General features: G+C 46.4%; 1 protein-coding gene across 1 annotated transcript; it reads left to right on the forward strand.

Annotated features, from left to right (window-relative positions):
- The first annotated feature begins 391 nt into the window (after positions 1-391).
- On the forward strand, positions 392-95,548 carry ISM2 (isthmin 2). The gene is made up of 6 exons (XM_085626637.1): positions 392-1,302; positions 60,086-60,340; positions 61,065-61,383; positions 79,784-79,924; positions 88,369-88,446; positions 90,889-95,548. The coding sequence occupies exons 1-6, from the start codon at positions 1,162-1,164 to the stop codon at positions 91,404-91,406; spliced, it is 1,452 nt and encodes a 483-aa protein (XP_085482763.1). The 5' UTR covers positions 392-1,161; the 3' UTR covers positions 91,407-95,548.
- The last annotated feature ends 48,631 nt before the right edge of the window (positions 95,549-144,179 follow it).

Below are 144,179 nucleotides of genomic sequence, written 5' to 3' on the forward strand. Positions count from 1 at the left end.
CGAGGAACTACCCTTGAAGGAGGCTAACTTCTGTCAGCCTGTGAATAAAATAAATGCAAGCCATCCGCTTCAGAAATCAATGGAAACTTGCGAAAGCCGTCTCGCGCCCAGCGTGGCAGCTGGAGGCCGAGCGCGCGGGCAGCCCGGTGACAGCTGGAGAGGGCCCGGCTTGGCTCGCGCAGTACAGCAGGCGCTAACTGTCGGGCAGCAGAGGCCTGTTGCAGTGACCTGCACAACTTGAGGTAGGGCACTGTATCAACCGCAGGACCCACTGGCCCCCGTGCGCACGCTCTCCCATCCCTGATCCCTGCACGTGAATGTTTGCTGGGGGGGAGGGTCTGGGGAAGGGGCGTGGTCCATTCAGTAACCTCATCATTTGTCTCCACCCACGGTACTGCCAGAGAAAACCACAGGCAGAGGCAACATCTGAAAGATAGGAGCGCAGGGGGGACCCCTGAAGTCACAGAAGAGGAGGAAGAGAAGCGCGAGACGTACCCTGGGGACCAGAAGGGATTGAGTGACAAGCAGCTCGCTCTGGGACGTCCTGGCCCAGGAGAAGGAGGTAACAGGAGACCAGGGGACCGAGGAGGAGAGTTCCCCACAGAAGAGGGGAGTTCTGCACAGGGGAGGGGATGTCCCTGCTGCGGAGAAGAATGGGGTGCCCAGCAGTAGCAAACTGTAGAGAGAGCCTCCCTGAAGACTAGAGGGTCCGGCGGAGGGTGCGTCTCTGCTGCGCCTACACCACCAGACCGACGTGGTACACAAGCCCCCAGCGCTGGGACCCGTGGGCTCCAATTGTAATATCCATGCAGTGAACAGGCAAAAGGACCAACCAGGGCGGAAAAGACGGAATTTTGGGGAAATTTGAAGACATTTGTGGAGAAGTGAGCAGAAGGACGGAAACTGATTTTACCTCTTTTCGTTCGTATTTTGCACCCTTTGCTTAATCTAAGAATGGAAGTTTCGGGGGGCTTCGGGTGATGAAAGGAGTATTTATCCGCACCAAGAAGATACAGGCTTGCGAGGCAGTGGGGTAGATAGGAACCTCCATACTTGGACCCCCTTCGACTGACTTGCAAGTTGTGTCTGCTGGTCGGATTGCTTCCCTCGCTCCGGTTACCAGCAGGACCCTCCCCGGGGCCGTCTGTCTGCTCACAGGACATGTCTCTGGTCGGCGGAAAGGCTCTGCTTGGCCTCTGCCTCCTCTCCCTGCTCACCACTCTCCCCCCGCCAGGACGAGGGGTGCCGGTGAAAGACCCCGGGAGTAACACCGCCAGGCGGGGGAGCAACCGCTTTCCAGAGGTAAGTCAATGATCTGTTCCCATTTCCAGACGACGTGCCATGCTAGCATCATCTGTTATAATTATAAAACATGTTCCCCTAACCTGCCGTGTGACCTCCGGCAGGTCGGTTTCACCACCATTGAATTCCTGCGGGATCGAGAAAGTAAAGCGTGGATGCCTGCTTTACAGGGGCGTATCTATCTGCAGCAGGCGCAGTGGCACTTAGGTCTAAAGGGCATGCTTAACCTTGATTGTTCTGTTTTATTTTGCTTGCATATAAAAAAAAAAAGACGCGTGCCCCCCTTGCTACGCTCTGCTAATTTGCACATTTTAGACTCAACAGAATGGACATTTTACGCAGTGTAAGTGTGATTTTTGGTTATATCTGTGTGTGTTCATTTTTTTCACTTCACGTGGTATGTATGAGGCTGGCTCCAGATCAGAAAAAAACGTGAGCAATTTGGAGTTGCACTACGAGGCCTTTTAGCACAGTCGGGTGAGTGCAGAAGGCACTATTCTTATTTGGCACAAATAGCGCACTATCGGCCATTTGTGTGGCATCGCAGCGCATTCGAGGGTGACGTTTCAAATAGTTGAGGTTTCCGTGACACGTGGTGGTTCTACTGTCATCAACGCAGTGCTACGCACAGTCGAGTAGTATAAAATGACGCCCCCTGCAGAATGTGACGAGGGGCCACCGAGCCTCCCATAACTGACAGATATTCATTCATCTTGGGATGAAAGGGGGACCCCTGGAGGCACCCCACCCTTCCGCCGCTGCTGCAGGGGCTTGTGGTACGCCCCTGGCTGTGCAGTACCTGCCTGTGTGTATGCGCTGTCTAGTGATGCCCTGTGGCATGGCTTTCCTCCAGAGAGTGCCGCGTGGTGCAGTTCTATGGGTAAATCCAGTATTCAGGGAATATGTACAGTACACAAAGTTATGTAGCGCTGCTCTATTTGAAGTGGTCTGCAGCGCTGTGCTGTGGTGTTTTCTTACGACAAGGGAAGTGTAGTGTAATACGGCCGGAGACTGGTGTTTTATTCCGGTGGAGGTTGCTAGGGGTCAGGCAGAAGAGTGATGATTGGATAGGTGTACTAGGGTTGCGAGTGCTGTTCGTAAAGTCAAGGGGAAAAAGCCATATATATCTAATGCGTCATCGCTGAGCAACGAACGTGTAGGTACACCAAGCCCGAGCCGGTTCGAGTCGCAGTAGTGGCCCCTCTGCCTCTCATCGTCCCGGCCATTAGCAGACCTCTGTGGTTCTGTCCAGAAACATCTACCTATGGCGCCTAAGAGTACATTTTCACTGTGTGTTGTTGTATTTCACTAATTGTAACCAGGGCGGTGAAGGGCTACGTCACCTTCACATGGCGCGAGAGCTCTGACGTGAAGTACTAACCTGCGTGTGAACTGGGGTGTGGCACGGTGGCGTCAGTTTCTTCTTCCTGCTGCGTGACATCTGGTTTGTGAGTGTTGTCTCCAACAGCCCCCTGTAAGGCGTGCTCCCCCGCTGGTTTAGGTTTTTTTGGGGGGAGCGGGTGGCGCCGGCCGCGCGAGGGATGTTTCTTGTGGCTCAAAGCATGCCGCCGGGGGGGCAGTCCACGGCCAGATTGCGGTGACCCAGCAGAGGTCTCCGCGCGGCTCTAACTGCTGGAGTTGCAGTGTTATTTTGGTGAGAAATGAGGCGCATTGGAAGAGCCCTGTTCGGATTCCAGTGCTGGAACGGCAGCGTGTGCTGCAGACCAGGACTCATGTGGTTCGGCAGAACTGCGCGTGGGCGCCTGCGGAAGAATAGTAGATTCGAAGAGGATTGTATGTTTTTTAAAGTTTTATATAAAGTTGAACGAGGGTGTGCGAGAGATGTCGGAGCATCAGAGCGCCTCACAGCACACAGCTGTTATAATACACTATATAGCTGCACCGGAGCGATGGAAACACACGTAGAAAACTCTACCCTGCATGTAAGCTGTCCACGCAAGGACCCCCGGTTTAATCTTTATTAGAGCCATCGATCGGCCTGCTGATCTTGTCATCGGCTGCCACAAGTATCCCGAGGATACCCAGCACCCTGGAGAGTTAAATCATTACAAATGTAGCCTTTTTTCTTATAGCCAGAATGTGGCCAAATCTTGGATGTTTCAAAATAACCTGAGTCTAAACCATCCATGGAAGAGATATCTCAGTTACATCACCCTCCCTTGGGGCTTCCACAATACGAGCGTGACCCCCCCACCCCGACTCTGCTTCACTTGGGGCTCCAAGTCAGGTATATAAAGCCAATTGCTAGGGATTTAACACCCAAAAACAGACTCCACCATCGTGAGCACATCAGAAATATTGTTCAAGATGCCCATCTCCATCTCAAAATTCCATGGCGCTGCTCAGGGCTTTAAGTGGGATGAAAAAACTGGGGGGTCTCTCAAAGGGGCGTGGTCAATTTAATTAAGGGAGTGGCTTAAAAACACATAAGCTAAAAATCTGGGTTTAGCGTAGTGTGCCGCCCAACTTGCAATGCTTCTGTCATTGCATTCAGATATATGATATAAATAACATCATATCTACAAGTCAGGACTATTGGCTTTGTCAGTGGTTGTTAGTTGCATAAGATAAATAAGCAGCAACTATGGCTTGTATATAATATTGTACAAGCATTTGCAATGCAACAGGTCTTGCATTCACGCGAGTTTTATTTATTTTATTTTATTTTAAAAGTTTTATATAGCGCTAGCTTGACCCGTAGGTATCAGAGCGCTTTACATACATACTGTAAAGAAAAACAGACGGAAATTGCATTACATAGTAGGCAGGCAGTAAGGAAGCAAAACCAGGGATAAAAAAAATACAGCATGGAAGATAAGGTGGTTAACACTAGGGGTGGGCGGAATTTGCGGAATTAACCTTCGCAAATTATCGCGAGAATGTTTAAAATTATCGCAAACAAGCAGAAATATCGCGAAGATGCGGAAGTTTTTTTCCGGCACGTTCGCGAGATTTTCTGCATGGTTGCGGGTCGCCAACTTACCCATGTGGTTGCTTGCGGGTGCGGCCATCTTGTTTTGAGTTGTTCTCGCGGTGCATGATCGCGAGAAGAAAGACGTGATCGCGCGACGCATGACGTCACTGCGGGCGCGAACTGTCGCGAGACAGCGCAAATGGCTAAAAACAATACAACATCTCATGGAGAACGCGACCGGATCAAGAAAACTTGTCAGCGAACGCAGGGATTCAGGTAAGGCGATCGCGCGCGCGCGAGAATGTATCATTTTACAGCGCGAGCAAGAAACAAATTATCGCCAAGCTGCGGAAACCGGAATTTTTGACATTTTCGCGCTCTCCGCGGAACGCAAAAATGTCAAATTATCGCAATTTCCGCGAACGGAACGAAATTTTTGCCCAGGCCTAGTTAACACAGTCCGGTCACCAACTATCCTTGAATGTCAAGAGAGAGGAGTAAACTTAGATGTTGAAGTCTAGGTTAGTTGACGTTGGTCAGGAAAGTATTTGTTAAGGAGATGGATTTTCAGGTCCCTTTTGAAACAGGAGAAGGAGGGGTTGCATCTGAGGACTCTAGGGAGAGCATTCTACATCCTGGGAGCGTTGCCAGAGAACGATCGGTATTGTGTGGTTTTCTTTTTCAGTTTTGGAGGAATGAGGAGTGAGTTGGAGCTTCTCAGCGATCTGGATTGACCTGCTCTTATCAGTTTATTTTTCAGGTAGTTAGGGGCCGGAGAGTGAAGGGTTTTGTGTGTGATGCAGGCCAGTTTGTAAATACATCTCCCTTCCATGGGAAGCCAGTTGAGGGAGTTGAGAGCTGGAGTGATGTGATCAAATCTTTTTACTCCAGATACGAGTCGAGCGGCCATGTTCAACACTACTCTTAGAGTGGCTAGGTGAACTTTTGGAATCCCTGTTAGGATGGCGTTCCCGTAGTCGATTTTAGAGAGAACTAGGGATTGGACTACTGTCTTGAGGTCATCATGGGGAAGAAAAGGTTTCAATTTCTTGAGGTGTTTTAGAGAGAAAAGAGCACTTTTTGCAGAGTTTTTGATGTAGGACTCCAAAGATAAGTTCTTGTCAATGGTGATGCTTAGAGACTTAACTGAGTTGGATAGGACGATGGGGCAGTTTAGGGCGACCAGATTCTTGAGCCACTCTTGGATTGGACGATGGTTGCTTTTTGGAGAGAATAGGATTAGTTCTGTTTTATCTGGATTGAGTTTTAAGTGGTCAGCGTTGAACCAAGTTTCGATCTCGGTTAGAGTGGCATTGAGGTGTTGGATGTTGCTGGGATACTTGATTTTGAAATAGATTTGGGTGTCATCAGCGTAAAGGTGGTAATTCACTCCAGCTTTTTTCAAGATGATTGTGAGGGGCTCCATGAAAAGATTGAAGAGGGCCAGGGAGAGAACCGAGCCTTGCGGGACCCCAAGTGTGACTTTTGTTGGCTTCGAGAGACAGGAGTTGATTTTAATTTGTTGCGAGCGGTGTTGAAGGAAGGAGGTGAACCATTTTAGTACTGTGCCATTGATGCCGGAGCGCTTCGACATGGTCTCCAGAAGTGCTGGATGATTTACTGTGTCGAATGCCACAGATAGGTCAATAAGGATGAGTAGGCAGGCATCACCTTCATCTAAAGCCCTGTGAATATCGTCAGAGACGTTGAGCATAGCTGTTTCCGTGCTACAGGCTTCCCTGAATCCTGATTGAAAGGTGTCGAGGAGGTTGAACTCATCAATGTGTTTGTTGAGTTGGTGGAGAACGCATTTCTCCAGTGTTTTGCTAGGAATGGGAGGTTGGAGATAGGTCTGAGGTTGTTAAGATCATTAGGGTCGGCCCCTGGTATTTTGGGAATGGGTGTGATTTGTCCAAGTTGAAGGGAGTCTGGGACACAGCCTGAGGTGAGACAGGCGTTGATGATTTTTGTCCAGAAATGGGAAATGGTGTGGTTACGTTCTTTTATGATTGTGGATGGGATGGGGTCCATAGTGTGGGAGGAAGGTTTTAGGTTAGAAATTATACTGAAAACCTCATTTTCCGACATTAGGTCGCAGTCGGACCAATGCACATTGTTTTTTAGCTGGAGGCAGACCTGATTGTCCTTGGTAAGAACTCTTTCTGAATGATCTGGGGTGGTTAGAGTGGGGCAGGTTAAGAGGGAAGGAGGGTTAGAGGTTTGGATGAAGGATTGATCAATTTTCGAGACTTTATTAGTGAAGAAGGTGGCAATTTCTTCACAACGCTCTTTGGTGGCTTTGATTTCTTGAGAGGGAGTGTAGTTAGTTTGGCTTTTGACAATGTTGAAGAGTTCTCTCGGTCTGTTTTTTGCCAGATCTAGTTGGCTGCGGAAGAAAGATGCCTTTTCACTGAAAATGTGTTTTTTGTATGCTTGCCGAGCAGATCTAAGTTGCGCTAGGTGTAAGGTTGAGTGGTTTAGTCTCCAAGACCTTTCCGTTTGTCTGAGTTTGAGCTATTCGAATTGTAAATGACAATGCCTTTTATTTATGTTTTGGGTTTTAAAAACAAATAAAAGGCATTGTCATTTACAATACTAATAGCTTAAACTCTTGCAAATGCGAGACCTATTGCATTGCAATAAAGGGCCTTCTCGACCATTTGTTGGATGGTAAATATCAGAGGAAGAGACACTGGCCTGCGACATCTTCAAAGTAGTGATAAATAGTTGCAGTGAAGAAGATGTGTAAGTGTTGTAAATTACACAAACATAAAGTGTGAAGTGAGAGTTACATATGACTCGAGCTATAAACACTAACAAAGTGCTCCAACACCTATCGCTCTGTGACCAAGAGGAGAGCGTGAGTGGGGTGGGGGGCTATTTCCTGTCCTCTCTGTGATTTGAGTGTGCCGTGTGGCATTGAGTAATGTAATTGCTATCTTTGGCCTAATAAGAAACACTGCAGCTGTAGTGGAGCCTTGGCTTCACATCCTAATGCAGGGCGGGCTGTGCTTTATGGCAAGCAGGAAGGGATGGTCTTGGCTGCAGCTCTGGCCTTGGCTGCAGCTCCAGCCTTGTACAGTGCCCCTGCTATTACTAGTGAGCGAGATACGCTGAGGTGGTGGTATTGGTATTGGTGGTATTGGTTGTGGCATTGGTGGTATTGGTTGTGGTGGTATTAGTACTGGTGGTGGTGGCGGTATAGGTATTGGTGGTGGTGTTATTGGTTTTGGTGGTGGTTGGGGTATTGGTGGTGGTATTGGTAGTGGTATTGGTGGTGGTGGTATTGGTGGTGGTATTGGTGGTATTGGTAGTGGTTGTATTGCTAGTGGTAGTACTGGTGGTGGTATTGGTGGTGGTGGAGGTATTGATGGTGGTGGAGGTATTGGTGGTGGTAACATTGGTGGTAGTATTGGTGTTGGTGGTGGTATTGGTTGTGGAATTGGTGGTGGTATTTGTGGTGGTGGTTGTATTGGTGGTGGTGGTATTGGTGGTGGAGTTATTGGTGGTGGTAGTGGTATTGATGGTGGTGGTATTGGTGGTGATGGTGGTATTGGTTGTGGTGGTGGTAGTGGTATTTTAGTTGGGGGGGGGGGTTGAAACAGACACTAGATAATGCCGGGTTAAAGTGATTGAAAGAAGGCACCCATGTTACGGGGGTGGCCGTGCTGCTTAAAAAAACACAAGCGGTTTCAGCTGAAGCAGAGCGTGTTCGGCCTGCAGTAAGAGAAGCTCAATAAAGTAAATAGTGCTTACAGACTAAATAACAGGTCCCGTGTAACAATTGAAGTAAAAGGGCCACTTGCAATGGGAGGGTACAAATGAAGACAAGGCCATACTAAGAAGGGACTAACAAGCCTATTAACAAATCCGAAGGCAGCATTTACGAAAGACAATGACAGAAGCCAATGAAAAATATGGGAGGAGAGTGGGCGCAGCTTCTCTCCCATATTCTTCTACAGCAGCCTCGCTGAGCATCAGCGCATGTGCGCTGCCATTAGGCTTGACCTAAAAAGGTTCCACTTAAAGCCCTGGTGACACCACGACGATGTTGCTGCTCCTGAGTTTCCAAAAGAGAAGGGAAATCCAGAGATTAAACAACTCTGTTTAAAGGATTCCCCTACCCCTACAAGGCTCACATGGCAGGACGTCATGCCGTAACTTCACTAGTGAGAAGTGAGCAGTTTGAGCACGCGCACATCAATGTGCCTGCTCTCACTGCAGTCTGGAAAAAACACGGACCGCCTGTGCCAGGACACAAAATAGAGCCCGATAGAGACCCGTTTTGAGCCCTCCTTTATAAAACTTTCCCTGCTCAGCACCGGGTGCCTGGCCCACTTAAAGCTTTTTATCACAAACAAAGGTCCTTAAAAAAACTATTTATAGTAATAATGAATATAGACAAGGATCAGTGCTATATTTGAGGATGTCCAGCCGGACAAACAATTTAATGATTCCAAGAATTGCTAAGCATGTTAGGAACACAAAATAGAGTGACACAATCCTGCGTCCTATATACAAACAAAGACAATTACATTTAGACAAATAGCATTTAAGACAAAAAGGAAGAAGCTTGTGGCCAATGGTGATAGGTAGGGCAAGCTTTCAGAAAACAATATTCACGCTAGTTTTAACTCAGTGGTTTAACGTGCAAACTTGTTTAAAAAGTCGACGACGTTTCGATCCCCTTTAGCAAAATATTGGGATCATCATCAGGACGGTTAATAACAAGCCTGAATTTATACACTGCCTTAATGAGGGCAATTGTTAGATTAGGAGATTCTGTGATTGTTGCGGCGGTTAGTGCAGAAGGACGCTGACATTGATAGCTGCGGTGAAAGCGGTAATAGGGGTGATCTTGAGAATTGTTGCCACAAGGGTGAAGTGGTATGGGATCAAGTCAGAGAGCTTCGGAGGGGTTGTGAGTAACCAGACGTCAATGAGACCGGTGCTTGAAGTTGAATGGCGCAATGGCTTCTAACGATGTGAGATCACGAGTGCGATGGCTGCGATGACTTAAAGCTTTGGCGCTGCTGGAAAAGGGCTATGAACCAAACTTCCCACCGATGGGCAGACTTTGCGAGAAGCCTCGCAGTCAAAAGATAATACTGCTTTTTGGAGAGCTGTAAATGCCCCTTTTTTTAAAGATAACTCTGCAGACACTATTGAGACAGCAATTACGGAAGAGGCATGGGTGACCTACTTCGGGGAGCTTTATTTAGCAGAGACCACGGAAGATCCAGGGCAGGGGCTCCATCCACCAGGCCAGGATATCGTCCCATACCCTATAAACGTAGTATTCTTATTAAAAGACGTTCTGGCAGCCATTGATAAGAGCGCGTCAGGAAAGGCCCCGGGCCCCGATGGGATTCCTGTTGATATCTTCAAGGCTAATACTGCCTTGTGGGCTCCCCTTTTAACAAATGTTCTGAATAGCTTTACCAAAGTAGGATTTCCTCTTACTTGGCAGGAAGCAATTGTGGTTCCGATTTTTAAAAAAGGCGACCGAAATGAGCCCAAGTGTTATAGACCGATTTCTTTACTGGACTCACTTATGAAGATCGCCGGGAGAGTCTTACTTAATAAATTACAAGCATGGGCTGAAGATAACGGTACTCTCTCAAAGTTTCAATATGGTTTTAGGGAAGGCCTGGGAACAATAGAGCAAGGCTTGCACTTAGCTCTTTTAGTTGCCAAATATGTTGAGGCTAAAAATGAAAGCTTATTTCTAACTTTTGTAGATCTAAGCTCGGCTTTTGATTGCCTCAACCATAACAAACTTTGGTCTATACTGCAGGATATGGGGATAGACCCAAATCTTTTAATCTTTATCCAGGAACTGTATCGAGGGGCAGGTGCTCGGGTTCGTTTTGGGGTAAAGGGGGAATGTACTTCCAAATTTGCTATAGGGAAGGGTGTGAGACAAGGCTGCATACTAGCTCCATTCTTGTTTAATCTATATATTAATTCGGTAGCCTCTCACCTCTTGGAAGACAAGCAAGATTATCCCAAAATAGGAAACTCCTTTATCCCCATTCTTCTATATGCAGACGATGCAGTGATCATGGCTCGGACCCAAGTGGGACTGCAGAGATCACTAAAAAGATTTTCAGACTATATGGGCATTAGGGGACTAAAGATCAACATAAGTAAGACCTTTAATATGTGCTGCTCCAAAAAGAAGAATACTACCTGTAAAACCGTTTTATTTAATTCGAAAATTGACACGGTAAATATTTTTTCTTACCTAGGTATCAATTTCGAAAAAAGCGGTTCGTGGTCCGTAGCAGGAGAATCAAGAAAATTGGCATTTACACGAGCAATTGGGGCAGTTAAAAATGTTGCCAATAAGGTGGGAGGACGTCCAGTATATGCCCTACTGGATATTTATAAATCTAAATGCGTGTCTACGGCGTTATATGGCGCAGGGATTTGGGGGATAGCGAAAAATCACAGTCTACAGCTCTGTGAGAATGCTTTTCTTCGCTATCTCCTGGCAGTTCCAGGATCCACCTCCACCTTTGTTTGTCATCAAGAATTAGGCCTACGATATATTGAGGACCTTGTCAAAGTTGATCCGATTTTATTGTGGCACAAAGTGTGGTGCTCAAATGAAACAGGCCTGAATAGGGATATTATCCTGGACTGTTTAGGCCTTGAGGGGGCCTCAAAGATATCCTGGTTTGAGGGTGAAGTGGTATGGGATCAAGTCAGAGAGCTGCGATGACTTAAAGCTTTGGCGCTGCTGGAAAAGGGCTATGAACCAAACTTCCCACCGCTCGCTGTATGCGACAGTGTTAGCACTAGTGAGCCTAAACGCAGCACTGGGCGAACATTCCTAGGTGGAAGACTGAGGGCCGGGGCGGAGGCATGTGTGCAACCATTGGGTGACTGCTGCAGGGAAGGGATGCTCCGGGACCTAGAGGACATAATCGGCAAGGATGGGCTGGCCAAAGTGTACGGCACTGAAGCACTCACTGAGGACTGTGTGGGAGTACCATCACACTGAACAACCACAACATGAAACACTAAACCACCACAACATGAAGCACTACAGACACTCTGAACCACCACAACATCAAACACTACAAACACACTTAACCACCAAAACATGAACCATTACTAACACACTAAACCACCACAACATGAAACTCACTGACTGAACCACCACAACATGAAATAGTAGAAACATGCTAAACCACCACAACATGAAACACCACAGACACACTGAACCAACACAACATGAAACACACTGAACCACCACAACATCAAACTCTACAAACACACTGAACCACCACAACATCAAACTCTACAAACACACTGAACTAGCACAGCATCAAACACTACAAACACACTGAACTAGCACAGCATCAAACACTACAAACACACTGAACCACCACAACATCAAACACTACAAACACACTGAACCACCACAAAATCAAACACTACATACACACTGAACCAGCACAGCATTAAACACTACAGGCACACTGAACCACCACAACATGGAACACTAGAAGCACACTGACTGAGCCACCACAACATGAAACACTCCAAACACACTGAACCACCACAACATGAAACACTACAGACACACTTCACCACCACAAAATGAAACACACTGAGTGAACTACTACAACATGAAACACTACAAACACACTGAACAAGCACAGGATCAAGCACTACAAATACTCTGATCCACAACAACATGAAACACTACAAACAAACTGAACCACCACAACATGAAACACCCTGACTAAACCATCACAACATAAAACACACTGACTGAACCACCACAACATGAAATACAACAAACACACTGAACCACCACGGCATGAAATGCTACAAACCAATTGAACCACAACAACATGAAACACTACAAACACACTGAACCACCACAACATGAAACACACTGACTGAACCACCATGACATGAAACACTACTAACACACTGAACCACCACGACATGAAACACACTGACTGAACCACCATGACATGAAACACTACTAACACACTGAACCACCACAACATTAAACACTACTAACACAATGAACCACCATGACAAGAAACACTACAAACACACTGAAGCTCCATGGCATACATTACAGACACACTGAACAACCACAACATGAAACGCTACAAGCACTGAACCACCACAACATGAAACAGTACAAATATGCTGAACAACCACGACATGAAACACTACAGACGCACTGAACTACCACAACATGAAACTCTACAATTACACTGAACCACCACAACATGAAATACAATGACTGAACTACCACAACATGAAGCAGTACAAACATACTGAACCACCAAGAGAAGAAACACTACAGACACACTGAACCACCACAACATAAAAAACTCTAGAAGCACAGTCAACCACCACAACGTGAAACACCAGAACATCAAACTCTACAAACACATTGAACCACCACAACATCAAACACTACAAATGCATTGAACCACCACAACATGAAGCACACTGACTGAACCACCACAAGATGAAACAGTACAAACATACTGAACCACAACAACATGAAACACTACAGACACACTGAACCACCACAACATCAAACACTACAAACACATTGAAGCACCACAACATCAAACACTACAAACACACTGAACCAGCACAGCATCAAACACTACAAATGCACTGAACCACCACAACATGAAATGCTACAAAGGCACTGAACCACCACAACATGTAACGCTACAATCACACTGAACCACCACCCCATGAAACACTAGAGACACTCTGAACCACCCCATGAAACACTAGAGACACTCTGAACCACCACATGAACCACTAGAAACACACTGACTGATCCACCACAACATGAAACACTCCAAACACACTGGACTACCACAACATGAAACACTACAGACACACTCAACCACCACAAAATGAAACAATAGAAACACACTGAGTGAACCACTACAACATGAAACACTACAAACACACTGAACAAGCACAGCATCAAGCGCTAGAAACGCACTGAACCACCCCAACATGAAACACTACAAACCAGCACAGCATCAAGCACTACAAACGCACTGAACCACCACAACATGAAACACTACAAACACCCCTCACATTTGGAGGAGGGTGCAGCTTAATCTCCTGGCTGTGCACATTTCTGCTAAATATGTAATTATCCCCTTACTGGGCAGCAGCCATAGAGCACATGCAGAAGGTTTATAGAAACACCAGCGTTAATTGCACACACTTTAATTATGTGCACACCACCTACTCCACCCCACATAGGCTAAATGTTATCGGTGACAAGAGCTGCCCCCGTTGCACTCTGAGAGATACGGGCTTCTTGCACGTGACATGGGTGTGTTCCGTGGTAGTGGCCATCTTAACACTGGGTGCACTGCTAAACAAGACAGGCATATATGCCCCTGAGGTCGGTCTTCTGGAATTATAGCGCCATTGAAACGAGGTAGGGTCTGTGTCAACTTTTATGTGATATTTCTTTCACAGTTGGTATGGCTTGGCTGCAATTTTGTTTGACATGATTCAGTTTTATTTTCTTTCTGGCTGTCCAGCTTTATGGTTTTGAAAGGACCCTCCGTAAGGGGGTTGACAAAGGTGTTATTACTGTTAATTATTATGTAAATCTGTATATCATCCTGATAATGGAGGATAGTAGCAGCCTAGGTTATCTAGAAATTCCCTAAGGGGATCAAGGTATAAGGTAAAAAAGACGAGGGCCCTATTGACACCTGTGGGGTTGCAAAATGCATTTGTTTATAGTGTGACAAGGAGCTACTGTTTTTACCACCAAGCAATGATCATATAGAGGGAGAGCATGTTCAGAAGACAGTCCTGATCAACTATATCGAGCACTGCCCACAAGTCAAGCTAGCTTGATTTTAGATCAACATTGTGGCATCATTTTCACTGGTGTTGAGTGTAGGCCACTGGCTGCTCCTCTGCTAAGGTGGAGGAGTGTCGTCCCACTGCTCTTTGAGCAGTGGAAAATCAAAATCAAATGATAACAAAAAGTTATTATCATTTTATTTTTCCTTGTGGGACTCCTCCAGGTCAGGCGGGGCGGGGCTAGGCTCCCCGCCGTCCGAGGGAGCAGGAGTGGTTTGCCTTCCCTCCCTAAGTGAGCTATACAGTTTGGTCGGCTCTCTGGGGCCAGCCAAACAGTCATGCACACTTGGCATGTCCTCCACTGGGCTGTGTTGCACATGAAATTACATTTGTTGGTTAACAACCGAAACCTGTTCTGAAGTATGTGACAACGGAGCCACCCATCCCTCCCCGTCTGGAAAATGTGTATAAAAGTGGGTTCCAAACCAGACAGCTGGTTACTGTTCCAAGTTCTTCTTGACAAAGCAATAGAATGTTCTGCAGAGTTCTCAAATAGCTGCTGTGCAACCAGTGCTGTTATCTGTCTCACAGCCAGTCTCCCAGAGAGGGAGGGGACAACACCTAAAGTCAATACTTTCTGCTGGAACAGCTGAGGGCCTGGAGCCTAGAAGCCTGCTGTCGCCAACAAGGAGAAGTTTGCAGAGCCACTTCGGAAGCAAAGATTCCTGATCTGCTCTGAGGCTACAACTGCTCCCACAGTCATAGTTGGAAATGCTGGACTGCAGTCGCCTTGGAGGACCACACTGCTGAAATCGGGTGCTGCCGTGCATGCCACTCCTGGCATGTAAACCTTGTCCTGAAGTGAGTCAAAGTGTGGGAGTTGGTGTGTAACTCATGTCTGCCATGCAGCCTCAGTCATCTTATAGCTGCACCTGCCAATAGGGATAGGAGGTTGAGGTGCATGGGAGAGCTCGATGCACGCGTCGATTGTGTGAAGAATTGATAAGACGTCTTGAATTGTTTTGCTCTTAGACACAAGATCATTTTTGAACCATCGACACATAAGGCTCATTTTGCCTAATACCATACAGAGGTACGTACAGAAATACTAGAAAACTTGATGCAAACAGGAGGAGAGACCATTGCCAGGAAGGAGGGGATATAGTGCCTCGCTTTTAGGACACAACTTTGGTAACCCTGTATAATATACCTTTTGAATTGGATAGTATTTTCTTTTGCTGTCACATTAAAGTCCTTTCTTTTCCATAAAAGATGTGACTGCGGTAGACAATATATATTATTTATTGTGTTGTATGATTGTTGACTTCTAAGCTCTTGCCCCCCACACAACCTCTCTGAGAAGCATTGGACTGGTCACCCTCGCAACCCTAAGATGTCAATTTCGAAAGAGTTGTGCTTGGCTCAGTTTGCAGAGCCATATTAGGATGGACCCTAGGACACCAGTGGCAAAAATACCTCAACTACCATGCTTTGGGGCCCAGTAGTGCCCATGTACCATCTGATCTCTCCAAATGGGATCTGGCAATGATATACTCCCTTAAGGGAATTAAGGAAGTGGTTGCTGGTTTACAAAGAGTAGGGGAATTGGATACTGTTGACAGCTGAATGATTTGTTGGAGGGATTTTTTTTGTCCCAGGATGGAGATGTGCAACTGTCAGTAACGTTTTGTTGAGGTTTATGTACGTTGGGTAGAGGACATTTGTGATGTCTGCATCCTTATTATGTATTTTACTTAGCTTATCTATTATGTATGTTGTGTGCAAATTCATTACAGCATGTGTCCTGCAGTTGAGACATTGTGTTGTGGGAGTCATTAGTTTGAGCTCCTACAATTTTAAATTGTTTTCTGTTTCAGTTTTGTACTTATTCCTTTACATTTTAAAGGTCTTGTCTATTAAGGGTGTGGGTTACTTCCTCCATTAACCTTCCTTGGGTCACAGTCGATATCGTTCTGTATTAAATCAAGGTGAGAATGATTCTTTATTAACTTTCGATTTGAATTTCTTGTTCTTAGTTTTGGGTGCAAGGGTGTCAATGAAGGTTCTGAAATGGTTGAGGCATTTTAACAAAAGGGATGTTTTTGTCTCCCTCACCCATGCTTAATTTGGTTTCAGTTGTATTTTCAAGGTGATTTGGGGATGTCCATGGTGAACAGAATAAGGTAATATCTGTTCCATGAATTTTACAGGTTTTTATTTTTTGTAAAAAAAAAATGTTTGAATGAGGTTGTGTTCAGTAATGATGAGATACAGAGTGGCTTTTTTAGAGTATGTTGGATTGTTTATTTATTGTCATGTTATGTTATGGGTATTGGTATGGCCTGTTATCACTGGTGGGTGTACCATAGTGCTTAGCAGTTGGATGGGCCTCGCTTAGTGGTGTGTTAATCGAACAGCCATGTCTTCAGCTTCTTGCTGAATTCAAGCGGCGAGGAGGAGGCTCTGATGTGTAGTAGGAGGTCATTCATGCATTAGGAACGATGTATGAGAAATCTCGACCTCCAGCTCTGTTTCTGTGAATGCGTGGGGTGTGTGCGAGTAGGAGTCCAGCTGAGCAGAAGTGTCTGGCTGGTTGGTGGAAGGAGATGCAAGTGTTTCTGAAAGCCCGGGGGGCGCTAGGTGGCGCACACATGGAATGGCCGCACTGTAGTGAGACTCCCGCAGCCCGGTGACATTATCCCTTAAAGGTCCTGCTCAACATTGCGGAGGAAGTATCTACCCACATCAAAGGCACTACGGGACCTTCAAGAAGACTCGCTGAAAGTTTGAAGTGAAACGCGCCGAGGGATCCGGCGCTGCGCAGTTGTGAAGTCCGACCGGGATGCTGCAACGGAGCGCTAGTGCGCGCTGAGACGGCCAGTGGAGGTAACTGAGGCCGCGGCTGCACACGAGGAAGTAGGCCGCGAGACGCGGCTTTGCATCACGGCGGAAACGAACCTGTTCGCTGCGGCGGGAGCGCCGGAGATAGTCAGGTGATGCCCCGGCTGTGACTGACCTGCTCACACGTCTGGAGCACTGGGGGCGCTGCGGACTCTGCCGGAGCGGCGGTGAGTGAAGATTGGCGACTGACTCGTATAGGGATCGCTGCCGAGAGACTGCCTGAGAGCGGGAAGTGCAGAGTGGACGGGGAAGAGGAGCGGACGCATCGACCCCCCCCCCGCTGCTGAGCCATTGAGCGCGAGTGCGGACGCAGGCTGGGGCCCGATAGTACCAAGAATGAAAGAAGCGCCATGAGAAGGGGAGCTACTGCGGGGCCTGCACTACAAATCTGCTGAGGCTTTGGCTGCGACCACAGACACCGTTCACGACATATGGGGTAGGAGTGCTATTAAGGGCTGCGGTAGAGTGTGGCTGGAATGATACCATATGTGGAGGAACCTGTTGGCTGTTGAGGAGCCAGAGTGCAGCTTTGCGTGGAGCATTATCCGAATTGAGCCTCCCCATCTTCAGAGGCAGAGATTTCAGGAAGGCGACGCGGCTTGATTGCTGGGACAATGCTGTATTGCGGTGGTTATTGGCTTACTCCACTGCCGAGGTGCGGTGAGGGCGGCTGAAGCGGAGGGAGATCGAGGAGCGGTGAGCGGCCCCAGGGATGCTGTCTGTGTGACGGATTGGCACAAAAACTGAGGATTGGCGATAGAGGAGGCGGCGCGTGGCTGCAACGAGAGACGATCGCTTGCGACATAGAGCAGCCGTGATCAAGGAGAAGAGGGGGAGACCGAGCCGGCGACGAAGAGGGCCCTACCAGACGACTGGCCTGCAAGGCCGCTACAGCGGCATTATGGGCAAGCCCGACGCTAAGCAGGCGAAGCTGCACTTTGAGGCGGCAAAACGCGGGGCTCAAACTCAGCAGGTTGGACAACCACAGGAGGGGCGGAACGAGGCCCAAGATGGAGTCGCAGTCTCAACTACGAACACCCAGAACATTCTCCAGGAGATTCGACAGGGTTTCGCCACTGTGGTTGAGAAGGTAGACCACATGTCGACCAGAATGGACGCGATAGTTCACAAAATAGAGGGGCACGAGGAGCGGCTTCAAGAGGCAGAAAGGCGCATATCGGAAGCGGAAGATACGACCTCCAGGCACAACACGCAGCTTGCTCGGATGGATAATCTATTGCGGGTTATTGCTGCAAAGAATGAGGACTTGGAAGCGCGCAGTAGGCGCAATAATATTCGCATTATGGGAATTCCGGAGTCCACCAATGTTGGGAGGCTGGAGGTATATGTGGAAAAGCTGCTATTGTCCTCTATAGGTGCGGAGGCGCTCTCCAGCCAATTCATCGTGGAGCGTGCCCACAGATCTCTGGGTCCCCGGCCACAACCTGGAGCTAATCCGCGCCCAATTATTGCGAGACTATTAAACTACAGGGACCGTGATGTGGCTCTGAGTGCCGCTAGAAGGAAACTGTCCATGGTATACGACGGGAATACCTTTTCGATCTATCCTGACTTTACCCCTATGGTACAAGAGGAGAGGCGTAAGTTTATGGATGTAAAAGCTAAACTGCGTGAGGCGCAAATAGACTATGCGCTGCTCTACCCAGCGCGATTAAGAGTGACACATCAAGGTAAGCAGCATTTCTTCACCGCACCGAATCAAGTGGAAGACTTCCTTAAACAAGTGAAAAAAGCGACTCGCACTGGTAGAGGACGGCTGACTTTGCAGCCCTTGGAGTCAGAGGGAGCCGGGGAGAGCTCGATATGAGCTGCCACCTGGGGGCCCTGATGGGCTTCCTTGGGTTCTAGGAATATATTACTACTCCAAGGCATGACATGCGGCTGAGGATCAGTTCCGTTGCTGATTGATGGAAAAAAAAATAATAAGTTGAGTGAAAGATTGTACTCACCGGGCAACCTCTGGCCCCTTAGAACTTAACTGTGCTGACAGGGGGAGTCTAGTGGGGTGAGAGGAGTCTGTGTGGCCACCTAGAAAAGGCCCCCAGCGGGTATTACCCCGGGGCGGGTCGCTACACACCCTGGTTTGGTGTTGTGGTACCTATATTGAATCTGTTGGGAAGGGAGGGGAGGGGGAGGGAGTACATCGCTGGCAAGTTGGGGTTGCTTCAGTGGGAGGGGGTGGGGACTATTGGGCTGTTTGTTGGTTTATATATGTCTTTCTCCCAGCTGGATACTAATAGGAGCAAACCAGGGGTGCGGTTGGGAAAGTTAGACATGAGGCATCTTAGACTGTCTATTGTACTAGGCTATTTCACAGAATATTGGCTAATATGCAACGTTAGGGTGGTGCACCGGGTCATGGATGACACTCAGGGCTATGGCTGATTGTGACGTTGGCAAATTGAATATCATCACATGGAATGTTCGAGGGCTGGGGGATGCGCGGGAAAAACGACAACTGTTAGCCTATCTAGACAGACACCGCACACACATTGCTATGCTACAAGAAACACATTTTTCTCCCCAGGGAAGCAACATGTTTGCGAGCAACTGGGCGGAACACAGGGTTTTCTCCTCCTATTCCTCCTATGCGCGTGGGACGGCAATACTTATAAAGAGACGGGTGCCCTTTCATTTTGTAGGATCAACGGAGGACTCGCAAGGACGATATTGCCTTATGTGGGGGCGGCTGGGTTCGGTGTCTGTTACATTGGCCTGTTGCTATGGGCCTAATGTTGATGATCCACATTTTTTTTCCACGCTGTGGGCCTAGATTTTTGAAGTGGGCTCCCAACACATCATGTGGGGTGGGGATTTTAATGCTACATATAACCCGAGCCGCGATAGATCACATCCTGCCCCGCATCACTATACCAAGGCAGCTGGAATACTCAGGGACACCATAGATACATATCATTTCATAGATGCTTGGAGGCACATGCACCCATCCTCACAAGCGGGTACACACTTCACAGCGCAGGCGGCTTCCTGGGCGAGGCTCGATTATTGGTTGGTGTCTAGGGGACTGGGGCCCGCGATATTCCAAGTGCAGCATCTGGCCCGAACGTATTCGGATCATGCCCCGGTGAAACTTACGTTGTCGTCGTCGGACCTTGATGTGCCGCGTAGCGGCTGGCGGTTGAGGGCTACCATGTTGCTCGATGCAGTCTTCCAGGAGGAGTTGCGGGAGGAGGTACGAGACTTCTTCGCCCGCAGTAAGGGCTCGGTGGACAGTGTGGAAATTATATGGTAGGCCTTCAAAGTAACAATCTGGGGGTTTTGCATATCCAAGGGGTTTGGGGTGCTTAGACACATAGTCCACTCACTGCAAAAATTGGAAGGGGAGCTGAAAATGATAGAGGCGGAGATAGCTCGGACTCCCGGAGGCCCGGGTGCGGTTCAGGGATACGCTTACGGAATACATGACCACAGCGGAGAGGGAAGCACGCTTCCGGGGTAAATACTGGAAGGTCCGATGCTACGTGAGGGTGAAAGACCGGGGAGGGTGTTGGCGACCCTAGTTCAGAAACCTCGATATACAAGCTATATTTTGGAAATTGAAGACCTAGAAGGAGTAGTTTATCAGGACACGGCTAATATACTTAGTGCATTTACAAGACATTACGAGCAATTGTACGCCACCAACAGAAGGGATGAATTGGACCTGGAAGACTTTTTGGGAGATGTAGCGCTGGGATGGCTCAGTGATGTGCAACAAGAGTTTTTATGCGCTCCATTTGAGCTAGATGAGGTGCGAGAGGCAATTATGAGTATGCAGTCGGGGAAAGCCACTGGGACGGATGGTATCTCAATAGAATTCTATAAGACATATATAGACATTATTGCCCCCGTTCTGCGCGAAGTATATGAGGAGTCGCTGGAGGTTGATTGCCTCCCAGCATCGATGAGGGAAGCACTTATGATCTTGTTGCTGAAGCCAGGAAAACCACCGCCAGCGTGTGATTCCTATAGGCCACTCTCCCTCCTGAACTGTGATGCCAAAATACTAGCTAAATTGATTGCTACTCGCATGAGTCTACTGCTTGAAAATTTTATACTCCCTGACCAATCGGGATTTGTGCCTGGTAGGGCCACATCCCACAACTTGCGGACGCTTTTTGCGGTGCTTAACAATGTCTCACCTGATCTGCCTTTAGCAGCAGTTTTCTTAGACGCCACTAAGGCGTTTGATTCGGTAGAATGGGACTATATCTTCGGAGTAATGTTACGAATGGGCTTCCCGCCCCTCTTTTTATCATGGATCAGACTGTTATATACCTTGCCTGAGACTAAGATTCTAATAAATGGGCACACGTCTACACCATTGTCCATTACGAGAGGAACTCTGCAGGGGTGCCCACTTTCTCCGCTGCTCTTTGCCATAGCAATGGAGCCGCTGGCAGCTAAGCTGCGTCAGCATCATAAAAATAGAGCATTGCGGTGCAACATGCGGCAAATCCTGATATCCATGTACGCGGATGATATCACACTGTATATCCGGAATCCGCAAGATAATTTGAATCCGATACTGAGAGAGTTTATAGTATTTGGGAAATTGTCCGGGATAAATATCAACTGGGGTAAATCATGTATATTTCCATTGACAACGGCAACCCATAGATTTCCGCTAGACTACCCCCTAGAGTGGTGCGATGAGGAATTGCGCTATTTGGGAGTTCGGGTGACGAGGGACAGAGACGAAATCATGCGTCTGAAATATGGTACTGTAATAATGTGAATTGCGGAGAACGTGACCCGATGGATTGCCCTGTCCCTGTCGATGGCAGGCCGAGTATCCTTGATTAAAATGGTGATCCTTCCTCAGTTACTCTACTTGTTTCTCAACGTCCCATTTTACCCGGGGAGGCACTTCTTTACGACACTCAGGTCGGAACTGACACGATTGGTCTGGGGAGGCCGGCAGCCGCGGATGCAATGGGACATACTCACTAGACCATACTTGCGGGGAGGTTTTGGAGTACCTGATTTTGAGTTATATTACCTTAGCGCGCAGGCTCATTACGCTTGGTACTGGATTGTGCAGCCCAGATATATGCCACAAGTAGCGGCGGAGCACTGGCTAGCGCATCCGATACCAATAGATGGAGCACTATTTGAGCCGGTGACGGCAAGAGATAAGAGGCCGACTACAGTCACCTGCACGATCAACGCTTGGAATCGGATTGGACACATTCTAGGTGCTCCCAGGCAGTATGCGGCCTCTTTGCCTCTTACATATCACCCGAATATGCCCATGTTACAAGAGAAGTTGTTTCACCAGTTCAGAAAACGAGCGCATGTTGAGACATGGGGGGGGATTTATATCATGAGGGGCAGTTCTGTTCAGCAGAACAAATGTTACAGGGTCAGCAACAGACACCGCTTGATGTTTTTCTGTATGTTAGACTGAGACAGCGGATACGTAAACTCACTCCGAATTTCCCAGAGGAGCCGCGGGCACTAGCCCCTCTGCAAGTAATGCTTAAATGCAAAACAGCCACACGACTTGTATCACTAATTTATAGAACAGTGCACACACAGAGGGAACTAGCTGACCCAGCCTCCCGGGCGCGTTGGGATGAGGAGCTGGACATGACGCTTTCGGGTGAGCAATGGGAATATTGTTGCTTACAGACTGAGAGGGTGGCGGCCAGCAGCAGACTCCGAATGATACATTATAAATACCTACATAGATTATACTATACGCCAGCTAAGATGTTTAGATTTCAATTGAGAGACACAGACAGATGTGCCCGTTGTGGAACGCCTGGAGCGGATTTTTTGCATCTGGCGTGGGAGTGGGTGAATGACTACTGGCGACAGGTCTTTGAAGCACTCTCCCATTTGACACATACACATATTGAGCCCACACCGCTGACGGCATTATTGGGGTATGTCAAACCGATGCAGGCGACACATCGGAAATATATTGCAATGGTGCTCCTAATAGCGAAGCGTAGGGTGGCCTGTAGGTGGGGTAGGAGGCGAGCCCCGAAGTTCAAGGACTGGATTCCTGATCTGGTGACATGCCAGAAGCAGCTAGCTTTGTATTCGGAACTGTTGCCCAGTGCTTCTAGGCCGCGGAATATTTGGTCCCCCTTGACCTGCTATTTGCTCGAGCATCCACTGGAGGACTCAAACCCGGAAAGCAGGGGGAGCACTCATGGGTGGGAAGGAGGAGCGGAAACTGGGACGGTGAATGACTAATAACGTAAAATTGGGATATTGCTGTGCTTTTGATGTACTTTGCTACCCAATGTTGACAGGCAAATGAACTGTTTAGTTAATGCGACACTGGGGAATAGTAATAGACTACTCCCGCGAAGGAGGTGTGCAACGGAGGGGGGGTCTCTCGAAGCAATGGATGTCCTAACTGGCCCTGGATGTTCTTTTGCTGACTAACTACGATGAAGTGATGCGGTAGAATGCGATGGGGTGTACCACTCAAAATGTAAATGCAGATATAATGCCAGTACTGTTTGTATATTATGTGACACGACTGATGATGCTACTGTTTGTATAAAACTAATAAAAAGATGTTTAAAAAATAAAAGTGTTCTGAAAGCCCGGCCCTGTGTTGTGTAGTGCTTTGAATGTGTGAGTGAGGAGCTTTAACAGGACACATTTGTGTATTGGGAGCAGGGGGAGCTCTCTGAGGTGAAGTGAGATGTGAGCCCTGACAGTTATGCTTCATCCAGGTGGTGACGTCGGTCATGCATGTGGTGAACCTGCTCCTGGTGTTGGGGTTTTGTCCGAAAAGGAATGTATGATCTGTGTGCCTTCAGCGTTTGAAAGGACGTTGCTGTTGTGGGTGCGAATGACGTTGATAAGGGGAGTCAAATACATTTTGAAGAATGTGTGGTTGAAGGATGAGCCTTGAGGTACTCTGCAGATGAGTTTACGTGCTTCTGAGGTGTATGGTGTGAGCAGGGCCGGACTGGCCGTAGCGGGCACCGGGAATTTCCCCAGTGGGCATCCAGGGTTGGGGGCAGGTTTTGGGCCCCTGGGGGCTGATTTTGTTACAGGGTGTTTTTGCAGCATAGTACCAATATCGGCCGCTGTAACGAAATCGGCCGAAACCGGCCGTGGCAAACAGCTCGGCCGCACCCCCTACCCGCGGGGGGCCTGCCGAGCACTTTGCCAGGGCCGCTTTGGTTCCCAGTCCGGCCCTGGGTGTGAGGATAACTTTTTGGGTCTGTTCCGTCAGGAAAGAGCAGATCCAGCAGAGATCCGGTCCTTGAATGCCGATTTCGTGGAGGTGCTTGATGAGGGTGCTGATTGAGACTTTGTCGAAGACCGCTGAAAGGTCCAGGAGGATGAGGACCATGGTCTTTCCTTTGTCCAGGATCGTGTGGATGTCCTCTGTTGTTGCCATGAGAGCTGTCTTATTGCTGTGGTTAGGTCTTAATTTGGACTGTGTGGCATCTATGGCCTGGTGGTTGACAAGGTAGTTGTTGAGGCTTTTGATGATGCGTTTCTCTAATACTTTTGCTCGATAAGGAAGGAGGGAGATAGGGTTGTTGTTGGTGACCTTGCTTGCATTTGTCAAGTGTTTATTGAGGTGGGTGTTGACTGTGGTGCGTTTCCAGGATTCTGGGAAAGTGCGTGGTTGGATGGATTATTGAACTAAGTTGTTTCAACTAAGAAGGTTGGTGGAGCTTTTACTGAGGAATCATTTTCATCATTCCAGTGGACATTTAAGTAGCCAAGCAGTAGGTAGTTGACATACGACAGTAGTGTAATGTTGGTGAAATCAATCAGTTTTTTGGTAAAGGCTGTTTTTTGGAGGGCTGTTTATTAGTATGGCTTTTATTAAGCAAATGTTTGAGCTCTGGATGGTAAATTCTAGGCATTTGAGGACTATCATGCACAGTGGATACAAGCATAATACAGATAGCATAGTGCAGCTATATGAATTATGGCTTCTTTATCTGGTCTGTTTCCTTTATCTTTCTGGAACATGCCAGGCCTGATGCACAGAAATACAAGCATAATCGTTAAAAAAGCGATTTTGCTCTGTTCACTCCATGACAGTTTTGTAACATATGAACTGAGGTATATATTGCAGGGTAGGTGAGCCAACAGATTAACAGGGAAAGCCAAACCAAAGATCCACTCTGACTCTGGGAGCCCATACACGAGTCAAGCCCTGAACATTTTTGGCATGTAAATTATGCAGTGAAGATAATGTTAAAAAATGATAAGATGTCTTCAAATTAGAAAAAAAGTGTACTTAACATGTGGAAGAGTTTCACATTATTATATATTTCTTGATAATTATTGGAGGATAGGATTAGTGTGGGTGACAGGCAGAATCCACACTTTATTTTTGGCAGTTTTTAGGTCTCGCCTACGTAGTGTGCATGCGCTGCTTAGGAGGGCCTTTAGCCGTCGCTCTGCTCCTTTTCAAGCACACATTCGTGCTTGTGGCGGCATCCACCTTGCGGGAGCGAGCAGGGGCGCGCCACAAGCACGAGTGGAGTGCTTGAAAATGAGCAGACTGCTCTCCCAAGCGCGCACGTGTGCCTCTCTCCTCGCCCACACGTCCTCTCCGTCTCCTTTTTGCTCGCGCTCCCTGCTGCTGCACGACTTTGGTAACTGCTTACTGTCCCGAACTCAACTAGTGCTTTCCAGTTTTCAGTCTGCTTCGGCCTACGACCCAATGTCTAGCCAGCTTCACTTTGGACTGCTGCGGTTGCAGCCTCTACAACGTACTATACAGCCTCATCTCAGGGCCTCCGCTGCAGAGTCCGGGCTTTGCAGCACCTCTGGCTTCCCAACTCGTGACACCTCACATGGGTGTGTCCGAAAATCTATGCTGCGCCGCCACTCTGTGCAGCCCAGGCCGCTCGATGGATGCTGCTGATTTGCGCGTCCCTCAGATTGTCTGCACCGCTACAGAGCCAAGCTCTGGTACCGGCAGCCCGCCTCCCGGCATCACAGCCCCCCGAAGTCAGGTGAACAGTGCAACTGTTTCCGTCCTTTAATGCCGCGCGCTCGCTCCACATATTTAAGCGACTTTTCCTCTTCAGTATATTCTATTCACTGTTCCCGAAACTTCGTTCCTGAAAGTCCATCGCAATGTTCATGTTATTCGGTGTTATGCGCCATGCCCTCTCCCATTGTCTTGGTGCGGGTGGAGGCCCCACTTTAAACCTCGTGCCTCGCCCAGAAGTCTCCCCACTCTAATACAACATCCCTATTGTCCCTTTTATTTAAAAAGAAAAAAAAGAGAACAAATCGTGCAATCAGTGTCTACAAAGAAAACACTCCCGCTGCCTCCCCCAATAGTGTATTCAAGATCATGAACATCTTCTCACAATGTTGCAGACAGGATTGATTGAGCATATATTTAACGTTTATTTATGATATTCCGGCTTACATTACATCGACAGTGTCTGTTAGCTGTACATGCTCATGCTCTCAAAACCTTTGAATTGTTTTTTTAAAATTGATGATGAGTTAGTTTTTCCCTTTCCGCAGCTGCTAACCATTATTTTAACCCCTTCAGCGCGGCGCGGAGTTCCGCGCCACGCTGAAGGTTCCGTGCGCGGGCGGGCCATGACGGAACGGTTCCGTCATGCGCACAGCGCAACCGACGTGCATGACAGAACCGTTCCGTCATGCGCGTTGAAGGGGTTAATTAAATGTATATATTCATTGTTTTTGTAAGAAGGCACAGTGTCACAAACACAAACATAAAATATCGTTCCTATCCAACCTTCTATTCTCATTAGTACTAGCCAACACAAATGTTAGTTTCCCGCATGCTACTACTGTGAAGGGGGTGTGAACACAGAGACGCGGCGGCAATACCGTATATTGACAATGGAATCTTAATAATAACGTACCAATTAAAACAATAGCAGCAGCATGAGAAGGAGAGGGAAGCAACCAGACATTACACAACTCCACTATCCTAGTGGACCTTTACACTATCCGACTTAACTCTGCAGTCCCATTCACTCTGCACCATTCACTCTGCAGACACCATTTATTAAGCACTCTGCAGTGACCACTCACTCTGCAGTCACGAATTGCTCTGCAGTTGCCATTTACTCTGCAGTCACACTTCACTATTTACTCTGCAGTCACAATTCACTCCTCAGTCACCCATCAACATTCTCTCTGTAGTCACCAATTACTAATAGTCACCATGCACCTTCCAGTCATGATTTACTCACCAGCCAACATTCACTGCGTGTTTACCATTAATCCTGTAGACTCTATTAACTCTACAGTCACCATTCACCCTCCTGAAACCATTCACCACCCATTGAGTCACCATTCTCTCACTAGACATCATTCACTCCACAGTCACTATTTTCTCTCCAGTCACATTCACTCTAGTCATCATTCACCATCATACAACCATTCACCACCCAGTGAGTCACCATTCTCTCTCTAGACACCATTCACTCCACAGTCACTGTTCTCTCTTCAGTCGCCATTCACTCTACAGTCACCTTTCACCCTCATGCAACCACGCACCATTCAGTCACCATTCTCTTCAGTCATAATACACTCCACAGTCACCATTCTCTCTCTAGTCACCATTCTCTCTACAGAGACCATTCACTCTGCAGGTGCCATTCGCTTTCCATTCTCCAATCATGTATTCACTATATTCAGCATCCTTTATTCATTGCCTTAGATGGCTTACTGTACTGGGTGCACCTGTGACTCACTTGTTCAACATGTACCTTCTTGTTGAACAGTCACGAGCCGTCCATTCAGAATTTCTCATGCCTGGATCCATCCCTTTACCCATCCACCATGTTACCTGCTCATTCATCATCATGCACTTTACCCATTCATTCATACACTCCATCTCTAATCACTACCCAGAGCTGTGGCTTCTCAATCGACATACAATACTTCTCATGATACTCCCAGAACTGGACACAGCGCTCCAGTGAAGCCTCCAGACTGCACACAATTAAAGAGAAGTGTTGTCCATAGTACTTCAGAGACCTTCTATTAAGCTGCACACAGTATGAGCAGGGTCCTTGCATTTATATGGCAGGATAGGACCAAATTATGCAGCAGGGTTGAGTAAATTATGGCCAAGAAAAGGCACATTTTGCAGCTTAACGATGCAAATTTTGTAATAGTATTACTTCTTTATATTATAATTTATAGGTCGAGCATTTGAGAACTCTTGTATATACTTTAGTATATACTTATATGTGTATGTACTTTGTGGGCTCTGGAGATCAGCACTAGGACTTGTCTGCTTCCCTTTAGGGACTTTTTTTTCTGTTCAACTGCCTCTATTTAACTGTCTTGATAGAAAACGACCAGTAGAGGTCAGTAAAATACCAGAATGGATTTCGGCTTGTTCAACTGCCTCTATTTAACTTTCTTGATAGAAAACGACCAGCAGTGGTCAGTAAAATACCAGAATCACTTAAGCATTCTCTAGATTCCGGTCCATAGAAATTGTCTTCCACGAGCACCCGTAGACAATAATAATTTTTTAAAATCTTGTATTTCAGTGATATGGCCACCGAAGGCCCTGATATATTAAAAACAGAGATTTTACTGTACCATTTCTCGCTGAAAGGCGCTATTTCTCTCCATATATTGCCATACCTGGCGTGGCACGCAGTTTGGTGCTTACTTTTCCTCTATTTTATAGAATGGTAGATGTTTCAGCACCCAGGCTAATGTGCTGCATAGCTAAATACATATAAGGTCCCAAAGGCGAGACCACTTGAATTGCAAATGCTTGTTCATATTGTGAACCTCACTCAGGGACAGAGTAACGCTTCACAACAGACAAAGACTATGTTACACGTTTTTTTTGTTGGGCATAGGTAGATGACAAGATGCTGACCTGGGACCTGGATTTGAACCTGCTTGCCAATGCTATATGGTCTGCAGCTGTAAAAGCTTGGCTCTTTCTGGGCGCTAGGTCCCAAGAGGACCTCAAGCTGAGCCAGAGCCAGTCCTCTGGCCCGAGCTTGAGGTCGCACGCCCACCTCTGCTGCAAAGTAGCAGATCACATCAACTATCAACAAACACTAGTGAGGAATCGATATGAATCAAAGTACAAAATATGCTGTTTTCACAATTATACTAGTGTGTCACTAGTTTTCCAAGTTGTATAAAAAAGAAAGGTGATTCTTTTTTTTTTAGAACTGCAATTAAATCATATGGGAAAAGGCCATGTCAATTTCTGGAGGTTTTAGTTACGTAGAGACATTTAGATTCATAGGTTAAATTCATATAACTTAAACCTGTGGCTTTGGAATTATACGGATAGGAACTAAACTGTTGATGAATAAAATGTTTTTGCGGATACCTGCACATTGTAATTTTCACCAGTCTTGTCCTTACAAACAGGCCTTAACATCAATGGGTGTGACGGTGTGTTAGCAAAGTGCAACAATGCACTGCTCGTCCTCTCACTCTCAGCGGACCCCCACTATGACGAAAACCAACTCTCGCAACTGCTTGAAGAACGTCTCTGCCTGGATGCAGGACAACTGCCTGAAACTCAACATGAACAACACTGAAGCACTGATTTTCGGCATCCATACCTCCCTCTGGAATGACTCCTGTTGGCCATCGGAACTCAGTCCCACCCCCACACTGAAAGATCATGCCCACCACCTTGTCACCATCCTGGACAGCAAACTCTCCACGTAATGACAGGTCAACGCCATCTCCTCAGCCTGCTTTCACAGATTTATTTATATGGCTACCCACCGGCACCAGGAAAACAGTGACGCAAGCGCTCATCACCCCAGCTGCCTGGACTACGGCAACACACTATATGAAGGCACCACCGGCAAACTCATGAGAAGACTCCAGACAATCCAGAACGCAGCAGCCAGACTGATCCTCAACCTGACCAAAAGGACCCACGTTTGCCAGCACCTGAGAGACCTCCATTGGCTCCCCATCCAGAAGAGATGCCATTTTAAGCTACTGACCTACGCCTGCAAAGCCATCCCTGATCAAGGACCCATAGATAAAGCACTGTCTGAACTTCCACCAGCCACCCAGAAACCTATGCTCCGCTCACCTCACCCTCGGACAGACACCGTGCATCTGCCACTGCCATTACTGGAGGATAATTCTTCTTCCACCTCGCCGCCAAATCCTGGAACGCCCTTCCCCTCCACCTTAGAACAGCACCCTCATTGTCTGACTTCATGAAGGGACTCAATACCTGGCTTTCGACTGAGACTCACAGCCCAGCATCTGGATACCCTCACGGGTGGTAAGCAGCGCCATATAAGAACAGTTTGATTGATTGGCTGAAAGTCACCTAATGCATAGACTAGGCACGCGCCCGCTCCTTCATACTCATTGGTTGCGCTGTGCCATCTGGTGCTGTTAGAGGGGGTTCCCGGGTGCCACATTTGCATCTTCCTTGGAGGGAGGGAACTAAATCCTCAGTATAGCAATTAAGACTCGTTTCCAGAAATTGACTGCTGACAGTTAAATTGGCTTTCAGCCCAAGAAAACAAGGTGCAACAGCACTCTGCAATTCATGAGCATGTGTGCACTTTCAGCATCAGGAACAAAGCTACAGAATCTTCAGGCCTAATGCTGTGAAGCTTCTGCTCCCTGTGCTCCAAGCAGGAGTTGAGACAAAGGAAGGAATTCGCTTAGTGTGCTGAGTAAACAACATCACTTAATGAATCAGGCATGCACTGCCATTGAAGCAGACAGCTCCCACGGGCGCGCAACCCAATTTGCATAAATGTGCTAATATCAATTGGAAAGGGAAATGTCTTTGACAACCAGTTGACTTTTGCAAATGGCCAAATGACAACTTGCAAAAGGTATAAATTACAAAGTAAGCACATATTTTCTTCGTGAACTAAAGTTAGGATTTCTGAAACAGAGAAGACTTTGTATAAAGAGGCCCTTCAGCCTTATTCACTCAATAAACATTGACAAAGCCAAGAAGTCTTGCCTTTGAGACCTATTGGCGTTGCCAATGCTTTTTGGCAACGCTGCACAACATGGCCTAATTTTTCTTCTTTTTTTAAAATGATGTGGCACATCATTTTGTATTTACGCACATATACTTCATTGAGCATGTGCACCTACAAAATGACTGGGGCATCATGTTACTTTTATTTATCGAACAGTAAATAAGAAAAAATGAACAAGTGTGAAAGAGCTATTTTTTTCATGTAAAGGCAGAGGCCCGGCAGCAGTTTGCTCCCTAGGCCTTCTCAACGTAATAAATAAACAAATACATAAAAAAGAGACGTGGCAGAGGAGCGATGGGAGAAGGGGAAAAGAAGCACCGAAACTCGGGGTGTGGGGGCGGGGGGGGGGGGCGGGAACAGGGCGAGGGAGAATCACACAAGTGAAAAAACAACATGGGGCACGGGGAGGCAGGGAGTTTGTTGGGGGAGAAGCACACGAGAGGAAATACAAGGGAGATTGCAACGCGGAGTGCGGGGGAGTTGAAGCACACGAGGCAGTTAGATGAAACAAGCATTGGCATAGCCAATAGGTCTCGCTTTTGGGACCTTATAAGTATTTAGTTATGCAACTGTTGCATGGCTAAACACTTATAAGGTCCCAAAGGCGAGACCTATTGGCTATGCCAATGCTTGTTACAACTTCTGGTCTGTGCACATTGCTTAAGGCTACAGGAGTTTAAAAACTGAAAACTGGAACATCCCATAAACACAGCCGCAGCACTGCAGTTTTGAATAGAACCAAGGTGCACAGAATAACGTAAAAGGTGGTGCGCATGAACATAGAAAAAAGACAACGATGCACAAAGGGGTTATAAGCGCAATACAATCTGGGGTAACTACATTTCTTTCTACTTGGCCCATAGTGCAGAAGAAAACAAATCCATGCATCCACTTAATTTACGTGATTGTTATAAGGGAAGGGGAAGTGGTCCGTCGGCTAGACTGCCCACTTTGGTGCTGGAAACCAGGTTAAGAAGAGCCTCGGGGTCGCGTCCACATCCTGTGATTCTGGGCAAATCACTTAATCTCCCAGTGCCTGGATGTGTAATGTAAATACGGTGTTCGTGTAAAGCGCTCCAATACCTTCGGATCGAGTTCGCGCTATATAAATATGAAACAACAAAAAAAAAAGCCAGCGACATCACCTGCACGTCCATTCTTTGCAGAGATGTCACGCGCATGTAATGTGGTGTTATGTTGCGCTACGTGTTTTAACGCATAATCAGCTCGTGATTCGGGCCGCAGGCAGCGTCACGGACGCGAGTCCGAACCTATCCGGGTTGCTTTCCCGTCTGATGAAATTAGACAGCTCCTTACGCGGGGTGACCGCGGTCAGTCAGTAGCATTTGTCAGCAGTGTCTGACTGATGCAAGCCTGAGGGAGCTTTGCATAGAGGAAAGAGGCGGGGGGAGTGGGTGGGGTTGGTGAGGATCAGGGGCGGGAGAAAGTGCTCAGAGACTCCCACAAGAGCGGACATGTTTGTCTCCCCTTTTCTGCTACGTGCCGAAACTGCAGTCGCTCCGCATTCCCATGGACACCCCCGCCACCCATGAAAAGTTAGGGGGTGGTGCACTAAACCTAAAACCGGTTAGAACAGGGGAGGGGAGCTGCATCAGTACATTTGTTGAACCGGAGTTTCTCACCACCACCTCACAAAGAGAAGAAAAATACAAATAGACTAAAACAATGTGTCTGCCTCCCCGGGGTCAAGCGTTGATCCCTCGCCTGTGTCGAAATGGCCAATTGTAACAATAAACGAACATAGATTGTGCAGCCTCCAGGTGCACAAAAAGTGTGTGACTGCGAGCCCCCTTCGCCAGCTCCAGACCGTCGGACGTGACTTGGTATCAGCCCGCAGCCTGTCCGCAGGCAACGGGGTCACCAGAATGATTGTCTTGTGCATTCAGCATCAATGAGAACAAACATCGAATATGGGCTGCCGCTGGCTCCCTGAGCTGCACACGTCTTTTCGTCCACAGATGATTTCGCGAATGTAGAGAGGTTGGGACATCTTAGCACTGTCTTTCGCCGGGGACCCCAGCCCCAGTGATTATATTTACGTGACCCACTTGAAATAGAAGAGAATGTTGTTGCCTTACGGCCAGAGCTGCCAACTTTAGAGCTGGGGAACCAGGTTCAAGCCTCGGCGTAGGCTCAACCTTCTGTGATTCTGGGCAAATCACTTACTCCCCCGTGCCTACCAAAACATGAATGTATCCTTCTGTAATGTAAAACTGGTGCTCGTGTAAAGTGCTCTGATACCTTTGGGTGAGTTCGCACTATATAAAACTGCAACAAACCAAAACAAGCCCGGCGGAGCGTGGCGCGCGTGCCTGGCGGGGGCGGGGGAGCGCATTCCAGGCGGGGGAGTGGACCCTTTGAAGTGCTCCGAAAAGCGGATTGCATGGCGGCACGATGCGCGGGATTGTGCGCGTGCTCGCCATGCAATCCGCTTTTCGGAGCACTTTTAAATGCCCCTTACTATAGTCTCACTTCGCGATCGCTTACGCGATAGCAAGGCGAGACATAAAAAATGCATACACTCTCCTGGAGTGATTAAGTAGAAAGACCAGCATTGGCATAGCCAATAGGTCTCGCTTTTGGCCCCTTATAAGTGTTTAGGCAGAGCTATTGACTTTGCCAATGTGTTTAAGCTGTGCTGTAGAGAAGTGTGGCTGCTGTGCAGTATGCTGAAAAGTTGTAATAAAGTGCCAGAAGCATTTTTGTTACCTTATATATGATCAAGAAGGCATTATGTGCGACAGAACGACCATATGAAAAGATGTATGTACAATAAAAAATGTCCACATTTTTCTTTTGTTCTTGCAATGCTGGCGACTTGTTTTTGCCTATTCCAATGGTTGTTAAAGTTTTTTTTTGAGGGGACATAAACAATTGGAGGTTGAAGGTTGTGAACTAGTACCTGTATAATAACACTAGCAGCGGCCAGACGCTAGGGGAGAATCAACAGATGGCAGATTCCAAGAGCAGGCTGAGGTGGTGTTGAGTGATGTTGAGGTGGTAGTGGTGGTGGTGGTGACTGGTGCTGAGACGATGCTGAGGTGATGCTGAATGATACTTAGGTTTTGCTGAGTGATGATGTGGTGGTGTACTATTGGAAAGGCGATGCTGAGTGATACTGATGTGGTGCTGAGTGATGCTGTGGTGGTGCTGAGTGATGCTGTGGTGGTGCTGAGTGATGCTGTGGTGACGCAGAGTGATGCTGTGGTGGCGCTGAGTGTTGCTGTGGTGGCGCTGAGTGTTGCTGTGGTGGCGCTGAGTGTTGCTGTGGTGGCGCTGAGTGATGCTGTGCTGTCCCTGAGTGATGCTGTGCTGTCCCTGAGTGATGCTGTGTTGTCCCTGAGTGATGCTGTGGTGGCGCTGAGTGATGCTGTGGTGACGCTGAGTGATACTGTGGTCGCGCTGAGTGATGCTGTTGTGGTGCTGAGTGATGCTGTTGAGGTGCTGAGTGATGCTGTGGTGGCCTTGAGTGATGCTGTGGTGGTGCTGAGTGGTTCTGAGTGGTGCTTTGGTGGTGCTGAGTGATGCTGTGGTGCTGCTGACTGATGCTGTGGTGGTGCTGACTGATGCTGTGGTGGTGCTGACTGATGCTGTGGTTGCGCTGATTGATATTGTTGTGGCCCTGAGTAGTAGAGGGGCAGGAGAGGGGTAGTAGAGGGGTAGAAGGGGGGTAGAAGGGTAGCAGTATACAAATCTTTGTTAAATGCCCGTTGTCCCTGGCATCAGCTCCCCAAACTCATTAGAATCAAAGTCGAGTGACTTAAGGGGATATTGCTCGTAAAGTAAAGTCTCGCCTTTATTCCTGAGTGGTAGGCCTCGCCAAAGCGCGCCCCTCCACCCCTTGCACTCCCGCCGCATTCATTACTCCACCCACTCCGCTTATGGAAGGGGGTCCCAGACGGATGGGGCGTGGGGAGGACTTTAGGCAAAGAGTACAGTCGACTCTACAGAAAGCAATACGTACCGCTTTGGTTTATGTGCGGCAATGATAATTTATAATAACTATATTTAATTCTGTGCAGTTACAAGCGACAGGATGGTCGTGCGCATTTATCTGTTGCTAAAATGATTTTTCTGCACATTTGTCTGCTGCGTCAACCATTGGAGTGCACATGTATCTCCTGTATTAACGATGCGGCTGCACATTCATCTGCAACAATTATTTTGCTGTTCACGTGTTCTGTAAAACAGATGGTTGTTTGTCTGTTTATTTATCTGCTGTGCCAATAGTGATTTAATTGCACATTTATCTGCTATTAGAGTAATTGAGCTATTCATGTATCTGTGAAAGTAATCTTTTATGTGCACATTTATAGGTCACAGTAGTCTGTATTCGTAGTATTCTTATTTGCGGCTCACTGTCTCAACAGTACAACTCTGCATATTTGAATTGAAACAGATCATACCAGCATGTGTACGTGGATGGCGCAACACATGAACAAAAGAATGTCGTATGGATGTACACAAGATGCTAAACGGGACGGAAGTGTCACTGAGTCGCGCTTTCATCAACAGTCCGAGTAGTGAGCGGGGGTGGAGAACAGTGCATTTGAGAGCGTGTTTACCTCAAAGTCCGTGACCTGGAGCTGCCTCGGGCTGTGTTTAGTAGTAATGAAAGGCCTTGTGGGTGTTGTTGTTGTAAGGGGAGATGTCTGGTGGTCAGGAGGGGATAACACGCCATGGACAGAGCGGGACACCAAGGTGAGGAATTCAGACGACACTGCGTTTTGGATGAAGAACCCTTAGCCTGCTGATAACACAGAGGCTGCTTAGGGAGGCAGCCCAGCAGATGGACTAGCATGCAGTGGAGGCGGTATTTATGGTCTTGTTGAGCACGAGTGAGGGTTGGTTATGCAGGCCCTCAGCACTAGTGCGTTTACCCAGGCATTGGCTGGTGGGGGACGAGATTTGGTCGTATCCTAGGAAGTTGGAATGGCAGCAATGAGGTGGAAAGGTGGTTGAGTAGCCCCGTAGATAATATTCATATGGGCTCAGTCAGCATTCAATAGCACGCGGCCACTAAGTAACATTAATTTTTGCATGCAAGTGGGAGGAGGTGCTCGTGCTGGGGAAAGAGATGAGGCATCGTCATCACTCAGCAAAGAGCTGATTCGAGAACCCAAAAGAGGAGATCGTTCATGCCTGCAGCCTCCCCTACCGTAAAGGGCTGTAAGGAGATCCGTGCACCCCTGAGGTTTTGGTATTCATGCGCCTGGCCGTATTGGGTCTACCATACAAGCCCTAAATTCATGCTCAATCGCGGCATCCGCGCTTTACTTTAACATTGTTAAAGGTAAAGCGCCGGTGCCGCGATTATAGCAAAAGTAAAGAAATAGATGTTTTTTTCTATTTCTTTAGTTTTGCAGCAATCGTGGCACCGGCGCTTTACCTTTAGCCATATTAAAGTAAAGCGCGGATGCCGCGATTGAGCAAAAGTAAAGAAATAGAAAAAAACATCTATTTCTTTACTTTTGCTACAACCGCGGCACCCGCGCTTTACTTTTAACATGGTTAAAGGTAAAGCGTAAAGCGCTGGTGCCGCGATTATAGCAAAAGTAAAGATGAAAGTGATGGCGCGGCCTGCTGCAGTATAGAGAGGCGTGGGGGAGGGAGCAGAAGCAAGGCAGAGAGAGGCACGCAAGGGTTAATGAGCCTTGACAGAAACCCACATTACGGCTGCGCGCGTATGGTAACGCAAGCTTGAGGTCAGCAAAAGCCTCTGGTGGCACTTTTAAAAGCCACTTACTAAATGTCTTGCACTGTTTCAGGCGAGACCTAAAAAAAGTAGTTCCTGAAAGTGCGCTGTGGAAGGATAAAAGCCAGCCAGAGAGATGGTAAAGAGACTACGTTTCAGGGGATGGACAGACACATGATAGACAAAGGGTGACAAGGAATTCCATTAAGTAAGAAGTAAGCAAATTAGAGTGACAATAAAGCCAACCAATAGTAAGCAATGGGCAGTCTGTAAGCCCTTGTACGTTCTTGGTTATCCCACAATAGGTCTTTTGCAGCCAGTAGGCTCAATCTAAAACAGTTTAGCAGCACAATAGGGTTCTTCTCAGTGGCTACCCTCACAGCTATGTACCTCTGTAAAGCCTTGTGGCCACCTAGCTTGAAAGATGAACCCCAGGATAGACTCTTATTCACATTGTATCTATTTAGCTGCAGAAAAAAAACATTAGACATGCATGTTCCACAAGACGTAGTGATGTTATGTACCTGCCTGTCTAATTGAAGCAAATGGCAATATATGTTTTGCAGTTTCTTGAGTATGGGAAAAATAACACTGCTGTGCATTGTGTTTTCCAGCTGTTTCTCTTGTGTACTTCTCTTCCCCTGGTCGCCTGTGTGCTTTTTCCCATGCCCCACCATGTTGGCTCACTATACTCTCCTCCCGCTATTACTTCCGTGCCTGTGTGTGGTGGGGATGGGCATCAGTCATTGGCTCGTTATTCTTGTGGTCCGCGTTAGGCGGGAGCTCCAGTGTCCGGGATGGTTCTGATGGTGGCACTCTGGTTTTCAGTTTTCTAGCTGAGGTGAGTCGGTGTTCAATCGTCGCAGGATGCAATCTAAATTATTATCTTCATGACAATTCAATGAGGTTGAGAGAGGGTAGGGAAATGACCGTAATATCAAAGGGGAGAGGCTAACCGGTTTGTAATCAGGAAATAGTAATGACACATCTAGAACACCAAATCGAAACTGAAGAAGAGGAAAACCAACAATCAGTCGCTGATACCAACTATGTATCCGAGCCCTGCTGCTCGTGATGGACAAATATACATTGGAATGAAGTAAATGATTAGGAGGGAGGTAAAGTGAGATGCAAATACGTATGAATACGTTGAACGTGTTTCTGAAATTTGATGGATACTGATGTGGGCGTTGGACGATAAAAAGAAAGTTGTTAATGGTCGCTAATGTAACTAATGGAAAACAATAAAATAAATATTAAAAAGGTGAGGTCGAGAGGAGGCCCAGGAGATAGGTTTCAACACTAGTAGGCGTAGAGGTACATCTTGGAGGACCGCTATTGAGTTCTGAAGTTGTTCCAGAGGCGTGGGTTCCATGAGGGGAATGGTTTCATGACTGGACAAGTGGTGTGTTGGATATGAAGGGGCTGGTTCATTTCGAAAGGATTGCACCATAAAGTTGACATCAAAACGCAGATGGTGAGTTCACGATGATGGGGCCGCAATACTGACGTAGGAACAGCGCTGAGGTGCATTAGCAGAGCTGTGTTTGGAGGCTACTTCCTAGAGTAGCAAGGGGATGCAGGGCAGAATTGTGAGAGGTCACTGTCTTTGAGTGGGCGGTGGTAATGACGCCATTATTAGAGTGCATACATTTATGATTTACTGAACTGATCTGGGATGTGTTGGAGATGAGGTGGGCTGTGTAATGAATCATGATTAAGGTGTAGGATGTGTGAGTCATGCGCTGTCTCCTTTACTTCCGGTTCTTTTCGGGGTCATTGTTCACTTCATCTCACGTGCACTTCAAGTCACTCTTGAGACAATTTTCTTAAGGGCAGCAGAGATGTAATAATAACACAAAGACCTCTGTGTACTCCTCAAATGCTAATTTTCGATTCTGAGTTTTAGTGAGATGAGCTAAGGTTCCTTCGCCTGCGAGGGTTGACAGTACCTCTGCGGTAGGTGGCAGCCATTTTCAGGCTATGTGAAGGGTAGACCTGCTGCTCAGGAGCTCCATCTCTGGTGAGGAAACAGCAGGGCTGAGCTTTAAGGCACAACCTTTGACATTACTGAAAGTGACAATACAGGAAGTGCGACATCACAGGAAGTAGCGTTGTTGAAAAGGCGTGGTCAAAAGCTTATGGCACCACAGTAAACTTACCACAGCCCTACACACAGCCACTCACAGTGAACATCGGCAGAATGGCTCAATACACGTAGATCTCAAAGCGACTTCAATGAAACCAAATGTAGCACACATTTGCATCCCAGTAAAACAAACATATCCGTGATAACTTGTTTTCGATATAGTGCTCTTTATTACACGTAGTCCATTTCTGGACACAGTAAATTAAATGTTATTTAGGCACTGCATTGGTACTCGATTTGCTGTCCTTGGAAGGATGGAACGCTGTATGTGGCCCTGCCTGAATTTAAACTCATGATCTGCAGATCATAGCAGATGTGAGTCCGTACCAAGTGTTTCAGTAACTCAGTCACCCCCTATACTTTAGAAAAGTCTGTAACATTTGATCGAGGCATCTGAAAAGCTGCTTTTAAGGGCATAGCTTGAGAGATGAGGAGTCCGGCGTCCAACAGCATCCGCGGAAATGCGATAATTACACTGACTTTCAAGCAAAGTTTGCTTAACAAAGTCACATTTTATGTAGATTTCCCAGCTGGCATGCAGGCTGATTTGAGTCGGGGGTACACTCCTTGTGAGTTAACGAGGTGCCCGACAAAAAACTGGTACATTATAGTGCTAAATAATAATATTTACAAAGCGTTTCTTAAGAGTTTTGTCATCTCAATGCCTACATAAAAGGTGTTATTCCAACCGTATTTAACGACACCAAGGCATCAGGCCACGCACAGCCATCGCTAGCCCCTCACACCCGACATAGGACACGTTCAAGGCTCTTTTTTCATGCGACGTCCCAGTTCATTTTATTTCTTGTGGCTCGGACACGTCATTCTTTGGAACAGCGAAAAGCACCCGGATGTATATCATAGAGAGAGACCTCGCCTGTCCCATATCAAGCGAGCGGGCGACCCAATCGTGTTTTTTTCTTGTACCGCTGTGCTTTTGATTCTGCTTTTCCTGGTAAAAGCGCAGAGGAGCGGCACCGGAATGTATAATAAAACAGGTCTTTCCAAAGTCAATAGCACTGGCCTTGTATAGCGTGCACTTTTTTTTGTTTTGTGATCAAGAAAATTACTCCCACTCACAGTGAAACGCTGCCAATGGATGAAATGGGCTGACTCATTTTCCACTGCTGCATGCTGTGCTGGACGGAAGCAAAATGTGAACATTATTTGAACAAACTAAGGGATGAAGAGGGCTGACTGAAAGTCCATGTCTGTATGTATGTATTTTTGTATGAAGGTATGTATGTAGGTATGCATGCATGCATATATGTACATATGTGGTTTTACTACAATAAAAAAAAAACATGAGCTGTCTTCAAGCCAGATATACGAGAAGCAATTATTTATAATATGGTGCAGCTCTTCTATGTGCTTGAAGTATGTATTTCTAAAATATGTGCAACCACAGTAATACATTTATTGTTATATAAGACCACTGTCAAATACATCCCATTACCCCAGTCTAAGCACGATGTAATATTATTTTCCGTTAAACCATTAACATTTATTTATTTAAATTAAGGCATAGTTTAAAGATGTTTAATGTGCACTTTCTCAGTTTCAACAGGCGGTCTCTTTCCCCGGCTACCTCTAGCAGCTACAAACACTGCAAGTGTGCCTGGCGGGGCTGTAGAGATCTGCACCTACTGTATTTTTCCTTTGAGTGGATAGCTACTGAAACCATACGCGGAAACAGTCCGCAGGCCTCTAGTTCCATTCCTGGAGGTGAGGTCAGTCGTTCTAGGCTCTTTTAGTGAGGTCAGACATTCATTTGCCCACCCACGCCCACAGTGGTGCCAGTATCGGTGCTGGTTCTGCAGGATCCATGGCTAGGCGTGCTTCTATGTTCTGTGCAGTTTCTTGGTGATAGTGGTCATGTAGACATGTCCTTCTTCTATGTCTGAGGTGTCTTGGTAATAGTGCTCCTGTAACTGGGCCTTGTTCTGGCTGCATTGCCATCCTGTACTGTGGCCAAGTGTCGGTTCCTTGCCACAAGATAGGTTCTGGTGCTGTCAATTTTCTTCCTGTTGGTGAAAGAATTGCATAATTGCATAATGCCACTCCCTTGTTTTTATGCGCAAAGGCCCGTTGGTGGGTACCCCTGGATGTGGCATGAAACTCGAAAAATGGACAGTGGACCCTAAAAGAGAGTGCAGCACCCGTACCGTAAATTACCAAAGTAAATACCTGAAACTGACAAATTTGTGTGCAAATTACCAAATATGCCCCCTGTCCAGAAGCACCTCCCCTGTCCTTGGGATACAAAACAAACAAACTAAATTGGAACAGCACCACAATTTGTCAGAGAAAAGAGTCCATGAGGAAATATGTCATAGATCTTGAGGAATCCTATTCCAATAAAATGAGTCATTGCTAATACAAGATGTATAATGTTTTTCTTCTTTAGTATTCCAATAACCATCAGCCAAAGGGTTTCGTCCTTTTCAGGGTTCGTGCCTGCGTTGCAGTGCGCAGCACTGCTCGTGCAGCGAGAGCCCTTTTGTATGGGGGTTTGAAAGCTGACCAAACGCCCGTATGTGTGATCAGGCTTTCGCCGGCAGGCATTGGCTTTCGCGTGTTTAAAAAAAAAAAAAAAAAAACGCCCCTGCATGTCCCGCCTTTGCAACGCCCATTCCTAACCGTGTCTAGCACGCGCAGCAGCGCACGTTCGCCTCGCTGCCGCGCTCCCTTCCCCCGCTCCTCTGTGGTGCACGCACCACTAGTTCCCCCACTGCTCGTTGCTTTTTGGCATCCACCAAACGCTTCAAGTTCAACATCCGATTACTTTGTCGGTACACCGAGCAGCCACTGTGTCTGATTTCTGCTAGCTCATGCTTGCTACATCTGTTTAGTTTGCAAGCGCCGAGATAGCTCAGTTGGTGAATGTAATGATATTGGTTTAATGGTTGAGTCATCAACTCTGGAACCTCCCCTTCTATCGCCTCTGCTGGAGAGGAGCTGGGCGCCTCTCCCTCCGGTCGCCTCCTCCTCCTCCACCCCTTCCCCTTCTCAAATTCAAAGGCGCTTCAGTGCCGGACCATCTTCTAAAGGTATATTCCGGGCTCGGGAATTATGCGGCAGAAGAGGCCCAAATTATGCATCAGGATCGAATAAATTATGCGGCAGATTGTTGTATTTGTGCAAGTGGTTTATGGCTTGGCTCTTCCACAGCTCTGAGATCCGAGATAGACCCGTGGCTCTGTTCTCCCTATTAATTTGGATTGCCCACCTATATTCTGCACAAATATTGTTTCAAAAAGAGGCAGGCCATCCGGGGGTGCTCTGGCCGGGTGGACAGGGGGACCCTGAATACACACAGGTGAAAGCACAGAACACGTACAACGAGTTGTGTGTTGCCGTCTTCTCACTTTGCTAGCACGTAAACGGGGCAGTGGAGAGAGACCACCCAAGGCGCTAACCTGCTGTGACGAGCAGATGGCCCCTCCGAGTTACCTTTCTCCCCTCCTCCTCTACCTCCATTACCTCCCCCTTTCTTCTGTTACCTCCCAACCCATCGTTACTTCTCATTCACCTCCCTCTCACCCTTGTCCACCACCCTTGCTTATCCCTCCAGCGCCTGGCCACCCTTCCTTCCACCTCTCTTACTCCTAATAACTCCACCTCCTCATGATGTGCCCCCTCTCCTCAGCTCTGTCTCACCACTATCCACCCCTGCCCTATCCTGCCCCCCTTGTCATTTCCCCTCGTCATCACTTTATCGTCCACCTCCTGCGCCTCCTTCCCCACCGGCACACGGTCCTATCTTTACCTCTGCCCTCTATTACAACCCGGCAGACTGTCCCACCTACTCGTTTACTCATTTGTCTCCCCTCAGGTCTCTCACCACTGCCTGCGGCCGCCTCATACCTGTCCACCCCGTCCCCCCATCATGACCTCTCTCGTCACTGCCCAGAGCTTTCCCTTCGCTAATCTGCCCCGCAGCTCTCTTACTCCTGTAGATTCTTATCTCCCGCTCACCCCCTCAGCAACCCCCGCTCTCTCTCCACTGCCCCATGCTCCCCCCAATCTAATCTGCCCCACAGCTCTCTTACTCCTGTAACTTCTTCTCCCCGCTCTCTCAGCACTCCCCCCATCTCTACCACCCCTTACCTCTCTCCCCCTCTCCGCCGGTCACTGTTAGGGGGCGGGGGCGCCGGGCTTCGACCATAGGACATGGACGAGGAGACGTTGACGGTGAACATCCTGGGGTGGGTCAGGGGTCCGGTGCTCTCGACTCCCCCTTCTATCACCTCTGCTGGAGAGGAGCCGGGCGCCTCTCCCTCCAGTCGCCTCCTCCTCCTCCTCCACCCCATCCCCCTCCCCCTCCCCCTCCACAAATTGAAATTCAAAGGCGCCTCAGTGCCGGACCATCTTCTAAAGTTACATTCCGGGCTCGGAGAATTATGCGGCAGAAGAGGCCCAAATTATGCATCAGTATCAAATAAATTATGCGGCAACAAAAGGCAAATAATGCGGCACATTTTGGGATAGTATTACTTCATTATTTTGTCATTTTTAAACTTGTTAAACTGTTTGGGCATTAGTTGCAACTCATTAGTACTTGTTTAGCCCCAAACACAGCAAAAAAACAACAGTAAGTCAACCTTTGCAAAGGACAACACTTGTTTCTGCTTATTTAGAAACTTTTAAACATTTTGAGCTAAAAACAAATATTTTTTTGTTAAAATCTGCAGATTATGCAGTAGATGATGGATTATGTGGGAAATTCGGCAAATTAATAATTATTCAGAAATCTGCGTGGTCGCATAATTTTGTAATTCCAATGGCCCTGGTTACATTACATGCAACTAGAGCGACACCACCACTATTGTTTTATGGAATATACTAGGGTGACCAGAAATTCAGGCAGGACTCTAAACATGCAGGAACAAGCATTGAAAATGCAATAGATCGTGCCTTTGATTAAGTTAAAGCCATTTGCTTTGCTAATAGTATTGTATAGCATAGCAAATGGCTTTAACTTAATGAAAGGCGAGACCTATTGCATTTTTTTTATTTTTTTTATTTTAAGACCTTTATTTAAACTTTACGGTACACAGCAGAGAGCCTACAACCCTGCGGGCCGGCCGCGGTGAACACATTTGGAATTATGTCGGATCACACAGCCCTGTGCCGTCAACCCGGAGGTACGGCGGCGTTGAGGAATGCAAACGTACCGAGAGGTAGAGAAGAATGTTGCAGGTCTCAGTATTGCAGCAAACAACCACAAATTGAAGGCATGATGCCCTAGGAGGCATAAGGTGCCGAACCGTCCAACTCCCCCCCACCCCCCCTAAACACCGGTCAACACTGCGCTATCGTGTGTGCCCCTGGCTCGGGCCAGCAACCCTCCCCCCCCCCCTCCCAGCTCCCCAAGCAGCAATGGCAGGTGTCTAGACATCTCCGGGTTCTTCCTGCACAATGGAAGGAGGCTCGCAACCTATTGCATTTTTAATGCTTGTTAACCTAGGACTTGTTCAGGGCAATCTCAATCTAGGAAAACAGATCATCCAGTATGTTGTTACCCAAAATACCATATGATATCTGTTTAGGTATCCAAAAGGAAAGTGCAAGTGGAGTTGGTACGACCTTGTGATGTAATTCAATGTCCAATAAGGTTTCCAGTGGCAAAGAGACTTTGTTTTCTTTTGAGCACACTATACTCTTTACGTCAGGGTGGATATTCTCCCCTGTTATGGGCTAGTTCTTAATTGAACTTTCAAATCTATGATATTGTGTCTATGGCTATCGTACCATTTGCCACTGAAAACCTTATTGGACATTGAATATTTTCTCTGACAAATTGTGGCACTGTTCCAATTTAGTTTGTTTACCCCTGGATGTGGCCTAGTGTTACTCTCTTGCCTTCCTCTTCAATGGTTGAGTGGTAGTTCTCGTGGGACAGCGCCTGGTGCTTCTGTGTATTCTGTGCAGTGTTTTGCTGGTATGTCTTCCAATGGTATGACTGGACTGGACTGGACTTGCTTCCCTCTTATTTAGTACAATGTAATTAATGGGGGGGTATTCTAAGGGAGTGGCTTGATGGCGCTCCCATGTGCAGGAGCTCTGTGTTCTATTTCCATGGATGAGCCCTTTTCCAGCTCCCTTCTTCTCTTATGTAATGGCTTAGTGTTTTTTTCTGTGGAGTTGACCCACTGCTTCTCACATGTCCTGCTTTGCTAGGGAAAGTAACCATTAATTTTGGGTTAGGACTGGCTCTTGTGTACTCCTTTTCAGAATGAAGGCATTGGTTTTCTTTGATACCTGTCCATGAGAGGATCCTATATCCTCATATGCTGTTGATTGTTGTTGATTATTCTGGGAACAGTCTTCCTTCTGCGCCCTCTCAAGTGTTTTAGTACTGTAGGCTCTCCTGGGAAAGTTGCTTGATGCCGCTTCCATGTCCTGCTGCTCTCTCACTGTTTTGATTCCCCGTGAACCCGTCCTAGCCCCCATGTCCTCGTGCCAAGTGGTTTGGTGCAGATCTCCTATAGAGCTGGTGCTGCCTTTGTGGTACTCATAGTCGTTGAAGAGAAGGGTATACCCAAAATCACTGGGATCTGGGTGTAGAACAGTATAGAACGTGGTGGTCCCAATACTATTACATCAAAACAGTGTAAATGGAAACAATACAGTTATATCAAAAACAAGGAATCAAAAAGAGAGTTAAATAGTGCTCAAGTGTTATTTAATCACACTGAACACAAGATGCAGATTGATTAAAGAGACACTTTACAGAAGATATTAAAAACCATCATTGGTGTGCCCAACCTAATGAAAGTGGAGGGAGGATAGTGACTTAAGTGAGGTAGTGAGGCAAGTGAAAAACAATACTAGTAGGTATCACAATCAAATTGTTGGGCATGCTATTCTATGCCACACATTCCTAACATAGTCCATATCAGATAGATTACAATCAATTACACAACCATGTAAAGCAGAAAGTCACAGTGCGACATGCGCTGTTGGCGGTACTGACATCAGTAATGTGTCGACGTTTCGACCCCTGAAAGTATGCAGGTTTCTTCGAATCCTTACTGGCGGGGTCTTCCTCAGGACAGACGTGAAAGTGAGAGGGGAGGGGCACCTAAGGGTCCAATGAAAGGACTAATTGTCAAGTCCAAAATTAATAAAGACGAGGACATAAGCAGGTATGAGTCACTATATTTACCGTATCTGATTAAGGGAAAGCCTCGTAGGTATAAAGTTTTGTCGAGGACGATGGGGCTCAAAAGCTCCAAGAAATGAAGGATGGGGGAGAGAGTGATGAGCACCTGTAGAAATAAGGCCTCTGTCAGTAGGCCTTAAATGAATCAAGGGTCATTAGAATGGGGGCCCATAATTGTTAACAGGCAAACTTACTCAGAAAAGGAGATGAACTCCATGCTACTCCTCCATAGCAGTGTGAATACAGCTAGGAAAACCGTGGCCAACACACCATCGATCAAGAAGAGACTACAATCGCGGATTACTTCAACCAATTGAATCAATTATTCTAAAAAGGAAGCGGGGGAGGGAAAACAGAATCAATGCTGGGACCCGGGTTGAGTGTCCATCTGAAGTCAGAACTATGAAATTAAAAAGCGCAAAGCACATAGTGAGACTATCAAAGTGCATGGTTAAGAACGCCTAGTTATCGCATAGTGAGACTATCAAAGTGCATGGTTAAGAACGCCTAGTTATCGCATAGTGAGACTATCAAAGTGCATGGTTAAGAACGCCTAGTTATCGCTGACAGTTTGAGTATAAACATTAGGAGATGCATACCCAGAGAGGCGTGGTCCTCTTGTGAGGTAACACTTTAGACACTGGGAAAACACAGCGCACGGTGTTACCCATCAAGATACCCCAGTAAAGGCGAAATACTCGTGCCTCTAGGGTTAAAGTAAACGAGGTATAGACATCGTGGTAAGATGTATACCTAGGGAAGCCCATTTAATAGTGAAATGTCATGCTGAAGATAGCGCGGTACCCCAGAGGGATAGTTCGTGCCTACAAAAGAGCTCTGGGGGTGGGTCTGGTGAATACTCAAGAACAAACCCTGGGAATGTAAGCGCGGTGCTGCAATGCATTAAAAAAAGGCTGTGCCTTAAGAAAGGAAGTATCAGGATGGAGTAGACAGCACTCACCCTCGTTAATCAACCGTGATCCAAGGGATGGAGAGAACGCGCCGCCTGTGTGTCTGCCATTTAAAGTGCAGCCGGAGACGCCGGGAGCCGTGTGACGCCCAACGTGGTGCAGCTGCTTGATGCCAGTATGCACGCAAGTCTAAACTCGCAGGAAGGGAAGACAGACTCGAAATCTCTAGTCTAGGGATTTGGTGCATCAAAATCATCGCATAGGAAAAACGGCATTAAAGGCATCCAATAGATCAATTGGACATGCCTCCTCAAGAAAACAAACAATTAATATCAAAACATGGTAAATGCGATGACATTGTTGGCATTAAGCATGTGAGACTGATACGGTCAATTTTGCACATGTGTAAGCCCATATAGCAATTCTTACAAAGAGACTAGTCAGTGTTGTAGAATTGTTAGTCCAGGAAACAATGTCCTTTTAGACACTCCTACAAAGTCACATTTCACAATCATAATAGAAGGAAGGTCCTTTCTCTGAAATGAAAGTGAACACAAAGCCATATTCTAACCATTTGGATGAAATGCGAGGCCAAAGCCCAAAGAGACCATTATGTGCAGTAAATAAGGTTAGGCCCTCATGGTTCTTAATGGCATTATTAAGTACTGAGGCATGCCAGTTGAGCATTGCTGGGATCCAGTTCGTTCAGCCCGTTAGCAACGGTGTCCAGACGTACCATCCATTTTGATTCTCGGATATTTAGGATCAAGGCAATGTCGCTCCCTCTTGGTCCCAGTTCAGCTTTCTCTATCACCAGCCACTGCAATTGGTCAGGGTTGTGTCCCATCGTTGCAAAGTGTTCGACTAGTGGTGCCCCTACGACGAAGCACCGGATCCTACTCTGATGTTGCAATTTTCTGGCCTTGATCTTCTGTTGTGTCTGACCCACATGGGCAAATTATACCATAGATCACATTCATAGAGTTACAATTGGTGAATGTATGAAGAGTAATCGTGTGTTGTTTGTAGATAAAGTTCTTAGTTGGAATTGTGGTATGGCACGCTTTGCAGTGTCCACATTTGTAATGACCTTTTACCGGTGGTAGGTATCAAAGTGATTGGATCGTTGATTCTGTCGCGCTTTCCAGAAAGGAGTGGACTGCATGATCTTTGACACTCATCGCTTTCTTGAAAGAGTGCATGGGTAGATTTGGTTGGTCAATGTCATCCGACACTGGGTTCCAATGTTTATTGATTGCCTTTTTTATGGCATTGCTTCTAGTTGAAAAGGTTGTGACGCAGATTATTCTTTGTGACGATGTGTCATTCTTCTCCCTAGGGGTCAGAAGGGTTTCCCGTGGGTTGAACCAGGCCTTTTTCTGAGCTCTCTTCACCAATCTTCTTGGATATCCTCTCGTCATCAAGCGGAGGCTCAAATTTTCAGACTCGGCCATGTAGTCTGCCCTCTTTGTGCAGTTCCTGCGAATCCGTAAAAACTGCCCCACCGGAAGGTTGTCCCTCAAGCCCCGTGGGTGGTGGCTATTGTATCTGAGGAGAGAGTTGCGTTCTGCAGATTTCCGGTACAACGTGGTATAGAGCTTATTTTTATTTGTGGTACTCATAAGCAGTGGCATTGTATTGGTCCTCCAGGGAATGTGCTTTGGCCCTGCTCCTATGTTTCCTGGAGCATCTCCTCTGGGTGTGTTTTCTCCAAATTCACAAACAATCCTTTCTAGGATGTTTCTGTGGCATGGATCGCATTACACTCTGTAGTATGACTTGATTGCCCTTACCCTGTTAAAATCAAATTGTATGTTGGAGAAGGATGAATGCTAGCCTCCGTCTCTTGTTTGATCCTCAATAGTGATTGTTGACTGACTAGGAGAGGTGCTGCAAAAATGACTTTGAAGTTACTCTCCCAATACTCTGACAACTAGATTTGATCAAAGGCCCTCTTTTTAGGTCTCGCCTACGCAGCGTGCATGCACTGCATAGGAGGGGACCTCTTGGAGTCAATTAGCTTTTTGGGCCAAAAACGTGCATGCTTTGCATTGCTTTCAATGGCAACACGTGCACGTTTGGCGATTTCCTTGCGGGAACGAGCTTTGGCGACATCTGTTTGTAAATAACTTGCAAACAGATGGTGCCCCTGCTCGCTCCCGCAAGGGAAACGCTTTGTGGGTCTGTTTTTTTTTTGCACTCTTGTGCCAGCTTTATTTTGGAAATAAACCTGCGTTCCACTTGAGGATTTAGTTCATGTCTGCAGATCTTTTTTGGCAACTGCAAACGCGGGGTGCATTTTTGTCTCCGATTATAAAATGCCTAATTATAGTACGTTGATAGAAGGTTCTTTTTTGACGTCTTTAGATCAGGGGGGGGCGCCCGGAAACAGCTTGCAGTTGTCCTTGCTGCTCGACCAATCCTTTGCAAAGTTCGTTATTTCCTTCCTTCTTATCTTCAAACATTTCACTCAGAAAAAAAAGAGGTCGGGGGACTGGAAAACTGGCAAAAGCCTGGCAGTGGGATTGTTTTATTTAATGCTGCTCAACAGAGGCCTTTCACCCAGACACACCAAGGGGGTGCAGTCCGAGTAGACGCCCGCCCGGGCCTCCTCAGACGGCAGATGAAAAAAGTTATCCCGCTCCGCCGTTCTTTTTTTTTTTGTGCAAAGTTTTATATAGCGCGAACTTGTCCCGAATCCAATCAGGTATCAGAGCGCTTTACATAGCACCAGTTACGTTATATGAGGACACACATTCATTTTTTGTTAGGCATGGGGAGATTAAGTGATTTGCCCAGAATCACAGGATGTTCGGCGTCATTACTGAGACTCGAACCCAGTTCCCCAGGTCCGAGGTCGAGCGTCCTAGCAGTTAGGCCAACTCCTCTCCCCATTCTGTCAAGGGGCCTTAAGAGCTTTCTAATCGCCTCACTGTCAGGCTGCTTCCTCTGATGTTTACTCTTGTCTCGCTTGAAGTTCTCTCCTCCCCCTTCCCTCCGCTTGCTACCTCCGAGCGGAACCTCCCCTCATGGGCAAATTATACCATAGATCACATTCATAGAGTTACAATTGGTGAATGTATGAAGAGTAATCGTGTGTTGTTTGTAGATAAAGTTCTTAGTTGGAATTGTGGTATGGCACGCTTTGCAGTGTCCACATTTGTAATGACCTTTTACCGGTGGTAGGTATCAAAGTGATTGGATCGTTGATTCTGTCGCGCTTTCCAGAAAGGAGTGGACTGCATGATCTTTGACACTCATCGCTTTCTTGAAAGAGTGCATGGGTAGATTTGGTTGGTCAATGTCATCCGACACTGGGTTCCAATGTTTATTGATTGCCTTTTTTATGGCATTGCTTCTAGTTGAAAAGGTTGTGACGCAGATTATTCTTTGTGACGATGTGTCATTCTTCTCCCTAGGGGTCAGAAGGGTTTCCCGTGGGTTGAACCAGGCCTTTTTCTGAGCTCTCTTCACCAATCTTCTTGGATATCCTCTCGTCATCAAGCGGAGGCTCAAATTTTCAGACTCGGCCATGTAGTCTGCCCTCTTTGTGCAGTTCCTGCGAATCCGTAAAAACTGCCCCACCGGAAGGTTGTCCCTCAAGCCCCGTGGGTGGTGGCTATTGTATCTGAGGAGAGAGTTGCGTTCTGCAGATTTCCGGTACAACGTGGTATAGAGCTTATTTTTATTTGTGGTACTCATAAGCAGTGGCATTGTATTGGTCCTCCAGGGAATGTGCTTTGGCCCTGCTCCTATGTTTCCTGGAGCATCTCCTCTGGGTGTGTTTTCTCCAAATTCACAAACAATCCTTTCTAGGATGTTTCTGTGGCATGGATCGCATTACACTCTGTAGTATGACTTGATTGCCCTTACCCTGTTAAAATCAAATTGTATGTTGGAGAAGGATGAATGCTAGCCTCCGTCTCTTGTTTGATCCTCAATAGTGATTGTTGACTGACTAGGAGAGGTGCTGCAAAAATGACTTTGAAGTTACTCTCCCAATACTCTGACAACTAGATTTGATCAAAGGCCCTCTTTTTAGGTCTCGCCTACGCAGCGTGCATGCACTGCATAGGAGGGGACCTCTTGGAGTCAATTAGCTTTTTGGGCCAAAAACGTGCATGCTTTGCATTGCTTTCAATGGCAACACGTGCACGTTTGGCGATTTCCTTGCGGGAACGAGCTTTGGCGACATCTGTTTGTAAATAACTTGCAAACAGATGGTGCCCCTGCTCGCTCCCGCAAGGGAAACGCTTTGTGGGTCTGTTTTTTTTTTTGCACTCTTGTGCCAGCTTTATTTTGGAAATAAACCTGCGTTCCACTTGAGGATTTAGTTCATGTCTGCAGATCTTTTTTGGCAACTGCAAACGCGGGGTGCATTTTTGTCTCCGATTATAAAATGCCTAATTATAGTACGTTGATAGAAGGTTCTTTTTTGACGTCTTTAGATCAGGGGCAGCGCCCGGAAACAGCTTGCAGTTGTCCTTGCTGCTCGACCAATCCTTTGCAAAGTTCGTTATTTCCTTCCTTCTTATCTTCAAACATTTCACTCAGAAAAAAAAGAGGTCGGGGGACTGGAAAACTGGCAAAAGCCTGGCAGTGGGATTGTTTTATTTAATGCTGCCCAACAGAGGCCTTTCACCCAGACACACCAAGGGGGTGCAGTCCGAGTAGACGCCCGCCCGGGCCTCCTCAGACGGCAGATGAAAAAAGTTATCCCGCTCCGCCGTTCTTTTTTTTTTTGTGCAAAGTTTTATATAGCGCGAACTTGTCCCGAATCCAATCAGGTATCAGAGCGCTTTACATAGCACCAGTTACGTTATATGAGGACACACATTCATTTTTTGTTAGGCATGGGGAGATTAAGTGATTTGCCCAGAATCACAGGATGTTCGGCGTCATTACTGAGACTCGAACCCAGTTCCCCAGGTCCGAGGTCGAGCGTCCTAGCAGTTAGGCCAACTCCTCTCCCCATTCTGTCAAGGGGCCTTAAGAGCTTTCTAATCGCCTCACTGTCAGGCTGCTTCCTCTGATGTTTACTCTTGTCTCGCTTGAAGTTCTCTCCTCCCCCTTCCCTCCGCTTGCTACCTCCGAGCGGAACCTCCCCTCCTGGCTCCGGGACGCGGGCTCTGCTCTCCAGGCACCCTGCTCCTCGCAGAGGCGCTCTCCAGAGATCGCGCTGGTGCCAGAGTGCTGCTAGCCTGCATGGAAATCTGGAGGTTTCACGGCAGGCTGGTGGCTCCCAGAGGCAAGTAGGGCTGGGGCAAGGACAGTTGGATGACAGCCGGAGCCTGACGTGTGACTGACTCTGCTTCAGCTCTCCCTGCCTGCCAAATGTTATTAAATCTTACTAAACCCTCATAGCTCACCTCCGTTGTCTCCCAGCACTGCTGTGCCCCCTTGCCCCTCTTTAACAAGCAATAGGGTTACGAGCGAAGCCTGAGCCCTTTCGTCATCAACGGGGACACCTTAATGAAGCCAGGAGCAGTGCATTCCGGGGAGTTTTGACTGCTTTGTTCGACACCATTCAGTGTATTTTTAGCGCTGCATTGCAACTGAAGTTTTTAGGGGAATTTCTGTGGATTTGTATAGCAAGCATCCTTGTCTGTTCTCAGCACTGAACCATCATTTCCCTGTGGATTATTTTTGGGGGATTTTGTAATGAGATGCTCTGCCCACTGGGTTTATCCCCTCTCTGTTGTTTAATACTCGGTGGCAGCTACAGTAAATAAACAAGCATTGGCATAGCCAATAGGTCTCGCCTTTGGGACCTTATAAGTGTTTAGCCATGCAACAGTTGATGTTGTTGCACCAAGGATATTGTGCTGCATAACTAAATACTTATAAGGTCCCAAAAGCGAGACCTATTGGCTATGCCAATGCTTGTTTTTTTAGGGGCTGTTGAACTCTTGACGTACCACTTGTGAAGGTCTGTTCACCAGCATTGCTGTATTGTTGTAACTCCCTGTCCCCCACCGGCTGTGGTTTGAGAAGAACTCCTTTCATCTCCCTGCTGGGAAGTGGTTGGCTGAGTTTTCTGCTTCTGCTATTTTTTTTTTTTTTTTCAAAAACCTTTATTTACGTCAACATGGTACACAGCTATTCAGCCGACATCCCGGAGGTTCGGCAGCACGATGGGAACAATACGTAGGAAGGTCCATATCCGTACATCAGGAGTAACAAAGGTTTAGTTTTAATATAAACCAAAAAATAAAACACGAGCAAGGCAAAGCATATAATAAGCATGCACTAGTTCTCAGCTGGGGCGAGGTCCCACTCCCATCAGCGGAGCGCTACACCACGCCAAAGAAGTGAGGGGAAAGCAGGGGTACGGACTCCAGGTTATGAACAGTTTACGTATATAGTTGGGAGTAGAGCTAGGGGGAAAGTTGCACATCGAGCATCTCAGCAACCGGGGGCACACAAATATCTCCCCTATAATGGTTCCATTGCCCCCATATCTTATGCCACTTCTTAGGGCGACCCCGGGCACTGTACACCGTTTTCTCCCGGAACATGCCCCAGTCCATATTTTCCATCCATGTTACCAAGGTGGGAGGTCTCTGGGATCCCCACAGCTGCGCAATATCTCGCTTCGCCACCATATTCCCCAGAGTCACCCATTGGGTCTGAGCGGCATCATAGTCGGTGGGGCCCCAGACATTCAACAGGCATCGTCTTGCCTCCGGGAAGAGTGCGATACCCGTGACCTCTTCCATCACATCATGAATTTGTTTCCAGAACTCTACGATCTCCCCACACTCCCAAATAATGTGTAGAAAGGTGCCCAACATCCCACAGCCTCTCTTGCATAAGCCATCGTCAGAGAAACCCATATGAATCAGGCGGGGCCCCGTGACATAAACCCTGTGAAGTATCTTAAGCTGCACCAGCCGCAGTCTAGCCGGGATCGCAACCTCCTTCGGAGAGGAGACGGCATATTGCCAGTCCTCATCGTCCAGTTCGAGACCATCCCTAGTCCATTGTTCTCGCACATCAAGGAGGAGGTCGGTCCGGACATTTACAAGCTTCTTGTAAATCAAGGAGATTGTACTCTCCGGCATATGACCATCCAGAATCCGATCCTCCAAAGGAGAAGACTCAGGCACGGCCTCCCCCTCGGCACGAACAGATAGCAGAGCGTGACGCACCTGGGCATATCGAAAGTATTCAGTACCCCCTAATTCGTACTCCGTCTGCAGCGTCTCAAACGATTTCACCTTACCCTTAGTCAGCAAATCCCCAACTCTAGAAATCCCAATTAGGTCCCACTTCTCAAACCCTTTCGTGTGCCATAATTTCCCTAGTATATCGGATTAAAAAAGCGGAGTAGCCTGGGTAAGTCTGTCCTTCCAGCCCAACGAGTTTGTAACCGCCTTCCACACCTGCACTGCCGTCTTGGTCGGTCCTGTGAGGGACCCATCCAATGATTTGGAATACAGCGCCCTAAGGTAATTACCCCCGCGCAACAGCCACCGATCCATAGCAAACCCAGGGTTCAACGCCGGACCGTAAACCCCATGGTTGATCGCTCCCAATTGGGTAGCCCAATAATATCTTCTGATGTCAGGGAGTGCTATCCCCCCGTCATACCATGGAAGGGTCAACTTTGCTATAGCTATACGCTGTCGACCGTCCCATAACAGCGAACGCTGGAGGCTCTCCACCTCGCGAAAATAACAGGCAGGAACTAACTCTAGGGTTTTCTGTAAGGCGTAGAGAAACCGGGGAAGAGACATAATTTTAAACAATGCGGCGCGGCCTAGGAGGGAGAGCGGTAGCCGCCTCCAACCCGCAACATCCCGTCTCAAGCGTGACAGCGGAGGGAGGAGGTTCTTCTCGTATCGGACAGAGGGGTCTGTGGAAATATATATCCCCAAGTACAGAAAGCCCCGCTGGGCGATCTGGATGGAGCAATCCCGCGGGACGGCAGGGGTGTCCCCACTGAGAACATATAGGTGCGACTTTCCCCAATTAATGGCGAGACCCGAGTTACTACCAAAAGACTTCAAAACGTCGCAGACCACTATGAGGGATTTCCGAGGTGAGGTCAAGTATAACAAGATGTCGTCTGCATACAAAGAAATGCGGTCCTCGTGGTCTGGCGACCATCGGATCCCTCTTATGTCTGGCTGCCATCTAATCCATGCCGCCAGCGGCTCAAGGGCGAGAGCGAACAGTAGTGGCGACAGAGGACAACCCTGCCGGGTGCCCCTCCCAAGCTCGAACGGAGATGACGCCCTACCGTTCACCGCGATTTTAGCCAAAGGTTCCTCATAAAGTAGCCTAATCCAGCCTATAAAACCCGGTCCGAAGCCGAATTTTGTGAGCGCTGCCACAGATACGGCCATTCCACAGTGTCGAAAGCCATCGTGGCGTCGAGTGACACCAAAATGGCCGACTCCCGCAGCGTCTCAACCCTCGCGAGCGCGCCATGAAGTCTCCTGAGGTTCAACGCAGTGTTGTGGTGTGGGATAAACCCGGATTGGTCCGGGTGGATCAAGTCCCCAATGACCCTGATCAGACGGTTAGCCAACAGTTTGGCGAGGATTTTGGACTCAGCGTTGAGTAGGGAGATCGGCCTATACGACCCTTATCTGTTCCGGGGCTTGCCATCTTTATGTATAACCACTATTGTCGCCAGACGTTGGTCAAATGGAAGACACCCATGCTCCCGCGCCTCTACAAACATATCTCGCAAATACGGAGCAATCTTATCCGGTCTGAGTTTATACAACTCGACCGGCAAACCATTCGGGCCCGAGGCCTTGCCCGGGCGTAGCGAGCGGATAGCAACTGCAACCTCATCCGCGGTGATGTCACCATCAAGGTCCTCCCTGTCGACGTCGGACAAACAAGGCAGGGCAATGTCTCGCAGCAGTTCATGCGAGTCTTCCTCCGGCCTGTCCGACACAGACGTATAGACCATGCGGAAGTGGTCCGCGAAACACTGGACTATCCCATCGGGTTCAGTGACATTATCCCCGCCATCCGTCAGTATTTCTGGCACAACTCTATTCACTCGTTCTTTCCTGTCTAACCACGCTATTAATTTCCCAGCCTTGTCGCCCACATCATACAATCGCCCTTGTTGGTCCCTGCTAAGAACCTTAGCCGCGTTTGTCACCAGTGCTTTATAATCAGACTGTTTTAGTCTCAATTTATGCTGAGTTTCCGCCGTAACCTCGTCTTCCAGGACAGACTCTAATGCCACTATCTCAGCCTCGATCTGCGCCACCTCCGCATCTCTCCGACGTTTGACATCCGCTATCAAGGAGAGTGCCTCCCCTCTCAGTACTGTTTTAAACGCTTCCCACAAAGACACCGCGGAGGTAACCGAGCCAAGGTTCTCCGAAAAGTAAAGATCAACCGCTTTCAACAACGCTCCACGAGTCTTAGGGTCACGGAAATACCAGGGGTTAATAGGGGCAACCCTACCTGCCGCGCCACGGCCAAAATCCATACTAATCCACACCGGCGAGTGATCGGAGATGCCCCTGGCCATGTGCCTAGCCTCAGACACCAAGGAAGCGTGGGCAGCCAAGGTGAGAACATAATCTATTCTAGAGAGACTGCCGTGCGCCCCAGAGTGAAAAGTATACTGCCGCTGAGCGGGGTGTAGCAGCCTCCAGCAGTCAACCAAACCTAGTGTATCAGTAAAATCTGGGAGCCATCTCTGCGCCCCCCCGGGGTCCCTTGGCGGATGTCTGTCTAGTAATCCGGAACCGACTGCATTAAAGTCACCACCCATTACCAACACTCCCTCGGGGAGATCCAACATGGCCCTCCCCAAGTCGGCAAATGTGGCGGCCTGCAGGCCAGGAGGGACATAAACAGAAACCAAAACCAGTGTCCTGCCCTCCCATCTCCCCGCAGCCGCCGCAAAGCGCCCCCTCTCATCAACAGTAGTAGAATCAATCTCCAACGGCAGCGAGGTCCTAACAAGTATTCCAGCCCCCCGAGATCCCGAGGAAAACCCAGAGTGGGCGATGAATTTATAACCCTTTCTATTGAGAGCATGACACGTGTTGCCTATCAGGTGCGTCTCCTGCAGCAAAACTATGTCAGGAGAGCACCTGTTCAGAAATTGCAGAACAATCCCCCGCTTAATACGATCCCCCAAGCCATTAACATTCCAACTAAGTATATTCAAACCCCTACCCCCCATCACAAAATGGCAAGAGACCCCCGCCCATCCCCGAGAGCAGCACACGAGACTTGCATTGCGATACCTTGCAAAACGAAAAACAACAACAAACACTCCAACAAGCCCAAACCACCCCCCACCCTGCACCCCTGCATAAGCCTAAAAGCCCCCCCAACTTGCAGTGTGCCTGTCGCCCTAGCAGAAGCTAATCTACAAGAAGAAACCCCGTAGGAGGAAAGAGATCCCATTGTGCCCTCGCCACCCCCGGACAATAGCTAGCAATGAAAACAAATCAGCGAACCACTGTCCCGAGCTTGGCCAGAATGGTCGATCACCAGAGTCCTCACTCTTTTGCGACATGGCCTCCTTCCGCTCCGCCAGCATGATCCCCGCTAGTCCGCCGCTGAGGCAATGTATCGAGCCATTCCCCAACCTCGTCAGGCAAGTCAAAGAAAAAGGTTCGTTCTTCGTACTCGACGCGCAACTTGGCTGGGAAGAGCATGGCATACTTCAGGCCCCTCTGACGTAGCCTCCTCTTAACCCCCAGGAAACTCTGCCGTTGCTTCTGCACCGCCTGGGTGAAGTCAGGATAAAAACTCACTGCAGTGTTCTGGAAAGTAACCGGTCCGGACCCCCGTGACGCCTGCAGAATGGCATCGCAGTCCCTGAAGTTGAAGATCCTGGCGATGATCGGTCTCGGGGGGGCTCCCACCTTGGGCCTCACGCCCGGGACTCGGTGGGCCCGCTCGACCGCAAAGAACTTGCTGAGGCCCTTAGGCGCCAAGATGGTTAAGCACCAAGTCCTCGACAAACAGGTCCGCCGATTGCTCCTCCGATTTCTCCGGAACGCCAACTATGCGCACGTTATTGCGCCTCGCCCGGCCTTCAAAATCCTCCATCTTGCGGGCAATGAGGTCGTTGGTAGTCCTCAGCGTGTGGACCTCTATTTGCAGATCAGAGACGTCCCCCGTGAGGCTAGTGGTTTTTTGGTCCAATGATTTTACTCTCTCATTAGTTTTCCCCAGGTCAGCGCGGAGCAAATTAACGTCGACTGAGATGGTGTCCACTTTGTGTGCCAGGGCCTCAAACTGTTGCCCAATAGAGGACTTCATCTCCTCAATGGCGCCCATAATATCTTGCAGTGTCAATTCCGGTGCGGGGACCGAGCCGTCTCCCGATGATTCCTGTAGCTTCCCCGGTCCGCTTGGCGATCCCTTTTGCTGGGCATAGCGATCCATATTGTTGGTTTGGGTGTAGCCCCCCCGCCTGGTATTCTTGGGCTTCTGTTTGTCGGCCTCCGATTTGGTCGACATCCTCAACCCCGGAACAGTCAGCGTCAAAAACAGGCCGCTCAGCCACGCAATTGACACGAGGTCCGCTGGATCCGGGTCTCCGATGCAAGCCCATGCATGTGCAGGCCGAGCTACAGGCAACTGTTGTCCAAGACACTCACGGGCCGAGGCACGTAATTGTGACAGAAAACGAAAGTGAAAGTGGAAACAGCCCCCCTCCGATGATCCGCACCGCACACGGCCGCTGTTGTTCAATTAGTGTCCGGGCCCATGCCAACGCGAGACCCGGGCACCTCCCGGGGGATAGGCCGCAAACTTCAACCTGTCACAAATTCGGTCTCCGGTGTACGATTTCAGTCCGGACAACGACGCTCGCCTCAGCAGTAGTTCATCTCCAGTATTCCGGATATTTGACACAAGATTTTTCCAGGATAATTGCCGGAGGGAACGAGGGTTGCGGGAGCTCTGTGCTCACGCGGCCATCTTGGTCCCGCGCTAGGCTCCTCTGCTTCTGCTATTTTGACAAGACTTGCCATGAGTCGCTTGTTGTCTATGGAATGACTGACCATGTAGTCCATGAAGACCAACTCAATTGGGAGTTTATGATGAGGGATTATTCCTTTGATGAATTAACATAGAATGGATCTGACTGTGGTGGTCATTGGCATATTCACTAATTACAAAGAAAACTGATGTCGCATGAGAGGAACATCAGCGAGTATCCGTGGATTAGTTGTTGGAATAGATGTTGCTCCCTCCTCCATCACTGAATGTGTCTCACCAGTGATGCTTTGTTCTTCTGTGTCGTCGTTGGTTGAACCATCATGCTTTACTTATAATATTGATGGTTTTGTTGCAACTCACTTGTCTTCTAAACTTGAAGACTGTTCTGTCTATCTTTGCGATTTGTTTGGTTGTTTTTCTAGTTTTTTAAAAGGGATTAGTCAGCGATTGACTATTGAATTGACCAGAACATAGATGTGTTTTTTCCAGCCTTTTGCCTGTGATTGAATTAATTCCTTCCACTGAGACATGACTTGACCGAAGGTCTGATCTCCATTTGACAAATAGAGCATTTAGCTATCATTATTTGACAAGCAAACTGATGCGCCGTTGTTATAGGCAACATTCAGCAAGATTGTACGCCATTAAATCCTGCATGATTCCTCATACAGTCGTTGTTGCTTACACATAATGTATATCACAGTTCATATATGTACCATTACCATAATCTGGTATTCACTCTCTTCTTTAAATACCCCAAACCCACCAGACCAAGTTTTAATCATCATTTTGTTTTACTTGCTCAGATTTCCATGTAAACATTGTCTAGTGTCTAATGTCCAAGTTCATTGAGAGGTTGGTCTTGAGGAGTGTTCAGCTCATGTTCGATTCACTTTTCTCTTGACATGTGACTCACTCTGCTGACCTGTATGGGGGGGTGGGGGGCTGGTGTGTTTATTTTTGTGGACAAACCATGCCCATCAGTGGTTAATACACAATGGATATCCACATTGTTGATTGTAAAGAAGTCTCTACAAGCGATCTCCACTTGTAGGGCCATCCATTAGTTGCTTCACCTCTCCTTAAGACGGCACTATTGGGGTTCAACATTGTTCTTTCAGATATGGGTGTCTGGGACGGTATGACATAATTAGCTGTATAGTAAAGTGTACCCCAAATAAATTAGAGTTGGCATTAGCATCAAGTTTTTAAATAAGGTGGTTAACCCATATTCTCTTCTTCGTCATTAGGTCATACGTCCTTCAGATGCAGCTTTTGCACCGGCAGAGGAAATAGCACATTCTAACAAGGTTCAGAGTTCCAGCCAGGGAGGACCGAGGAGCTCAAGTCGGCAGAAACGTCGGTGGTCCCAGCAGGGGGACAGGAGCCAATCGGAGTCCTTCCACACTAGTTCGCCCCAGGAAGAGGCACATACTACACCCTTTGTCCTGGACCTGGCTGGGTTAGCCAACGTAGACCTGACTGCTCAGAACCCAAACATTCAGGTAAGAAACACGTGTTGGCTAGCTAATTTTTTGGGATATCGCCTTCCATTTTTCCAAGCAAGCAGGATTGCTGGAACTGCTGCCTCAGACCTTCTTCTAACCTCTAGAAAAAGTGTCTGAACCATGTTACTGGTTCCACTTCCATCTCAGTACAAACATCGTGCAGGTTGGTATGATAGACAGCAGGACCAGCAGTAGTTTCTAATGATAATATTTAAGTCCCTCTTAACTATTACTTCATTATTTTGTCATTTTTACCAATGTTTACACTGCCCTAGCAAAGGTTTCAGCTTATAAGAACAAACACTCAAATACAGCAATAAGCTATTGAAAAGTGCCTACTCAACTTTCACAAAGGGCCTTCCACTATGTCTCTGCATTTTTATTAACTTTTGAATTTTTAATCTGCAAAATAAACAGCATATGATGTATATGTAGCTAATTGGCCAAATCCATAATCATGCGAAAAATGCAGCACCTGCAGGATCATTAAAATTCCAGTAACCTTTAACATAGTGTACCATGAGGGCAGAGGGGCAGAGTGGACTATGAGGGTTCTATGAAGAATACAGTATATGATTGTGGATATGGTGTCTGACGGCAATATAGTGTATGACAGTGTTGTGCAATGCATGACTTGGTATAGCTGGAGTGTACCCTCACAGATAGCCCTTTGCCAATAGTCCTAGTTATTTGTTCCCTAACTGGTCTCTTTCCATCACAGGTGACCATTGAGGTTGTTGACGACCCTCAGACCGAGTTTGAGATGGACCTGCTGAAGGAACCCAAGAACGACTGGTCAATATCGTCTGCAGAGTGGCTGGCTCACAAGGACCTCTTTTGGCCTCTGTTTTGGGAATACGTGGACCCCGCAGAGGGCGGCGGCCTGGAGTCTGAGGCCAGGAATGTGGATGTGGAACAGGAGGAGGACTATTTTTCCGAGTATGATGGGGAGGACACTGCTTTAAGTGGAGTGGGAGGGGACTGGGAACCCCCACGGACAGGGCAGAGGACCGGGATGTCCCTGGAAAAAGATAACTATGGTAAGCTGTCAAAGTCTTCCCTTGCAAAGAGGACTTCTTGCTGCTTCTAATGATCAAGGTGCAGAATTTGTGCACAGAATACATATACTATGTTTTCTGAAAAAGAGGGATTTCCTAGTGAGAATTTGCATGCCCACACCTTCTGCTTGTTCCTTGACTTTCAGAGTAATGTATCTCAAACTGAAATGCTTTCACCATGACCTATTGTCCAGCAAACTAGCAAAATTGCTCAAGCTGTATTGTGCTGTACTGCAGGACATTGTGGCATGTCTCAATTTAAAGGGTGCACAATTTAAATTAAACTATTATGGTTTACTACAAGAAATTCAGGGGCAGCCTGCTCAGCTCTTCAAAGGTGCATCCATTATCAGCTAATAAGGGAGATGAATGGCCTGATTATGAGGTGTAGCAGCATCCCTGGGTGAGATGCCGCTCAGCCTAACCATGAAAGGGCTGGTGTTCCCACTCCCGGTTTGACGGGTGCGGGAACACGTGACCCAATTTCACCAGCCAGACATTCTGGCCAGCAAAATGGCATGAGTCTTTGGTTTGTGACAATCTTTGGCAAGGGGTGAGCAGGCAGTGCCAACCCTAAGCTTCCCTTTCCCTTATCTAACCTCCTTCACTCCCTCTCAAGCCCTCTCCCGCCACAGCTCTCATTTACCACCTGCTCGAGAACAGGTGCCAAATGGGAGTGTTACATTCCTCGAAATAGGAAATACAGTGCAGAATTCCATGCTGTAATTCCATGTCCACACAGTTATTCACCATTCCGAGGCCCTAACTGTAGTAAGGACGAGCAAGTTGTCGAAGTGTAGTTTAAGATGATTTATTTAGTCTTAGCTGTAGCTTGTGGAGCAGCCCCACAAATGTAAATAGTGGAAATTGGACTTTCACCCACTTAGACATCCCTCATGTAAGGGCACAAAAGCTAACCTAAGAAAATACAGGATACTATACTAACTCCTAAGAGGCTGAATTTAATGCAGAGATATTGGCCACTAACAGTAATTCCGGCCACTGGGAATCCCCAGATGCAATTCCACTCAACTTGTAATGTAAATGTAAATCCAGTATTTGTAAAGCGCGAACAGTTACCCAAAGTCATCCCGGCGCTGGGGGCCATCGGGAAGATTAAGCACGCTATTGCTCAGAGTCACATGGTGCTGGGCTGACCTGCCGCCGGTGCCAGGGATCGAACCGTGAGCCCCAGATTCCAGCGTCAGTAGCCCTGGCCGTGACGCCACACCTCTTCCCTACCACAGCCTATGTGTGTTTCTCACACACAGGCTGTTATACTCAGTGAGTGATTATAATTAGTGTTGACTGAAAAAAGTTGCAGAGATTTAGATTCAGCTAAAGCTTTTGTTTTTATTTCTTCACCTGCAGAGTGAAATATGTTATACAAGCAACCCCCACCAAATCCTGCTCCGTTGGGGCACTAGACAAAATGGTGGCATTTTATGCATGAGCATAGTAAATTTGTTGTGTACTCACCCTTCTTGCACCTTAGGATAGTGTCCAGGAAGGTATGGGCTACTCACAGCATTTTTCATTGCTTGTCAGCAGCCAATTAACATAGTGTTAATACCAAGACAAATTCTTATTGGTTGAAAGGCTTGCCAATAATAATTGGTGAATTAGAATAGCTGTGATGCCAAAATCTTTCGTGTTTTTTCAATACATAGTAAGCAGAACTTAAGTCGAGCCCCCTCAAAAATATGATGCGTCCCGGCATTCGCTTGGACTTACTAATGATTTAAAAACAAATAAATGTCCTACCTAAATGCCAATTTGGCAGAATATAAGGTGTGACGCTTGTAGAAGTGGTGCCGTATGAAAAAGCAGAAAGTGTTGACCAGAGAGTATTAGAGGTTGAGAGCTTTGGGGAAACATTTGCTTTTCAATTGGAATTTAAAAGCAGTGAGTGAAGGATAATTGCAGTACATGAGGGTTTTCAATGGTCCTAGGTGCTATTAGCAGAACTGCACAACTAAGCATGGCATCCTAGGGGCAGTTGGCAACTCTGACTGTACAAAAACAGCTCTGGAGCGTTTAGTGCCAAGGTGCCACTGACCAGCAGAAAGCAGCCTTTTGCAAAGCACAGTTTGAAGGTGCCTTCAATCAGTGTTTCACACTCCAGGGGAACATTTGTCTGAATAATATAAAATAATATTGAATTGTTAAAGTATATTTCAGGTTTAGGATGTTCCATTTTGTGCATGAGTGAATCTTAAGTAATTTTAGTCAAATGATTGAATATTGTGTCCCAGTTTTGGGGAAAATATATCAGCAGTGAGTTCAACTTTCTGTGTCTGGTATCATTGTGTCAATGATATATAAACAGCTATGTGCAGAATACCTCGGCTGGTTATGGGGTGTCAATAAAATAAGTGTATTTATGAAACTATGAGAGATTGCTAAGATTTGAGTTGGGTCTAATAGGAAAGCATTCTAACTTTTAGCTTTGACTGCTTTAAACATTAGATTTTTAGGTCTGTTGTTAGCGAAAACGATTATGCACAATATACGTATTGGGGCAGTCAAGCAGCTTTCTTCAATCACTGGTATTTTGTTGTGTCATTCACTCATTTCTTCTGCCCACAACTGAGTGACATCATTCTGCTTTTTCCGAAGGAGCACATCTACATGCAAAGTAGTTCCTTTAAGTGGCACAGACTACAATGGCAATATGTGATGTTTTAGACCAAAAAATATTTTAGTTTTCAGCCAATTTTTTTAATACATATGTATGCATGATGGTCAGGCAGAAACAAAAAATAACGTTTTATAAAACAGAACAAGTATTGACAAAGCCGAAAGGCTGGCAACCTTCACCAGGCCTTTTTGATTTGCCAGTGATTGTTTGAAATACTCATTGAGTCTAAGAGGCAGCAAGGGTGAAAAACAGGATGGCTGTGTGGGTGAGGTGAGCAAGGCAGTCAACAGAGAGACAAATATTTAACATTTTTATTCGAGTGTAACAGCATCCAGAAAAAAAAGGTGTTAATCTTTTGTTATCCTTTAAACACAACACTAGGGTACTGTTTGTCTTATAACTAAAATATTCCCATTATTCAGAAAAATCACTGGATTATCGACTAAAGAGTCTGACTAGTTTTAGATTTGTCTAAGAACCAACCTGCACTTTGAGTCTCTTTACATTGGAGTTTTCAATGGTACCTCACTGTGCAAAAAAACTTTCTAGTAGCATCAAGTATATAGTTCCCTTGTGGAGTTTGACAACTCAAAGGGCTGTCATGGGTAATAAGGAGCCACAGACTTATCGGACCATTACACTTTCTTTATGAGCACTGTCTTACACATTTATATGCACGATTTGTGTTTATTTCTGCAGTAGCCGTATTTGTCATCGAGGTCCTGAAGAAAGCCGGGTCTATTGACCAACTCGGCTGAAACATGTCGACCACATTAGACGTAGCTAGGAAATAGTCTATATATTTTTTCATGACTATTAGGTTATTTTAGATATGACACTTGGACAATTCCATAATAAATATATTTTGTTGCCCCAGTAGTCATTTTTAATCAGCACATTCACTAGAGCACTGCACGCTATTGGAGTTCACATAGTTGGAACATACATCTGGGCAAGAGTTTTTCCAGGAGCATAAGGGTCAGGTACCCAGCAGGGCCTGGTGGCTCAAGACTGTGGCCCTAGATCCAGCTCTCCTCGAGTTCCAGATGACGAAGCTCCGCCAATAAGGGTGGGCTGATGGACTCTATACCCTTGCCGAGTGATGAGCAAACTATCTGATCTAAAAACTTTTTTTCACTTATATTCTTTCACGAACATTTTTCACGGTATTCAGTAGTTATCTGTTCATTGTAAATAGACTGAGCATCTCGTGCTAGTTGTTAGGTATCAAGAAACGAGCCACCACCAATGGTCTTATTCTGTCCTACAACTTTTAAGGAGACAGTGCCCTTTTTTAGGTCGAGCCTAGGCAGCGCATGCGCTGCTCTGCGAGGCAGGCTGTATTAGAGTATGAACTTGAAGCCCCACCCACTCTCTGCCCATATTTGTATTTGGTTTGTGTCATTGTCCTTCGTAAATGCTGGATTCTGATTCATTTATAGGCTTGTTAGTCCCTCCTTAGTACCGCCTTGTCTTCATTTGTAACCTCCCATGAGGACAGGCCCTTTTACTTTGTTTGTTACACGGTATGTGTTATTTAGTCTGTAAGCACTATTTTCTTTAATGAGTTTCTCCTATGGCAGGCACGACATGTTTTCCAGCAACATTCAGCGCGCCATGCACACTTTCACTTTCCAAGCAGCCAGGGAAAATGGCGGCCGCTTCTTTAAAATGCAATAGGTCTCACATTTACAAGACTTTGAGCTATTGGCATTGTAAATGACAATGCTTTTTATTTATGTGTTAATGATCAAAACAGATAAATAAAAGGCATTGTCATTTACAATGCCAATAACTTAAACTCTCGTAAATGCGAGACATATTGCATTGCAAATGCTGGTTATCCTCGAAATCATACCTGGATCCCCGTGTAACTTGCATCCCAAGTCAACAGGTATTTCTAATACATGGAATTACATTTCTGTTTGATGTTTTCCATTAATTATGCAGATCCAACACTAGGAATTCCTCGGAAACATAGTGTAGCTTTACTACAACAGCCATGAATATGTTTAGTTATGAAATTATTTTTCATTTTTGACATTTGTTTTGCCTTGTCGTGTTTTTGGTGCCTTTGATTGATTGCTAAATTGTTGGGAGAAGAGGGGAGATAGGCTTGTTAGTAAAAAGGTATATATATCATTTTGGAGTTTAAACATTTTGGAATGATTGAGGAAAAATATCATACACTGTTTTCAGTTAAAAATAAAAATAGATACTTAAAGAGGGATTTGAGAATATTTTTCCTAAAAAGTATATCTGTGAACTAAAACTATTTGGACCACTTTTAAGCTGCGGCAATAGATTACCTATTTTCAAAGTGGGTATTTATAATAAGTATCAGACAACGTTTCAAGCATTATTCTATGACAGTGCCCCAAAAAATAATATTTTCGATAATAGCAATTTGACTGAGTGTGGTAAATTTTTGTCTAAGGTTGGGGTTTTTAGATTTCTGCAAACAGTAGCAATTTCAATTAAAGCTTCCTTAATGGAAATTCTATAATTGCACCCCCATAGAATAAGAAAACAACCTCTACTCGATGATCCTTTTACAAAATGTTCTCATAAAAAAGTGACCAGAAATTAATGGTTTGAGCATGGCAAACGATGAGCTAACATTCTCGTCTCATTTCACTCCGATTATTTGGAAAATTGTCTGATTTAATAAAAGGAAAGTGGGCTACGGGGAAATTTAATCTTTGAAGTAAAAAGAGCAACATCTTGAGTAAAATACTCCTCATAGTCAACTCCTAAATTACAATTCCATTGCAGTATCTGATACTGTCAGGCTATATAAAATGTCTGTAACAGCACAGACAAGAGCAGATAGATAGGATTTTCTGTTTGCTGGGTAAGTGTTTCATTGTTGTCCCAAAAACATTGCCTATCTGATTAAAAATATATGTTTTTTAAAGGAAATATTTAAGCTTCAAATTTTGTGTGCGTTACTTACTGCACATTTCTTACTGCTTATAGTGGCAAAGAAATTAATGAATCCCTTCTTAGAAAGCAAAGTAATGCATTCCAGAGACTCTGATAAATCAATCGATGTCTAGAAAAACCTTGGTTTTAATGTAGATTTGGCTAAATAATTTGCCATTCTCAAGCTTAATTTTTAGTCAGGGTTGAGTGAAAATGAGGCGATGGATAAAGAAACACCAATGCCAATTGATAAGTCGATCTTGAGCAATGAGCACTCGAAGTCAAGCAAAAGAAATGTTATCTAGAAGCTAAAATGGCGGCTTTGTTACAGAAGAAAAGGGACTTAGAGTTGTTGAATGGGTTTCAAATCCCAGCAAGGCCACCAGAGTCCAAACCCATTGAAGGAGAGCACCCTGGGCTTGAACCTACAACTACTCCTGAACCACACAAAAGGAACGGGAAGAGTTCTTCTTCTAAGAGAGCAATGTTGAGGACCACCTTCGAAGATCAGAGCGTACACAAGGTTGGCTGGCAAGACCTTGATCGCAACCCTTCAGAGGACTGAGTGGACTCATATCCTTTGAGACTATCACTAGCAGACAAACTTGTTGAGTACAACTCCCTGATAAAGCTGGCAGTAGACACCTACGGTGTGCAAGTTGAGGAGGAACAAGCAGAGTTCCAGTTTCTTGTTCAAACCCTCATGCCATCCCAGAAGAAGAGTTTGTATTTTCCAATACTCCCAAGCATCCTCGACTAAAGGGAGGATGCTTTTCGAGAGCCTCCATTCTCAATGAAAGTGACTCCTGGAGTTGATAAGAAATATAAACACCCCTGCCAGGACCCATTGTTCATCAGCGGCAACACAGTGGCGGACTCAATCTTTTTGACTACCGCCAAGAGGAACTGTAACAATCCTACATCAACAGGACCACCCATGGACAAAGAGAGAAAGAGGATGGAAATGGTAGGCAGGAAACTAGAGAGGACAACTGCCACTCAGTGGAGAATTGTAAACTCCAGCACACTCCTCAACCGCTATAACCACCAGCAGTGGGAGGAGAGTGAAGTTCTAATGCAACATTTCTCCAAACAGCACAAAAAAGGGACAAGACAACCCTACAAGTGGGAAAGATGATTTATAACTCATGCCTCAAGCAGGCAAACGTTTGTGGGGACAACAATAAGGAGACACGCCAGGCTCCGAGTCTTATTGTTCGAATCAGAAGTGCAGGCCTCAATCATAAACATGCCCTAGACGGGGGAACAACTGTTTGGTCCTGTGGTAGATGAGGTGCTGCAGCAGAATAAGAAAGGACAACGAAACAGCAAAAGCACGAGGCCTTGCATCTTGAGGACCCTATAAGAGAGGCACTACATCAACCAGAAGACCATTGGGCAGGTGTGTTTTTCAATCAAAGAATCTCCCAGGCACATTCAACCAACAAGACAGTTCACACAGAGCAGTGCCACAATGGCAGTGCACCTCTACACTGTGACAGCCCTCCAATGGCAGAGAAAGGGAAGAGGTCAGACTCTACAATGCATGGGTTCCTCAGCGAAGTGACTCACTCAACATCTGCCCCAAACATACAGCACCACTGGGGGGCAGAATAGGTGGATTCCTGTACGAATGGGAGCTAATCACCTTGGACAAGTGAATACTGATCATTAGTGAACACGGATATTACGTATAGTTGCTCAAAAAATTCCGAACAGTGCCACAAAGAACAATAAGTCACAGCAGGAAGAGATTATTTTGCCTGCAACACCCAGTATAAGGACGTCTGTTAAAGCTAGCTGTAAGAAAAGGTCCCAAAAAGAGAGATCAACCAGGGGGTATACTTGGGGTGTTTTCTAGTACCAAAAACAGATTAGTCCTTATGCCGAGTATTAGATCTCATACTGCTAAACCTATACATAAAGAAACTGTGTTTTAAAATGACTACTCCTGAAGAAGGGGAACTAAATGGTCACCATAGGCCTCACGGATACCTACCTGCACATACCGATGAACCACTGACACAAAAGGTTCCTCTGATTTGTTGTGTACAAGGTGCATTATCAGTTTAAAGCATTAATGTTCAGGATAAAGTCCACTCCCAGTGTCTTCACAAAGTGTCTAGCTGAAGTTGCTGCACACTTAAAAAAATGTGAATACATGTATACTCCTGTCTGGACGACTGGCTGGTGATGGCAAGCTTGTAAGCACAGTGACAGAAGAACATTGAGACACTGATGCTAACATTACACAGACTAAGGTTCACCATAAATTTAAAGAAATCATCCCCTGCCCAAGAGCAAGAGTAAGTGTTCCTGGGAGTAACATTAAGCTTGAAAGAGGCAAAAACATTCCCACTGTACAAGAGACCCTGGAACAGAGAACACAAGCTCACCTCTAGCAGAAGAGACAGTCTCGACAGTGAGAACTGTAAAAAAATTGATAGGCATGATAGTGAGCTGTAAGCTGCTCATTCTACATGACAGGTTACAAATTTATCCCATCCAAGAATGTTTACTGAACAAATGATCACAGGCCACCAGGCGTTGGGAAGATATAGTGGTTGTTAAACAGGAGATACAGTGGTGTAACATGGAAAGCATCAATCTAGGCAGGCCAATTTAATTCACAACTCCCTCAGTGAACATTACCATGGCAGGGTCTGGTGGCTTAGAGGACTAACGCGTCCACTGTAGGGCCTGCGTTCGACCACATGGTCACAGGTTCGAATCCCGGTGGGTCCACTCAACCTGTCATCCTTCTGAGGTTGATAAAATGAGTACCATTGAGTTGGGTAACAAAAAACATATATTACTCAATGCCAAGGTACCCTTGGGTGAACATGCGCCTTTTACAAACACACGTTATGTTATGTATCCCGTACAGGGTGGGAAGCTTATATAGGAAATCTAAACATCAGGAGGCTGTGGGACCCGATGCAAGTGGTAAAACACATGTGTTCAAATTCAATATAGTCTTCCTGGCACTGATGGCCTTTCACACCCAAGTAAAGGGGAAAACAGTTCAGATCCAGACAGACAACACAACTAGCATGTTCTACCTCAGTGAGCAGAGAAAGGGGTGGGGGATCAAAATCATATGTACTGTCCAGGACATCTGGAGATGGACCATACAAAGACACATCACCCTAGTAGCAGTGCACCTGCCATAAGTACAAAACATAGAGGCAGACAGGCTAAGCAGGCAAAAAAGTGTCTTGCACAAATGTGAGCTAAAGCAGCAAGTACTTCTAGAGATGTTTTGAGAGTGGGGTACACCAGACGTCGACCTGTTTGCAACACCAGAATACACAAATGTCAAGACTTCTCAATAAGTTACCCACACCGCCTGTCATGATGGAATGACCATATCCAAAGAACAAGGGGCACCCCCAAACAGCACAATATGGGTAGAGATATGGGGGAATAAACAGCCAAGCAAAAAACACAAGTAACTCTACCCCTATGCTTAAAAAGTACTACGTATCATATTTTTATTAAATCCCCAAAGGGTATGGCACTCAAGGAAAAGAAAGAGGGTGTTGTGACGAAATAACAAAAGAAAGATAAAGAAACAATACAAGTGCAGCAAAATATAAAGATGATCACAATAAATAGAAAAAAGTTTCCTTTTTATTTAGAAACATATTATCATGAGCATTAGATTGCTTGCTTATGTATTTTTTATATCAAAATCAATAATACATAGGACATACACAAAGTTATTCACAAAACAAAAAAATAATAATGCAAAAATAAGCCACAGAAAACAGGTTCCCAGGCAGGGGGGGGAAAAAAAAGGGAAAATATGAAAAAGGGGGATGATTTTCAATCAGAGGACAAACACTCAACTTCAAACAGCTCACATTCAAACATCATTCCAAAAAATCATTCAACATAGGCCAAACAGCCATTAAAGGGCCCATTCCCAGAGAGGTGATCACAGGGAAGTCTAGCAATAGGACAAGATGGTAACAATGAGCTAGAAATCAAGCTGTATGGAGAGTCTCAAGGGCGGGAATTACAGGCCCAAAGAAAAACGCCGACGCGCGTTTCGGTGAAACACACTCCAAACCAGGAGTACCACCTTCCTCAGGGCGTAGCAAACAAAACCCCCACACACAGGCTGGGACCTGTGTATGTAAAAAGTGATAATCAAAAAAGAAAGATGCAGATCTATGCAAAATGAAGAAACTCTTTGGTATCGCTCTCTAAATTGGGTGTTTTTTGCATGATGGAATGACCAATCAATAGATTGGTCAGGGAAATCTGCATATGCTTTCCCCTCAATACCTCTATTACCATTGGTGATAAACAAGTACAAGCAATCACCGATGACACTAATCTAAAGAGCATCACAGTGGGCAAGACGGACATGGTTCTTTGACCTAATGGAGTTCTCCCAGGGGACAATAATAAAGCTACCACCTGAACGATACCCGATGACAATGCCAGAAAAACAAGTCTGCCACCCAGAGCCAGCCTCAACCTAGTGGCTTGGCTCCTGGACTTCGAATTTGTACCCCTGTGTCTCCCACTGAGAAGCATGGAGATCTTAAGGGAAGCCAGAAGACCAAGTACACAAAAGTGTCGCACAGCAAAGTGGAACAGATGTGTTCACTGGTGCGACAGGGAGAGGATCATTGTTAGAAATGGGGTTTCTGGTTGACTAGGGTATGCACCTGAGCCATGCAGAACCCACCACTCTAGTCAGGGTAAGGGAGCTACAGACCTAAGATAACCCCTGCTCGCCCTCTTGGTAGCTTGGCTAGAACAGTCAGGCTTATCCCAGAGACAATGTGTAAAGCGTTTGTGCAACACACTTACACCAGTGACACAATAAATACACCACAAAAGGGTCTCCTCTCAGGATTATACAAAAATATAAAATATATTCTACATAACACATAGACCAAAATGACATAAATCATAAATACTGTGCATCCCATGCAAATCCTGACTCAGTACTCATTAGCCATATAGGGCAAGAATCAAAATGACATACATGATACTATCAGGGCATGAAATCAACATGTTCTGAACTAAAGAAAACATGAATCATCACATCAGTGCAAGAAAGCCAATCAGGCACATGAATTACTAAGAAAACCATAGGTACTTGGACCAATAAATGAAATCATGAACACCAGTAATTCAGAAATCATGAAATACCACCAGAAACACGAAGGGTGCAATTCTATGAGGTAATTAGGCTCAAAACGTCTGGCATAACAGCACTTGCATGCCTACTACAGGGAATACGGTAATATTCCGTTTCCTTACTCAATGACGCGGGAGCCTCCGTTGATGATTATCCTTGGAATTGCCATCACCAATGAATAAATGCCCCCAAGGTAGGAGCCAATACAGGGGGCACACGCACACTTTGCAGCGCTGCGGGGAGACCTGCCTGCATCCCCCACACAAACCAGTGAAAGGCAATTGCCCGCGACCACAGCTGCTAATGAAGCACAATTTTGTTTAGGTCAAAGAAACGGGGATGGGCTGTCCCAACTATTAGGGGTAACTTCAAAAGAACCTTAGAAGTGTACAACACCCCTATTCAACCCAAGCTCAACAAAATCATGCTTTGGTTCATGAGTTAGTATTTTTGTGGGTTTTTGTGTTTGCACAGCTAGCATCCTGAGACACTTTCTCAATCCTATTTCACTGAAGTGAGAAATCTCTGCAGCTGCAGTACTTTACCTGTGGCGTGGGCACCTTAAAGCTGATCCAATCACACAATGACAGTGCATGTTGCAGCCAAGTGTTGGAGGAAGGAACCATTTCTGAAGTTCCGAGATTTACAAATGTTCAATTTGCTGAACTTTGCCACTCATCAATCAGTGCAGAGAGGAAGGTGTTGGGTGGGACCTGCCTAACCTGCTAAGGAAGGAGATGTCCTTGAGTGCAGGGCAGGCAAACTATTGACCGTCCCGTGCTGTGACTGTGTCTGCCAAGTACACTGACAAGTGCTAAACCAGTGCTAAGCCCTGCTGTGGCTTGCCTTTCTAGCCTCTGGCTAGGAATGCTAGTACTAATCGAAAAGAGCAGCAGGTGGAATGTGCTGACCTCCACCTCGAGGGATTGGACCAGATTAGACTGACCGCATCCCAGCTGCATTTGGGACATGCAGCACCTACTATGTCTGGTAGATAGGTGAGGGAGGGCCATGCAAATGTTCTGGTGTGAGTATGAAGGTGTGAGTGTGTTGTGCATGGGAAAACAATGCTAAAACTTCTCATATTAGGCAGGACCTGAGCTTATGACCATGATCCTTGGCATTTGAAGTTGTGCTTGGTGTATGAGAACATGCATAGGCATGTGATGCTTTACATGAGCAAGGTAAGGCGAACCTGGGCATACGAATCCGTTCCGGGCTGACTCCGGATTACGGGGCTCACGGTTTAATCCCCGGTGCCGCCTGCAGCTCAGCCCAGCACCATGTGACTCTGGGCAATAGCTCATTTATTCTACCCGGCGGCCCCCAGCGCCTTGAGACCCTTAGGGGTGATTAGTTTGTGCTTTACAAATACCGGGTTATTTTACATATAATTCCAGTACATAGTCAGATCAGTTAATACATCTGCATATTGGGCAGAAGAAGGCCATATGACCCCGATCCTGACCCTGTGCATCTGGGACAACCTGACCATATGAAGTGGTTCCTCGGATATAATTATAGAATATAAGAATAAGACAGTATCTGAGCACACAAAACTATTATTGGGTATGTGCAGCTTAACTTCGACATATGATGCTTTCTTCAACATGTGATGGTGTTGAACAGGTATGTGATAGTTGCACCAAGCCATATGAAACTTGACGTTACTTGGGCAAGTGAGACTGAATCTGGTGGATGTAGCAGCTTCTGGAATATTATAGCATTACACGGGCATACAAGACAATGTTTGTACTTTTCGGACTATCATGTGTTAGGATACAAGTGAATATAACAAGCTGTATTTGGGGGTAAAAGGTTTTGCTTTCCGGAATATCACAAGCTGGTACTTGGGGCAAAATAGTGTATTTCCATAAAAAAGAAAGTAATGTTTGGGGGCAGAATGAATTTACTCACTTAAAATGGAGCACTCATGTCTGGGAACAAAACAAGGGTATTTAATTAAAATTACAAAATTACAAATGATATTTGGAGACAAATATCTGAATGCACAGCAAATAACAAGCTAAAATTTTACGATAATGGAAACTATCTGAAATTAGCAAACTGATATTTGAAGATAAAGTTATTTTTTGCTACAATGAAAAAACAGGTGATGGGGAAAAAGTAGATTTTAGGAGGTGCCACACTGGAGTTTGTGGACACAATGAGTCTCACAAATCACAGCACGCAGTAAGCATCAAGATAAACTAAAGAAGCCACAGTCACAGCCGGGGGAGCCATAGCAAAGGAGAACACTGAACTGAGGTAGGAAATAAACTTTGCCTTCAGTGAATCCAATTAAGCAGGCATGTGTGTGCCACTGTTACACTTGTTGTATGCACTCACGTGTGGTAGAGACATGAGGAAAATTACAAACTAACTAATGGGTTGCCATATGAGAATGCCTATCGTCCTCTGCCTATCTTCCACCTTCCATTCTTCTGACAGTCAGCTCAGTGGAATTTACCTAGAGCACCATATGTAGATATGCAGCCTACTCTAAGCTACCTTAAGGTACCAACTCCTCATTTAATAGATCACGACCTCTCCTTTATTGAAAACCAATCCCAACCACCAACAATAACCAATATTCACTGGATTAACCAATAACCACGGGTTCCAGAGCTGCATGCTGCTGAGTGTAAAGTGTTTTAATGCCTCATCAAGGGAAGTAAGCACTCTATAAATGCAATTACAATATAGTGCAATACAACTTGCTCAAATGAAGCAAGTATTGACAAAGCAAATAGATCTGGCTTATTGCGCTAACACACTGAAACAGAATTTGTGCATGCTTGTATTTGCATGTGTTAGTTTATTAAAGCCATACCTGTTGGCTTTAGCGAGGCTTTTTTATGAAAAAACAGGAGAGGAACAACAATGGATATGAGACAGAGAAAACAATGGGGAAATTAATAAAGGGGAAAAGCAATAAGAAAATACACAGAAATGAAAGGAGAATAGGAAAGATAAAGAGGGTTAAGGGAAAGATTAATGGGAAAGGGAAAGACAGACAGGGAAAACATGCATACGATTCCTGAATAAAATATAAAAAACCTTGATACACTAAAAACACAAAACAACAAGCACTGGCATGCGAATTTGTATGGAGTTGGCTGTCAGCCTTTTTGTTTTGTCAGTGCTTGTTTTATTTTGCCCTGGTTTTTTAAAGGCTTTATTGTTGGGTAGGCTTTTGGGCCCTCATCAATCAAAAAAATATATATTGGCTAAAAGCTCAAATATTTTTTCTCAAAAAGCACACATTTCCATAGTAGGCCCTTCCACTAACAGAAACTACTTTGTTAGTGGATGTGCTCTTTGAAAAAGGGCAGAATGCTGCCACTCACCATGAAGTTTGCCAATGGCAGAAGTAGACTGACCTATTGTCCCATGCTCTATGCGGTAGTGGGTGGAAGAGAAATGTGAATGACATGAGAGTAGACCAATGGATGAAGAGGACTGACTTAAAGCCCCTATAAGTAAATATACATATTTTAGTATATAATGTTAATTAAATCAAAAGGTCTTTGCTACTGCCAGACCTAAACGAGCAATGTTTTCTGTATGCAATGCTTGTATGGGATATATAATTGGCTTTGTGATCATTATGTGCTCTTTTGCAATGTATAATTGTCCCCTCATGCATTGCAATGCAAGCACTCCAGACAAGTTAAAATGATACGCCAAATAGCCAATCTCATAAGGTGAAAGGGAAATCGTCCTCTGAATGGAGTCAAAGCCCAGTGTATGTGTATCATAAGGAATAGGTAACAATAGGTCATGTAGAAGCTGTGCAGTCAAGCTAGGTCTAATAAGGTGGTATTGCCGGACAAATAAGTCTAAATGTCAAGTTATCGTTCGTGGATGAATTTTGCTTATTTAATAAAAACATATTTCAGTAGAAAAACAATGTATTACTGAGAATGACAAGGTGATAATCTCGGACAGAATAAGTGCATTTCGAAAATAGTTCAGGCAGATATTTAAGTAATTTTAGTTATTTGTGGATACTTATTTCTAATGTTATGGCATAATTTCTTCAGCACAATTGAAAATATTTTTGTTATGTCAATAATTTTATGACTAATGTTGAGTCATTTTATGCTTTAAACCAATAGTTATTTTTATGAAATATAACTGTGCTGTCTTCAACATAAGCATGTGAAAAAAAGTGTAGTTTAAAGGGTTCATCTGCTGTGCAAAGCTCCAAGGTCTCTCAATAGTAGCTCAGTTGTCTAGGCCTCTAAATTTGATGTAACCTGGGGAATAGCTCTGCCTTTAAGGCCCGAGATTGCCAGCATGGTGTACCCCATAATTTCCCCATTTTGTCAATTCCGCATGGATTCTCTGTTTTGCAGCGTGAATCTTTTCTAGACTCACATGCTGTGCATTATTCCGCCATCTAGTGGTTGCTTTCCAGTTATTTAAAATACCTCCAGAACCTGTGGAAATTAGACATGTTATATTATTACCATTCGCAGATCAGGGATATGTAATATGCGATTCAACCTATGAACTAATAGACAGGGGCATAGCTTAGTCAGCGAGAATCGGGGGTGTCAAGATGGAATTTCCCAACTAAAAAATCAGCAGCCGCGGGGCGAATGGGTGAGTTTGGGATGGACTGTTCCCATGAGGAGCAGGGTCAATACTTATTTTTATTTTGCGTTAGGTGGGCTTCTTGCGTTGACTTAGAGGTTGTCGGACAGGTTACGCTGTCACAACAGCGCTGGAGTACACTGTCCACCAAATTCAAGGTTTGAAGCCCTAATTTTGAATCGGGCAAAGGGCAAGACTTACAGTGACAGAGAAGCATTTACTATGTTGGTGTGAAACTTTCTCTTGTGGCCCAGCAGTTTTGGGGTCATAGAAAGTAAACCATCCGACCACCCACCCTATTTAGAATGGATGTTTGGATGGCTTTTTTTATACTGCCCTACTACCAAGACAAGAATACATTTGTTTTGGAAGGTGTTACACCCCCTCTTCTGAAGCTACGCCCCTACTAATAGGTTGCATTGCAAATTGCCCCGTCATAGGAGCTATGAAAATGATGTGCCTAATAAACATTAATTAGGCAACTCACAACTTGTGACCTCCCTATGATAGGCTGTGAATGCCGCTATGGAGGCCTACAAGGCACAACAAATCTTTGTCCCTGCTTTTGCAAATGTGTTTTTTTTTAAAAAACAGCTGGTGACTATTTAAGGGATAGATGCTGCTTTAAAAAAAAAGGTTTCTTGCTTAAGAACCAATTGATGGGAGCAATGGATGGTCACTGCCTGCTCACTCTGAGGCCTCTGACACGATATCCAAAGGCGAAGCTAACCCACAAGAACTGCTTCCCCTTTGTGAATCAGTTACCACCCTGACTCCAGGGGCGGCTACTCCACTAGGGCGGAGGTGCGTCGCCCCACTGCTTTCTCTCAGTGTGAGAGGCTGAAACATAAAATGGTAATAACTTCCCGTTATTACAATTTCATGTTTAGTTGCGGGCGGGCGGCGCTGCTCTGCGAGCAGGGGAAGAGTGGTGTGCCCACTCCTGAGGGCGCAATGACTGTTTGGTCGGCACTCTGTGGCCTCCGAAACCAGTCATGCGCACTATGCCCTTTCTCCAAGCAAGCTGCAATGCAGCCTGCATGGAGAACATGGCCTCCCCGTAAGCCCCTGGCTGGGCGGCATCCCCACCAATCACAACGCTGCCATTGCAGCTTTGCGATTGGCTTAGGGGAGGGTAGGAGGCTGCCTGCTTCCTGTCCCTGAAGCAGGAGCCAAGAAAACGTGGGACCGGGCCGGCGGAAAGGTACGCTTTTTTATTGTTATTATTAAATTAAAACTCCCCCCTGTCCCCCCCCCCCCCACCCACGAAGCATGCCGGCCGCAACTGGTGGCTCAGGGGTTGGTAATTGATCACTGGTTTGCAGCCACAGTAACAGTCACAAACTATTGCTGCATCCTTTTCCAAATCACAAATAAAAGGGGACGCAAATATCACACATATCACACCTACTCCTATGTTGAAATTCTGAAAGGGTGGCAAAGTCCTTTTATGATTCTGTTTGACTCGGACGACTCCTAAAAAGGCTCAAATATATTGTAGAAAGTCCTTTTGCTCTTGCAAACCCTGCGACTTTGCAAATCGCAGGGTTTGTGCTCACTAAAGAGCTTTGTCCATCCAGTCCTTTTTTGAGAAATGCTGCTCTAAAATGTACAATTTATTCCTGCTTTGAAAAAAAAAATGGTCTCTAGAGATATCTGAGTTGCTTGCTCTGTGCAGCGTGAGATGGCACCTCATTTGTTTGACACATCACCCGCCGCCATTGCTCTTGGTTACGTCTGAGCTGCGTGAGTTCAGATTTGTGCTGTACAGCACAAGCATGCCTGGAACATCCAGCAAGCCAACAAGCAAACGACTTCAGTGTCCCAGTCTTTATTCAGAGGCTTATTCTGGCTGCATAGTGTAAAACGCAGGATCTGCAAGGTCTTTTAGAGACATGTAGCCCGATTAATAAATACACCTATCAATTACTGAGGTGCATAACTAATTAACAGATTCACAAAACTCCCAGGTGTAGTATGCATTACATAAAATTGGCACATGCTATGTGCATAAGTGCTGGTGATGCATATCTTTTCCTCGCATATGCCTAATTTGCTTAACCCCTGTGGAGTCTCCCGTTGCACAGATCCCATAAGCTTAGGGTAAAGAATTTAATGCAATAGTGCACATCATTTTATATTAACTATTTTCTTTACACTGAAAATGTGTTAGAAAAATATTTCTCCATCTAACATTTCAGTGTGAAAATGGAACACTTTGCTGTACTTCCCCACAATGGGGCCAATTCACAAAAGTATGTAGGAGTATACGAAGTAATACTGCTGTTGTACTACTTCACATACTCCTAAATGCCTTTGTGAGTTGGCTCCATAATCTTTAAGCGAAGACTAAATTAATGGTTCAGTTTTTGCTTCTCCCCTTTTTTAATAATCACCTTTTTGGCACATAGTAAAACTCTTTTTCATATGCCTAAATTCTGAACTATAGGGGCAATTCACAAATACATTTATGAATAACTCCAGTAGTACCGCAGGGGTACCCTATGACCGTTTCTCAATTATGCACTAAATTATTGAGCCTTGGGTTACCGGGTAAGTATGTGGAAAGTGCCCAGGACCTGTGCTGGGGAAGGCATTTACTCTGAATTCATTTTCTGAGGAATGGTGGATGGCTGACGTCAGACAGTGGCATTTGAGGATTATTTGTTAAACTCGCTCGTGAAAGATTTGTATGTATGTATATGTTATTTCTGTAGCACAATCCGAAGAAAAAGGCAGCAGAGAGCTGTACATGGTCAAAGACAAGCATAAAGTCAACAAGCAATAGGAGAAGACGCTGAGTTTAGGATGGATAATGTATTGTAATGTGGTGGTCTTTAAAAAGGTGATTCTTCAACCCTTTCTTAAATTGGAGCAGATTTGGTGCTATTTTTCCTGCTAAGTCTTATCTGCAAGTATTGGCTGCACATTGTTCAGACTGTTGGTGGTTCCTGCATAAGGGTGCCAAGAAGGGCCTGGCACATCTGTCATATTAGAGGCTATCCACTCACTCTGTGGTTATATGTAAATTGTGTCTTTCATCTCCTTTGCAGATTATGAAGGTGAGGCGGAATGGAGCTCCTGGGCTGCCTGTAGCGTTACCTGCGGTAGGGGAAACCAGAAAAGGACTCGCTCCTGTGGCTACTCCTGCACTGCCACTGAGGCCAGGACCTGCGATGCTTCCCATTGCCCAGGTACGTGGCACCTCTGGCCTTCACCAGCTCCGTGAGCAGCCTTCAAACCCTGTGTATTTAAATTTCAATAAGTACATGCATGGATTTGCCCTCTTAGGAGTGATGTGTGGCTGACCTTCCCACTTTTTAGGTCTCGCTGAGTCAGCGCGCATGCGTTGCTCTGCGAGACATTTAGAAGGTGAGTTTTAAAAGTGCTACTGGCTGGCCTAGCGCTTGCGTTCACGTGAGCGTGCACGCGCGCAGCCGGCCGCCAACTGTCTTTCACCCTTGCGATCGTGATCACTTTCACTTTTGCAAAAGTAAAGAAATAGAAAAAAACTTCTATTTCTTTAATTTTGCTATACTCGCAGCACCCGCGCTATACTTTGAACATTAAAAGTAAAGCGCGGGTGCCGCGATTATAGCTAAAGAAATAGAAAAAAACATCTATTTCTTTACTTTTACTATAATCGCGGCACCCGGGCTTTACTTTTAATGTTCAAAGTAAAGCTCCGGGGCCGCGATGCTTGTGCTTTTATACCAGGCAAATCAGTCACAAGTACCCTTAGATTGTAGAAATGGGATGTGTGTAGTTATCCATACGCCATGGTAGTGTGACTGCAGCACTGCTACCTTCAAAGCCAACAGGAGACATCCTTATAAGGCATTCGTCTAATGAACTAACCTACCAGCACCATAAACTCATACTTACCCTTCAGGTTGCTCACTTTTGGGGTTGGAGCTGAATTGGGAGCCTTAATGTTAATTTTTAAGTACACTCAAGCTTCACAGCAATCTGTCAATCTGGCACCGTACAAATCAAAAATAAGATACTTAGTAAGGTCCTTCACTCTTCTCTCCTCATTTCACCTTCTTGTGTCCTTGCTTAATTATTGGTCCTATCCAAGCTTAAACGGTTGTGTCCCTCGAAATAACACTTCTCTGTGTCCTATAGAAGAGATACAGGCAGATACTACTTTACGCAACCAGGCTACCCTCACCAGCAGTGGTTTACCGGCGCAGCCATGATGCCAGCACAGAACCAGACTGTGTCCTTTGGATGTTCCGGTGCCCATTCATGACCATCTGCAGTGTGTGAGGCAAAAACAACGGTGCTACTTAGCTGTGTAAATGCCGAGTAACCTATTTTTTGTAATCTACTGCAAAAACATTTTGGAAACCTCATTTGGTATAAAGCTTCAAACGGAGTTTAATGGGTAAATGCTGTTATGTGGCATTAAGAGAAACCTTTAGTTTAATTGCAAGTAACATTAACCGTTTGGTGCGGCGTGCACCACCTATTGAATTGTCATTGGTCTCTGAAAAAAGTTACTTTCTGAATTAAAGGTTCCTATAATAAACCTCCGATGGACTAGACTATGGAACTACATATTACACACTGATTTTAAAAGTACAGCTAACCCCATTGAGCTTGCTCAGTTCGGAAAAAGGAGCACTAACATGGCAAAACATAATTTTTCCTAAGAATCCATAAATCGTTGTACCGGTTTCATGGCCAGCACTTCCAAATTGCACATTAAGACAGTAGTCTTAAGCACAACATAACGATGGCACAAAACTATTGCAAAAGGGAAGAACAAGCATTGACAATGACAGTAGGCCTGGCTTATGATTGAAAGTGCCTTTTGAAGTCATTGATGGGTCTAGGAACTCGATAATTATTCTTATATGCACTCTGCCACTCATCTCCATACTCGTGCATCCATTCATCCATTTCCTGACTCATTCTTGCATTCACCCTCTGACACAATTTCAGTAAAACACACAACGTTAACAACATGTGCAAGATAAAATACAAGTAGAATAAGCATTGGCATAGCCAATAGGTCTCGCTTTTGGGACCGTATAAGTGTTTAGCCATGCAACAGTTGATGTTGTTGCACCAAGCATATTGTGCTGCATAACTAAATACTTATAAGGTCCCAAAAGCGAGACCTATTGGCTATGCCAATGCTTCTTTTCGTTTAGTGGCTGGTTTCCATGACCAGCAGAAGGGAAAACGTAGTACAGCTCTGTTTCTGCATTCTCCTACATGCATGGTGACCTTACAACATGTACAGATTTGGTGTTATGTTCTACTAAGGACCTTAATACAAGCCTAGAGCATAAATATCTCAAGCTGGCAGTGTAGAGAGTGGGGAGAAGGGGTGTGTGAAAGAAACAACTTTGCTAAAAATACTTGCACCCTAGATTAACAGTTGACAGAACACCAGGTCTTAACTGGGTGCTGATCCACACACAGAAATACAGCCCGACCCCTATCCGATTCCAGGGAACACTGTGGGGAAGCACACAACACAACACTCCATCTTGTAATCCAAAAAATGAATAGGGAGCACTACCAAAATTACACTAGGGCAATAAGGAAATTTTGAAAATTCAAAACGAGTGAAAAGTTCTTCAATTTGTCCATAAATACATGAAAGCCTGAAGGTGAGTCTTCAATAAAGTTTATTCTTCAAAATACAAAACATCTAGCCCGACCAACACATTTCGTCCTTCCAAGAGGACTTTATCAGGGCTGTGAAACAAATATATACGAAACCCAATTTTAAAAACACATAAAATATGTAAAAACCAAAACAATGCTCAAGACTCCCTCTCTCTCATCATATTTAACTTTTTTTTTATGAATTAGGACTGTAGGGCCATCTTGACCGAAAATAACCTAAAATAGTCACTAAATTTCCAAACAAATTACATGCTAACTCAAAGCCAAGCTCCACATCATTTGATAGAGCAAACAACTTTTTACAATCCTGCATTAATCATTTACTATTACAATTAATTGTAATAGTAAATGATTAATGTAGGATTGTAAATCTATGTACATGCTTTATGGACCAATTGAAGAACTTTTCACTCATCTTGACGGTCCAATTTTTGTTTATTTTTGGATAGTCTTCCTTTTTGAATTTTAGGAGGCACTGGATGCTTATTGTCTGAATTTAGGCCAGCCGCCCCTCAAGAATGTCTTAAAATTCTTAAGGCTTTAAAATCAGGCTCTCCGTCTGACCCTGGTCCGGCTAGGACGTTGGCAGCGGCGCTGAGGCTGTCAATGTAGAAGTGACCGCCATTATCAATTTTTCCCTGCAGGAAGCGGTGGTTCCCCTGTCCTGGACGGAGGCTAAGATTCGGCCTCTTCTTAAAAAGCAATCGTTAGAGCCCCTTTGCCTAGGGAACTATCAGCCTATTTCTCTCCTCTCTGCATTAGCAAAGGTATGTGAAAAGGTTGTAAATAAACAGCTGTCCGACTTTGTGAAGAAGGAGGCTCTTTTACATCCAGCGCAGTCTGGGTTCCGGTCGTCACATAGCACTGAAACAGTGCTGGTCGAGGTGGCAGAGGCTATACGGGACTGTCTAGATGCGGGCGCAAGGGCGGCGCTCATGTTGCTTGACCTCTCGGCCGGGTTCGATACCGTCCCGCATCCATTGCTTCTGTCTCGTCTGGCCAGGATTGGGCTGTCAGGTGCTGTGTGGGAATGGCTCTGCTTCTTTTTGGAAGCTCGGACCGAGCAGATCTGGATTCCACCCTTTTCCTCCTCCCCTCAGGGGGTTTCAACGGGTGTCCCGCAGGGGTCTGCCCTTAGCCCCCTTCTATTCAACATCTATATGACTCCTCTGATATATTTAGCAGAGGAGTTGGGGGCTAAGGTGATGGCATATGCGGATGACACCCAGCTGCTCTTCACCTGAGATAAAGGGGTGGGCTCTGTATCTCAGGCCCAACATTGCTTAGCCTCAGTTTTCAACTGGATGGCGGATGCACAGCTCAAATGCAATGAAGGGAAAGCGGAGATTCTGCTATTTGGCACTTTTCCTCCAAATTTCCGAGAGCAGCTCTGGCCACCCGACTACCCATGTCCGACCTCCTTGGGGAAGCCGGCAAAAAACCTTGGGGTCTGGTTTGATGAACAGCTTTCTTTTGTGGCCCACATTAAGAAGCTGGCTGGTGGCTGCTTCGGCCTGCTTAAATCTTTTAGAAGCTTTTTTCCCCTTCTGCCAGCAGCAGCGAGCCAAATAATTACATGTGCACTGATTATGTCTCTGCTGGACTATGCCAATGCCCTCTTTGCTGGCATTCCGTACTATCTATTGAAGAAGCTACAGGTGGTCCAGAACACCGCAGCCAGACTGCTGTCGGGGCTGTCAGCCAGGGACAGTGTACAGAACCAGCTGTGTCTATATCACTGGCTGCCGGTAGCAGCCAGAGTGAGATTTAAATTATTGATTATGGCCCATCGCGCTCTTCATGGATGCGGGCCTCTTTACCTACAGAGGCGGGGTTTTTTTTAATGCCCGTGCGCACGCCTGGCGCTCCGCATCTCTATACCTTGCCCAAGACCCACGCTTTAAGCGGCAGAGGATAGGTGGTGGCTCCTTTTCAGTGAAGGCAACTACTGCTTGGAATGCTCTCCCGCTGGCTCTGCGTACTATTCAGGACCCAGTGGCTTTAAAAAAAACCCTGAAAACTCATCTTTTTATCTGAAGTCTACTATGGCACCCCACTAGGCTCACGCCGGGTCACTCCTGAGTAGCTGTGCGCGTAATAAATTCATGTAACATAACACATTTCTTTATTACCCCAGTCTAATTTGGTAGCGCTCCCTATTCTGTTTTTTGTATTGCAAGTTGGGGGCCAATGAGCAGTAGGGCTGTTTGGTAAGTGTACCGCTGAATATTGAAGATATAGAACTCAACACTTGAGTGGTCGTGGAAGGCCTACTCTGTTTGAAGCAACCTCTCTGCCTCCTCGTTCTCGTACATCAAAATGTATTAAAATTCTAGAAGTGTATTGCAAAGGGAATTTCTTCGTGAATAGTTCAAAAAGGGGCTCGTAAAACAATTAAATATTCTACTTAACAAAATAATCTGTCCTCAAATGAGATATCCAGAAGCTTGTTGATCCCTTTAAAAAAGTTAACACGAATTTGATTTTCATTGGCATAGTCTCTTTTTGGTCATTCAGATTAGTTTTCTTAGTCTTGTTTTCCTTTTCCTTTCTGATTGAAATTTGAGAACCAATGCTGAACTGCTCACTTCATCTGTTTCGAAGACTTTATTCAAATTATCCTAGTTTCCCCAATGACCAGTTTTCTTCTATTGGAGCTAGCAGCGATAAGAGCAGGACAGAGCCCCCAACCTCAGAGTGCCAAAGGGATTTCGTTGCTGATCAGCATCATCATTCGGAGGTTAAAAATTACACTTTTAGCCACACCACTCTGCAAATATTTCCAGCACGTCTGTCCACCTAAGCATGATGCACAGTCAATGAATTTAATCCTGTGCCACCTGACCACAAAATCCTCTTTCCTCAGAAATAAATCATTCTGGGAGGGGTTGTATGTCAGAATATCAGAGCAAGAAATATCGACTGACTTATAAATAAAGTCTTAAATATTGTTTATGAAAATATTGTCCCATTATGTGTAGTTTCTAATATGAACTCCAGTGGGGATACAACATTTATGGCAGACAATATTCTGACTACAGTGTTCTGCTGCCAAACACTGGGCGGTGAAGTCTTTCCTCTTTCCAGGGATACTGATACAGCCAGTTTATGGGGAGTCTTTTTGTTATATTCTTTGTAATGTTGTGTGATGCCGTGCTGGTCTTATGTATGAAGTAATGTGCGTTATATTGTGTTTAGTGTTTGTGTCTTAATGTTGTCAGGCTTTATGGACTTTTCCAAATGCACCAGACACAGGATGGACTTCAATGTTGGGTACATTGAGTTTAGCACACAAGACATATTTACTGTCTTCTCAGATAATCTCTTTGCATCAAGACCAATAACCTATCCCACCTTAATCTAGATCTCAAAGAGATGGCCAAGAATTCCAGGTTACAGCTAAGTCTAATTTGGTAGCGCTGCCTATTCTGTTTTTTATATTGCAAGTTGGTTGGCCCATGAGCAGTAGGGCTGTTTGGTAAGTGTACAGCTGAATATTGAAGATATAGAACTCAACACTTGAGTGGTCGTGGAAGGCCTACTCTGTTTGAAGCAACCTCTCTGCCTCCTCGTTCTCGTACATCAAAATGTATTAAAATTCTAGAAGTGTATTGCAAAGGGAATTTCTTTGTGAATAGTTCAAAAAGGGGCTCATAAAACAATTAAATATTCTATTTAACAAATAATCTGTCCTCAAATGAGATATCCAGAAGCTTGTTAATCCCTTTAAAAAAGTTAACACGAATTTGATTTTCATTGGCATAGTCTCCTTTTGGTCATTCAGATTAGTTTTCTTAGTCTTGTTTTCCTTTTCCTTTCTGATTGAAATTTGAGAACCAATGCTGAACTGCTCACTTCATCTGTTTCGAAGACTTTATTCAAATTATCCTAGTTTCCCCAATGGCCAGTTTTCTTCTATTGGAGCTAGCAGCGATAAGAGCAGGACAGAGCCCCCAACCTCAGAGTGCCAAAGGGATTTCGTTGCTGATCAGCATCATCATTCGGAGGTTAAAAATTATACTTTTAGCCACACCACTCTGCAAATATTTCCAGCACGTCTGTCCACCTAAGCATGATGCACAGTCAATGAATTTAATCCTGTGCCACCTGACCACAAAATCCTCTTTCCTCAGAAATAAATCATTCTGGGAGGGGTTGTATGTCAGAATATCAGAGCAAGAAATATCGACTGACTTATAAATAAAGTCTTAAATATTGTTTACGAAAATATTGTCCCATTATGTGTAGTTTCTAATTTGAACTCCAGTGGGGATACAACATTTATGGCAGACAATATTCTGACTACAGTGTTCTGCTGCCAAACACTGGGCGGTGAAGTCTTTCCTCTTTCCAGGGATACTGATACAGCCAGTTTATGGGGAGTCTTTTTGTTATATTCTTTGTAATGTTGTGTGATGCCGTGCTGGTCTTATGTATGAAGTAATGTGCGTTATATTGTGTTTAGTGTTTGTGTCTTAATGTTGTCAGGCTTTATGGACTTTTCCAAATGCACCAGACACAGGATGGACTTCAATGTTGGGTACATTGAGTTTAGCACACAAGACATATTTACTGTCTTCTCAGATAATCTCTTTGCATCAAGACCAATAACCTATCCCACCTTAATCTAGATCCCAAAGAGATGGCCAAGAATTCCAGGTTCCAGCTAAGGCTTCACTGTATTCTTAGGCCTTTTCTCTCAAATCAAGACTTTAAGCTTGCCATCCAAGCCCCTGTCATCACACATATAGGCTATGGAAATGCAGTGCTATTAGGGCTGCTTAAATGTCGTCTAGCTCCCATCTAAACAGACCTCCAGCTTCAAAATGATCTTAGTGCTGTACACCAGCCCTTTCTTCACTGAATTGACTTCCCATGTACAAGACAATACATTTGAGCACATCTGAATACTTATCTCAAAAGCTTCAGCTTTCTAATATATACAAAACTTTAAGAAATCAAGCTCTGCTCCAGCTTGACATCCCCAGATGCAAATGGTTTTCCACCATGAAACTATCATAATTTGGAAATGCTTCAAGGACTTGATTGCTATACTGACTCATCAGTTTTGGATATTAATAGGGACCTATCCATTTTCTAAAAGACTTAATCTGTACCTATCTACTGTTCTTAGTCTTTTCAAACCCTGCACTACAAAGATGACGCCATCTTTTTAAAGACCAAAATTTCCTGTTTTTATACTTGTCTCACTGTTATTCTGTGCCTAGTATTTGTAACATGCTCTGCCGCCCTCAGTCCGTCATCTTTTTGTGCTATATCAAGAAGATGGATGGATGGATAGATATGCTGCCTGGGTGCCCTGGAGCATCCGACGAAACACTCCAGGATAAGATTCATTTGTAAAGTGTACCCCTGGTGTAGCCCTTGTGTGGTCAACCACAAGTAAACCAGGAGTAGTCAGTGTAACAGCTCCTGATAACAACTCAACTTTCCTGTCAACAGTTGAGTAAGTTCAACTCTCTCTCTGTTTTAACCACAGCCTTTTCCACATTCTAACACAACATCCATTCAGAACACTCAGAAATCTGACACTGCTTGTTCTCCATATTCCTAGTCGCTCCAGCTTACCTAAAACCTAAACATAATTGCAACAATCATTCGATACGGCGTTAAAAGATCAGATTTCCAGAATCCGATCCTCCTTTTTTAAAATGTCCTTTCAACATACAGATTAATCACTCTATAGTAGATAGCATGTCATCGGGGCTATAACATGTTGGTTTTTCAGTGCACCCACATGGCATCTTCAGGCAGGTGGTTATAACATGGCTTCCTGTGACCTCTAGCTTTGAAGACTGCTAGTGCACAAGATGCATCATATCTGTTGCATGTGTCCCACCCAGAAGAGACAGTTGGAGAACATGACCTCTCGACCATCTCGCTTTCTCCTTCCAGAATCCTCTGATGAATGAGTAATGTCCTGCTTTTGTAATGTCTGTGGTTTTACTCTAGATGTTTGTGTCTCCTGAAGGGACAGAAGGAGATCTGGACTACGCCACGGAAGAAACACCATTTGGGAATGAGAACACAACAGCTGTATTCAGCTCGGGTGAGTAGACAGTTTCTTCTAGGACTGGCTACAAGGCTCCATCCCAAACCCAAGAAACACCATCTACACAAAGCGAGAGTGTCCGATATTGCACGTTGGCTCAGAGTTCCCTGAGAAATCCAACTGTGTGAGTGAGGAGTCTCTCCACACCAAGACATACAACTTTAGGTGAGAATGACAACTGTTTACGGAGAGCTCCCACCATGCAGGAAAAAGAATACTCCAAACAGAGAGCCGCACAGCCAAAATCAGCAACTCACTCTATGAATGAGAAGAACAGCTCATAAGCCATGACTCACACCATAAAGGGGAAGCCCTGCCATGCGAAACCCATAATCCATAACTAACAATAACTAACACTATGAAGGAGAAGAGTAGCTTGTAACCAGTAAGTAACACTATAAAGGAGAAAAGCAGCTTATAACCAACAACTCATACTATTAAGAAGAGCAGCTCATAACCTTCTACTCAGACTATTAACCAGAGCTGCCTGTAACCAATATCCAAAAGTATCAAGAAGAACAGCGCATAACCAACAACATTACACTATTAAGGAGAAGAACAACCCCTACCAGGGAGCGTCTTCTGCTTGGGTTGGTCTGGCAACTAAATGATGCCCTGGAAAATGTTGTAATACCAGCTCCATTGACTAAATTAATGCAGTGGCCTAATCTGAAACAATCTAGAAATGTTCTGATAAGAGGCCTTCCTCACAAACGTTTGTTTAAAACGGTGCTAAAAAAAGATTCATTTTACAGGACAATTTTCCACTTATAGATGATTAAAAGTCATAGGTGTTAATGGCAGTGCTTCAGAAAGAGCCAAGAAACATCCCAATGCTTCATGCTCTGCCTTACTACACATAAGTATTATTTTGTGCTGCACCAACCCATATATGCTCCTATAAGGAAGCTGTGTGGTCTGCTAATTGAAATGAAGAACCATCAGCTCTCCCAGCGCTAAAGGCAGCACACTGTCCTTCATCTTTTTTTTTTGTGTGTGTTTTTTTAGGTGAGGAGCTATCTCCAAGAGCTCATAGACCAGGCACTGCCTGACAGAACAATGGTTTCCCAAACAAAACCTTCACCAAATGTCAGGAGGAATTTCTAATAGCGAACTTGTGTTTTAACAGAAAACGTCATAGAAGAGAAACAGATTATAACACACACTGTGCAGGCGATGAGACGAACAGCTTTAAATTAGAGCCCTAATACTATAGTCAAAAATAGCCACATCAATAACAATTCTATTCTATTACATAGTGCCACTGCAAGATTTAATTTCTCATTCAGGACAGCACCTTTTTTCTGCTCCCTCTCCTACCAGTTGGTAATCTGGGCCCCCCTGTTGCTCACACTCTAGATGCCTGTCAAGTACCTTTGTGCCATAGACCTGGTCTTGCCACTGTACATGACAGAGACAGCTCTTAACAGATAATGCTGATCTGTACAGAAGAGCAATCCATGCTAGCAAAGCAAATGGTTGGGTCAAATTAGTTCATACTTATATTGTCCCTTAACAGCAAGTTTGCAACATCTTGACATTGGTAGACTCTCCTTATGGCATTCATGCAAGATGAGAGAGAGAATTGGACTTTGGGTGAAATCCCAGATGGATGTAGTTTACTGGTAGGTAAGATATCCACCTTCAGCCTCACAGTTCAAGGTAGATTGAGTGTTAAATCCTGACCAGACCAGTCTAGTTTTTGGTCACAGACCTGTAGAGCAAAGTTTGTTTTAACTTAGGACTCTGCTCCCTCCCTGCTGTCTGTCTTCTTAGCCACATGTACTATGTTTTCTCCCTTGTGCTGTGCTCTTTTTCCATGCTATCTTCTGGATTTTACTCCCACTAGTTCTATCTGCTGGTATTTGTCCCACGTCCTGACTCTGACCCCTAATGGCCCTCTCCTCACAGATGCTGAGAATAGGAAGAACTGTGCTCAGTTTATCATAAAAACTGTGGAAATGTTACATCTTCTGATTTATTCCTGAAAGGTTACAGCCTAGGGGAACCTAGGAGACTCGGTGCCACCAGCATAGACTCTTGGAAGCATCCCTATCCTTTCCAACTATGAAGGTCTTTGAGGTTCCTCACCCGCCTTTTGAATTGAAGATTAGGAAGCTTGCAGGTCTATTGTATGTTTCTCACTCAATGTCTGTGAGTCTTTGCTCAATGTGCTAATTTGGTACGTTATCTATTGTTCATAGACACACTTGTATAGCTCTGTGATTGGTGCTAAATTTAGACTGAATATTAGGAGTTAGTTGATGTACTAGTAGAACATCCTTAATTAGGGAATGTGGTAAGATCATGGAAAACAGGCAGAACATCTGCTGCAGCTGATAGATCGTTTTAGAGTAAGATACTCTATCAGTGACAGAAGTTGGTGGGGAGCACAATAGTGTTATTTTCCTTTAATTTACATATTTTTTGTGTCAACAGATGTGGACAGCTGTGAGAAATGGCTGAGCTGCAAGAGCGAGTTCCTTACCAAATACCTCAGCCAGGTGTTGACGGATCTTCCTGGCTGCCCCTGCTCTTACCCTTTGGAGGCAGTCTACAGCACAGTCACCATCCCGGATGAGAAACAGGGTCGTCCCTTCCGCTGGAGGGATGCCAGTGGTCCCAAGGAGCGCCTAGACATCTACAAACCCAGTGCCCGATTCTGCATTCGCTCCATGCTCTCTTTGGACAGCACCACCTTGGCGGCTCAGCACTGCTGCTATGATGAGCGCTTGAAACTCATTACCAGGGGCAAGGGTGCTGGTGCCCCTAACCTCATTAGCACCGAATTTTCTCCTGAGCTGCACTACAAGGTGGACATGTTGCCGTGGATCCTTTGCAAGGGGGACTGGACACGGTATCACTCGGTGCGGCCTCCGAACAATGGGCTTGGCTGCCCTGAAAGTCCCTCAGGGGATGAGTACCTCTCCCAGTTGGAAGAAGCTAAGGAGTACTGAGCTGCCCGAAGTCTACATTTCAACTGGTGTCACGTGGTAAACCTTAGGACAATAGGTGACAATGGATCTGAGCTGGCAGGTTTTTGGGAGACATTTCAATGGGGCACCAGAGGCAGCAGGCGACTGGTACTGCCAGAGGCATGTCATTTCACAGGAAAGGCATTTGATGTTGAAAGGGAACCCATCAAACCAGAAGTTGTTTGCCTGCCGGACAGTTGAATTGTTTTGCTGTCTTGACAGATTGCGATGCCAGGCAGTCACCAGGTCTTCAGCAACCCTGGTATTAAAAGATTTGTTCGATGGATCTGAATAGGCGCATGTGGCACTGCCACACTATGTGGTGGGGACTTTCACTAGTGCTGTTCAGTGGCTGACCTGATTGATGCTGGATTGACATGGCCTCATCATCCACTGTATGCACCTGCTATGGTTGACTTGTAATCTCATGGTCCACCAGATTCCAGATATCGTCTCTGTAGCTGAGAGAATTTCCAAGGGAGCGCAGTCAAGATGTGGCTGTGACTTTTCTGTGAAGCAGAGATGCTCAGGGGCATTTGGCCACTGGTCCTGGGGGAGGCATGGTTCCAAAGATTCATGAAAGCAGCCGAAAGATCGTTGCTCCTGGTGGGTCTCTGGAGGTTACCTTAAATGAACACCATCCATTCTTGTGAGAAGTCGGAAACATTCAGATTTCAGCCAAAGCATCGCCTGTGCTTTTGTGGTAGCAGAGGGTGCATGGTTGCAGAGAAAGGCAGATAGCATCCACTCTTGTGGTCACTTTTGCAGCCACCCATATTGCGTGGCCCACTGCGGTGGTGCTCGTGTTTGTTGAAGGAGATGTATCCGTGTCAAGCTTTTTGTAATTATTTTTGTACAGTCCCTTGTGTCCCTTTATATAGCTTGAAGAATACAAGTATGTGAAAATGCATTAAACTCTTTGGCACGGTTCTTATAAAGATTTGCACAGTGCAGATGTATGCTTATAAGGCATGATGTACAGGTCCCATATTCATATAGAGGAGCAGCACATTGTGGATGGGATACACAACACAATGCCGCCAGCCTACCTCAACAATACATGCTACAGCGTACACTAGAGACGAGAACAAATTTGGTGGGAGACTTTTATTTGGGTTTAGAATTTTCACCAGAAATTGATGGATTTTCTGTTTCCCTCCAACTCTAAATCAGACTAAAACTGTTTTATTAGCTCAGCCATTCAGAAGAAAGCAGGAGATTGCAGTGAGCGACAAGTCTGATGTGACACCTGTGAAATGAGTCTGTAGCAGTGCTCAGTGGCAGTACATCCATATACAAATTAAAGATATGCTTCCATTGAGGCAGGTCTCCCCCAAAGGAAATCAACACATCCATAGAAGTGGATTCATCTTGCCCATGGGCATATGAACTATTTATTTTGTAAATTGGGCTTTTTGTGTACGTTTGTCTCAATGTGTGTATGTAAGCATGAAAGTCATCAAGTCTTCCTTTCTATGAGTGTGTGTATACTTGTGTCTGTGTCTATTTACACAGTGCAGGCTCCACAGCAGAAAGTGTGTTTTTGTATGTTTGTGTTTTTTAATATATTTATTAAAATGTGCACATGCTATATGTGTTGTGTACATTTGTATGCAAGCGTGTGTTTGTTTCTGTGTATATATGTGGGTATACATATACAAGTGAGTGCATTGGTTCTTTTAGTTTCACAAGTATGCATCTGTGAGTGTAAATCTGTATGCGATTGTGTGTGGGCTTAGCGATTTTGATTAGATGCTGTGTGGTTTATGAGCAGACAATCTCCAAGCACAGGGAAACAATCAAACATTTACCTTACCGACAGAAAAGGGCTGCCAAGCATATTAAGTCTGACCAGTTGCCTGTATTCCTGTAGGCAAAAGTAGCCGTTGAATGTGAATGCTCATGTCTATGTGTTTGGATTGTGATGTTAGTGTGCATTTGAACATAGGATGGCGCAGTAAGGTTGCGCAAAGATCTAAGCACATGTTGCAGACATCTGAGAGCTAACTGCAGGTTACACGTTTCAGTAGCGGTGTAGTGGGCTCATCCCTTCATCTTTTTAGGGGTGCTCGTGAGCACCATCAAAAAGGATAAAGGCAACAGCCACAATTTCAGCACAACAAAATGGTGAACTCGAGGGGGGCAAGAGGTGTATTATTTGAGTGTGAACTTCTACAGGAAGACGCATTTTGGAAGTAGTCCACACATGCACGCTATACTATTTTTAATCTGCAATTGTGCTTTATAATGAGCTTTAAGATGTGTCCTTTAGTGAGTATTTAATGTGTGATAGACCATGTCTTTGAGAATGTTCTAGTGTGAAAATGTTGGTGTCTTAGGTCATTGTTACCAGTGACTCAGGAAGTGTTTTCCCATCATCGGACCAACTGATGCCAATTACGGCGAGGGTCGAGAAAATCCAGCCCATTATGAGTTGGGCACTGAAGGTCCACTATGAAATGAGGAATTTCCAGGGAAATTTGTAATTCCATGTTTTATTCAGTTGGTTAAGTCCTCATTTTGGGACAGGATTTTACTCTGAGGGGCTTAGTTATGAGCCCTTGCGACATAGATGTGATGCATCACTTTTTGTGACGCTGTGGTGGTGTAAATAATGCACCACGTTGCTCCATATTTACGAAGTGATGCATTTAGGCAGATGCGTCACTTTGTAAATCCCTGCCCTAAATTATACCTGCATCAGGTATAATATATGCAGAGTGGGCGTTCACGCGTATCAAAGCCTCATAGACGTGGCGCATTGAAATCTATACGATTTCAGTGCGCTACTTCTAGAATGCCACTGCGTCAAATCCTTACACCTGCCTCGTAGCAGGCATAAGGGTGACTCAGAGCTATAATCATAGCCCACCCCCTGCATTGCTAGATTTACGTCATGCTTCCGACACAACTCCAGCTATGCATCAGTCTTGCGCCGACAGATGCGTCAGTAATACTGACGTATCTGTCATTCCTTGCGACATGATGCATCATACAGTAGATATGCCGCCGCAATGGTGTCGCAAAGAGGGCGCACTGAGAAGTGTTGCCTCGCTGCTTTGCTGCAGCGATGCAACACTTCTCATAAATAAGGCCCAGAGTTTTTAGCTGCTTGTAGGACCTGAAAACTCCAGGTAAAAGTGAAAAGAACTTGTCATTCCAATGCCGTTCCCCACGCCATCAAAATTAGGAGGCCACTCATAATGAGGTCCCTATAGAGCAGCCTCGTTACCCAGATTATGCATTGTTGTGAAATGCTGGTGAGCGACCTGACTGCATCAGTTAGGCATGTCTTTGAATTCCTGTACCTTTGCAGTGTAGCAATGCAGAGCACCCATCATTCCAGGAAGGTGTTTGGGAGCAAGCTTGTTCGTAGTATTCCACGATCTTTGGTCAAAGTACTTGCCTATTTATCAGATCCTTACATTTTACCCGCAGCATTGAATAGGACAGGTGGGCTAAAATTGTAGGCTTCTGAAATTCAAAATCTGTATAATGCGGATTCAGAGGCAAACATTTAAAAATGACCAAGGCCGGTATATTCCAACCATTCGGAAATATTCCGATGTTTGGGTCCAGGTTTTTACATTCCATATTAATTTTCCTCTGCTGAACACAAGGTGTGAAATTTTACCAGAGAAAGTGACATCTCCACAGAAGGAAGAGGTTGTGACGTCACCCATTGTTTCTCTGACATTCACAACCCTGTGTGGAAACCTTATTGCCGTCCAATTAGAACTTTCCCAAAATGGATTGTGACAGAGCACATGTTTTTAAGCATTTGACTGTCATGTCCAAGGGCTATGCAAAATTTACATCTGTTAATCTTTCCAGATATTACTCTGTATGTACTTTGATGGAGGCACTTTATTTAAAAAAATATGTTGATTCTCATGATATTGTTAAGCTGTCTTTAATTATCTATTTGAAAATTTGAAAGGGATCTAAGCACAGATGCTCCATATTTTTGTAATGCTGCATAGGTAGTTTTAAGTATGAAGCATGTTGAATTTCTATTGTTCATTCAAGATACTATGTCAATTTTCTATTTTTTGTTGCTTATATTTGTTCCCTGTTATGTATTTATTGTCTGTGATAAAAATAGCATATGAAATAAATAACATAAAAAACATGATTAGATTAATGTGTTGCAATATGAAATGGATTATGTGAATTTTTGATGTGCTGCTGTTACTACAGAACAGAGGGCCAGTTTTATGACCATTCCGTTTTGCGGGTCGCAAATTGTGATATTTTGCGACTCGCAAAACGGAATGTATAGCAATTTCCAATGAGGCAGCAAATAACCTGCCTCATCATTATTCATAAGGCAGGTCACAATTTGTGACCCAATTGGGAATGGGTTACAATCACAGCAATGGTGGCCAGCTGGGGTCAGCAGACCACCATGCTTGTTTGCTTTTTAAATAAAGCAACTTTTTTTTTCAAATCCTCAAAGGAAAACGGGATGCATTTAAGAGAAGAAAATTAAAAGTTTTCTTTTCATTTTTTTAAGTGTAGGCAGTGGTCCATGGGCCTGCTCTTAAAAAATATTTTCACTCATATTCACAAAGGAGAGGGGGTCTCCTGGGGACCCCTTCCCATTTGTGAATGGGTTACCACCTACTTGAAGTAAGTGGGAAACTGCAATTGTTTTGCGACTGCATTTTCGGTTGCAAAAATGTCGTATATCCCTTAGCAAGTCCCTATTTTCGAGTCGGTAATTGGTTACCGACTCACAAAATAGGTTTGTACATGCAACAACCCTTTTTAGCCTGATTTTCCGTTTTCAACCGCTAAAAACGGTCATACATCTGGCCCCGAATGCTTAATGCTATTCACCAAAAAGTATAGAAGTTGTACAGATGTTCAACCTCTGTGTACTGTATGAAGGTATCAGTCCAGATTCTCACTCTTCAGCTCCGAACAGAGTACTCAGTGCTAAGCCCAGAACTAAGAACATCCACAAATGAAGAAAATCCAAGGTTTGAAGAAAAAACTTTGAAGTGACCTAATCCTACAAATTCCCTTGGAGTGTTGATTAACAGTTTCAAGATTTATTTTGTGCTTTGTAAATTGAGGGTCTCGTTGAAAAAGGAATGGTACTTTCGTGCAATTTTGTTAATCAGAAAAAATATAGTTTTAATTCTCACTCCTGATGCAAACTATAGATTTTACGTGCAGTGTTTGCTGACTAGTACAACTTGTATATCTCAAAAACGAAGTCATTTCACATCTTTGCTTTGAATAAAGGTGGTGTCAAAGGGCGTAATATAAGGGTACATGACGGTGGAAAGTACAAACGTATTATAGTCCCTGTTTTTGTAAGCCCTTTAAATCAATTAAGAGCACTAAACAATTAATTTAAATCAATGACCATGTCTGCTTAGCCTCCTTTGAGGGTCACCATGTTTCTCCGCTTACTATGGGTCACTGGCGTTCCAACAAATTCTTCAGGACCAGCACATTTAATTTAGTGCATAGTCGCAAAATGTTTTTTTTTTAATAGTCGCAAAATTGTTGAGTGTTGGTGATCTGACCACAAATGGCATGGTAGTGTGGAATAGGGTCCTTTGGAAATATGCTATGTCCAAAGAGACCCCAAAAAATGACATCACAGGCATTGATGGTTGCAGGAGGAACATCACTTCCTGCTCTGACTGAGTTAGAATTTTAATGCACCCTGTTGCTGTAGGGAAAGTCTTACCCATGACATTATAAATGTCAATCTCTCTGCTCCATCCAGCTTAGAGATACGTTAGCATTCTCGTTTTTCACCGGGATTTCTGTGAGCTTCATTGTTTTGAGAAATCAAAGGTGAGCTCTTTTCAGAAGACACTTGATCGCACCGGAATACACCAGCACACGTCCCTCCCCACAGGGGCTGTATTCTTTGCCCTACTGGTCCACGGAGATAGCGTACCGTAAAAACACTGTATTTTGTAAGTCTATAGTAACTCATTAAGGTACTGCTACAACATTCCCCAATTGTTTCTTTCTAAATAATCCCCAAACCTCTTTTAACTATCCAGATTTACCCCAGTCAGACATTATACATATGTCTACACACTCATATACATTGAATGCCAAACCTATAATGAAGAGTGAGCAATATAGTATGTCACCCCCTTAAATTGGAAGATATTAGTTTGTAAAACAGTCCCTGAAACTCACTGGCAAATGCACTTTCCATGTCAAGCTCATGTCAAACTTTCCTCTAACATGGCAATGGTGTGGGATAAGTGTTTTGAAATTCCGTGGCCATCTACATCACCAACCTTAAAGCCCTGACCTCTGCCCAGGGTTTTGAATTTTGCACGTTGTTTTCTGTTGTGTCTTATTTGGCTGCCCTAATGGTCTTTGATGTGCAACTGGCATGTGACTCCCAAGTCTCACACTGTAGTGATTGCGACATCAATGACCACTTGGTCAGATTGTTTAACTGGCATACACTAAAAGTCCTGCCTGCTAAGTGGTGCTAGCCATTTCCTGACTTCAGTGAATTGGAATGTCCTGCTAGCATGTGTCTACTTAGCAAGATCTAAACAGGAGTGTAATGTGTCCCCCGTCTTTGGCCAGTGCCTGTGCTAGAACAGAGATGGAACTGGCTAGGATCCGGTTGTTGCAGCTATTCTTGTTTCAGATCCAGGTTCCAGGACTACTTCAGCAACACATCCTCCATATGTTTCAGAGTTATATGCAGACGCTGAGATACACAAGCGGTGCCCAATCGCATTCAGTGTGGTGTGCGGTGGGGAGCTGTAGAGGGCTCTTATTTTCCTTTAGAGCATGACCAAAGTCTAATTCTTTCTGTGTTCAAGTGGTGTCCTAGCTGAGAGCAGTTTTACGGAGACAAAGGAGCATAGATGCAACCTCACAACTAACTACCACACCCTGCAATCCGTCAGAGGGATGAAATAGACATGTTGTGGTGTATTACATCATAAATTGTAAGAGAGATAAAAAATTAAAAGTATTTTTTACATTCTCACTCGATGTAAAATATGTCAGTCTATTGTCAGTAAAAATGCTAGATGTCTATAACATACTATCATCTTTTTATAGCACACAATACAAATTAAATTTTTCTGCACTTAATAGGTTTTAATCCTACTCATTGGAAGAAAAAATATCCAACCTGAGATTAATGCAACATTGAGTTTTTTAATGTATATTACCTATTGGCAGTCGCCAGTAGGAAGTTATATTTAGGAACTGATTTCTATTAAAAAGCAGTTTTTGATTTGCCAATTTTTAATTTGCCAATAACTTTGGTGTAGTTTGACGAATCTTCACGAAATTTTCAAATGTATTTTGAGGCTCACTTCAGCTGCTGTCTTGAAAATGTTGGGCTGAACTGTGAAGAGGGGGCCGATAAAAAGAGGGGGGGGGGGTCTAGAACACTTTTTCTCCATGTTAATTGCTATAGGAAACTTTAGACGTGGCTATAGCCCAAACTGTTGAACGGAATCACACTAAACTTGGTAAGAAGGTAGATCTTGGTCCAGAAACACTCTTTTTTGTTAAATGGTGTAAATCCGTTCAGCAGTTCCTGAGAAATGTAAAGATTTCTCAGATATACAACTGTGGCCGCAGTGGAACCGCTAACCCTTCCGATCTCGTGCCTGAGATCTGAACTGCTGCCAACACTTCAAACCAGTGTTGGCAGCCATTTTGTGACTTGGTTGAACCGAGTTACAAGAAAAAAGATTTAAAAAAAGAAAAGGGGGCAGGGTAGAAACACCCTGACCCCCTAGGCCTGTTCGGGGTGTCCGACAGGCACCCACTGGGCCTAAAAAAAAGCATTTTTTCAAAACAATTTTGGTGGGAGTCGCTGTGGATCCACCAATTTGGCAGAATAAACACAGCCACCTCCCTGGGGCTAATTGTTTGAAATGTGGGGGGCTGGGGACCCCCCACGCAGCCCCAGGGACCCTAACCTCCCGGGGCCTACTATACTTAAATGCGGGAGTCCATGTGCTCCCCCACTGCCCCGGTGACCCCCACCTCCCCGAGGCCATTTTTAGGTCTCGGCTAGCGAAGGCTGCGCTTGCGCAGTCTCGCTCGCGAGATATAATGACTTGGAGAAGTGGGGCTTGAACCCGCCCCTCTTCTCCCCTCTTCTCCATTGGCTGGCCTCTTGAATGCTGGCCAGCCATTGGAGAAGAGGTCCGTCACTCCGAACAGGTCCCGTCCTTTTCGGATTCGGGGGCGTGTTTTTTGCAACTTCTCTAATTATCTCCTCCAGCCAATGGCAAGAGGAGAACACGCCCCCGAATCCGAAAGCGCCGCTGCCTTTCTCCGAGGCATTTCTGCTTCGCCTCGGAGAAAGGCAGTGGTGTGCTCATCCGCTCCTCTCTGTAGAGTGCTGGCCTCTGCCCAGGGTGTTGCTGCATCCACAGTAGTTGAGTGCCAGCTCAGCGTGCACTTTCTCCTCGGTGCGGTGTTGGTCCCTCTCTGCGCACCGCGCTGCTCTCTGCTCGGGGAGATGTGCCGTCCGCCCACAGCACTGACTGCACGCTCGGTGTGTTTGCAGAGCTGCTCCTCTTCTGTTTCGAGTACAAACCATTTCTCGTCTATCTGTGTTTCAGATTATGTTAAGAGTTGGGATGTCCTCCAGACTATGTTCATAGCACATAATAATAATAATACATGATTAAACATGCTGGATTTTGAAAGCGCAATTCGGTGGGTCAATAATTGACAGGGGTCTTTAAAGTACAAGACACATAGACCCGGATGTCCGGGTCGAGGTCACTTCCGGTCTCTGTGACGTGTTGGTTCTATGCCTTCGCCAAACTGGCATGGAATGAATACTTCCGCCCCGCATTATCGCCACTTCCGCACCGGGCCCCGCCTCTAGCCCCAAAAGCCCCGCCCCTTGGCTGTGTCTGATGTGCTGCTGTCACGTTTGTGTGTGAGAAAGAAAGGCAGCCGGAGCCGGTGAGAGGGTTCAGCCGGTGCACCGAGAGAGGGGTGGGAGCATCAGTTGGCAGAAGGAGAGCGTGGCTGTGTGCCATAGGTACAGTCCTTGTGACTTGTGCTGTGCTGAGTCAAACTGCGAGCGGACAAGGCCACTCCCATGAAGATCTTCACCACGGACACAGTCATGCCCACCATGGTCACGCTCACGCGGAGCCACACCATGGACACTCTCATGCACACCATGGATACTCCCACGAAGACATGCACCATGGACACAGTCATGCCCGCCACGGCCACTCCCATGAGGATCTTCACCATGGGCACAGCCATGCCCACCACGGGCACTGCCATGAGGATCCTCACCATGGGCACAGCCACACACAACAAGGGCATTCTGATAGGGCGGACGCACCACGTCGCAGCAGAGCAACTTCAGAGGAGACTACCCAGAAGCTGACAGGGAAGGAAAAGCTGGACCCAGTGGAGCTGTGGACACATGTTAGTATTGCCTCTCACTTTATTCGTATTTTCTGCTACCTTCATACATTTACTTTTTCTGTCCTCTTTGTGTCCCTGTCTGCTCTCCTTTTGTGCATGTGCAGTTCATGATCAGTAAAATATGTGGGTTGTCTCAGAGTTTGAGTGTCTATTAGTCCTAATTGCTGGTTCTAACCCCATGCAAGAGGCCTAAATCCAGTACTGCCTGGTGTCTGTTTGACACCCAGAAAGAAATAATTAAGTGATTTATGCTGACGGTATGGCTCAGCGAGCTGACCTCTGACAAAATGCTGTGTTCTGGAGTTTGAATCCTTCTGGGCAGACTGCCTTCCATTCTTCTGAGGTTGGCAAATTGAGTAACATAAATGAGGTAATAGTAACATTTGTTTTTTCCATGTTTTAGAAGCGGTAAATAAACAGCATGCAGCACTGTATAGAAAATTTGGTATTGTGAGTGTGTCCATGTTACACTGGATTAGAAACTGGTATGAGATCAGGACTCCAACGGACTCTGCATCGGGCACAATAGCAGCAGGTGCAGCCCGATAACCACCAGGGCCAGTAGAGCAGAAACGTATACACTGGCTCCTTGCGGTATAGATTAAAGATATTCGGAAAGAAGTAAATATAGCAATCATGAACTTCTGCATCTGAAGGCAGTGAGCTAAGTGTGGCAGTGCTGTGGGCTCTGTTATTGAAGCAACTATTGCGTGCAGTATTCAGATTTATGCCTGGAAGGTATTTAAGTGTTGGTTGTGAAATTTGTGTACGCTTCTTGCTGTGGTGCCACTGCCTATGATTTTCATTGTTCCAAGACACACTGTGCCCCAAATTTGGTGGATGGTACAGTTAATTCAATATATTCAGTTTTTGTCTATATTTTATGCTTCTTATCACTGGGACAATTCGACCTTTTACCTTCACTTCTGCACAATGATCTGTTGTTCTGATGATGCCCCTTTAAATCATCATTAAATCCACATGGATCCATGAAAAAAAAATCTGATTTGTTTGGATTATACTGTGTTACTACTGATTATTTCTGTACTGGTACTTTGAGCCTGTGGGGTCCATTTTCATACTTTGCATGCACACGTCTTGTACCTTTTGCACTTCATACACGTGAGATCACTGGAGCACTTTCCCTTCTTCTCCTTGTGTCTGAGCAGCTGAGTTACTTATCACTTTATAGCTTTAAGTGCTGTGTCTCACTACATGGCCTAAGTTTACATCTACATTTACTGTTTTCAAAATATGTTTTACCTATACCACAAGGAACCACTGTATGTCTTTGGTGTCTCTGAATTGCGCCAGAAGATGGAATGAGTCGAATCTGAACTCTTTAGTCTCTAGATGTTATGTTTAAAGATTTTGTGGTCCAGACTAGCCTTTGGGAGAGAATCTGCATGTAGTGTCCATTAAAAGTTCATCTTTCAAAGGCAGCCCAGAAATGTCTGGGAAACATTGACAGACCGTCTTCAGTGGCCCCAAGTGCACGGCTTTAGAGGGGAGACTGGCTAGAATGACGGTACAGTTCTGTGTTCATGCTTCGAAGTGGCTTCTCTAGAGGGCACCGTTCAGTAGGATTGGTCATGTTGCCCTTTCACCATTAACTTCTTCCTGTAACACTAAGGGGTGATTTCTAGACTGAGGCCTTGCATGGAAGTGCACAGGTGCTTGTGTTCTGGTGCAGATATCTGAATAGTCAGCCAGACTGACCTCCCCTCGCCTCGAAGGACTCTTTGGCTCTGTCACTGTATGTGTGGTATTCCTTGGACCTCCCCTCACCTTCGAAGGACTCTTTGGCTTTGTCACTGTATGTGTGTTATTCCTTGGACCTCCTCTCGCCTTCAAAGGACTCTTTGGCACTGTGGCTATATGTGTGGTATTCCTTGGACCTCCTCTCGCCTTCGAAGGACTCTTTGGCTCTGTGTCTGTATGTGTGTATCCCTTGGACCTCCTCTCGCCTTCAAAGGACTCTTTGGCTCTGTGGCTGTATCTGTGGTATTCCTTGGACCTCCCCTCGCCTTCGAAGGACTCTTTGGCTTTGTCACTGTATGTGTGGTATTCCTTGGACCTCCTCTCGCCTTCGAAGGACTCTTTGGCACTGTGGCTATATGTGTGGTATTCCTTGGACCTCCTCTCGCCTTCGAAGGACTCTTTGGCTCTGTGGCTGTATGTGTGGTATTCCTTGGACCTCCTCTCGCCTTCGAAGAACTCTTTGGCTCTGTGGCTGTATGTGTGGTATTCCTTGGACCTCCTCTCGCCTTCGAAGGACTCTTTGGCTCTGTGGCTGTATGTGTGGTATTCTCTGCTAGCTGGACCTGTCCTTGACCAGGGCTGTGTTCTCCTCGGAGCGCTTCATTGGGAGTGTTTGGCAGTTTGTTTGAGCTGGGGCTGTGATGGATGCGCAGGAGCCAAGGACAGGAGTCTTGTGCGTCTGCTCTCGACCTTGTCTCCAGCTTTATCTTATTTTACATTTGATGCAGAGTGGCTCTGTGTATGTGGGTGGCTCTGTGTGTGTGGGTGGCTTTGTGTGTGTGTGGGTGCAAATGCAATAGGTCTCGCATTTGAGAGTGTCATGAGCAATGCCAATAGCTCTAACTTTAACAATGCCGAGACCATTGCATTGTAAATGCTTGTTAAGATGGGAGGGGGCCGCTCGGCCCCCCTTCTGGAGCCGTAAATTACCCCGGGGACCGCCACACCCTAGGGCCAGCTCCTGCAATGTCCGGGGGTGCCCACCTCCGGGACATTGTAGTTTGCTGTGCTCCCACCATCCCATAGCAAACAAGTGTGCTACGCTTTCACTTGTTCAAAGCGGAGCACACTTTGCTTTTTACACCCAGGGAGCTGCTGGGTGTAAAAAGCAATGCCGGCTCCCACAGGAGGCGGGAGCCGGCCGGGACCGCGGGAGCCTTCAGACTCCCCCATGGCCCCAACTGGAAACCATGCCCCAGCGGATGGGGTCCCTGAGGCAAAAATGGCCCTGGATGGAATTCGGTGCTCGGGACTGACTGAGGGCAAAGTGGAGAAGATCCAAACATTTAATGCAAGCTTGCAGGAGTGAGGTAGGCCCTGTGGAGAATATTATGCTGTTTATTCTGAAATTTACCATACCAGGATACATCCCTCGGATAATGCAGGGGTTTTTCCAATTGCTGAGTGCCTCTAAAATTGGACTTCAGTGCTATATGTCATAAGGAATAGCACTGTAACTCTGTCAAAAAAGCTAAATAAGAACAAGTCCAAAATCGTGATATTTGGAAAATGCCTTACTTAAATATGCCTGGTTCTAAGAGGATGTAACTTGAAATTGTGAGACAATACACTTACCTGGGTCTCCTGTTTGATAATTCTTTGACATGGAAGCCAATCTATAAAGGACATACGCAGGGACTTAAAGGCACCAAGAAGTGTTTATTTAAATTCCATAACCAAGATGGATGCCTCTAACTAAAACCCTATTTGGAGAAACTTTTGTGGTATTATTAAATATATGGCTCAATTCTGGATGTAAGATAGAACAATGCATGCCTTTTCCACTCCTGCTATTACCATGCATCATTTACCACGCAATGCCTTTACCACACATGCCTTTACCTGGCCTATACCTTTACCACACATACCTTTAGAGCGCAAGGTAAATATATGATAAGGTAAGTGAAACCCATATCACAATAAAAGCAAAGTTTAAAGATGTTATAGTTAGGAAAACTTTATTAATGTTTGTTAAACAAACCCAACTTAAACTACACAATTCTAGAAGACATTCTAGAGTTAGTTATATTTTTAATTGATCATTTATGCACCACTTTCAAATTAATGTCATACCTAGAACTCACATTTATACGTACGCACCACCTTAAAATTCATATCACTCACTCACCGCCGTACACAGTCTTCTCACTTCACTCGCCAAACTACATTAATTATAACTCGCCACTGTACCATGCACTATGTTATGCCACATTATATAATTTCAGATGTCATGAGTGTTGTTATTAATGTTATCATTTCACATGCTCAAACTTCTGTAATCTGCAAGGGTATAGGTAGTGCATGGAGAAGGGGTGAGTTATAGTTAATGTAGTGTGGCGAGTGAGGAGAAGACTGAGCACGGAGGGGCACGAGTGATATTAATTTTAAGGTGGTGCACAAGTATAAATGTGAGTTATAAGTATGACATATTAATTTGAAAGTGGTGCATACATGATCAATTACAAATATCCCTATAACTTTAGAATGTCTAACATTTGTGTAGTTTAAGTTAGGGTTATATAGCAAACATAAAGTTTTCCTGACTATAACTTATCTTGAACCTTTTCTTTGTGAGCTTCAATGGTTTTTCTAATTTTAGTAACAAATCTGGAATATCCGTCCAGTTTAGTTTTGTCGAGTGGAGTGTTATTGAGTGTGGTACAATATACTAGAGGAGAGTGTTGTAAAGTCTACTATGGTACAGTATATTGTGGTATAGTTGAGTGGAGTAAAGTGAAAGCAGGTACACTGGAGTGGTGTGCAGTGGAATGGCCTACACTGGAGTTGTGTAGAGTGAATTAGGATACAGTACAGTGGTGTATATTGGAGTGGTATAGAGTGTAGTGGCATACACTACGGTGGTATACAGTGGAATAGCATAGAATGGAGTGTGGTAAAGCAGAGTTACGTTTTGAAAATATTGTTGAGCACATTTGCATCCACTGTACTGGGGTACCTTTAAACTGGAGTGCTTTACAGTGTTGGAGCATATATTGGAATATCGTATACTGAAATAGCATAGAGTATCGGTGTTCAACATGCCAGGAACTTGCTGAGCTTCTCCTCCTTGTCAGTTTCACTTCCTGCATGACCAGGCACACTTCTTCCCTCTCTCAACAGGCACACAAATGTGTCAGGGCACTAGGCAGACTCTCGCCTCCTTTAGCAGAAAGGGCAGACTTCAGGGAATGTCTCTACACCTTTGGGAGATTGACTGTCAGGCAACCACCAGCCCTAGTTACACAGTAGCTCTTTGAGTACTCTGTGGAGCACTGCCATACTTGGTCAAAAGGTTTGTGGGACTGAACAAATGTGGGGCGATTTAGGTTCCACTATAATACATATTTTCTAGACTGGGGGTGTGCATTCAGTGGCTGAAACTTCAGAACAGGTCAAGTGTCCTTCTCAGGCTGCTCTCCAGAAACTGCTTTTGTTTAAAGCGATGCTTCTCACAAAAGGTAGCTCTGGGGCTGTCTACCATCAGGGGCACACTTTTCAATGAAGTGTGAGACCTCTGTACCTGGCTGTCATTAGCCTTTCTAAAGCAGTAATCGGGGACAGTCAAAAGGGAAGGTCTGACATAGAAATATTCTCATCTTAAACAACAGAAATTGCAGACCCACCCTTCACTTCTACCATTCACCAAATTATAGCACATAGGAAGAACTAATCAGCTGTCACTTACAAACAGGGACCTCATAGAAATTCTAATAGCCTTGTCCCACTGTTTGGAGAAGCTGTCATCCTCCATTTTGTGTCACAATAAAATTAGGTGCAACCATAATGCATTCCATTGGTTTTAGTACTCACACAAACACCAAAAGTCCTACCACTGCGCAAGTATCACAGGCTCATTGTACATGCATATGCACCTGACATTCACACATGTTGTCAGCACAAAGCTCTGGGATACACATAGCAGCAGAACTTTACATAAGAGGGGCAAAGGCCAGTAAGCCACACCCTCATACAGATAAAAAGGTCTGGTCACACTTTAAATTCACAAAACATGGTATACTGCCACCACCACTTTATGTGCTATACCCAGGACGGGTTACAAGAAAGGAACTGGACTTCACGTTGTCAGGGATTGGCCTATGCCTCTGCGCAAACAATAGATTCATCAGACGCTGGCCCAAAATAAAAGCAGGCATACCAGATTCACATGCAGCTGGCATTCAGTGCAGGGGACCCTCCCTTCCCAACAGTGCCAAAGAAAACCACTTTTTGCAAGGCAGGTGTGTGAGAAGTTGGCCTGGCATGTGCTGGTCACTAGTTATAGTGGCCACCTTGCACCAGTCCAATTCGACTCTTGTGGTAGATAGGTTTAAGACAACCTTTAAAGAAAGCTATCCTAGTGGTAGCTGTGGAGAGCAGCCTTCAGGCTAAGTCTCTGAGGAATGTAAAGCAGCTTGTTTTACCTTATAATCTCTTGAATTACCAAATGAAAAGACACCACACAGGTATATATATCAAATATATATGTATTTATTTCTAAATATACTCTACTAATCTCTTTATGAGATTAGAGCCAGGTAAACATTCAAAAGATCAACAGTTCTCAATAAATTAAGCACAAATATGGCTGTAGCCCTAGGGGCGTACCAGACCATATACTAAAAAAATGGTGTAACAAACTCGACTTGCAAAATGAAGAGGCCTAGGGCCTTGGGAATCGCTGGGGCTTCACTTCTGCAGTGTTAGCAGGTAAGTAGCCAGCCCACAGGAGACGCGTGCAGTGTCTAAACACACACGCGGGTTTTCAATGTGTTTCAATGGCAAATGTCGCGGTTTGTAAATTACAGTTCTAGGGCACTTCGCAAAAGTCAACAGGCAAGCAACTTACAGGGTAAGTATTTCGAGAGCCAACACACACTTGGGCACCGGAGTGCATGAGTTACCTCACCCAGGGAAGCCGGGTGCATAGGTGTCCTTTGGTGTCGGGTCGCGATACTGTTTCCAATGGAGATCACTGGATACTTGCTGCTTGTGACGACTGGAGAGGTGTCCGTTCGAATCCGACGATGGATTGAAGTTGCAGAAGACCTATAAATTGAGGGGACAGAGTTCAGAGTCACTTGCCAGTGACCGGTGGCCAGCAAGATGGATGACCACAGCTGTCGCGTCTCTTCAGGTCGATGATGGTGTTTTGTCTCTTCGCTCACGAGGTCCAGGAAGGCTCGACGATGACCAGCAGCTGGATTCGGGAGATTCCACGACGTCTGCAGCTGTTGACGGTATCGGCACCCGGATTGGAGTCAACAAGCCTTGGCAGCTGCAAGTCTCATGTGGGGTGAAGATTGGCAATGGTGCAGACCAGCAAGGTCTGATGGACTTACCCAGTGAGGGTAAGTGAGGGCAGGCCCAGAGCAACCAGGCGAGCCCTTGCAATTGATGTGGAAGTCTTCAGGTGAGTTACTAGCTAACAGGCAAGCAACTGCAAAGATGCCTTGGCAGGAAAAGTTCAACAACAGCCCACGGTCACTCGGGATGGGGTAGGCCACTGAAATTCGGTTCTAGACCTGCTAGGGACTTGGACAACAAGTGGTCCAAAGCACAACTTCGTTGGACGTAGTTTAGGGCTTGCACTCGAAATCAGTGCACGGTTCCCTGGTATTGCTGTTCCTCGTCACTCGTGGGGTCCAGATGCCACAGCTTCGCTGGGGACTCAAAATGGCCGTCGAGAGGTCAGGAAATCCGCTTCAGGGGACGCAGGGACTTCAGGCTCCGGCGGGAGCGGTAAAGTTTGCAACTGTTGTAGAGAGTTTTGGTGCCTGCCAAGCAGGGGAGTCACTCCTTGACTCCAAGGGAGATTCTTCAGTCTTCCAGAGATAGTGGAACGTCGAAGGGCCAGGATTCTTCTTTGTAGAGCGTCGTCCAGGTGTAATCTGAGTTGCATTGGCAAGCTTTGGTATCTTATAGTAAAAAGATGGGAGGGACTAGCTCTATGACCACTCCTCTAGGAGGGTCAGGGTAGTGGGTGGTTACACCCACTTCCCTTTGTCCAGTTTCGCGCCAGAGCAGGGGCAGGTAGCCTAGAGCCTTGAGCTGGCATATGCACAGAGGAGCCTACTGCTCCCCCAGTGCAGGACTTCAAAGCACTCTAAGAGTGCACCCACCCAGCTCCAATACACTAAATCCTGTCTGGGAGGTGGTGACACCTCCCTGTGACAGGAAACCCTTTGTTGGGCTCCCTCCACTGCGAGTTTCGGTCAGCAGCAGGAGGGCATCCATTTTGTGATGCCAGGGCTCTAGAAGATTTCTACCGTGTAGTACAGTGGGTACATGTCGTCCCCTCTAGAAGGGTGGGATCCTACTCCCACACCAGTTACTGGTGTGGGGGTAGGATTCCAAGTTGTTTGACACCAAACACGACATGTTTTGATGCAGTCATTCCAAAGTTAGCATTTACCGCGAGGTTATAATGCACTTAAGAGTATATGGTTTAACCGCATCCACAAACAGCAGCAGAGAATAGACTCTGCCAGCTGCAGAGGGGTCCTGCTCAGGCAGAAGCACCCCCTCACATAGTAAACCAAGCACCCTGCCCTCAGGATTTTTAGGGCCTGCTAGAGGGGTGACTGATAGGTTTATATGTGTGTGTATGGTGAGATATAGGAACCTATACCTCAGTGAGGAGTGCTAACACTACCTCACACAGGCTGCAGTAGCAGGCCTGTGGTGTCAGATTGTGAATGCTTCCCAGGGGTGGCATAATACATGCTGCAGCCCCTGGTAGGCCTGTGAAGTACCAATGCCCTAGGTACCTATGGTACCATATACTAGGGGCTCATAAGGTACCACAGTATCCAATCACTAGTGCATCTAATATGCACACCAATCATTTAAGGGAGTAAGCAGATAGGCTGGGGTCCTGGATAGCAGGATCCCAGCCAGACTAGTCAAAAACCATTCAAACACCAGGAAAAACGTGGGGGCAACCATATAGTCAGAATCCACCTTCCTACATAACCCCCCGCCCCCCCCCCCAACGAAAGGAGATAAGGCTAACCTTGCCCAGTTAAGCCTTTATTTCCTGAGTGGCCATATAAGGAAGAACCTGCACTAGCATGGCTGCTCCCTGTCTCATGGTCCATGTGGGAAATCCTACCCCAAGGGGTTTTGGAGTTTCTCCAAAGTCTAGGGAAATTACCTGTATTGTTTTCTGGTACAGAAGTAGGCTGGTGGGGTGTCTGAGTCTGGAAGTGAGGCCCTATTTGGGGTGGTCTCAACTTCCTCAGCACACTGGTCACCATGGAAGCCTTTCTGTCCATGACTGTGTCATATCTGGCCCTAAGGGTCAACCTCTGGCTGCCTACAGCTGGGGGTTGGGTCCCTCTGGTTGGAGTAGTGGAGGGCATTGGAATGTTTGGGGCAACTATGCCCCAGGTTTCCCTGTGCCCAACAAAGTCCATCTGGGGGGTACCTGTACCTAGGGGTAAGGGGGATCCCTCAGTTTGTAGAGGAATATTCACCTGGCTAGAACTACTCTGCTGGGTGTCCCTAATCTGCTGATGAGGGGGTTCCTCTGGACAGGGGCCCATTAAGGGTCCACTGACCTCTGCAGCCCTGGGCTGACTGAGGCAGGGAAGAGAGGGGCAGGGTACCTGCTCCAGACTGGGTGCCACCTTGGAAGGATCCCCTGCCATCAGAGTTGTGGCCAGGACAGGCCTGACCACTTCTGGGGCAGTTACTTCACAAGGGGTTCCCTTAGAAAGCTGACCCTCACCTTTAGTCTGGTGGGGGGAGGACTGTTCCTCACCCCCTATGCTCTCTGTTTGTGTGGAGGGATCCATAGTTTCAGGCTTCACTCCCCTTAATTTCTCCTGGGGTGGAGGTGAGGCCCTCAGGGTCTCATCCACTCTCTCAGGGATGCCTAACATTCTTAAATGGGCATTGTGGTCTACCTCAGCCCAGGCTGAGATCTCTAGATCATTCCCCAGTAAACAATCTACAGGCAAGGTTGGGGACACTGCCACTCTCTTGGGGCCAGTGACCCCTCCCCAGCTGAGATTTACTACTGCCATGGGATGGTCTGTCCTAATTCCATCAATATTGGTCACCTGGTAGCTAAACTCAGGTAAAAGCTGTTCTAGGGGCACTAGTCTCCTTGTCACCATGGTGACACTAGCCCCTGTGTCCCTGTAGGCCACAGCCTTCTGACCATTGATCATAGGCTCTTGTCTGTACCTGCCCAAAGTATTGGGACTCATGGTAAAGTTGGCAAACCCCATGCCACCATCACAGACTAGAGTTGCTTGTGTAGGGGACCTGGTTAGGCCAGAGTCCACCTGAGTTCCCCAAGAAAGCCCAACTAACTTTTTTGGCACACTCCCACCACCTGGGGGATTACTACTGGTAGTAACAGGAGGTGTTGTAGCTGCAGAGGGAGGAACATTTTCTTTATTGCCATTCTTTGGACAGCTGGAGTCAGTTTTCCAGTGGCCAGGTTGCTTGCACACATGGCAATATGGTTTCTTAGTGGAAGAGGAAGGATTTTGGGACCCACCCCCAGAACTGGGTTTTTGGGGCCCTTCAGAGGACTTTTCTGTTTTATCATCCTCACCTTTCTCTTTGGGCTTAGTGGAATCTTTCTTCTGGTCACCACCTTGGTTCTTGGGCCTAACCCTGGTTCTGACCCATTTGTCTGCCTTCTTTCCCAATTCTTGGGGAGAGGTCAGATCAGAGTCCACCAGGTACTGGTGTAAGAGTTGTTTTTGACAATTATTAAGGATTTGCTCTCTCATAATCAAATTATACAATCCTTTAAAGTCAGTGACCCTACTGCCAACTATCCAACCCTCCAGAGCCTTGGTAGCACAATCTACAAAGTCCACCCAATCCTGAGTCTGTGCTTTCTGGGTGTCTCTGAACTTGAACCTGTACTGTCCAGTGGTTAAGCCAAACCCATCTAATAATGCACTCTTCAGGGATTCATAGCCATTAGCATCCCCTTCTCTGACAGTGAGGAGCTTGTCTCTACCTTTATCTGAAAAGGAGAGCCACAAGATTGCTGCCCACTGTTTCTGGGGGACCTGTTGAACTTTACAGGCCCTCTCCATAGCAGTTATCCATTTGTGGATATCATCCCCACTCTGGTAGGGAGGAACAACCTTGGACAGGTTCCCATGATCTGGCATGTAATCTCTGCCTTTAGAGACACTGTTGCTGCCACCAGGGGTATCTAACCCCTCCTTCTTTGAAGCTCTTTGGAGCTCGAAGGCTTCCCTATCTAAGGCCAATTGCTTGGTTCTGAGGGCAAGCCTAGCTTCCTCATACTGGAGCATCTTGAACCTTTTTTCAGAGGAGGTCTCCCTGGGAAAGTTGGAGTTCCTCTGTGGAATAGATTCTCTTCCAGAGTGATATGACCTGTCAGAGTCCCTTGAGAGGGACCTAGGCCTGTCTTCCACTCTGTCAGTTCTCTTAGGGAGATTTCCTCTATTCTCTTCAGACCCTTCTGGGTCTGGCCCTTCACCCACAGAGTCCAAGGCATCTTGAATGTCATCATCAGACCCAGAGACTATGTGTGACCCACCCCCTGATGCAGACCCACTAGCTCCTAGAGCTTGTTTCAGGTCATCTGCTACTAGCAGATCTATCAGGTGTTGTGATGAGGGACTCCTGCCCACCCTCCGATGTCTTTCAAAGCATAAGGCCTTCAGTTCAGTGTAGGCTATATCTTTGTACTGATATGGGGTGGACCCACTGGCTCCACCCTGGTGAGGCATACTAGTGTTGTGCAGTGTTGTACTACCTACACTAGTTGAGGCCTACTGGACCTAGCTTGAGCTGTAGCAAGGGTGTGCTTGTCCCTTCACAAACAGCTCTAAGTTCAGTAGAACTTATTGATACTAGCTTGACTTTATATGTACCTTGAGTACCTTAAGTGGTTTTCAGTTAGTAATTCAAATAGAGATTTTCTGGTAAAACAATGGCAAGCTGGAATCCCACACGCTGCCCACCAATGTGAGAAGTTGGCCTGACATATGCTGGTCACTAGTTATAGTGGCCACCTTGCACCAGTCCAATTCGACTCTTGTGGTAGATAGGTTTAAGACAACCTTTAAAGAAAGCTATCCTAGTGGTAGCTGTGGAGAGCAGCCTTCAGGCTAAGTCTCTGAGGAATGTAAAGCAGCTTGTTTTACCTTATAATCTCTTGAATTACCAAATGAAAAGACACCACACAGGTATATATATCAAATATATATGTATTTATTTCTAAATATACTCTACTAATCTCTTTATGAGATTAGAGCCAGGTAAACATTCAAAAGATCAACAGTTCTCAATAAATTAAGCACAAATATGGCTGTAGCCCTAGGGGCGTACCAGACCATATACTAAAAAAATGGTGTAACAAACTCGACTTGCAAAATGAAGAGGCCTAGGGCCTTGGGAATCGCTGGGGCTTCACTTCTGCAGTGTTAGCAGGTAAGTAGCCAGCCTACAGGAGACGCGTGCAGTGTCTAAACACACACGCGGGTTTTCAATGTGTTTCAATGGCAAATGTCGCGGTTTGTAAATTACAGTTCTAGGGCACTTCGCAAAAGTCAACAGGCAAGCAACTTACAGGGTAAGTATTTCGAGAGCCAACACACACTTGGGCACCGGAGTGCACGAGTTACCTCACCCAGGGAAGCCGGGTGCATAGGTGTCCTTTGGTGTCGGGTCGCGATGCTGTTTCCAATGGAGATCACTGGATACTTGCTGCTTGTGACGACTGGAGAGGTGTTCGTTCGAATCCGACGATGGATTGGAGTTGCAGAAGACCTAGAAATTGAGGGGACAGAGTTCAGAGTCACTTGCCAGTGACCGGTGGCCAGCAAGATGGATGACCACAGCTGTCGCGTCTCTTCAGGTCAATGATGGTGTTTTGTCTCTTTGCTCACGAGGTCCAGGAAGGCTCGACAATGACCAGCAGCTGGATTCCGGAGGTCCCACAACGTCTTCAGCTGTCAACGGTGTCGGCACCCGGATTGGAGCCAACAAGCCTTGGCAGCCGCAAGTCTCGTGTGGAGTGAAGATTGGCAATGGTGCAAACCAGCAAGATCTGATGGACTTACCCAGCGAGGGTAGGTGAGGGCAGGCCCAGAGCAACCAGGTGAGCCCTTGCAATTGATGTGGAAGTCTTCAGGTGAGTTACTAGCCAATGGGCAAGCAACCGCAAAGATGCCTTGGCAGGAAAAGTTCAACAACAGCCCACGGTCACTCGGGATGGGGTAGGCTGCTGAAATTCGGTACTAGACCTGCTAGGGACTTGGACAACAAGTGGTTCAAAGCACAACTTCGTTGGATGTAGTTTAGGGTTTGCACTCGAAATCAGCGCACGGTTCCCTGGTATTGCTGTTCCTCGTCACTCGTGGGGTCCAGATGCCACAGCTTTGCTGGGGACTCAAAATGGCCGTCAAGAGGTCAGGAAATCTACTTCAGGGGATGCAGGGACTTCGGGCTCCGGCGGGAGTGGTAAAGTTTGCAACTGTTGTAGAGAGTTTTGGTGCCTGCCAAGCAGGGGAGTCACTCCTTGACTCCAAGGGAGATTCTTCAGTCTTCCAGAGATAGTGGAACGTCAAAGGGCCAGGATTCTTCTTTGTAGAGCGTCGTCCAGGTGTAATCTGAGTTGCATTGGCAAGCTTTGGTATCTTATAGTAAAAAGATGGGAGGGATTAGCTCTATGACCACTCCTCTAGGAGGGTCAGGGTAGTGGGTGGTTACACCCACTTCCCTTTGTCCAGTTTCACGCCAGAGCAGGGGCAGGTAGCCCCTGAACCGGTTTGAGCTGGCATATGCACAGAGGAGCCTACTGCTCCCCCAGTGCAGGACTTCAAAGCACTCTAAGAGTGCACCCACCCAGCTCCAATACACTAAATCCTGTCTGGGAGGTGGTGACACCTCCCTGTGACAGGAAACCCTTTGTTGGGCTCCCTCCACTGCGAGTTTCGGTCAGCAGCAGGAGGGCAGCCCGGTGTCTGTGCTGGTGGCATCCATTTTGTGATGCCAGGGCTCTAGAAGATTTCTACCATGTAGTACAGTGGGTACATGTCGTCCCCTCTAGAAGGGTGGGATCCTACTCCCACACCAGTTGCTGGTGTGGGGGTAGGATTCCAAGTTGTTTGATACCAAACACGACATGTTTTGATGCAGTCATTCCAAAGTTAGCATTTACCGCGAGGTTATAATGCACTTAAGAGTATATGGTTTAACCGCATCCACAAACAGCAGCAGAGAATAGACTCTGCCAGCTGCAGAGGGGTCCTGCTCAGGCAGAAGCACCCCCTCACATAGTAAACCAAGCACCCTGCCCTCAGGATTGTTAGGGCCTGCTAGAGGGGTGACTGATAGGTTTATATGTGTGTGTATGGTGAGATATAGGAACCTATACCTCAGTGAGGAGTGCTAACACTACCTCACACAGGCTGCAGTAGCAGGCCTGTGGTGTCAGATTGTGAATGCTTCCCAGGGGTGGCATAATACATGCTGCAGCCCCTGGTAGGCCTGTGAAGTACCAATGCCCTAGGTACCTAAGGTACCATATACTAGGGGCTCATAAGGTACAACAGTATCCAATCACTAGTGCATCTAATATGCACACCAATCATTTAAGGGAGTAAGCAGATAGGCTGGGGTCCTGGATAGCAGGATCCCAGCCAGACTAGTCAAAAACCATTCAAACACCAGGAAAAAAGTGGGGGCAACCATATAGTCAGATTCCACCTTCCTACAAGGTGCATCCAATCAAAACAAGCAGGGTGAGCTATCCCAAGGCAAAAGAGGTGACATTGTCACATTGTTTAATGCAATGTCGGGATCAGAGGTTGTCTAATGGCCCATCCGCAGAAATTATGACAGATTATACTTGATGCCATCGGGTTCCTTGCAGGAATGTGAAAACAGCTGCCTCAAACTAATAAACATAATGTCCCGAGAAAACACCAAGAGTACAGATTATTTAGAGCTACGGACTGTCCCACACAGGGCTTCTCGTTCTCGACAGTGGGGCAACATGTAACTTCATGTGTGCGTCTGAATACTTAAGGAAGAAAATAAAGCTATGGGACTCACCATCACCATTGATGTATTTCAGTTGGGTGCCAAGTACCCTGTGACCACAATGGTAAAATCTAATGACACAATTAGATAAGTGAAGAACCTACAACTTGTCCCATCAACAATGCCACTGCTCAAATCACGGGGCTGATTGTGATGACTTTCAAATGTGTCTCCAACGACCACATTCTTCAAAGGGCTAGGCAAGCTGAAGAGGCTGATAGGACTCATCGGAATGAGCCACTAGGATGCCGTAGAGAATGCAGAATACACATGAAGGTTTGAGTAATGTTCTCAAATAAGAAGAGTTTATTTTCTATTTGACTAATTTTATGAGTTAAGCTCAACTCCCAAATATTATTATAAGAGTTTAATAACTATTAAAGTATACATGTTCCTTCTGGTCCCAGTCAAAAAATGTCAGTCTCTCTGTGCTACTAGCATGCCCTGGTACCTCCCAGGTGGAGTTCGGAGTCTTCGTTGCTAATGTTACCAACATTATCTGGTCTACCAATTGTAATTCAAAGATACAGGTTTCCTGTGAGAACTGTTGTACCGGATAGCCTCCCATTATAAGTTGGTGGCCATGAATGTTGATTCACGAAAATGCCAAGGATAGTAGAAAAGACATCCCGTACCCACCCCATAACTCCTTAGCTAACCTTTAACCCAAAAACAACTATATATGTGTTTCTATGTTATGACATTAAGGACAAGGAGTGAAAATGACAGAAATCTAACAAAGCGCAATACCCGCCGCGGTCTTCATAACCTGAGATCAAGGGTAGCAAACACACCTACTTGGGTACCAAAAGGCAAGTCAGCGGTACTAACTACTACCTTGGGTTACCCCTTATTTGCCGTCCATGTAGGTGACCCCTAATCTAAAGATGGATAAATCTTATGAAGCACACCTCGGATTTGAACATTGTCACAGTACTGGGTTGCTGGCTGACCCTTTGTTTTGTGGTTTGGAGAGTGGCACACTTCTTAAAGCACCTGGATAAAGATGTCAAGGAATACGCTGTCCCACCCTTTGAGAAAGCTGGTGTTGGCGCAAGGTGCCTGTGCTCATCAGGTACCATCATACTCGTGGCTTAGCAGCCTGATCATCTTGTTCATCGCAGGACAGCAATCTCCCTGGTTTGTGAGATGCTCACTGGGAGGCTGCAGGTGGGTCTGTGAGATTTCCATGTGGCCTCCTTTCATTGAATCTAGAAGACAGTCCCTCGACAGACAAGCAGAGCAGCTGGATGTTCATGAACGCTCACAAAGCACTCCACGACGCCGGACCTACATACCTCAACAAATGACTCACCTTCTACACTCCCAACCGCCAGCTTCGCTCCCCTGACCTTGCCCTCGCCACCGTTCCACGCATACAGCGAACGACCATCGGCGGCAGATCCTTCTCCTACCTCGCCGCCAAGACATGGAACACCCTCCCCATCCACCTGCGACAGACCCATGACCTGCTGACCTTCAGGAGACTTCTCAAGACCTGGCTGTTCGAGCAGTAGAAGCCCCCCCCCCCCCTTAGCGCCTTGAGACCCTCACGGGTGAGTAGTGCGCTCTACAAGTGCTTGATTGATTGATTGATGAAGCACAACTGTTCTGGTCGTTGTGAGTCTTCATGGCAGTGCCCAAAAGGCGCCAAAGTGTGTCTAATTTTCAGGGCTGATACTCAAGTGTCCGACCCCAGTCATGTTTAGAGGTATGTTTGCGAGTTTCCTCCTCAGGCCGAATTAGGGCACTGATTTGGACTGTGTTTGGGTGGGTGGGATTCTTAGCACTCTAGTTAAACAGGCCTGGGCGAGGGAACATGTTTTTGGATACCCCAAGAGAGTGAGAACGAAAGTGGCGACGTCACTACACTGGAAGGCCCTTATCCACCTTTATTGTTATTTGTTTTTGCACATTTTACTGGGATTTTGTGCACAAACATAATGTTCAAATCTTTTACATTATAAGTACAATTCCATTTTCATACCACAGTCTTTTAGTTTACTTATGCCTATTCGGTCACCCTTATCCACCTTTATCACCCTTTTGAGCATACAGCCCTGTTTCAAATAGCATATTCACACAATTCACAGGTTGATCCATGCACTCATAGCATGGGGGTCCACTTTATTAAGGCTATCTGGATTTTTAGCAGGTGTTGGTATATCACACTGTTGGGGCACCACAATCATGTTTTACGGAAAAATGAAGCCATCACGGCCAACAACCAGTAGCTGTCTCATAAAGGTGTAGAAAGTGACTTCCATCTCCAGGACCATTAACGGAGATGCTTTTTGTTTATGATATGGTAATTGTTTTGTACTGTGTGCACTGCCAAATGTATTTGCTACTAGCCGCAGGGGCGCAGAAACCAGCATAATTCGCGGAGAGGCTTGACCGTGGTTTTTGTTGTCCTAGTAGTGCCAAGACTGGACTGGCCAGTTCGTGTTTACATTGACCATGCCCAGCTGACGTTGACGGGGCCTTGAAGCAGGCATACAAAGCATGCATGTATCGTTGTGGTTATATTGACCTGATTCCTGTTTGATTGGTGAAATAACTTGGGCAGTCTTGGTGACAGAGCCCATGCTTGTTGTGTCTGATAGGAATAGTAAATGGCATGAAAATCGGCCACTTTGTTTTATGGGGTCTCTCACAGATCTAAATCTTCCAGACATGGTGGTGGTGAAGGGGCGTAGCATGAGAGCAACGGGCCTCAATACAAGCAAGGAAATTGGGCCAATCCCCTGATTTGGTTGCAAACAATAGCCATTAATCGGGGTGAAGTATCCCCTCACCGCCCTGGTGCCATTGCACCTTCTTCTCTATTTTTGTTTCCAGTTTGATATAGCGCGAACTCGACCCAAAGGTATTGGAGTGCTTTACATGAGCACCAGTTACATTACACGAGGAAAAAGTGGCGTGACAAAGGCGCGTGGGGCAAGCTTCAGGGGCCCCCATAGAAAAGTACTCTGGCCTAGGAGCTCAGAAGTGAGTACGGAGGGGGGGGCTCCAAGTATTTTGCAAGGCCCCCCTCCTCCCTCAAGTTTCGTTACGACAGTGCAAGGAAAACATTGCAAGGACACATTCATTTTTGGTGGTTTTAGGCAGGGGATATTAAGTTATTTGTTAAGAATCACACGTTTTTGTGCCGACGCCAGACTCGAACCTGGTTCCCCTGCTACAAAGTTGCCAGCTCTGCGGTTACGCCATATCCTCTATGCGATGAATGTTGTGCCTTCCAAGGGTCGACCAAACATTTTCCTTAAAACGTGAGCATTATTATTAACATACAATAGTCAACAAAACAAAAATATTTGTATATACATTTTTAGGCCTCGCCTGCATTGCAGCGCATGCGCTTCTCGCTGGCGAGAAATTTTGTGAGAGAGGGATTTCAGAAAAGAGCTTTAAGCCCTGCCCCTCATTTCCATTGGCTTGCGTCACCGTTTATGCTAAACAGTGGCCTGCCATTGGAAATGAGGGTTTTTTTATGGACACCCTTTCGCCTCCGATCCGACTGGGTCGCCTGCTTTGCTGCTGTCGCAAAGCACTTTCTTATCTTTATGGGGCCATGTGTTCCTAATTAGAAACACATGGCCCCATAAAGACAAGAGATCGATGCTTGTTTTTTTATCCAGCTTAAGAATTTCTTTTATCCAACGTCAGTGAGTTCTTGCTAATTAGCCTTAGTGTTAAATGGAGATGGGTTGAGTTTGCTGTCGCTGTCAGGAGCACCCCGGGGCACGCTAACAACCAGGCTGTCCTGCCAGCTCTGCCTGACTGGAGGCCAGCAGGAGCCCGTCGCAATGCTTCTCTGGTGGCAAGTAGGCAGAGGCCTTCCCAATAATAGAACTCCCTTGCTCACCGGCCCGTACCTTTGTTGAAACACAATTCAAAAGCTTCTCAGCGAGCATGTGCAAAAAAAAAACTCCCTGTGCCTTTAAATGTCCAAGGGAGAGTGAGACTTCGGGAGTATTTTGACAGCAGCTCTTTGTCATTCGAATCAAGACGCTCTTGGTCTCCTTCACTCAACCCATATGAGGAAGTTAGGCACACTGTTTTTTTCGGAATTAGTTCATTTATCGTGTCTAGTTTTCATAGGTTCTGTCAATCGACCCAGGCTTGCAGCGAAGTGGGAGCAGCTACAGCACTATCGTGTCTACACACTTTCCTCCCGGTGTTGAAATGTATGCTAGACACTTAAGACTGTAACATAACTGTACCCTCACACTTTCTGTATGACTTCTTTTAGATCTTCTGTACCACGGTTGCCTTTGTGTACAATACCCCCGTCTCCTCCCCCATACTCTGTACATTTAGGTATATTGTGCAAAGTAGTTACATTCTTGGTAGAAGCAGCGCGTTGTGAAAGGTGCCTGCACAAGCTGTCAGCCGGATTTCTGAAGTATTGCGCTGAACCGGGTTTTCTTTTTAGTTTAATATAAAGGTATATTGTGTGAGGGCAGTAAGAAATGGCCTTTGTATCCAAGTGAAGCCACAGAAATGAGCAGAGCTCAGGGAAAGGCTGTGTTAATTGGCGGGGCAGCGGAATGTCCGTGCGTACGACAAACACGCTCTCCTAATGTGCTGTGAACGCGTCTGCTTCCCCCGCCCCCCTTACCGAAGCATGGTATCTCCTTGCGCAATCGCACACACTTTCCGTTGTACATTTATCGGCAGCTTTCCTTAATGGAGCGCAAGCTTTTTAAGTTTGACAGCTCCCCCTACAGAACGATTGCCACCACTGGCCACCGTGCGCGCCGATGTTTAGCAGCAGATCTGTTTTTTACAGCATGTTGGAAGAGAAGCCTCAATCACTTTTCCATCCCATGGGGTTTTTATTACAGTAATGAGGGCGGTTTTTAAATGTATTTGCTGATGACATCATAGATTCCTTCCTTGCAAGGTCCCTGCTCTAAAATAAAAATTAATGTGAACGGTGAACCTTAATCCTAGTTTAAAGAAATGGACGCGCGTGGCCATTTGCACATGTCTATTGATAAGCAAGTTTGGTTACTGCTTATGGCATCAATTTTTTAAAAAGAGGGCTCGGTCTACTATCTATGCGCAACTTGCTTTGGACTAGTTTATTAAAAACCAAGTTGAAACACCTGGGTTCCTACTCTTAGATGTGTACTCTCTCCATTAAGTTGTATGACAAGACCTACTCTTTCCCACTTCCAACCCCCCACACTCTCCTCTGCTTCTTGCTGCAAAAGCAGGCGTATTGACGAATTGCACGTGCAGTACAGCATATTCCGCATTATTTTATGCATCTGTAGGACGACTGCTTTGTTTATTTCATAGCTGATTTCTTCAGAAGACTTGTTCACCTCAGTCTTAGCCCACCTTCATGTACACTTTGCTGGTTTTGTCAGCGCTTTTTCCTATCGCTCTTCTAAAGGCTACCTTGGTACTTGACATTTTCCCCCAGATTTGTTCGGCCGTGACCTGCAGCACATTGTTTGCACAATAGTCTGTAAGACCGTGCCTCCTATGCTCACTTGAATCGCAGGTTGGGCCTCGGTGGACGTTTGACCTTTAAGTTGACACTGGGGACAGGGGCGGCTCTAGGCTCATGGTGGCCCTGTGCAGGGAGCGCAGATAGGGGCCCCGGAAGAGGGTGTCCGGGCGGGGCGGAGCTCAGGAAGGTGTTTTAATAAAACGTCCAGAAAAGGCGTTAGATGACCAGTAACATGGTAACAGAAAAACAACGTTTACTTTTTGAGTGCTCATCACTTGGATACTTTATTTTAGAATCTGGGTCTCTGGAGGGACCCCTTTCAACAAGAAAAACACGTTGCGCGTCCGTAAGAGAGTTCGGCCACAAAGTAGGATCCCTCCAATCACATAAATCATATTCAGAACACGGGTCTGTAACATGGTCTTGCTCTTTGGCTTCCTTTTCAATACCAGCATCATCCGTCTGTAAACTCTGAACCTCCTTCAGAATGCCAGATGTTGATGGACCGATAAATGATGTTTCAGTTTCTCTGTCTGAGGGTCTTTTGTAATAATCCTCATCCTGAGTTGGTAATTGCTGCATGTTTGTATCAATTTCAGAGTCACCTTGTTCATTTTCATTGGTCTGCTCATGAGTATCATTCTGCTCATGGATATCATAATTTTTTTGTTCTTCTTTATGGTCGTCAGCGCCTGTTTTACCTAGTGCATCAGCAGTACTCTGGCCAGAGGATTCTCCATCTTTAGGTTTCCCTTGGGTGATAAAGTTCAGGATTGCTCCTTCCTGTCACACTACGAGAGCCTGCTGAGCCACCTTTCTCTTTCGTTTCGAATAACCAGATTTGTGTACTCGAATTCTCTTCATTTTGCTTGCAATGCAGCGGGCGAGGCTAGAGGTGGGTAGGGAAAAAAAGAAGACAATCAGCAGTGGCGGCTGCTGAAAGATTTTGATGTCATTTTTATTTTCTTGCAAAAACAACAGTTGATGGACAGAATGCAGAACAATGTCATACATTCACCCCAGTACAGAGATCTGGGCCTAAATCCATCGTTTTTTTGCTCACCACACCACCCCAGTTCAGACATGGCCATATGCAAATCAGCCTTGACCCTGTGCCTCATGGGAACAGTCCAGCCCGAACTGCCAAGCCATGTCTTCCCTGGACTACACAATGAAGGACCAGCATACCTTAATGAACAAGTGAATTTCCACCAACCTACCAGGAAAATATGTTCCAGAACCATCTCCCTAGCAGCCACCCAATGCAGCCGCTGATAAAACAGTGGAGGCCGCTACTTCTCCCACCTGGCAGTGAAGACCTGAAAACCCTCCCCCTCCACCTCAGAGCCTCACCATCGCTCCAGCAGTTCAGGAAGGACCACAAGACCTCGCTGTTCAACCAACAAGCAGCATGATCCAGCAGCATGAATCCCACACCGCCTCGAGACCCTTATGTGTGAAGCAGCTGAGCTTTACAAACCCTGACTGATTGATAGTAATTACCCTCCCCACTAAATGTATGACATATTATGAGGACTAGCCACATATGGAAGGTTTATTTGAAGAGTGTTATAAAACTATAGGGTAGATCATGTGACTTGGCAAACAAGGTCTGTTTTCTCAGTCCACTGAGAACAGTAGAGCCTGGAGAATAGGTCATGATCTATTTGGGAAGTGACCTTAGCAGGAAGAGAGTAAGCTACCTTGAAATCATGGCACACGGAGACCTGTCTCAGTACGTCACTAACTGATCCTGAAGACAGCCTACAGGTAACCAAAGACGCGTCCACTTTACCACATTGTCAAAAGACAAAATACAATATATTTAATTAAGGTTTCTTGTATAGTGCCATATTCCAGCAACCAGTTCTGCTCGCTTTCAGAGCACCTATTAAACAAGGATTAATTACAGTGAGTCCTAAGGCTATGAAAAGGCACTAGAGGTTCACTGAAGCAAAATTAATGTGCAAGGAACATCCAGTCAGGAGACAACTTTCAAGCAGACGTACGAATCACTAGCACAGCGTACCAACGACCCCATGGGCCGTGGCATAAGCAAGGAAAATGGCCCCTTTGGCTGCTGCTCAGGAAGTGAAATATAGCAATTATCAGGGTTCAATGGGCCCCTGAGGGTTTTGGGTCTCAGTACCACTGTACTTGCTGAACCAATGGTAACTATGCCCCTAGTATGGACAGAGAAGGCTGCTTCACCAATTGCAAACTGAGGACTAGTTAAACTAGTTTTCTCTGCTAGTCACATGACAAGCACTGGAATGTAATTAAAGAAATGATCAAGAAGCCAGTCTCCTACCAAGGTCTCTGCAAAAGGTCATTAGATTGAGTTAACATGGGTAGGCACTGCCATTCTATTCCAGGCGTCCATCCATAGGTGCTTGCATTTCATGTCTGCCTCAACACCATATAAACAGACATAACCAAATGCCAAGTACATTCGAACACTCGATGTTTTAAAAGATTTGTGCAGGCAGATCCACTCATTAGATCACAAGTATCAGCTTCATGCTCTGTTTTCATGATTGTTGATAAGTAATTGTAATCATTTTAATGAATCCTTAACATTACGTCTAACACCTCGTACCCTGCTCTCCTCTTCCCCCCAATACGACCGTGCCTCCCAAGTTACACCTCCAAAAGTCACCATGCCTCCCCTCAGCCACAAGTAAACACCGCCCCTGCACTCCTGACTCACTCTTCCCTCAACATACAGCGCCGATCTGTACCACTCCCTACCCCTGGCGCACGGTGACCACCTCTCCGACCCGCGCCCTCTCAGAGATGAATCGTGAGAGAGAGGCTCTCTCTCACGATTCATCATGCCCTCCCTTCCCATGACCACCAGAATACCTCCAGCTCGCCACCTCACATGGCTTACCTCCACCCAGACCCAAAGCACACACCATCTACAATAACATCCTCACCCAACCTTCCCCACGCCCCCGGCTCCTCACCCCCACGGGCTGGGATACATTCCTACGCCTGATCTGCCCTCCTCCCCAGGGCTCCCCACAACCTCGTCCAATGGCTCACCTTCCCTCGGGTTCACTCTGCAGTGGCACACGCTGACCTCCTCACTCCCCCTCCCCATGCCCTGACCCTCGGGCTGCTCACCTCGCAGCTGGCACCAAAGGTTGCACACTGGCATGCTATCCTCTGCAAGGCGGCCTTTCTTGCCCAGGGTCTCTAGGCGCGCCGGTGCATGGCCTCGGCCGGTCTCGGTGCTGCTCGCTGCACGCCGGGCACGGGAGCTGCCACCCCTCCTGCCGCCAGTGTTGCGTGGTGCTTCTGTAACCCCTTCGCTGCAGGACTCGCGGGCACTGCGCATGCGCGCGCATGCGAACCTCTGGAGGTGCCAGATCTGGACTATTAAAACAAGCTCGATTCTCCTGGAAAAAAAGTTCTAAACAAGCACAAGACGTACCAGAAGAGCCTGAAACAAGGCCGACCCCACACAAAGACGAGACTGGCTTAGAAAGGAAAAGAGTATAAGAACAACCATTCAGCGTGCATCACATTGGATTTAGCACGCCTCAGTTGTTCATGCGCCAAATCCCTGCCAGGGGCCGCCACGAATATGTATTGTATCCGATTCCTCGTGGTGGCCCCTGGGGTTTGGTGGCCCTGTGCAGGTGCACAGCTTGCACATGCCTAAGGCCGCCCCTGCTGGGGACTATAACCTGGCTAACTTAAAATGTCTCATGTAACTTGATTTTCGATTTATGCCTGAATATGATTGACCCAGTTTAATACATGTGTGGTCAGGAGCGTAACACAGGCCCCTGCGGTGCGGGGGTCCCAAGCTCCAGGGGGCCCCCTCAGCAAAGCACTCTGGCTGAAGGGCTCCTGATTGAGCACAGAGGGGGCCCCCCAGGTGCCTTGCAGGGAGGCCCCCTCAAGGTTCGTTACTCCAGCGTGTGTGGTAAACCCTGTCACAAGCCGTATTAGAATTATGATTTTTGCTTCAAGCACCACACCCTCAGTTTACCCTATGTAAACTTCAGCAGGTTAAACCTGACAAAACCCGTAGCTGGTAGAGGAGTAGAAGCGGATGGCCAGTAAATAGTAGGACTTGCGGGTTTAGGTGCTGAGAGCACCAAACTTTAACTAATGCTTAATTTTTTCATGCAAGCTTCATACTTGATGCTTTTAAATGGACTCCATAGATACCGATTCAGTGTCTGATTTTAATTGGGTACGATAGATAATGCACCCTCCGTTGGGCGTGATGTAATCTGGGTCTTGGACTTCCAATGCTTGGTCCTTCTCATGATTGAGTCTTGCTTTAGTTTGCCTGCTGTCACCAGTTGCCTAACAATTTAAGAGTAGCAAGCATTAATTAAACAAAACAAAAAAATACCCTGGTTGTGAAGATTTGATTTCTCCTCGTGTTATTAATGTATCCTTTGTATAGCACGTCTCTAATTTTACTCAGATGTTTTGCTTTTATTGACTGTCTTGAACCTGTGATTGCAAGGACTTGCTCATATTGTCAGAAGAGGTGGGATTGCGGAAAGAATATTCCCATGATGTGATGAAAGTCTGGATCATCTCGCTAATGTATCTCACTCCTCCTTATTCCTCCGAAACTGAAAAAGAAAACCACACAAAACCGATCGTTCTCTGGCAACGCTCCCAGGATGTGGAACGCTCTCCCTAGAGTCCTCAGATGCAACCCCTCCTTCTCCTGTTTCAAAAGGGACCTGAAAATCCATCTCCTTAACAAATACTTTCCTGACCAACGTCAACTAACCTAGACTTCAATATCCGCGTTTACTCCTCTCTCTTGACATTCAAGGATAGTTGGTGACCGGACTGTGTTAACCACCTTATCTTCCATGCTGTATTTTTTTATCCCTGGTTTTGCTTCCTTACTACCTGCCTACTATGTAATGCAATTTCCGTCTTTTTTTCTTTACAGTATGTATGTAAAGCGCTCTGATACCTATGGGTCAAGCTAGCGCTATATAAAACTTTAAAATAAATAATTAAATAAATGTATATTTCAGGGAAACCTCTTGACGCCTTCCCCGTCCCCATATATATTAATTGATTGCCATGTGGCTGCTGCCAAACTGCGTTCTACAGCCTAATTTGAACTGAAAAACATATACTTTCTCAGAAGGCTTAAAAAAAAAAAAACATTTAATTAGCATTATACTGAAAACTGTTGTGAAGCATGTAGTGCAACTTTTTTCACAATGTAGGTGTTGGCTTTACATTCAGGTTCTGTGGTCTCATGCATGAGCAGTCTTTCAAGGCATGTGACAAGCAGCCTGAAACCGTCTAGATACAACAGAATTTACAGACTTGGATAATATTGATTCAATCGAATTAACATGTTTATGATGATAGATGTTTGTCAATCTGATTGTCTCTCGTTTTAATGGTTGTTGGATTGCTTTTTCATGAATTTGATATCAACTTTTGGAATGTTTTTAACCTTTGAATATTATTGTGCTTATGAATTGCATTTTATATGATTATAATTGTTTTTTAATAAATGTGTGTTGATATTTACATAAATTCTTTATAATTGGTTTTTGGGTCTCAATAGTTTGTTGAGGATTGAATGAGTGTGTGATACAATCAATGATATGAGTCATCCAAGAGAAATTGTTTTTGAATACGGGCTACTGAATGTGTACATGAAATGTAAAATTCTGCGCTCTTGGTGATGGCAACATTAGGAACCCTGGGGCAGGGTTATGACCACTTCCCACAGGAAGTGGTCATTTAGGGGCTGTAATGACGTTAGCACATAGGCTACTACCCTACTCTCGTAACACTCCTAAATCTAGTATTTAGGGGAGTCCCTGGCACCAGGAAATGAGATCCTGCCGACCTGAAAGAAGCACCCGGACACTGAAGAGTCACAAAACCAAGAACAGAAGACCAGTATCTGACTTGTCACCAACCCTGATGGCCTGCCTGCTGTCCTTGACAATTACGCCAAAGTCGACTCGTCCTGCAGCTGCATGTGCCTCCAAAAGCCTGGGAGAACTGCCAGCCTTCACCCAAGACCCAGGAAGTCCTGTGGAGTAGCGGAGCTGCTTCCCTGCATCCTGCAGGAGGCACCCCAGAAGAGCTGCGAGGACTCCAGACTGCCAAGAACCCGACACCAGAAAGTAACACTGCACCCGTGCCCCCAGCCGGAGCTGAAGTGAGTCAATGTTGCCAGCATGGTCCCCAGACCCTCTAGATCTGAAGCCTACCTTGGGTTTGCCAACCGTGGACTTCCCAATGCCTCCCTCAGCCTCTTTATGCAGGCCCACTCTACCGCAAGTGTCTCTGGGGCAAACCACCCGATACCTCAGGACACCTCTGCACTCAGCCACTCCACCCGAGGAGATGGGAACCAAAAGTGTGCCCATGTCCCGAGCATCGTGAGACCTGAGCCCCCTTGTTGGTTCATCCGGACTGGTCCCCTAATCCCAGCTTGCAGCCTCTTTTTGACCGACTGATCCCCATGGACTTCAATGGGGTAACCAACGCTGTTTTGCACCTGGCCACAACAGTGCTGCCCGGGGTGACCTGTTTGTGCTGCCTTGGACCCTGCCCCATACTTACATAAGTTTGGAAGAATGGCCCTGTAAGTCGCCGTAAATTACCTGTATGCAGTATATGCCTTTCCTCCATAGGATAACATTAACACTTTGAAATTGCACGAAATGTCGACTTTTGAAACCTGTAAATATTTCTAACTTGAAACGTACTTACCTGATTTTGATGATCTTGGTGCCCAAATTTATGTAAAGACAAATGTTATTGTTATAAATTGGTGTGGATCTCTTTATTGAGTCGTGTGCATCTTTTATTGGCAGTGTGTTTGCAGCAGATATCTAACATTCCTCTCTGATAAGCCTAAGGCTGCTCGACCACACTACTCCCTAAGAGAGCACCTTGGGATTGCTGGATTATTCCTATTGGACTAATGCCAAGACTTATTTGCATGTGGCTGGGTCCAAACGGAGGTGGTGTGGTGTGCAAAATAACGATGAACTGGGATTCAGAGTAAACCAGAGGCTGAGGTTAATTAAAACATTCCTTCTATCACTCAGTGCTAATATGTCACCATGAATGACCTTGAAAGAACCACTGTTGACCTTACTGATGCATCAAGCCGTTAGCAGTACTACCAGGTACCAGAGAGCAAAGAAGAGGAGAGGAGTTGGCCTAAGGCTAGGGCGCTCGACCTCGGACCTGGGGAACTGGGTTCGAGTCTCGGTAATGACGCTGAACATCCTGTGATTCTCGGCAAATCACTTAATCTCCCCATGCCTAACGAAAAATGAATGTGTGTCCTCATGTAATGTAACTGGTGCTATGTAAAGCGCTCTGATACCTGATTAGATTCGGGTCAAGTTTGGGTTCTATAAAACTCTGCAAAAAATAAAAAAATTAAAAAAAAGAATAAAGAGGACAGACCCTTCCCTGGGTGTCTGAGACATAAAAAGGAGCCCTTCACTGATAATTTATTACGGCAGGAGGAGCATCTGTTCTCCAGGAGCACAGAAATGTAAATCCAAAGACTTCTTTTTTTTTTTTAAGTTTTCCAAAACCTTTATTGAACATATGAAGCCCATACACAGCATATCGCCTACAACCATCCATGGCCGGCAGCAGGTAATGATGTGGAAGAAATAAAATGTGTACACAGCGTGGTGCCAACAACCCATAAGGGCCGGCCGCGTCAAAGACAGATACAGGTATCGCTGGTGTATGAGCCAGGGGGACACAATCTCCTGCACTTTAGAACAATACAACAGTAAGAACCACGTTGTAGGAACACAAGCAGAGGCAGCAGAGCGAGAGCAGCTGAGAGAAGTCCAGCTAAAGTAGTGATACAGAGACAGGGCACCGCCACAGGCGCGCAAGCACAGCAAGGGACATTCCCCCCACACAACCATTCCCTCCCCCCCAACTTCAAGCACAGCGCAGCACCCAGTGGGCAATGCCATCGCCCACAGGCCTCCCCGCCTCAAGCCAGTTCTCACCGGCGCCAGTACTCGACAGGGCTTCGGAATTCATTGCAAGCAAACCATCCACAGTCTAGCTAGGAAGGGAGGGAGGGGGAGCCGTGTCCAGAGTCAGCGGGGTGCGCAGTAAGTAACTCTTCAAGGGCCCCCAAATGTCTCGAGGACGGGAGGCCGCTGGGAGTAGGTCAGAGTACAGGGCCAGCTGATCCTGCCAAAGAATCATTGTTTCTAGCCAGTCCTTAAACTTAGGTGCCCTCCCTCTGCCCTATCTGCAAGCCACCCTCCACTTAGCAAGGAGAAAACTGACTGAGGCAAATCTCCTGTGTGCTGCCGGGAGCAGCTCTGTATAGCCCAGTATGCCCATCAGCGGGTTGGGCGGCAGTGGCGCATCCAGCATTTTCCCAACGGCATCAAATATCTGCCCCCAATAGTCTTGAACGGCGGGGCAGCTCCAGGCCAGATGCAGCACATCAGCGTCATCAGCGTGGCACCTATCGCATCTGGCATCTCTCCTCAGACCATTCCGATGCAGGCGGGCAGGCGTATAATAGTATCGCTGTAAGTATTTGAAGTGCGTAATACGCAGTCTGCTACTAGCAGACACCCTCTCCGTCTGCGTGCAGCAATAGAGCCACTCACGATCTGAGATTTCCTGTCCTAATTCACACGCCCATTTAGCTCGAGCGTCGCTATGCGATGTGCTCAGTTCTACGTAGAGGGACCTATAAAGGGCGGACACCAAATGGGACGCAGTCTTCGCACCCAATAGCGCGTGCATCTGGGGAAGCATCAGCGGCTCCCGCGGGTAGTCCGGGGTACAGGCCCGCACTCCCTCCCTCAGACGGGCATAAAGGAAAGTTTCCATGGCTGTTGGCGGGGGGTTATCGCACAGCTGTTGCAGCGTACCGAATTGTCCAAGTCGGTATATATCCCCTCACGTTTGTATGTCCCGCTGTTGTTTACATTTTTTAAAGATGCCCTCCTGCAAGAGGGTCAATTGGGGGTGATATACAAGTGGCAGGCGGGGGGAGTAGATCATAGGGGCCTGCATTTTGCACGCGATCCACCGCCATGCCCGCACCGTGCAGTCTATAGTCGTGGGGTCCCTGTCACGCTGCGACGTCGTCTGCAGCACCGCTCCCTCTATCGGAATGGGGTCCGCCAGCCAGTGTTCAGTGGCAACATGCGCGGTGTATTTCGGACCACGAAACCAATAATGCGCATAGTGCGCCTGCGCGCACATGTAGTATAATTCGACGTTAGGGAGCTCAAGTCCCCCCATCGCATATGGGCTGGCCAGAGTCTCCCATTTTATGCGAGGCTGTTTGCCGCCCCAAACCAATCGTAGAAGTTCTGTCCGCAAGGTAGTAAAGAAGTAGCGCCCCGGATGATAGGGGATATTTAGAAAAAAATAAAGGAACTTAGGTAGCACCACCATCTTAACTAGAGAAATCCTATCAGCGATGGACAGTGGCATTGCTATCCACCTCGTGATCGTGTCGCGCAGCTTATCTATGGCATGCCCGTAGTTGTCCCGAATCAGTTCCTCTCTGTCAGTGGCGACGGTCACCCCCAAGTATCGGACAGAAGTGTCGCACCACTCCAGCGGGTAGTCAACCACAAAGGGGGTGGCAGCCGGCGTAAGAGAGAGTATCTGAGATTTCGACCAGTTAATCTGCACTCCGGAGAGCCCCCCAAACCGCACAAACTCCCGCAATAACGGGTTGAGGTTGCGCAGCGGGTCCTTAACATACAGGGTGACGTCGTCCGCATATAGCGAAATCAGGATGGGGCGTAGCAGGCATCTCAGGGACTTCTCCTGATGGTACTGGCGCACCCTAGCCGCCAGCGGCTCCATCGCCAGGGCAAATAACAGTGGCAACAACGGGCAGCCCTGTCTGGTGCCCCGGGACAGCGGTATAGCCCTAGACGCGCAGCCATTAATTTGCACGCGGGCCATCGGGGCAGTGTATATCAATTTGATCCAAGCCGAGAAGCCCACCGGGAACCCCATGAAGTGGAGCACGGCGTGCAGATACTCCCACTCCACAGAGTCGAAAGCCTTGGTGGCGTCCAAGAATATAGCCGCCAGTGGTATCTGCGGATCCACCCGTTGTATAATCGAAAAGAGGGTGCAGAGGTTATGTGACGTAGACCTCCTGGGGATGAAGCCCGCTTGATCTGGCAAGACCAACTTGTCCATAAGGAGGTTCAGCCGATTAGCCAGCAGCTTAGTGAGGATTTTGCTATCCACGTTGATGAGGGACAGGGGCCGGTACGAGTCACACTTATCAGCCGGTTTCCCTGGCTTCAGAATGGAAATGATGAGGGCTTCCCTCATCGTGGACGGCAAAGACTGCGTCTCTAGAGCTTCTGTGTATACCTCCTGTAACACAGGGGCTAGCTGATCTAGGTATAATTTATAGAAGTCGCTCGGGAGTCCATCTGGTCCCGGCGCCTTCCCAGACTGCAGCTGAAAAACCGCCTCCCGGAGTTCGTCGTTAGAGAATGGCTCGCATAAGAACTCCCTCTGGTTGTCACCCAGGTACCCAAGCGTGATGTCCCCAAAGAAAGACGAAAAGTCAGCTGTGTTGGCCCCCTTGGACCTGTATAGTTCCTCGTAAAATTCAGTAAAGGTCTGTAGTATCCTGGCGCTGTCTTTTTGACAGTTGCCCTCCCCGTCCTCTACTTCAAGGATGTAATTAGCAAATCGGGGTCGTCTAATATCCTGTGCCAATGCTTTCCCAGGCCTACCCCCTTCGCCACATCGTCTCGCCTGGGCGTATTTCCCTCTGAATTTCGCCTCTCGATCCGCTGTCTCTACGTAATCAGACATCACCTCCCTCAGCTTGGCCCTCCCCTCCCCAGCCTCCGCCTGCCAGACTTTCGCCTCCAAGTCCTTGATTTCCTCCTCCAACCAACGCAGCCGCCGACGGATGTCCCTCAACACTCCAAAGCTTTTGGAGATGCATATTCCCCGCATGGTCACTTTGAACGCCTCCCAGATGGTCCCCACCCGCTCAACCGAGCCTCTATTCCGCTCAAAAAAATCTGTTATAGCCTCTCCAAGCTCAGTCTTAAATACTTCGTCAAGCAGTGCCTCGGGGGCCAATCTCCAGCCCCTGGGAGCAGAGTGGAAGCCAGGGACTGTCAGAGAGAGGCGCACCGGAGCATGATCAGACAGCGTGCGAGCCAAGTGCTCCACGCCTTGCACCCACAGGCAGATCCCGCGAGACCCAAGCAAGTAGTCAATTCTCGACCAGGACGCATGTGTCGAGGAGTGAAAGGTGCCCTCCCGTTTCTCTGAATGTCGGTACCGCCATATGTCAATCAGCCCGCCATCATCTACCAATCCCCTTAGTGTCCCCTGGCTGCGCGTGTAGTGGTGAGGCAAGTGTGAAGAGCGGTCCCTGGTTGGATCACAGACTGTGTTAAAGTCCCCTGCCCAGAGTACATGGGTGGCTCCGATGTCCAAAATCTGTCCCCACAGGGCAGTTAAGACATCAGGGTCATCAGTGTTGGGGCCATAATAACTAACGATGACCACTGAGTGTGCACCCAGAGAACCCCACATCATGCAAAATCTGCCTCCCTCGTCACTGCGCGTCCCCCCACACTGGAAGGGGGTACCCCTCTTAACCAGGATGGCCGTGCCCCGGGCATATGTAGAGTACGACGAAAACACCCTGCAGGAAGCCCATCGATTGCCAAAGGTCGGGGCAGATCCAGGGCCGGTGTGTGTCTCCTGCAGCGCTGCTATGCCGATGCCGTACCTGTCAAGGTAAGATAGTATTTGTCGTTTCTTTCTAGGATCGCTCAGCCCCCTCACATTCCAAGATAGAAGCTTCAACGCGTGCAGTCGTGTACCCTCCATGTTCGCAAGCAGCTGTCAAGCATGTTCGTGCACACATTCCCAATGCTCTCCCCGTGTTCCCCCCGCAGCGTGTAGTGTAGGGCGTTGTCCATTGTCGCCCACCGATGTTGCGGTGCTGTCAAGGCACCTTGCGATCCATGCACGTTGTGGCTCATTCCCCGCGGTGCAAGAATCCCTCTCGCAACTATCCCCCCCCTACCCTCCCACAACAGCGCCCCAATTGCACCGGCATCCCAGTACCCTCCCCCCCTACCCTCCAACATTAACATAGCCCAGTGACTAAACAGAAGCATAGGAGAAAAGAACCAGACATAATAAACAAAAATCTGTCCAAAATTGTCTAGCAGTGAACAGTGGGGACCGCCCATAATGGGGCGCTGGCGTGCCTCTTAAACCCTCCTGTCCCGCCAGCCAGCGGAACTCCCTGTGCCCTCCCCAGTGGACCTGAGGTGGCGGAGGGGCAGGGTGGAGGGCGCCCAACCCCTAGTCGAGAGACCCCTGCACACCCGGACCATTCAAGCATGCCTGTAACACCCGTGGGAGGTGAGTCATAGTTAGCCTCTCAGTGCAGGGCCTCCCCACGTCAGCAATTTAATAATAGATCAGTGCATCCCATGCCCCGGTACTCATCTGTCCTGAACAGTGCATCAGTACGTCGCTGTCACCTCCAGCATCCGCTGCACGTCCTCAAGTACACCACAGCCGTATCCAAGTTTGTTATACTCCATCCCAATCGCAGGGCGAAGCAAGTCGACCCCACCATCGGTGCTTCATTGACGTGCTATCAGTTCCCATAAAGGTGTGGCTGGGGCCTCTGCTTCCTCATTCCTTGTCCGCCGGCGATTGGGAGCCGGAGCGCCTAGCATCGCCTCCTTGTGCCGGGGAGGACTGTCTCATCGACTTGAGGAACTCCTCTGCCTGCTGCGGGTTGGCGTAGATGATAGTGCGGTCGCGATGACGAATCCTCAGCTTGGCAGGGTAAAGGAGGGCATACTCTACATTAGCTGTGCGCAGTTTCTGCTTGATCTGGACGTATTTCTTCCGTGCTTCCTGGACAGCCAACGTAAAGTCTGGGTATATGGAGAACGAGTTCCCTTCGTACTGCAGGTTCGGCGTGTCCCGCGCTTTCCGCAAGGCGACATCCCGGTCGCGGTAATTAAGCAATCTAGCCACAATGGGTCGCGGCGGTGCTCCAACCGGGGGTCTCGGGCCGAGTGACCTGTGCGCTCGCTCAACTGTCAAGTGGGCTGAGAAGGAGTCCGCGCCAAGCGTGCTAGTTAGTAGCCGCTCCACATAGTCCTCCATCTGTCCCGTGGCTGTGGTCTCTGGAATCCCTATCAGGCGAATGTTATTCCTCCAGCTGCGGGCTTCCAAATCCTCATTCTTGGCCGCTATGTCCTTGAGCAGCTTGTCCATATTTGTCATTTGTTTGGCCATGTTGGAGGCGTTGTCTTCGGTGTTCGAGATTCTCTGTTCAGCTTCCTTGAGCTGCTCCTCATGCTTGTCCACCTTCAGCACCAGGAAGTCCAGGCGGGTATTCATGGTGCCCATTTTCCCTGAGAGGGCGTTCAAGCTATGCTGCATTACCGTGAGCATGGCCTTCAGTTCTTCGTTTGGGGAGGCATCTTGAGAAGTCTGCGGCATCGAGGCAGGCGTGTTCAGCTCTTCGGTGGCGGAGCGCGTAGTCGATTTTTTACCCCCCTCAAAGGGCAACTTAGATTGACGCGCATCTGACTTTCCCATGATGTACTCAGCCCGGGGGGCAGCGCAGCACAGTCTCTCAGTTAGCCCCAAAGTAGTGCCGTTCCTCCTCGGGTCCTACCGCATTCAGAACACAGTGGGCTCGGCCCCGTCTTCCGTGCAAGTCAGCAACTTCGTGCCCCCGGCGTGCAGTTCAATGATATGTGTGGTTTATTCGCCCTGGCCTGGGACAGCAGCGACAAGCATTCACTGGCGGTGCCGGGCTTCTACCCTGCAAGCGATGTCCCGCAGCTTCCTTCTAGCAGCTTCAGCTCAGTGCAGGGCCACCGCGCGCTCCCCTGGCATGTACCAGCCGCGCTCGCTCCGTCCTCCCTCCAGACGGCAGGGCCAGCCGTCTCCACACTTCTTGTAAGGCTCAGCTCGTCTTCACCAGGGCCAGCTGCGAGCGGAGCAGCCAAGCAGTCCCCCGGGGCCAAACGCCGAGCCGGCCTCGCAGAGTCGGCCCTCCACTCTCCCGCTCTTTGCTCAGCTTTAGGGGCCTCTGCGATCCCGGCGCCCAGGAATGGCCACAGCAGCTACGCGCGGGCCCTCGACCTCCCGCGCTGCCCCCAGCTCAAGAGCGGCCCAATCGCGGGGGCCGCGCCGCTCTCCTCTCGGCTAGAGGCCTAACGCCGCATGGCCGCCCCGGGTCTTGCGTAGCGGCCGCAGCCGCCTCCTGCCTCCAGCAGCAACGGACGCGGCCTCCCCTGCACTCTGCCGGGCCGAGTATAGTCGGGCCAGATGTTGAAAAATCTTCAAACTTGCAGCGAGGCTTCCTACTCGCTCTGGGCACACATTGCCAGTGCGTTTGGTCGCGGGTGAGGAGGTTAACAGCAGATAAATGACGGATCAGCTGGTCGGGCGGCCAGAGCCTCACTCAAGTGCGGCCATCTTGGTTCGGCGCCACCTAGCGCCCCCGTAAATCCAAAGACTTCTTTTTCCAGGAGCTGCATCTCCTTTGTGCCGCCACTCCCTTGGCACTTTCATCTCTTCTCTCACCAATATGTGTGAACAGCTATGAGCCACAAAAGGCAACTTGAGACTGCTGTAAAAGTGTAGGACCTCCAGGTATTTATGTCACCTTCGGAGATTATTATCAACCTGGTCACCTTTTCCCTCATCCAATCAACCTGGTAGTCAGACACTCTCTCACCCCTTTCTTCCCTAGGATCGTTTCTTCCACTCACAGATCAAGTTTTTCACCCTGAAGGTGAGTCTGTCTCTCACATACTTCTCCAGGAACTTGCACACCTTCTTCCATAAACCTTGCATTGCTCTTCCCCTTAGATCCTGTGTAACCCCACCCCTTGGATCTAAGTTTATCCTCCTTTTGTACCCTCCTATACTCCCCCATACTCACTGCTGCTCCTCGAGCACCCTGCAGCGTCCCATTCTATGCTCCCTGCCCCATTTCAAACTGCCACTGCGTGTTTAACACTTTAGACCCAGAGCTGCTCCCTACCAGATTTTGACCATGCACTCCTTCTTTGAACCCAGCTCTGCTCTCCTCACTTTAACCCTGAGCAACATGAGCATGGGCTTCACTCACCAGTTCTCCACCCTCTGCAGCCTCCCCGGGTCCGGCCACTGACACCAGCAAAGACCCTGCAACACCCCCGTCTTGAACCTTGAACTTCTCTACAGCCCTTGGCTCTATCCCGTGAAACCTTGCCCATGTGCTGACACCTATCCATTTAGAAACCGTGGTACCCTTCTCTCCTTGCACCCTTTGGTATTCGGGCTCCCAGTCCCACTTGGAATGGTACCCAGCGAAGGTGCGCCCTCTCCATGGCCTGATCTTGCATTAACCCTCTAGAACCAGCTCATTACCCTGTCTGCCCCCACCCACACCTGCTGCTACCTATAAGATATCTCACCTGTGTATTACTCAAGTTTGCAAAAATCTGTTCATTATACAGGAGCCAATATGATTGGCCAGTGGTACCTCCTCTTAATGGCCTGAAGGGCTCCACCCCCCCTTGTTTTCTGGCCCGCTGGTTTTTATTATGCCAAGAGTGAATAATAACCTATCAATCGTTCTTTGCATCAAAACAATGCCGACCTCATTGGGGTCTGGCAACAGTCTATGTTTGATGGCTGACCCAGGCGTATGAAGATGCCTGCACCAGCCTTCAGAGAGAGATTACCAAGGCTGGAGAAATCCCATCCCTCTCCTTGGGGCCCTGGTACATCTCTGCCTCCCCCATTTGTGATGTGCTGAGCATCACAGGCTAGGCATGGGAGATGCAGGCTTAAACCCTGCAGTGCCCGTGACTACACACCAATCAGCCTGCCACTCCACCCTTTCACAACTCGTCACAGAATTGGGAAAGGGTGGGTTGAAAAAGCAGAGACCGAAACCTGGTTCCTGCAACTGTGCAGGTTTGAGGTATCAGTTTCATGCCGCAGCGCTGGGAGCTGAAAGGAGTCAGTGCCCAAACGGGACCAGCAGCAAGGTTGTAAAAAAAAGTGTCTGTGTGCGAGAGTGCGTGCATGTGGGAGCATGTCTGTGTGTGTGAGAGAATCAATGAAGGGAGTAAGTTAATGAGAATGAGTGATAGGAAGAGTGAGTATGAGCGAGAATGAATAATAGCAAGAGGAAGAATGACAGTGAGTGTAACCGAGTGTTACTTTGTGGAAGTCTGTGAGTTGCAGTCAGTGGCGTCACTAGGGTGGGTGTCACCCGGTGCGGGTAACTCATGGTGTCACCCCATCACGACTTACCGCATGGACCTCCTCCGCTCCGAGTCCACTAGTGGACACAGTTGGCAAATAACGGAACCATACAGAATCCTTAGTAACGTTTGTAAATTTAGGTCCTCTATTTACAAAGGCCACAGAAGGGTTTTGGACCGCCTACCTGCACCTGGTGGCATCACCTGAGAATAACCCCATGAACCACAGTGAGTACCGAGGGGTGGGAAGAGGGCCCACATGTATGTATTGAGCCATATAAAAAACTTTGTGCCTTCTGCTGAAGGTTTTTTCTTCATGTTGTTTAGGTCATCAGGAGGAAGGTCTTACCTTGGGGCACCAAAAAACTCCCAGAGGCAATGTCTGCTCAATAACATGTTGCTTTATTGTGGAGGCACGTGCAGACATGCAGCATTATATGCTTGGCATCCGTCATGTTCTAAAGCTGAACGTCCCAATGCACACGGACTCATCTCCGAAAATGCTTCCTTGTTGTGGCCTTATGTCACCAAACCACACTGTGCCCACTGCACTCAGTGAGATGTCACAAAACCCCATTCTTATTGTTTGTTTTCTTTGGGTGTCATTTTAGTTTGCCCATTGAAATGGCCACTAAATTTGCACAGACATTCAGTTTTACTGATAAAACTATATTGGTGACAAATGATGATGTGTGGAGCTTGGGTTTCTGTGACCATTCATCATTTGTGCATCAATGAGTTGCGTGTTCTGATTTGTTTTAACCCTATTTCAATCTGTGTTTCCATAACTCTTCAGAACTAAATGGGCTTTGTGCTTGGTTTTCTCACAGGTGAATGTGTACATTTAATTTACAGGTATCTACGTTTTGTTGTGGGCTACAAAAAATGATAGCCTTCCCTTTCGCACTCCCTGTGCCTGGCAATATTGTCATATAATTCACTTTACTTTCTCTGACCACAACGTGAGAGAAGTTTGTAACTACCAATCCTTCAAGTTGAAAAAAACATAAGAAGCAATTTGTCAGAAGTCAAATGTCAGGTCATGTCCTCTATCTTTGAAGCATAGGAAATGTGACAAGATAAATACAGAATTTACAAGCATCTTTGTATATTGCTCGGACTAACTTTCAAGACCCACCAAAAGTAAGCTCGACCCTCCAGTGGGTCCTGAGCCACAGTTTGGGAAACGCTTTGCTGCTAAGGCATGCAACCACAGGTAGGGAAACACAAATGCAGACAGACTATTTGTGCGGTGCCTCTGTGTAACCTGTCACTTTCTGTTTGTATTTTTGTCTGTGCCCTGGATTTTTTGTCCTAAACATCTGGTGCTGCTTTTCTTTTTGTTCCTCAGTTTACAGTGCAAGTGCCTTGCCACATGATGGGGTTGGGGTGAATACCTAGTGGAACTGAGCTGCTGACCTAGGGAGCAGGGGTTGAATCCTTGTCTAGGCTTAGCAGTTTTTGTGGGCAAATCACTTAATCTTTCGCTGCTTAAAAAATGAAAAAATGTGTAAGTAGTACGGTTTTGTTGTTAAGTGCACTAATGCCCTTGGGACAGTTTCACGCTATAAAAAAACTGCATAAAAAAACGTCCAGTCTGGGGTGACCTAGAAAGAATCATGCTCCACTGAGAGACCACATACATTGTCTGTGTTCGTTTATGCATGCCTCTGTTTACATACGTTAGCAAGTTCTAGTCAGACTTGCTGACTTTGTCAACGCTCGTTTTAATAGGTCCAGCAAAAGTAAATAAACTGACTTGAAATTTGCTGGAAAATCCTTATATGCATGTGGTTACTCACGCCATAAACCCCTTAGGTATGCGGTGTTTACGTTTAAAAGGCATACGTTTCATGACGTTTTTACAGTGGGTAGTTTAATAACAAGAGGTGCATGGCACAGTGGCGCAACCGCCCTGACCCTTCTCAGTACCTATCAGCACGTGATGCAGGTGTACTTGTGAGTGGGTGGATGCAGGGGTACTCGTGAGTGGGTGGCATTGCCTTTGTCAGACAGCAGCCCTCATGCATGCATCTCTTCCCAGGGGCATCCAAGCTGACTCCAGGTGAATCACTGTAATGTTACATGAACTGTAACTGCAGTGTGTGTGGTCTTCCGGGTACTACGAGCAGCCTGATTGGATTACACGAAACATCTTACCTTTTAAGACTTCACTGTGGTGGTGGCTGGGCCCCTACCGTATGGGTTCTGCTTCTGCAAATCGCCCAGCAGCCCTCCCCTGCCGAGACTGTCTCTGTCTTCACGCAGTCTAAGCGCGTGGTGATGGTGCGCGTCAGAGGAGCACAGCGCGGGGGCTGGCCCAGGGCCGTCACTGGTAGCGCTATAAGATTGACGGCCCTGGGACACACAAACTGGGTACGCCACCGCCGCGCATCGCACCATCACCACTATGCTAGTAGGTGGTGCGTGCGTGGCGCTGGCGTGCACTGCAGTATTTGTTCCTCTGAGTCCTGATTATAAAGCAGTCAGAGGCAAGGCTGGAGAGCTGTGTTACACTTACACAGCGTAACCAGATTGGTGTCACCCAGGGCCGGCTTTAGTGCTGGTGGCGCCCTGTGCGACAATGTTTGTTGGCGCCCCCCCAATGACCACCTCCACCTCGGATTCTCTAACTAGCACCCTTTAACAGTGACCAAGTCTCCATAACCACACCCTCTCAGATGCATTGAATTAGTTATACAGCACCACTCATACCAGTGTAGGGTGTCCGAGCACTTTGCATCACACACACATTACACAGAGACAATCAATCACACGTGTGTAAATCAGTGTATAGGCAATGTTACATAAGCCAAAGGACTAAAAGTGTAGGAGTCACATGTCATCCATACTGGTAGGCAGTATAGTTTAAGAGTGCTTGGTGTGGAGAAGCACAAACTCAGAGTCGAAAAAGAAACAGCCTAGTTGGGAGTTTTCTTTAAAAATAAGAATCGATTTCTAGCCAAATTAACCATTTTTGCAACATTAATCAATGCTCTAATAATGTATATTTTGCGGTGTGTATGCAGTTCTAGGATGAAAGTTAATAGCTCACTATCCTATATTAGGACTTTAAGTTATAAATTGCAAGTAACAAAAGGATGTCTCTTTGGAAAGCAGTAACCTGCAGATCTGTTTACATCACACGCACTCTGTAATCTACTTGGTACACGTTCTTTGCAGCAGGCACATTAACCCGCTGCACTAACTTCACATAAAAGTCAAAACCTCATCTATACAAAATGCTGATCTCTCTCCAGGAAGATAATTAATCACACGAGTTATCTTGACATTTATGTGAGGCCTGGTAATTGATGGGGGAAAGAAACGCTGCAGCAGGTGCTTCAAAAGCATAATGAACTTTTGAACAGGCGTCTAAAGCCGGCCCTGGTGTCACCCCATACGATGGTGTCACCCGGTGCGGTCCGCACCCCCCGCACCCCCCTAGTGACGCCGCTGGTTGCAGTGCGAGAGATTCAAAATGAGTGAGACAATGAGACTGATTTTGTCAGAGTAAGTCTGAATGAGTGGGACTGAGTACAAAGAAATGAGAGTTATTGAGGCTGGGTAAGTTAATGAAATTGAATGAATCTGCGTAAGATTGACCGAGAATGAGTGAAAATTAGTGTGACTGAGTGAGAATGAGTGAGACTGAGTGAGTGAGTCACAATCTGAATGAGTCAGAGAATGATTGAGATAGAATGAGTGAGACAAAGTGGAAATGATAGACACTGAGTGAGACTAGGGGGGTCAGGGTGAGATTGATTGAAAGTGATTGGGGCTGAGTGAGATTTAGACTGACTGAGAATGAGTGAGACTAAGTGAGTGAGAATGATACGGAGTGAGACTAAGTGAGTCAGAGTGGGACTGAGAGTGTGAGTTCCCCTCTGAACCCCTCAAGACGTCAGGTTCTCTCACTGGAATTCGAATCAAGGATTACGCCTTATCACTTTTAAAGGTTACCAGCCGCCACTATGATTGGCATTGCTAATGATTGTTTCTTTTGCATTTCATTGGCATAGGGTTGCCGCATGGATGTGTTTTTTACCTGCATGACTAGAATTTTAAATTCCAGGCTGTTACAAAAATCAGGAAAATAAACAAAAGCCGGATTTATCCACACTCATAAGTACATACTTATAACAGTAACTGTAAGAATAAACACTTTAAAATGTGTTTTGGGCTGCCTGAACGATCCTGGTAGATAATTAAAGTACAAGCATTTGCATTGCAATAGGTCTCGCATTTACTTTTAACATTAAAAGTGAAGCGCGGGTGCCGCGTTTATAGCAAAAGTAAAGAAATAGAAAAAAACATCTATTTCTTTACTTTTGTTATAATAGCTGCACCCGCGCTTCACTTTTAATGTTAAAAGTGAAGAACGGGTGCCGCGATTATAGCAAAAGTAAAGAAATAAATGTTTTTTTCTATTTCTTTACTTTTGTTATAATCGCGGCACCCGCGCTTTACATGCCACGATTATAGCAAAAGTAAACATACTGATAAGGTCCCAAAAGCGAGACCTGTTGGCTATGCCAATGCTTGTTTTTCCTTCTGGGAGTGCAGGGAGAGTTCCCAATGCTTGACCTCATGTGTGAATCCATAAGTAGTACACTTGGAGTACTAATCCTCGAGGTCAACAAGCCAACGGTTGGCACCTTTTATAATCCGCTGTAAGCATAAGAGTCCATTTCCCCAGGCTCCCCTTCTCCCCCGTTGTATGGACACGCGTGCACCTATATTTGACAGGGATGATGTACCCGTAAATGATTCCCCTTAATTCACTAATGTGAAATGTGTAACTGCTAGAGTTCATCCCTTCCGAGTTCTAGTCTGACTTCATTCCCTTCATGGACCGTCTCTAAATACAGGTGCATTTAAATATTCATATACCTAAACAACTTTATTGAACAGTGACATTTTGCCCTTTGTTTAATTGGCAACCGGCACCTCAAAGTTTAACTGCTATCCCGGTCCATTGTTTACTGTACCTTGTATGCAACAGGATCTGAAACCTGTTAGTTACAGGAACATAGTGGGGATTATGCACAGAAGCATTAATGAGTACAGGAAGTACAGGAGAACGGAATCTGCCACAATATGTCAAACTCCCTAGAAGTAAAAGTGCAGAAAGGTCACCGTCCTTTCTAGTCATACTATTTGTGCATGAGCACTCAAGGAATAGTCCTATTTCAATTTTTGTTTGGGGACAATTCAGAAAGGCTTACGAGTATATATAAAAACAAGCATTTGCAATGCAATAGTTCTCGCATTTACGCGAGTTTTGGCATTGTAAATGACAATGTCTTTTATTTATGTTTTAAAAACGAAAAAAAAAGTAAAAGGCATTGTTATTTGCAATGTCAATAGCTCAAACTCGCGTAAATGCGAGACCTATTGCATTGCAAATGCTTGTTTTCGTTGTCCCCAGGAGTACACTCACTTGCTATATATAACAGTGCATGTTGGGGAAGGACGCGAGTCCCTGGCCCACGATGCTCTGTTAAAGTTCAATGTATGTTTTTATTTCAGAGAGCTATGGCCTGAAAGCACGAACGTCCTCTGGCTGCCAGCCCGCCCCCTCCCCCTTACACACTGACACGCGCACGCGCGCCCTGTCCGTCCCCCCATGATCAAAGCCGGGGGATTTATGACCCAGTGCCATCCCTTCTCCCTCCGGGATGGGACTTAATAGCTCTGGGACCGACCGCGCCAACCCTTCCCCTCCGGGGCATTCTGTTGCTTTATAGCTCTCCGCCCCAAAGTGATTCCGTATGGCCCCACAGCCTGGCCTCTTCCCTTGAACTTAAATTGATGTCTCCGCTGAGATTCATTCCTGCACCCCTCGGCCCCCGCCCGCGTCCTCCAAATCTCCCGTATAGCCAGGCCTTCTCTTCTCTATCTCGCCACTCTTTGAGGTCTATTGTTTTTCAACAATTTTTCTTGAAACTTTCTCCTGTATCCCTTAAAACCCATTGCCTCCAAAGTCCATGTCTTTACAAGTTGCTCACACGTTTTGTTCGATTTGTTTTCATTCCTCGTTTCGTTTCTATCCTTTCTTTCACCATCTCTCCTCACACACAGCCTCCCTTTTCCTTCTTTCCGCCCTCTTTTTCCTCCTTCATTGAACTCCTCCCCCTCTTTTCCTTTATCCCTCTTTCCCTCTGCTTGCATTCTTCCTTTCCTGCCCCACTCTCCTGTCCTAGCTTCTTTCCTTTCTCCTTTCTCTTTGCTAGTTCTCGATCTACTCCCCTTCATAATAATTTCCATTTTGCTCTCTTGTCACATTTCCATTCTTTTTTTGCCATCCTGTCAATTTCTCCACCTCTTTCTTTCTTCTTGTCCACCTCAACAGCCTGTTTAGGTCTCGCCTACAGACAGTTTTGAACTACACTGGTCAAAGGGCGCGGCTTAACGTTGATGGAGTAGGGAGCACGTCAGGGTAGCACTGGATGGGACTTCACCGATAGAAGCACAGGTTATGTGCTTCTGTCAGTGAAGTCCTATCCAGTGCTACCCTGATGACGTGCAACAGACTCGGGGGCCCTGACAGCCCTAAGGGACCCCCAGCACCCAGGGATGCTACTGATGCGCTGCAGATAGGCATCCAGATGAAGCTTGGGAGGCCGGCCGTAAAGATCAGAGTGGTGAGGCAGCAGAGACAAAATGGTGGCAACAACTCCCGGCTAGTCCGCAGACCCCATCGCCCTTGAGGGACCCTGCTGTTCCAACCAAGGGACAGCAGAAGAGTGATCTGAGGCAGAGCCATGTGGA

The sequence above is a fragment of the Triturus cristatus genome, chromosome 9 (assembly GCF_964204655.1).
Source record: "Triturus cristatus chromosome 9, aTriCri1.1, whole genome shotgun sequence".
Classification (NCBI taxonomy): domain Eukaryota; kingdom Metazoa; phylum Chordata; class Amphibia; order Caudata; family Salamandridae; genus Triturus; species Triturus cristatus.

Excerpts from the sequence above, each read along its gene's own strand:
- ISM2 (XM_085626637.1), top strand. The coding sequence starts at position 1,162 with ATGTCTCTGGTCGGCGGAAAGGCTCTGCTTGGCCTCTGCCTCCTCTCC. Across the intron at positions 61,384-79,783 it reads CCTGGAAAAAGATAACTATG|ATTATGAAGGTGAGGCGGAA; the intron begins GTAAGCTGTCAA and ends TCTCCTTTGCAG. Across the intron at positions 88,447-90,888 it reads AACAGCTGTATTCAGCTCGG|ATGTGGACAGCTGTGAGAAA; the intron begins GTGAGTAGACAG and ends TTGTGTCAACAG.